Source organism: Lichenostomus cassidix, chromosome Z, assembly GCF_008360975.1.
Source record: "Lichenostomus cassidix isolate B80296 chromosome Z, HeHo_3.0, whole genome shotgun sequence".
Classification (NCBI taxonomy): domain Eukaryota; kingdom Metazoa; phylum Chordata; class Aves; order Passeriformes; family Meliphagidae; genus Lichenostomus; species Lichenostomus cassidix.
Window position 1 is genome coordinate 48,074,419 of NC_139511.1, and position 144,179 is coordinate 48,218,597.

The following is a 144,179-nucleotide window of genomic DNA, read 5'->3' on the forward strand; positions in this document are numbered from 1 at the left end:
TACCTCCTTTGCCTTTTTCCCCTCACATCATAAGCTCTCTTGAGAATTAAAACCACACAAATCAATGGGACAACCCAGAAAGCAAAAGAGCTTATTTCTTCATATAATAGCTGCCAAAGAGTTGGCTTTTCTTGATGAAAGATTTTGAAAATGCAAAGCTTATAGCTGAGTTTACGGGGTGACTGGAGAAATTTTTGGAAAAGATTCTCTGATGTATATAAAAAAATGATTAATCATGCAGGGTTCAGAAAATCACTGAGCTGAAAATGGTCACAGGGAGGCAAAGTTAAACAAGTAAAATGCATTTATGCTTTTTATTGCACTTATCTAGGCATTAACTTACACTATCTGGACCAGTAAGTATACTGGATTAGATGTACCCGTTGTCTGAATCAGTTTGATTGCTCTCACACGCTTTACTTTAGTATTTTGGATAGTCTGCGTACTGTTTCATAAGATACATAGCTATTGTGCTCTGCACAACATGGCTGACAGGAATGCCATACGGTATGTTTCAGATACGCTACAAATGACAGAATGTATCTAAAAATCATTTCGACATGCAAACAACTTATGAAATGGACTTAACAAAATAAATTAAAATGGACAACATTGTATGAAATTACTAGACAGGCTAATTATGAGTTAATAAGAAATATTCAAACTGCGTAAGATTCTGTATTTTGGAAAAGTTCTGAGGGATGGAAATGTAGCTGTATTGAAAATTAAAAAACCTTAAGGCCTTATAAATCTAGTATATTAAAAAAAAGTAATTCTCTTCCATTACCATTCTCAACATACAAAATTGCAGTAGAAATTCCTGCATATAACACCAGTTCTTTTTTCAGAGCTGTTAGTTTTGAATCTGGCAACAAAAAGTGATCATTTTCAAGGTATATGGGCAACTTCTGTCTGACCATCTTTTTGTTCACTGGTGAAAACCTTTGATTATATTTGATTATTCCTTACCCACATAGTATGGTATAAAATTACTTTGGCATATGCAGCATATTCTGCATCTAAATACAAAACACAAGGCTTTTAGCAACACAACCACTTTTAATCAACAGTGCTTTCATATTTAAATTTGGCAGGTTATTTAATACTGTCATTAGTTACAAAAATTCTATGAAGGGACTGAATGTTTCAGTGATTATCTTGGAGGGAATAACTGTTGAATAAGTTTAAAAAAAAAGATTTCATTAAAAATTAAGATGAGACACGCATTCATTGAGAAAGCTTAAATTGATAAAATGTTGAGATAAAAATTTGCAGAAATTTATTTGGAATTATTTGAAATGGATTCCATTAGGTCCTGACTGATCTAAGCAGGTACCTCTGCAAATTAACTTCATAGATGGAAGCATCAAAATATTGAAGGGATTAAACAATTTTCCTGTAGCAACTTCCCTTTGACACAGCAATTAATCATGTTCTTATAGACTAAAATGCTGCTATAGATTAAAATATTTGCAAATATACTGGCTCAAGGAAAAAGTATAGTGATATTTAGACATATATTTTAAATATCTGCCAAGGCCTTGGTTTTTTCTTTTCACACAGACAGACACATAAAGTTCTCTGATTCCAGGAAGAAAATCAACAGTCCAGTGCTTTTATCCTGCAATTTTACCACATTTACCACAGTTCACCCTACTAATATTGCCAAGCATGTAATAATGCAAGTGACAATTGACACAACAGAAAAGACAATATCCAGAATTAAAGTACTTAAGGAAAGTGCTTTCTTTAGCAACATGGATGACATGAATGTTGCTAAAGCTTTACCATGGAATTAGGTCACATCATCTGTCGACAATTTTCTGGTAAAACTACTCAGTATCTGACACCTATTTTAGTTTTTCACCTTGTTTGCATGAAATTTAAAATTTTATGAAAACATAAAACCTAAAACCTTTCCATGTACTACTATACCAGCTAAATTAAACTACCTGGTTTTGCTGGATAGACAGAATGAAAGATACGTATCAAAGTATCTTTTACTTTCATTGAATTAATTGAATATAGTGCTATGTATTTTTATTAAATTAGATTGCTTACAGTTGTGTCTCATTTTCATGTTTTTGAAAAAGCTAGATTTGAGAGCTCTCAAAACACCAAGACATCCAGTGAGGTTGAAGATCCCACCTGAAGTTACTAGTTAAGCATCACATGAAAATAAGGCTCCACAGCAGAAGCCGCAAGACATAGTCTCAGCTGTAGAAGTGCTTTAATTATTATTAGCAATTATTTAATTATTAATTCAAGATTGTTCTCTTATAGACTTAAATCTCTTTCAGTCAAGAGCTTGTTTGTATATATTTCACCCTATTTACCAGCATTTTTTAGTAAATAGTTGTTACAGTTTATGATGGTTACACAGGACCCTGAAAATCAACAGTAAATCTACTACTGTAAGAGCAATTTCAACTTGCTTCTGTAGGGACAGGTGGAGAGGCCCTCCACCTGGAGGTGGCCCTCCACACTCCACCTACAACCAACGGTTGTAGGACATTCCACATAAATGTCAGGTGCTTTTAGCAAGAGGTATGAGAAAGATGTGACTGGTAAACCATGGGTTGGTAGAACATGGGAGGACACAGGTAATGGTCAAGAGGGAATTCCATCGTTTACATAGATTACAGGCAAGTGCTACTGGCTACACAGACTGCTGCAACTGTGTATAAAGTTTCAGAGATACTTTTCTGGTTAGTCAAGGGCATTGGGACTACTGGGAGACACAGCAGCAGCCACTAGATGCAGAGGCACTGTACATGGCCTCAAAGTCACCCATCCCCAGGTATGTTTCACCTCAATTATGAAGAACTTCTTTATCTTCAGGGTGGCAGAGCATTGGAACAAGCTGCCCACCGTGATCCTGGAGTTCCACTCTCTGAACACATTCAAACCCACCCTGGACATGTTCCTGTTCAACCCACTCTGGGTGACCCTGCCTAGGCATGGGGGGCTGGACTAGACGATCTCCAGAGGTCGCTTCCAACCCTAACCGTTCTGTGACTCTGTATACACCTGGAAGGAGCAGGCACAGCCTGTCAGGAGAGCAGCCGGTTACCACACTGAGTTGTAACCTCCCTGGAAGTGTTTAAGGAAAGACTGGACATGGCACTCAGTGCCTTGTCTAGATGACACAGTGGTGTTCGGTCACAGGTTAGAATCGGCGATCTCAGAGGTCTTTTCCAACACAATTGATTCTGGGAGGCGGTGTGCCGGTTGGGACAACGGCCTAACGCCCGCACTCATGCCGGAAGGCCACGTGGGCCGAGGGCAGCCACCGGGCACCCCGGGACCTTGGCTCGGCCCCCCGCAGAAGCCCAGCGCCGGCAGGGCTGCCGCTAAGTCATCGGGGAGCCGGCGGGACGGGAACGACGCCAGGCATGGTGGCGGCCGCGCTCTGTCTTCCATCGCCACCTGTCGCCGGCGGCCCACTCCTTCTCCTTCTCCTCCTCCTCCTCCTCCTCTTCCTCCCCTGCTCGGAAAATGGCAGCGCGGGCCGCGGGCGGTGGGGGAGCGGCCCGGCCGCCGCCATCTTGAGGCGGGAGGGACGGCGGTCGCCGAGCCCCTCCCGCCCGGCCTCCCGCCGGAAGTGGCCTAATGCAGCCCCCCTCACGGCGACCACGCCCCCCGCCCGTGCCTCTCGCGGCCGCCGCGTGCCCCCCGCCGCTCCGGGTCCCCTGCGCGCGCTCCGCCGCGCGGGCGGAGAACCGGGCGGGCGCGCGCCCCGGGCCGGGGGGGCAGGGGGAGCCGCCGCGCGCCAGCCGTTACCGCAGGCCCCGCCCCTTCCGGGGCGCTCGGCCGCGCCACCGCCCCCGCCTCCCTCCGTCCGCCCGTCGGTCCCTCCCTCCCGCTCCCGCTCTCCTTTTGTGAGTTATAGCAACCGTTGCCTTGTGAGTCGAGCGCCATAGTCACCGTAGTCCTGGCGACTGTTACCCATCAACAACAGCCGCTCCGCTCCCGCTCCTGCTCCTCCTCCTCCTGCCGCTGCTCCGCACCCCCTGCCTCACCGTCACCCACCACAACAACAACAACAACAACCGCAGCCGCCGCCAGCAGCAGCAGCGACAGCGGGAGCGCCGCAGCAGCCCGCCCCGGCACAGGTGAATGCGCTCGGCGGGCGCACCCCGGCCCTCCCTCTCCTTGCCGCGCGGCATCCGGGCCCGGGATGCGCCCTCGGGCTGCGCCGTGATCGCGGGGCGGCCGGGGGGACGCGGGGCTCCCCGCCGGCCCCCCTTGCCCTCTCGGGAGCGTTGTGCGCTCGGGGGGAGAGGGGCGGCGGGATGGACGGGGTTGTCGGGCGGGGAGCGGGGCCGGCTGCTGTGCGGGGTGAGGAGGAGGAGGAGAGGCTGGGCGATGCCGGGGACGCAGGCACGCTGCGGGACCTCCAGGACAATCGCTGGGATGCGGTGGGTGTGCGTCCGACTTGGGTCTCGTTTGTACGGGTCGGGAGATGGGGAAATCGGGGGACGCGCTGCGGCCGCAACCAAAGGGTACTGGCTTTAAACCTGAAAAAAGCCGTAGGGTTGGGAGGAAAGGTGCAGCCGGAGACGGATCCTGTAGCACAGCAAGAGCAGGGGTTGATTTACCCCTTTCACTTACAGGGGCCTTGTTCTGATTTGATGCGACTACTAAATGTTGTCAGATTTTCGTGAACTTGCTGTATCTTTTAATGATACTCTCGTGCTGTCTATCGTGTCAACCACCCTTTTTTTTGTGCTTTCTCTGTGTAATTTTTTCTTTTATTCATAATTAATGTTGCGGTTTATTTTCATGCAAGCTGTATTTCCTTTGTATTGTGAAGTGGGGTTTTTTTTATTCAATACCCCCACCAATATACACACAGAGTAGCAGGGCTTTTTTTTCTTATTGCACTCCTTTTGCAGGGAATTGTTTTTAAATGATGCTTTTATACTGACAGTGTAGCATGGAACAGTGCATGTGTAGGTCTAGTTTATTGCACAGTGAGTTACGTTCATGTGGAGAGAATCCATTTCAGTTTCCTTAAACTCTCTGTGATGAAGGAAATTCAAGATACTGACTGCGGGTTTCAGTGCTGAGCAGCAAAGAAAGGAGAAAACAAAAACATTATTAAAAAGAAGTCTCTGTGATTTTGTTATTAGTCCTGCTTTTCAAGAGTACTTTTGTGAAAGGGGGAAGGGGCAGCTGTTTATCTCTCAAGGAGATGTAGTAGGAATCATGTTACTAATGAGTACGGTTTGCTTTTTATTTTCAATCCAAAATACTTGCTTTCTTCATCCTTTTTGTGATTGCTTATTAAGATCTAAAGATTTGTGTTGTCAGTGATGTCAAATCATACTTCATATACTCTTTGGATAACCTGAATTTTTGTCATATTTTATGGCCATGAAACATTTAACATCTCCATATCCAGTTGCACTTTCCCCTTTGACTTGTCAAATCATGTGCTGTTTTGGGAGGCTTTTTTCTTTCTAAAGTGATGACTTATCTATTTAGTAAAATAATTAGGAAAAAAATTATGTTCTTGTTTTTACTCTAAACCCTACCTTCAATTGTATATACACCTTTTCCATTTTTATATCTTTAGAACCCTATGTAAGATGAAGGATTTGTCTCACATTGGAACTACCAATGAATATGGCTGGGGCAATTTTTTCAAGCAGGTATTAACTACAAAATCTGTTAAGTAGTTAGTGCATTGTTGATACTGCTATTTATTGAGGTAAGGCATATTGGATCTTCTTTTTTTTTCAATGCATTTTAATATTTCATAGTTCATAAGAACTTAGAAAATAAACTATTTCGAGTAATGGCCAGAAGTCTTCTACATCACAATCTTTTTGTTACTTTACTCCAACATGAAATCACAGCATGCTAATTTTGTAGGTCCTGCTGTAAGTCCTAAACACACTAAGAATTTTTCATCTGAGTTCTAGTACGGTATCAGTTATATGGCACCTCTAAGCCTTATGGATTTGTTGTTACTTATTGTGATTCATTGGTTTTGAAATAATTCCTGGCATCCACTGTTGTTGAAAACAGAAGATGTCAGCTCTGCACCGAACCTTTCTTGAGTAGCTCTCTTAAAGCAGGAGAGACTACTTCTTGGAATGGGATTATTCCTGTATGTTGAAATCTGTCTTTGCAGAACATGTACCCAGGTCCCTAGGTAGCCAAATGTGTGCCTGTCTGTGAGACAAAGTTTCTGTTCTAACTCTGTGGCATAATGTACAGGTGTTACTTAAAAATCATAATAAAAGCACATTATTTTGTCTCAACCCAAAGACCCTTAAAACAGTGCTATTTTGTAGGTCCTGCTGTAAGTGGGATCAGTGACTGCAATCTGGAAAATAATAGAGCAGGTGTAATCACCTCCTTTAATATTATGGACTTTACTGAGAAAAGTATTGATTCTCTTTTCTCTCTGAGATACTGTAATGACCACAAATGAGATCTGCATTATGCATTCTGATTCCCTAATGCCCACAGCTAACAAAATAGTTGGTGTTTGTGATGCTAGTCAGTGTTTGAAAATGATGTGGCTTGTGATTTTTCTTTCTTTCTTTCTTTCTTTCTTTAAAATGCATAGGCTTTCATGACTTACACAGGGTAACTGTAATTTTTTTTCAACCTATCCGAATGAAACAGTCAGGATCATGTGCACTGTTGTGTTACTAGTAAGCTAACCTACATTGTGCTACTGTGGAGAAGCCGTTTCAGTAAGGTAGTGTAGGTAGATGAAATAGGCATCAAAGATATGTCAAAAGCTGTTAAAGTCTTTAAAGTCATGGTGCTTTATTTGATAATTAGGTTCAGCCTTGTTAGCACTATCCCATTTCTTGTTCCTGCCTGATAGGGTAGTTTGTTAATCAAAAACTGCCTACAGAAATAAATGTTGCAGTTTCTTTCCATTTACTAACTTTATATTGAGAGGGAATGCTGCTTGTGTTTTGGAACGCTGCTTGTGTTTTCCTCTCTTACATGATATGTAAGCCAGTGTGTAAAATGTAATAGTACTTTATCATTATAGTTCCTTTTAGTGTTCTGGCTAGTGTTTCTCCTTTTCATGCTTTACTTTTTAAGACTTTCTTCCCTCTTAAAATATGCTGTAGTAATTGTATTTTTTACCTGCATTCTTCAACAGCTTACCATCTGCAGGTATGTGTCATCCACAATGCTTAAAAAATGAATAGGCATTAAAAAATATATATATGACTGTTAAAATAGTTTTTAAAAATCATTGTCAATTGAAAAGGCAGATAAGCTTTCAGTAGCAATATAGTGTCTGTGTAGTTGGAATTCCATTTCAAAATCAAACTCTTTGTCAAAGAGTTTAGAACTCAAAAAGAAGTATTAGAACGCAAAAAGAAGAATGTTTTGAAATTAGCAATGAAAATGCTTTTTTTTTTCTTTACCAAGAATTGGGGCTGAAAAATTAATGCGGCTTTAAAAATGAATACGCTAATGTTTAAGACTTTTTTCTATTAGGCACAAGTTTATTATTTATGTATTTTGCCTACAGTTGGTTGTCAATCAAAACAATACTCCTCGTTTCTTGCAGATACTATGTGTACCCATATTTTGGAAATTTAAGGATCAGTACATGTACTGATTTGGCTTAATCTAGTTTGTTAGAGACAGATGGCTGATTTAAACAGGTGTCACTTTCATTTCTTGTGCCTTGTGTTGAAACTTCCAGAGGTTTACAAAAGAGCTTCCTAAAGCAGATGGTGATCTCCACTTCCGTGATTAAAAAAATGTACTTTTGTAGGAAATTATTTTCCTGGAGACTAGGTGTATTTAAATACTTTGATATGTCACATTAGAGTTTATATTTTAATAGTTAAAATCTCGTAGCAAGATTTGAAGTGTCTCATATAACACAATAATTTTTAAATTTCTCTTCCCATTGGAGTTTTAAAGGAGATGTGATTATTAGGGTGTGAAATTCAGCAGTTTGAGTATGTGGATAGCTGTAGTTCTAATAATTGTTATTCATGCAAGACCAAGAACAGATATATTGCTTGGTGTAGCATTTTTGTTTCACTATGTTACCTTTTTTTCCTCTAAGGGTATTTCACTTTAGAATATTTTTCAATGAAAATGAGCTACTACTAAGATCACAGGATTAGGTTCAAAGTTACGTATTTTTAAATTTTTTTTTCTGGCATCCTGCTGTATTAGCACACCTGCAGTTTTCTTTTGTATTAAATTTTTTTATTTAGTAGTTATAATTTCCTCAATTACAAAAGATTTTATTAAGAAAGAATGAAATTGAAGTTGGTTTTCTAATAATTTTTGTCATTTTTGTTTCTAAGGATTCCTTTTTTTTTATATCAACTTTTTTATCACAATGACTGGTGTTTATTGTTAGTTGTTTTCTTTCTAGCAGATGCACCAGAGGGTGCTGTGCTATTTGAAATACGAAAAGGAAAGAAAATCCTAAAAGTTTGTTCATTGAAGTACTTTGATAATGCATATGGGATTTGAATAAACCTTACTGAAATTTTCACACTTTCTTTTCTGTGCAGTGCAATATAGCAAACTTACTGTTTTGACAATATTATGTTAAAAATCATGGAGGAAATTGGCTGTTCTGTATCTGATTATGTCTGTGTGTAGATAAACTTAAAATGCAATTTCTGTTTATTGAAAGAAAACAAATATTTATATGTAAATTATGGCTGTATCACATATAGCTGAAACAATGTGTACATATTGAAATACTACATGAACTTGCCTGAGAGACACATGCATTTTAGAGTGACCTGTACTATATGTTATATTTTTCATTTACAAGTCTATATTTACATTTTATGTAACTTCGCTCATATCTGAATACTTAAAAATGCATTGCTGTATACAGGGTTTTTTTCCTTTCTCACTGAAGCTTTTCCTAGATGAAACTGAGGTAGCAGCATACCCATGTATTTATGAATTGCAAAAGGGACATGATATTTCTCCATTAATCATTAGTTCTGGGAAAGAAAGCTACAAACCCACTCCCAACTCCGTGCTGCACACCCCCCACCACCAAAAAAACAAAAAAAAAAAGAAAACAAAAATCCAAACTAGGCCCCAGCCTGTACATATTTATGAATACCATTATGTTTGATTTCAAAAATTTCTCTATGGATATATGAACCTGTCAGAAATTAATTGTAATAACTTCTGTAGTTTAGTAATAGCTATTTTTTTTATCATACTCCATAAGATTAATAAAGCAATTTTTTTTTTTTTAGTGTGTAGGTGGATGATGGTGTCTAGTTTAGTGTAATTTCCCTTTGGAAGCATGAGAAAAGATGCAGGCTGTATCTAGAGCTGTACACCTCAAATTGCTTGGTTTTGCACATTGTTGCAAACTATTTGGTTGTTCTTCCTGTTCCACTATTGCAAGTTTGTCTTTGGTTAGTTAGGAACTTCAGTTTTAATGTCCTAAAATTGAAAGGGAGTGGATGGAATATACTGTAAATTCTATTTGATAAAGAAATTTCCTGTTTTGCAATATAAATTTTAATGAGACTTGGAAGTTAATTTCTAGCAGTTCAGACTTCCTCTCTGAATACCTAATTTATTTCTAACCTGTCTTCTTTAAATTCTTTCATGACATTCATAGCAATGCAATGAGAATGCCAGATATTGTATATGAATAACAGAATTTGAGTGTACTTGTAGCATTTTTAACTTTATTCATTCATCAAAGAGAGGAAAGAGAAATTTAGCACTATTTTTAAAGGTAATTTCATTTACCCATAGACCCAGTATGTTGAGTATATCTCAGCTTCTTAGGCCATCTCTGAGTAAACAATATATTTAGTTCTTTCATTTTATTCTTATTGAAGACTGATTTCTAGTAATTCTATAAGGTCTTTATGGCAAGAACCATGTATTTAGATTTTGTTTGGGCTTTGGATGTTGCTATTACAACTAATGACTTAAAGACATGTTTACTGTTTATGTACCAAGTAAATGGATTGTCACTTCTGTTTTACTTACCGATTATGTTTAATATAAATATGCTTTCTCTTACATGCCACTTCAAGGATGTTTTATAAACTCTGAAACTCAGTGTAGTTAAATCATGCAACATTGCAAAGTAGAAATAGAAACAAGCAAATCTGTTAAAAGGTGAAGTGTGTCACTTTGCAGGTGCCATTGAGCTAGATTATTCTACCTCAGTCAAGGTGCTCTGGGTTTTTTTGTGGTTTTTTTTGTCTGATTACTTTTTTCTGTGCTGTTAACTATACTTCCCTTACAAAGAACATAAAAAGTACAACAGGATTCTGAGACAGAACTACTCTCAAGACCATTATTAAGGTCATAAGTAGCTATTTATTTATTCAAAAATACATTTTTGTCACTAAAATGTTGCTGTTGTACTGCATAGCTTTATCTAAACAAAATTGGAGTCTTATCACCTGAGTTTTTTCTTCCTTGCATCATGGTAGCATTCTGCACTGCAAAGAGCTAGAAGTGAAATTGACAGTGAAAGTCTAACAGAGCTGAACTGTATAAAGTAACTAGCATTTATTAAGGAGGACTGAAGTTATTGATTATTGGTAGGTGAAAGCAAAAATAACAAAATAACTGTAGTTCTCATCCCATTGGAAGCAATGGTGAGTGTCAGGATTTCTGACTTATATTAAATGTCTCATAAATTTGAAGACTTATTTTCTATTTAACTGCTGCAAAAAGTATTCAGGATTCTCCACTTAGAGCTCTAACTTTCTTTTTTTCCCCAGTAAAATGTGTGCTGTATTCTTACCTCTTTACTGTTCTGTGCCTTGAGAGTGGAGACAACAGCATTACAGATTTAATGAAGGAAGAGTGTTTCCTAAGTCCCATTTTAACTGATGAGATGCACATTGTAGTTCTTCCATTAGGAAGGACTTGTGGCTATACACAAAGGATTGTTAATTTGTCTTTCTAGTTAAGGTTTTATATACTGAGTTTATTGTTGGAAGTCAGTGTTAATTACTTTGTATCTCATAGAATTTAGAAGACACAGTGAAGAATTAACCTTGCTTTAGAACTACTTTCTTTAATTAAAATGCCATTCTTCCTTTTCAGTGTTTTTTAGAAAAATAGTTGTTCTATAATCATTTAAAAACTGAATTTTCTCAAAATTTCTCATTGAAAAGTCCAGAATAATTTAATGATCAGATGATATGCATTTTCCAGTTAAGTTATAGAAAGTTATTGCTTAAATAACTATAGTTCAACAGACTGTTAAAGTAATTTATAAAATACATGATTTATGAAAACTATTTAGATTACTTGTGCAGGAGAGTCCAGCTGTTTTCAAAGTTACATTAGCCTTGGATAGTGAAGAGCAGTTGAGCTACTTGCATAGTAGCTGATTTATTGAATTGACTTAGCCATGAGGTAAAGTTGACACACTGTGGAGGCTAACATCATGTCAACATTTGTGTTTGTGTTTAGCATTTAGTTCACTCCTCTTTTGTTTTGTCCACTTCGTGTCAAAACACTTCAACTGAGTTGCAATTCGCAAAGAAGTTGATAAATAACTCTTCTATATTCCTTGTATTGTCTTCCTTTCAGATTTAGCAAATGGAAAAACGTAGAATCCAGTATGTTTCTAATTCTTCAGAGTTGATTCTGGGTAATAGAAATAGCAATTCCCCGTAACTTTCAGGAATATTATTTGTTGGGCTTTCTGAAAGGCATGGAAGCTCTTCTGTGAGTTGTGTCATCCTTACAGTTGTTTTAGAAATAAAACATATCTAGTGTTAAATCACATATTTATAATAATTTAATATTATTATTATTTAATCATAAGTGGAGATAAGTAGAACAGAAATATGGCTTCATTCCCTCATTTTGTGGAAATACTTTTTTGCTCCAGGTCTGGATTTCAAAGTGAGGCAAGAGTGAATGAACTAAGATGAAAGTACAGCCCTTTATGGTACTGTCTCTTTCCAGGTGCTTTCTGGCTGAAGGTTGTCCTGAGTTGCTCTGGTTTTCTCCAACTCTGAAACTTTCTGGTGTAAGGAGTACAGTCCTGACAGGGTATGTCAAGGAAAAGTAGTGGGCAAGTAAACGTGTAGAGATTTCAGTGTACTGGGTCTGTAGTGGTGTGGAGATGAGAAAGGCTTAGGGTTTTGCAAACTTCATGCTAGTTCACAGAATTTAGTTTTTCTGTCTGAAGTACCCTTTGCTAGCAAACTTATATCAAACTGAGGAAAAGTTTATTTGCAGTAAACTCAGGATTAGAGATGGTTCCACAAAGCAGTAGTGTAATTTATCATGTAACTAGTGATTCTGTCTTATGAAACAGATCTTCTAGTGTTTTAAAAGTGGGTTTATGCTGGTTCAGTTGCATCTGTTTGGTGTAGTGTTTTTTTTAATGCTGTTGTTTCAGGTTATTCAGATGGTCAGTAGTCAAACTTATGAGCTTGTGTGGTCTGAGATATCCAGATTTCATGTTAATGTCTTACATCCATACTTGCTGTGGAGGCAGGCCCTACTAAAATTTAAATTTCAGATATTAAAATTACCTGCAGTGATCCTGATATGAGCCATGGAGTCAAATTTTCTGTCTTTAATAGGGCTGAAAGGTGTTCAGTATCTTCGCTGCTTGCCCTTACTTTGGTACTTATTTTTTCTTCTTGAATTCTGAAGAAACTGAGATTTCTTTAATTCAGGGACATAGGGTCATAATTTCAGTGCGGTAACCAACTTTCATGACCTGATGAAGATAGATTCTTTGAGTGGCATCAAATCATAGGTTACATGATTGTTTACCACAAACATATTTCAGGCAACTGAGATGAAGAGAAGTTTAAGGGTTACTATGCATGTGGAAGATTGCCATATAAGAGTTCCCACTGCTTAATTTCAGGATGAAATACTAGATTATTTGGCTGGGACCTGTAACAAGTCAGTGCTATAAATTTCAGCAGCTTTTAATGGGTTGTGTACTCAGCACAGTCACAAGTTCGAGATACTCAAAAAATCTTGTGTCAGCATAGTTGTGTTTTCATCTACATGCTATGATCCAAGGATGGTGACTCTTCAGACACAGCTGAATTTCTTGAAAGCTCAACATAACAGACTGACCATCTGCAGCCTACTGAAAAAAAGGTTAAGGTGGAGCCAGCAGTTCATTTTTTCTGGTACTTGAAAATAATCAATGCTTTTAAAAACTACAAGCATTTTCTTCCCAGATTTTATAAAATGAGGAAAGATATAATGTCCAAGGCAAAAAATACATGTATCTGGCAGGTAGGAAAATAGAAGTTATGTTCTTGCTGTCTGTGATAAAGGAAGGAGTGTTTGTGTGTGTGAGTTTTGGTCAGAAACACCTTAGTACTTGATCCAGAGTTTGTAGTATAAGAAGGGGAAAGTAACAGGTTTTGGCCATTAAAAATGGCTTGAAGATGTAATTGGGCTATTAATAGTGGGAATTGAGGTGTTGGTTCATAATGTTAAATCCTCTAATAAAATTACCTGTGTCATCCCCATAAAACAAACTGTGTGGTCACAAGTATAACTTTGCTTTACAGCTCTGCTTCTGACCTCCCTATGATCTATTTTCATTGGCTAATATTTATATTTTGTTCTTAAAAGTATGTTCATTCTACATGAAGTGCTCTGTCTTCCAAGTTCTGATTAGAAAGGTTTTTATGTACTCTAGTTACAACATTTAACCTGCTAGTATGGAAATGGTTACATTTACCATAAAACCAAAGGGACAGGAGATGCTTACGGTGCTCAGTGCAGTATGGTGTGGAGTTTGTGGGTGGTTTGTATTTGGTTGGTTGTTTGGGGATTTTTTTCCTTGAAGAGTGAAAGAAGTGTGGCAGATAATTGCATAGGAATAAGAATCATCTAGCAGGGCATTGTATTTTAATCTGGATAGTTCAACCTTGTCAAGTTAAGTTACTTGTGTTAGGCCAATGGGTAAAACTGGTTGTTTTCACATCACTGACTGGTGCGTCATTTCACTGTTGAGCATATTTTCTCAAATAGTCTGTTAACCATCCCTCACAGGGTGTCAGAAAGCTCATCTTTTCTTAATGCAAAAGTACAGATTACCTGTTATGAACACATTGGTGTTACTTAGTGAAATCTAGAACAAAAGCAGTCACTGAAAAATATACTCACTTTTAACTTACTTTTACAATAATATACTGGCCAAAAGGGTGAGGAGTACCAGTCCTGTGGAGCTCTCTAGGGCTTCACAAACCTGTAGCTGTTAGTCTGCAGACTACAGGCTGGAGACAGAGTGGCTGGGACTACAGGCTGGAGGAGGCCCTGAGGTCTCTGGTTGGCACGGAGCTGAACATGTGCTAGCAGTGTGCCTTGGCTCTAGGGAAGACAAAAAATGTCTCTTGGGCTGTATGAACACAGGTACAGGCAAGAACTTGAGAGAAATGTTTATCCACCTCTTCTGTATTTGTTTTACAACATTCACATCCATTTCTGCTTTTACCCTCACTCTCCAGCGGTTGTGGGAAAGATGTTGATTCGAGTAAGTTCAACAGAGAGCCACTAAGATGATCAGGAACTAGAGTGCATATGTGTGTGAGAGGGCACTGAAGAATCTGGGTTTGCTCGGTCTTGAGAAGAGAGTGTTTCAGGGGTCCTAACAGCAGCATTCCCTAGAAGTGCACTTCCCACAGAAGTGCATGGTGGACGTATGAGAGACAATTTTTGCAAGTTGAAACATGAGAGGTTTAGACTGGAGACAAGGAAACCGTTTTCCTCGTGCGGACGACCCAACGGACCAAGTGCAGATTGGACCAGGTGAGGTTTTGCCACCTCTGTCTTTGAAGATCTTCAAGCTCTGACTGGATAAAGCCCTGAGGAGCTGGTCTGCTGCCAAGTCTGAGCCTGCTTTGGGGAGGGAAGTTGGACTTGGGAGCTCCTGAAATCCATGGCAGCTTAAGATACACTATAGTTTTGCCTGTGATTCTTGCTCTACAGCAGAAGTTCCTAGACATGATCTAGTTTGTCTTCTATTCTTATTGGCCAGTTCTGTTTCTTAGGACTGCATTTGAGTCCTCACCTCTGGAGTTAAAAGAGGAGGGGTAGAGCTAGGGCACAAAGTAGTTGTTCTGACATATATCACAAAGACCTGGTTTGGGTGCTGAAGAGATGATATCCCTGAAAACACAGACTCCTGTGTTCCTGTTTCTCTTCAGTGTGTTAGATTTCTGTTATTTTGGTCCAACACTTTATTCTCTCGATTTTGCATACTTAGGACTCGACATAGACTGGATTCTTCACATTTATTTATAAAATATTTTATAATGAAACCTCGAGACTTTTCACTGGAGTGTTGCAGAAGCAAAAAAAAAAATAAAAGAAGTAGGGAAATCTGCAGTAGTAGGAAAACAAAATTTTTAAGTCTCTTCAAGAGAAGGCAATGATGAACAAAGAGTTTTATAAAAAAAGGAAGGACCTTGGTTGAACACTTGGCAAAACTAAACCTCAGTAGCTGATTTTTGTTGACATTCATTTGTGTGTATTTATCAAAGTCTTAATTTGCAGTTCCTAATTCTTTTGTTGCTGCAAAAGGGAAAAATAAAATACGAAGCCCTGCAAAAAACATTTTATTGGAAATTATTTAGAATTTTAAAACAAACTGGATAATTTCCTTTCTTTGTTGAAACACGTTCAGGGGTGTTGATGAAACATTCTATATTTGGCTAACTGCGTGGTGATGTGTAAGTGGTGTTCAATGTACATAACAGCCAGCAATCTGAAGAGGGGTTCTTCTTTGTGATGAGGATATCTAAAATATTTTTCTGTAACTTGCCTATATCCATGTTCATTTTGATAAGAACTGGTTTGTGTCCAAAAAAAGTATTTCAGAAGCAAGGATGATTGTTTCTGAGTGTCTCTAAAAAGATTTTTTTTAAATGTTTGCTTTATCATATAGCTGTAAATACAAAATTAATAGCAATGATAGAGATCAAGAGCAAGGATCTAAAGAAGTGTGTATCACAGTAACTATTATTGGTGAAATCACAGAAATAGTTTGATAATCAATGTTTCTGTTGACTGAAATGGTTCTCTTTGGGGGTATTTTGTTTGTTTTGGCTGGGGTTTATCATGGTGGGACATTCAGATCCATAGCAAAATTAATGTACTTTGGTTTCTCTTACTCTTGTTTATCACTGCTTGAGGGATAAGCAAAAACATATGTATACATTACTAATTATGATAAATACCATCTTGATAATCATGGCAGTATTAGAAAGTAATCCCTTTATTTAAATGCAGATGTTTTTTTATCAGCTAATAAGCTGAATTGAATTGAATGATTATGGCCTGGATAAGCAAATGCATTATTTAGAACATGTGTTCTTATTTTATTCATAAGTCATTAAACTTACATCTGTAAAATTTGAGTATTTAAGTTAAAGAGGGATGCAGGATTTTCATAAAGTGTTTCCAGTGAATTTTTTCAGACGAAAAATCCTTTTTCTGATTGAACTAAATAAGTGAATACCAGTGAAATTCAAGGTGCCCTGAAAGATCTAACACCATAACATAGCCAGTACCTTTTTCAAGTACCTCTATTCTATTGTGCTTGTCTTTTAGAATGTTCCTGTCAAGTCCTGCCTGACTTTTCAAGGTCAGTGATTAAAATGAATATCAAGAAATTCAAGTGGTAGAAACCCTGCTGGGTAAAATAAAGAGCTGCAATAAGGAAAAGAAGGGAAATAAACTTGAGCATATCTTAAAAATTGTACAATTTGTGTTCAGTGTTGGTGTTGTATGTATCATAGTTTAGATTTCTCTGTTTCTGTATTATAAATGGGGTACCTAATGGTACCTATTTGATATTATTTGACTGTTAATTGGCCATTATGGAAGAACAATGTTATTTAGTTATATGTCTTTATCCAAAGACTTAGAAATCAAATTCAGTTTCTGCTGTTTATGACATAAATCTACAATAAATATTGTCACTGAATGTTTTTTATATTTCAATTGGTATTATATTCTCTGTAGGTGCAGTAGGTTGAAGCCTAATTAAAAAAAATTACCAAATAATTATAAAAATCCATTACATTTTTTCAAACCATCTTGTGAAAATAATATTACTTAAACTTCCTGAGCATCAAGTTTTCAGTCAGGTTTTACGAAAATTTCTGTTAGGAATGTTTTGTAACCTTAGAAGCCAGAAAACAAATGCATAAACATGCTTTGGATCCAATCGTGCTATTCTCCATATTTAATTTGTGTTATAAGTACAATTACTGTAAACATAGAGATTAGTTAAGTATTCATTATTGTACAGTACCAGCTTGATTAATGACATTATTTTATATTTTTTAATAATTAATGAATTTCCCTTAAATGTTTACTTTATTATTATTTTTTATTCCCATTTCTGTGTGCTGGTATGTTTTTCATTATTCTTTAGTTCACTTGGGTTGTACATTGTATTTTTTTTTTTTTAACTCAGTGGTTTTTCTTTGGTGGCAAAAAAGCCAAGCTAGATAAACCTAGCTAATAAGAATTATGCATATTTTCTTTTTTAAATTTTGTGTTTTCAAATGCTTTCTGCAGTCAATCGTAGCTAAGAGCTCAGAGAACTGTTTCTTTTGGTAAGTTAAGAGGATTTAATAATTTTGGAATATTGTTTATAAATATATGCCTGTAAGGTGAAAATATAAGTTGGTTTATTCTAAGTCATACATGGAATAAAAATATTGGTATCTATCCAGGAAATACAAGCTGTGGCTTCTTAAAATCACTATCTTGTCAGGTGAGTTAGGTTGGAAAAGCAGAACAGAATGTGCTGTGTGGACTGGAATGTCTTTTACAGCGAGGTCAACAAAAATCCATGTGGGAGGATTTTTTGTGTGTTTGGCTTACAGAATTTTTTGGTTTATTTTTTTGTGTATGAATTTGTATGTATTTTAAATGTAAAAATATTTTTCATTTCATGAGACATCAAAATCAACACCAGTAGTAACAATGTCTTGTGAATAAATATGTACTTGTGAAAGGTACTGTATTGGGAAAGGTCACACAGGAAGGCAAACAAAGTTAAAATTGGTATCTTAAATAATGTTGTCAAGTGTGATAGTAAATTTGAAGCATGTTTGGTAAAATGTGTTTTTAGAGTAAGAGTATTTCTTTGTCATTGCTTTCAACATAATGCATTTCCTGAAGAATTGCTGCTGCTGAATTTGCTCTTAAATTGGATATAAATTTCTTAAATAAAAAAAGGAAAGATCATGGTAAACATAGTGAAATATTAGTTACCTTGGTACAGTTACTGCACTTTAAATACTTGGTTACAAAGCAAGTAGTAGATTTATACAGAGATACTTAGAATTCAGACGGTGGGGCATGGTGAAGGATATCTTTAGGACATAAAGTAGTATTTTATAATGAGGCAGCTTTCTATACATGTGTTACATGTGTTTGTAAATCCTTCCTTCCTTCCTTCCTTCCTTCCTTCCTTCCTTCCTTCCTTCCTTCCTTCCTTCCTTCCTTCCTTCCTTCCTTCCTTCCTTCCTTCATTCCTTCCTTCCTTCCTTCCTTCCTTCCTTCCTTCCTTCCTTCCTTCCTTCCTTCCTTCCTTCCTTCCTTCCTTCCTTCCTTCCTTCCTTCCTCCTCCCTCCCTCCCTCCCTCCCTCCCTCCCTCCCTCCCTCCCTCCCTCCCTCCCTCCCTCCCTCCTCCTCCCTCCCTCCCTCCCTCCCTCCCCCTTCCCCCTCCCCTCCCTCCCTTCCTCCCTTCCTCCCTTCCTCCTTCCTTCCTTCCTCCCTCCCTCCCTCCCTCCCTCCCTCCCTCCCTCTTAAAATATGCGCCAGTCTTAAAATTTTTCTTTGGCAGCATTTCTTCCTTCCTTTGCAGTTCATTATTTAGTACTTTTTTTGCTGCCTTACTATAATACAATTGGTGATTGTGATATCTGCTTCCTTACATTTTGCAATTACAATTGTATTTTCAGTGCTTTTGTGGCACTCGCTTTTAGTTACTAAGCTCTGCAGTTCAGTATCCACAGTCTGCTTTGGTTTTTTGTTCCTGTTCCTTGTTGGATGCCTGGCTTGCATGTGGTTTAATATTTAACAGTTTACCTGAGATAGTGGGGTGTGACAAGTCTGCTAAGCATCACACAGTGATGACATATACCCAGCTGGTTGTAGGGATAGCCTACAGGTGCTGAGATGTATTTCAGGGACTGCCTAATTCTTTCTTTGCCAACAGCCATGTTGCTTTCATGCTAATCTCTAGCTTTCTCTTGCGGTGCTTTAGCCTGCTTCATGGCAATGTATACAAAATGGACGCTTAAAAATATATTCGGAGGAACATTTATTTAGTCAGTTTGATATAATTGGAAAGACCTTGAATTGAGAAATTTATAATTGGCTACTTGAGAACAGGTAAATCTCCAGACTCTGCAGATAATAACCCCACTTTATTGACAAGTGGAATGCTTAAAGAATATCTTACAATAAGATCCTGAGTTTTTTGGGCGGTTTTGGTGACGGGGTGTATTTGCTGTTGTTTCAGGAAACTTAGGGGAGCAGTTGTACATCCATTTGGTCTGCTCTAATCATGGCAGTGAATTATACCCTAAGAATTGGATTCTAGAATTATGGGAGAAACATATTAAATAATCGTCCTAATGTGGAACTGTCTTCTAGAGCCAAGGGGAACATTCAGCTTGCACAGCTTCTTTAAATGGCCAGTTTACTGGGGAGTTACCTTCTTTAATAAAGGATGAAGGAATCTTTGGCTTATCCTTAAGCTCATTATGGTGAGATTCTGGTCAAATTTCTTTTACTAACCTGTCAGTCAAGACAACCAATGTGTCTCATGAGATTGAAGAAATCAAGGCTCTATTCTGTTTTGTGTAAAGAAACCACTGATGTCTGCAAATTTCATTTGCTTCAGTGACATCATATATATCTTAGTGAAGAACATTTAAGGAAAAATGGTAGACGAACATAGCTTTGGTTCTGTTCTCTTTGTCAAAGTCCTTGTCTAATAAATTCTTGAGCAACACAGAAGTACTTAACAAGCTCTAACAAAATGTTGACTGCAGAAGTTAGTTCAGAGAATCAATACCTACTTTTTAATTCTAAACCCTTGGGTAGTTTTACAGCATAACATGCTTATGTTGCACCTCTAGCTATATCTATTTGTTGACATTGTCCAAGCAGCCTGTCATCTTTGAGGTCATGATGACCAGGGTAACAATATTACAGTGATTTTTTAAAAATAAAATTATAAAAAGTAAACTAGCAATGGTGATTATATGTAGCAATTCTTTAGATTTATGGATTTGGCTGTAGAAGGCGATGGAATGTGTTTCATTCTGGTATTTGGTTGGTGACTCTACTAGATGAGTGGCTGTCAACTTGTGTTTGATTTAGCCTAGTGTTCTAGGCTAAACCCTTAAATTACAGAGGGTAAGGGATGTTTTTTGTTGTTTGAGTGTTACCCTGACACAGGTGAAAAGTTCAGGTTTGCCTTTGAAAAAGATTTTGCAAACTTAAAAATTTTGGAAAAGCAACAAAGTTATAGTTGGAAGAGTTTGAATTCATGAATGTATTCTGCTGATATTTGCTGTTTTACCCCCAACCCTCTGAGATTTTTGTCTCCAGAACACACTTCGTATTTGTTACTGTTTTCAAGGTTCCCTTTAAAAACATCAGCCACTAAGTAGTACAGAGCATTTTGGAAAGGATAAACTGTAGCATTTCCTTATCTGGCTACTGGAATCCATTTTGTAGCACTGTCTGTTGCATTTGTTGTATAGATAACTAATCTTAATGTTTCCAGTAACTTTGGGGGCAGAGCATTACTTTCTTAAATCTGTGCTCCTAAGGAACAAGTTTGATTTGTTTTTTTTCTGGTATGTTTGTCCATCTTATTAAAAAGAAGTTTAGAAGTTTCAGAAAAATACGCTAACAAAATAATTAGCTTGAAAAGGTAAGCAAAAATATTTACTACCACTGAAGAAGAGACATTTGCAAATTATTTTGCACTCCCAATATTCTGGAGTCAGGCAACAACCACTCGCAATCCATGCTACAGTGTAGCTGTATGGATCCATTTAAAGGACCAAGCTGGAGGAAATGCAGTTTTCTCAATTCCGGTGTCACAGAACAATTTGTTCTTTGGTGCAGACTGGAACAGCCTCAGATTATTGGAAAGAAAAGCCATAATAATCAGCTCTTTTGCATGTCATTTCTTAGCCATTCTTTGTCAGATTTGTAAAAATATTGCTGAAAGAAATTATTCTGCATAGATTTACATAGATGTCTAGTATGTATAATGTGTAAATGTGACAGACACACAGAACTCGTTTGAAACCTGCTTACAGGCTTGTTTGACATCTTTTGTTATAGATTATAAATAAGAAATATTATTGTGCCATTTTTAAGTTAATTAGATTAATTTCTTTCTCGAAGTCCCACTTTATGATCAAGAGTATGAAAATTATATGAAAATGTATTGTTCTGTCAAAAGGTTATTATGAAATATCTTTGCAGAGCATGTTGAGCAGCACCGTTATACTAGCTGGTTAGTATATGAAAGCTGAACTTTGAAGGGGTTTGGAGTTTACAGATTTTAACATTGCTAATTCAAATGATGGAATAGAAGAAATACTGCTGTCTGGTCTGCTGTAGCGTGCTGTGTAGGTCAGTTACTGCTTCTGTGAAATTTTTTGGGTTTTGTATTTGTTTACGGTATGCAAATCTGTCACTGTAACTTTTTTTAAGGGTATGCCTGGAATTTGGGTTGACTAAGAAGAGTATTAATCTATTTAAATAAACTGGTTAGAGCCATAGGAGGAGGCCTGTGGTGTTTTCAAGGCTTCTAAGCCTGGAAGTGCCACATAACCCTTTTAGGTTGCATAGCAACAGGCTCCTAGCAACAATAATAGATTGAATTTCCAATAGTGACCAGGCCGGATGTAATAATAAAGCAAGAGTACAAACAGTTGTCATGGTTTTCTTTTCACAGTAAACTAGTGTTGAATTTAGGAAGATTCTGTTTCTCAAAGTGGTGACCCTCTTTGCAAATTGAAGGTAATTTTGAAAATTGTGGTACTAAAACCCTGACAAAGCTGCTTATAGTCAGTGATTTTGAAGTCTAGTAGTTTGGAACATTGGGGAAAACAAAGAAACATTGAATTAGTTGTTACAGAAAAAGAGTATTTAGTAACCACTTTAAATTGCTTCTAATTCTCAACTTCTATAAATTAGTCTGTACTGGACTGTCATAGAAATCCCTAGCTGTGCCGATGTGCATGTTGTTTAGAAAAGTTTGGAAATGTCTCTTCAATATACTATTAAAAGGATTAATGAATAAAACTGAATAACTGCCAGAGAGATTTCTTTTATGTGAATAATCTGTCAGTATTTCATACTTTCAAGACCTGTTATTGTGTGAAAGGTAGAAGTATATAGACAAGCAAGTGACTTGGGATGAGAGACAGAAAACATCTCACAAAATAGTAATAGTTGTAATTCTGGATGATTACATGTCAGTTTAAATGTTTTGACCTTGAAAACTGTAACACTGGTTGTTATATATAAAGATGTAGATTGACACTGGATCAACACCTCTTTTTAGTTCCTGTATCTGTTTTTGGGACAGTATTAAAGTGTCGCTGTAGTGAAGGCCACTTACCTTAAAAAAAGCCCAAGTTAGTTACTTGTAACCTGCTATATTCCATTAAGATGGGACCCTTTGTTTTCTGAACAGATGAAAACTGTCATAAGAGTATAAAATGTTCATCTCTAGTTACTAATAACAGGGGGCAAATCTGGGGGCTGCACATTATAGAAGAAAAAAAATGAAATTGTAAACGTTTGGAAGTTACAGACTTGACTTGAGATGTTTCACTGGATTTTGATGTTTCAATATGTCCAGATGTTTATCAGTAGTGTTTTATCATAGAAATTTTTTAAACCAAATTCTGAAAAAAGCCTTTCTTTTCAATGGACCTCTTAGGTCTGACTACAGATAGCATTCTCGATTCTAACTGTGGATCTCAGTGTTTTGATAGAATCACAGTATGTTAAGGAGTTTGAAGGGTTCTTAAAGACAATCTAGTTCCAACTCCCCTACCATGGGCAGGGACACATCCCACTAGACCAGATTGCTTAAGGCCTTATCCAGCCTGGTCTTGAACATTGCTAGGGATGGGGCATGTACGGCTTCTCTGGGCAACCTGCCAGTGTCTCACCACCCTCACAGTAAAGAATTTCACTAAGTTTTTTCTCACTAGACACTAGACTTCTCATGGTGAGGTGGTGGCAGAGAGATATTTTGGATATATTCAATGAGATAAGATGCTTTTATGTGATTGTATTAAAAAATTGAGTTCTGATATTTGAATTGTGAGTTAAACAGTAGTCTGAGCAGCATTCTGGATTTGTATGATGTTTGTAATTTATACTGTCAACTCATTTAATCTCTTGAATTTTAAAGCTTAAAAAATTATTTAGGAGTGTGATCTAGTCTGACATCTACGCAGAAGAGTTCGACTAGCATTTGTGGATTGCTAATAATTTTGTGCACTACAGAGGTATTTATGTGGTAAAGTAACTATTGCCACAGCTGAAAAGCTAGGAGAGTTTGAAGGATTTAGGAGTTAGAGGTTTGTAACTTAGAATAAGATTAAAATCTGATAATGAAATTATACCTAGATATAGAAAGAAGAAGAAATGTAACAATACAGGAACATATCTTCTACAGTGTTTGTAAATTCTACATTTAAATGTATTTTTACTGAGAATTGTTCAGAATAATACAGTTGTGATATTTTCAGAGAAGTCTCAAGCATTTTAACTTCACATTGTAACAAGTAGTATCTAGTATTTATTACGGCAAATGCATATTCTTAATTCATATAGATTACAATCAGAATTTCTGTAAGAGTGTAGTTTACTTTCCAGAAGTACAGTTGTTAACTTTGTACAGATCCCTGTGCCACTTTTCCTACATAGCTGGATTTTTATATGTTGTATTACTGCTTTTTTAGTTCTAGACCAGAGATGTTGCTTAGATGTTGCCCAATGTTGTGCTTTCTTTTTTTTGCTCTTTATATGCTACTGGAGCCTGTATGATATTTTTCTTGAATGAATTTAGCCATGTACAATATTCACTGTTTGATCATATACTGTTATTTATGGCACATTTATCTGCCAAGAAGAGTGAAGAATGTCATTGAGGTGTTTTTTGCTTAATTAAATACTTAACACCCAACTTAATGGTTTACATCACATAAACATAGCCTTTAATCAGATATAAGTACAGAATGCTGCTTGTGCATTGGACCTGAATTTCTGTATTCAGTATCTCTTTTTGATACGCCCTTGAAGGTTTTAAAGTGACTTGTATTGGAAAGGTAGGTGTAGGAAGCTGCTGTGCAATATTCTTGTGAATCAGACCTGCTTTTATCTAGAGAAGACAAGACGTACAAAAATAATACTTGATGGTGACCTTTTGAAGAGGTGGATGGAATTTTCAGGTTATGAGATTCAAGTCTGTTTATATGAGATTTATGTCTTTTTATATTTTTGGAAAGTAATTCTTCAGAGTGTTTGTGTTTTACTTTTTTTTGCAAGAGTTTCATTATTGGAAAATTCTGAGTTGCCTAAGATTTTCAGATTTTTTTAGGTCTTTTCCTATGTTTCTGGCAATGGAGAATCTTAAGATTTCTGTGGTATTCTGAGAAGAAAAATATTCTTTTGCCATTTTGCTTCTGAAAGCATTTTATGTTGTAATAAATAGAGTATCTAAATAGTGTTGCTAAAGATTACATACAGCTTTACATTTATACTTTAATGTACTACTAATTAATTGTGTTTCATTTGTCTAATGTTTTTAATAGAATTGCTGACTATTTTGAAAATGCTGACCATGATAATACAGTCTGAAATGTAGCCCTTGGGGCTACCTATTTTGTATTAATTATTGATGAGAAAGCTGTCATTAAGGACTTTTAAGAATTTTACAGATGCAGTATAAGAATTGCTGTCTCTCATTATTTGATTTTTGAAGCCTACTAGAACAAAATGCCCTGTGTTTGGAACTTGGGTAATTCTATGTCATTTTAGAAGCGCAGAAATTTTCTGTTAGAGTTATTTAAGGTGCTGACTTATCAGGCAAACCTTATTTTAATTTTCACTTAGTTGATCGTGGAATATAACTACCAAGCCAAAAATCAGTAACATGAAGTTAATCATGCCTTGAGAGAATATGCCATTCAGTTTTTACATGGATATGAGAATAGTGGTGATACCACCTTACAGTCATTTACTTCACTGAAATAAAAAAGATTGAGCCTCTCATTATTAGACAAATAATACTGTAATTAATTGAAATCTCAGCTAGGCCTGTTTTCTCCTTTTCTGTAGAAGACAGTCTCTTTTGAACTTGAAGGTTGCTTTGACATGACAAATGTGACATTAAAATCAGTGTCGTTCCTTTGAATAATTAATTGGCATGCCAGTGCTCCTATAAAAGCAGCAAATGTAGGATGTATCTGGTGATTTTATTTCAAAATAATATTAATTTGTAACTGCAGTAATGTTCACTGTAAAATTAGGGTTATAGATTCAGATACAATGTCAGTTCTTTTATACAGTTTCACCTCCTGAATGTGTTTGACTAGGTTATTTTATCAAAATTTATTAACGTGTCAGTTGTGCCATGTGTTTGAGTTTGGGGGAAGGAAGGGGAGGTGTTCCCAAATAAATTCTAGTACTATTTCAGCTTTCTTTGATATTACTGTTTTTAATGTTTGAAACAAAACCATTGCAGTGTTGAAAAAATACCTTTTACCAGGTAATGATGCCCAAATCATTGAGAGTTTGACTCCCAGCTTGTACTGTTAGTCACTTCTGGCTGCACACTACAGTTTTTTCCTTCACTTTTCACTTTAATTCTGTGTTTTGTTCTTCAATATGTGAGATAAATGTATAATGAAAAAATAAGTAGTTTGATTTTGAGCTGAATAAGCAAAATATCATTCAAACTCTAGCTATGTGACTAAAACAATTGTGATGTCACAGTCTTGCATACCCTGCAGTAAGTTTGATCACAAGGGAACAGCTGATCACTGTAAAAAATAAGTTGCTTTCAACACTCTCTTCAGGGATCTTTAAATATAGAAATGTGTGAAAGGGAGGATAGGAAATGAAATTTTGAGACAGTAATTGGAGTTCTCAAGATGTAATTTGGGGCAGATTTGGTGGAAAAGGATATGGTAAAGGCCAGGGTACCCAAGGTACCTTCTTCACCTTGGTATTTATTGGTAAGATCTGCCTTCAGGAGTTGCAGATACCAGTGGAAAACTTGGATCATGGAAGGTTTGCCCTCTGTGGAGGAGTATTAGGTTATGACTATTTAAACAAACAGGACATACAATAGTCCATTGGATCTGGGAAAATGCACACAGGAATGCTGAGGGAGCTGGCTGAATTCGCTGGGAGGTCGCTGTTGCTTGTTTGAAGGGTCATTGTGGTCAGGGAAGGTTCCAGGTGTGGGGCCAGGGAGATGTGTTTTAGGTGCATTTTTGATCCATGCTTCTGTTTGTAGACAATTACCACAGAAATGTAGCTGTTTTATGTATATTCTTACTAAAAATAACTAGACATTCTTCCACATGTCTTCCTCCATTTTATTAATTTTTTTTTTGTCAAATTAGTAGATATCTATCTAGTGTTCACTTTTGCTTAGGGTTGTATTTTCTTTTTTGGTACAATACTGACTAAAAAGAGATACTAGCATTGGATAATTGAGGTGTTTAGCTACCAGTTTCAGAAAATTTATTCTGAATGCAACATGCTATGATTTAGTTAAAATGCGTTCAGTGCTGTTTTGCTGTCTGGTTTATTAAAGATGCTTTACGATAGTTTATACTCTGCTAGTAAAAGACTAATGTAAGGAAGTAATTAAATAATAGAATTGTTTGTGGTGAGTTGGATTTAATTAATTTAGTCAGTTAAATAACTTAATTAAAAAACCTATTGAGCTAAATCTGAATTAAATGCCAGGGCAATAGAGATAGCCTAGATGCTAAAGTTAGTTGCATATAACTATTCCTTGCTTTTCATTTGTGCTATTGTGGTGAAAAAGATCACGATAGCATACTTTTGGTTTTGTCACTGCATAACTTACTATGTCACCTAGTGCTCTGCAAGGAGCTTATTCCTCATGATTATTTGCTTTTAAACGGAAAATCTAAATTTTGCAGATTGTACAATTGCTATCAGTGTCTTTTGTTCATCTGGGAATATTTGAATTCATATGATTAGGTATTTGGGAATTTATTTATTGGTTGTATACATTAATCAGGTCTCATTTTCATAGGAAATATCTGTCAGGACTCAATTGTTACAGTCAACAGTTTCAGTCCTACTGTGAATAATCTGTGAATAATCCATTTTGTACTATATAATGCTTTTTCTTTACTACTGGATATTACTAGTTCAGAGATGGGTCTTATTCAAGGATATTTGCTGCATGGGCCAGGACGCCTGAGAGTTATTTTGGTTTTTCTAGCCTAGAGGTTATATAGAGAATGAAACCTCTACTGAATATATTGAGAATTCTTTTTCTGCACTTAAGTCACTGAAAGGCTTAGAACATGCAAAACAGTAAATAGATATATAGAGATAGATGTTCATTTGTGTATGTTATTAGAGTGTAGAGCTGAAGGGACTCAATTCTGCTGCTAGCTCTGAATTAAACCCTCTAATAAGATGAATTTAATCACTCATGTATCACCCATTAGAGGGTGATAGACATTTCTAGACATTCTAAAAAGGAGAAAAGCAAGGGTATTAGTATATTAGTTGCATTTTGAACAAATTGGTTAACATGACCTGAGATTAATTTTTATCATGTTGCACAGCACATTCCTACTATAATGATCTTGCAGTTGTCTAAACCAGCAAATCTACTGAAACAGCGTAATAAGGCACCACCATTTGTCCTAAAATGAAGTTAGTAAGCTGCCAAAGTAGAGTTTCCATGGACTAGAACTTCTAGGATTAGCTGCAGCTTAGCAGCATTCTTTAGTGTATTTAGGTCTATGTAATTCACATGTTCATAATTAAATTTCAGAAGCTAATGTAATTAAGGTAATTTTTGAAGTTTATGTCAATTCATGACTGTAACATAATAGAGCTACATTGGTTTATCAGTTTGTGTTCAATGATACTGTTGGAGTTGACCTATTAACATTTTCATTAACTGAATTTTAAGAAGTAAGTTTCATAAGCTCAGTCACTGGAGGGGAACATTTAAATGTAGTATGTTAACTTGATGATCAGATAGCTGATATTTCAATCTGATCTAGTATGAGAGATAACTACTCAAAGCACTTAAAATGATGTGAGTAAGAAAGAGCATGCCTGTGATTATATTTTAGTCTTCCATTATATTTCATTAATTTCAAATGTTTCATGTTTTAAAAAAAATTACTGCATGGTACATCAAGAAAGATCAAAAAGAAGCAAAGTTAAATAAATACTTGTCATATGGCTTCAGATTCTCTATAGGTACCAGTCAGTCTCTGTTGGTAATTGTGAGAGGGTGGGGAAAAAATTAGGTGATGGACTTCACACAGGCATGCATTTGGAGTTGAAAACTATCAGGTGTGTGTAATATTTTTAGTAGGTGATTGTTGTAAAAGTAAGGATTGGTGTGTCACCCTGTTCTCAAATGTCTCTACACTAGCTAATTTTATTTTATGCACTTGGTGTTTAACGTTTCAGGGAGTTTCATGACTTCAACTTCCACGCCATTAACTGTTTCAGGATGGTTATATAAAAAACTGTTTTGATTTCTTTGTACTGCTTCAGGTGTTAAATCATTTAGATACTATGGCAATAGTGGTGATGAGCACTTTAGTTAGGAAATGTTACGTTCTTACGGTTGTTTGGGGTTTTTTCCTTTGACCCTACTTGAAAACATGTAGAGCCCTCTCCTGATAATTTTTTTAGGCTGAACTGGAATACCACTATACCAATGCTAAACTGAAACTAAAACTAGAGAGCATTCACTATAATAAAGATTTATCGGAAACTCTGGAGTACCAGAATGAGTTTTTTTAATTCAAGGGTAGGACAGAACACACTTTGGGAACGGGCTATGCTTACTAAATTGCATCTCTAGATACTGGTTCTTGTAGAAAATCTATAGGAAGTATTCTTTAAATTGTGTAGTTACTACATTATAATATACTGCCTACTTAGTTTTCTACGTAATAATGAATGTGTAAGGAAGCCATGTGAATAAATTGGTACCCCACCTCATTGTTACACCTAACTTGTGAGTGTGTGAGGCTACTAGATGTAATGCTACTAACACTAGATATTTGTCTTGCAATGTCAGTCAGGAAGTTTTTCTTGGGTGTAGGGGTGTGTGTGTGTGTGTCTCTGTGTGTGTGTGTGTGTCTGTGTGTGTGTCTTTTCTGCCACCCTGTGGGCCTTTTTTTTTTTTCTAGAATGAATTCCTCCTTTGCTTCCTGGAGAGGAACAGTTTTGTTTTTTCTTACATGGATTTTTGTCCAGTTGTTTTCTACTCATTTTTGTTTTCAGAGCGAAAGTTGAGAAAAACTCCTCCTAGTGTTTTAAATCCAGCATTAACTCTCCTGGGAACTTCATCTCTTCAATTCCTAGTATCAATGACTGGAATTTCTAAGGATTCTAGCAACATGTTTTTTCTTCAGCTAACTTAGTATCACGTGATGTCAGTTTAAGAGCAAATATTTAAAAATGGCCAAAAGTTTCAATTTTCAGATTGACAGTGTGGTTTGTTCATTTGTTTTCCTCTACTTGGACACCTTTCTCTATTGATAATTGACTGTTACAGCAGTTTGTAAAAGGAAGATGGTTTTGGAAAATCAAGTTTTGTGCAGGGGAATCAATGAGTTTGTGACAGCAGACGTGAAGGAAGATGAGGCAAATTGGGCAGACCTTGAATACAGCATGAAGGATTGAGAAAGCATGTTGTAATAAGCATGTGCTGTAGATGGAGGTGGAAAAGGATCAAGACATTCAGGAGGTAAGAGGTAAGAGGGAAGGAAAAGTTTGAGAGCCATTATAGCACAGATGGATTTCTACAAAAGATACTAATTTTTAGTTTTTAAAAAATATGTAGTAAAAAACGACGTAAGATTACCTGAGAGTTCTAGAAGCAGTGACTTCTGTATCTTAAACAGTTAAAAAAGCGAGGACAGAAAGTATACTTTTCATCCTTTTCTTTCTGTCTGTCCACCAGCCTTCCTTTGCCCTTGCTATCTCCTCTTTTCTGCTTTTTTCTCTTTCTTATACTTTGCCAGACAATAAACTGTGATAGAAGAAGACAGTAAAAGAAGAGAGTTTTAAAGCTCACACTTAGTGTGAGTGTCCTTAAAATTAATTCTTTAACAAGACTTTATGTTTCTCTTTCAAGTCTGAAATGGAATAAAAATTGCACTATTTTCAATTTTTTTGTGAAATACCCAACCTTTCTAGTCCAAAAATTGAACAGTGCCACATAAAGTTTAAATTTGCAACCACTTCTCTTGCTGTTATTTTTAGATTAAATTTTATACAGGTCAATTCTTTACAACAAAATTGTAGATATTATAATAAAAAACCTAGTATCTTCATTTCATATAGCATATGCATTTCTAAAATAATACAAGGAATTGTTCACGAGAAATTAATTATTCTAGTTTTTATGCCTGATGTGTTCACTCCTTTGTAGATACTTACTGTTTTGTAATACCATCCAGCTTTCCAGAAAGGAGACAGAGCAGGGGGAAATGGAGTTTAAATGTGAGATATATTTTAGCTTCTTCAAAGCTTATGTTGATGTAAACAGGTCTAGGTCTTCGTGGTTGACATTTGTAGATAATTAGCTTTCTCTTTCTGAACAAACAAAGTGAATGGAGTCACAAGACACTTGTTACCTTTTCTGTCACCCTAATAGTAATTTATGTATTTAACTTATGCAGGTTCTTCAATTGTTTTTAGTGCTAAGCTTCATGCATTGCATGTAATGGGAGTGACAAGTAAAAGTTGTGAAACATTTGTGATGCAAAAGAAAACATGATTGACATCTGCACTTCCTCTCTACCGGGGAAAAAAAAAAGCCTGTGGTAGAGCCTAAAGAATGTCCTAAATGTGTAAACGTTAACGCTTTGGATTTCAGAAGTTAGCTTTGAAAAATGATTGCTACTTTGGGTTGTTTTTAGTATGGAAATAACAATTGTTTAAATATTACTTTAAAAATTAGGTTTTGTTTTGTTGTTTTGTTTTGTTTTTTTTTAATTTTGTCAGCAGTATCAGTAATGGAAATTACAGAGAAAAGAACATTTATTTTATACTCTGAAATAGCATTTTTATCCCATTTGAAACAAACCAATGTCAAAACTGTCAAATCCAAATAGGTACAGTGGAAGACACAGGAAAATAAACTGATACGCTATAAACATACTGTTTTGATATGAAATAATTTAGGACATGTGGTTTTACTTTGTGAGAGGTAGTTATGATTTACATTAATGTATTTTTGTAAATTGTAGGCTTACCTCTAGTATCTGTCATGTCTGTTAAAGAGGAAAGAAGATCCAGAAATACGGATGTTAGTCTGGAAACTTGCAGTCTGTTCCCAGTGTTGCTGATTCTGTATGTATTGTCCAGAACTAACTGTTTAGGCCTACGTACCTAAAGGTGTTCAGGAATCTTATTCCTCTTATCTGATCCGTAGTCAGAGTTTGTAAGTATTAGGGGGTTTTTTGGCTGTGATATATTTTTCTTCTTTTTTTCTCAAAAGTGTGAGTTTTTCTAAGTGTGTCAATATAATTTACATATTGTGGCTTAGCTTCTTGAATGTGTTGCAGAATTTAGAGGGAAACAGAAGAACGTGGCTGGGATTTAAGAGATGCCAGTCTTAGCTTATCATCTTATTTTTTTTTTCTTAGTACTTGTTACATGGAGTATTTTTCAATCAGATTGAGGAGCTTTCATCTGAGGAAAATAATATATTGGTATAAAATTGACAATATCGCAATCAGCAGAGAAGGAATGAAGCTAAATTGAGGGCTAAAATTTTTTAGCATCTATCAGTCTCCAGAAAAATGTTTTGGGAGCTCAAACATCAGTGGTTTTTTTAATCTCATCCATTTGTTTCACAAAGATTGATCCTTATCATTGTTTGTCAATACAAGAATGTAAATTGCTAAAGTAATTTAAAAGGAGATTGATTGCCTGATGGCTTTTAGTCACTACCAACCACTATCTACAGACCAGTCCTTGCAGTTTTGTATCACCCACAACCTTACTGAGGTGCACTGTGTTCCATCCTCTAGGTCATTAGCAAAGACATTAAACAGTACTGTATCCGGTATCGATCCTTGCAACTGATGACTGGCCACCTGCTGAACTTTGTGCTCAAGAGAACTTCGGGCTCTTTGACAGCCCTTTCCTATTAAATTCTGTTCAGAACTCTTTTGAAATGTGGCCATCACCAAGTACTTCTTTCAGAACTTTGGAGACTTTAATATGCATGCTTTCTAGTCCTAAGAAGTCACTAGTGGGGCAGGATCACTCTGTGGCCTTAATGTTGCATTTGTATGCTTTATCTAAAAAGTCTGTCACTCACAGGAAATACTCAAAAGCTGTGTTTGCCCTGGTTCCCTGACTGGTTCATAAGGGTTGCGTGATAGGCATTGCTTACAACATTGCTTACAAATTCTTACAACACGTGTTAGGCTGATTATAATCTTAATTGCTGTCTTTTTGCAAATCTCATATTTTAGCACTATTTTTTTCTTTAATAATGGCTGTGTTCCTGATGACACAATAGTACCAGGTTTCAGATGTTTTCCCAAAATAACTGTTTCCTTTTTGAGCAGGAAAGGGGAGGAGGGTATTAAATCTTTGGAAGTTTTTTGACACACAAGATTGTAATTATCCAAATCCATTTTTTAATCAGATTAGACACAATCCTTTCATTAACTTTCATTTTTCTTGCGTTGTGCTTTCATCAGGAGTAGTATTCGTCCCTTTGCTTCTTATTGTGTTATTAATTTGTTAGCTTATTTTCTCATTTACTTAAAATAATGAGTGAAATTACATAAATCCTTCTCAAACCTTCCTCATTTCTTATTTTAAAGCTCTCTCTACAGCATGTGGGAATAAATTCCAAATCAGCACAGGATCTAAGCTTTGAAAATAACCAGTCTCAATGAATTGTTGATAGCTATTAGATTTTATTGATATTTTATTGTGCTTTTGTTCTTCCAGTACAATATGGAAGAATCGGAGTAAAGATCTCTTCGTGTTCTCTAGTCAAAGAGACATGTTGCAGAGGATACAATTGCCACTTACCTTGTTTCAGAGTCTGTTTGTTGTTAGTTTTACCTTCTTCCAATTTTTCTGTCTGGTCTCTGGCTCTAATACAACAGCTCTTCAAATAATGTGCTACTTATCCTGAACTAATACACAACAAAAGTTTTTAAATAATTTGATTATCATGAAGGTACATCAATCTTCATACAAAAGTTAGACAATAACTCTTTAGACTGAAATGATGAAGTGCTAATATATTGTGACTTTGATGTAATATATTAACTCCTGAACGTATTTTTATCTGACATTTATTGCACAGTGTGATAACAGTAACAGTTATCATAACAGTAACAGTTTAATTTATGACAGCTTGCTAAAGGAAGTATATGTACCCTTATTTGCTTGAAGTCACATTCTACTTTTGCACTTTTTGTACTGCTTGTGTACATAGTTTCTGTTAATATTGTCCTTTTCTTCAGTGATATCTCTTGGGTTTTTTCTTGGGGTGTTTTTGGGCTTTTTGGTGTTTTGTTTGTTTGGTTTTGGTTTTGGTTTTTTGGGGTGTTTTGTTTTCTTTTTTCTTGTTTAGATATACCTAGAAACTTGTTAGCATTTGTTGGAAACTTCATAAAACCAGAAAACAACAAAATCTATCTCCTTGTTAACCTATGCAACTTATCTGTGTAAGGCAATCTATACAAGGCAAGGAACATTTGTGTTAAAAAAAAAAATAAAAAAAGGACTGTGCTTTTGGAGTACAATTCATTTCAGTTATCTGCAGTCCATAGGAAGTTCTTGTCAGAACACAGATTGACATTCTTGCCAAATATTAATATGCTCCCTACAAAGAGTTTTATTCCTCTCCTCCCTTTTAAAAGGTGCAGTGTCCTGCTTAGACCCCAGCTACGAACTAAGCACTACGAAGGCCTCTTGCTCTTTCCCCTCCCCCAGTTGCTGCCTCCCCCCACCCACCCACTATGGGAGAGAAAAGGTAAACCTCATGGGTTCAGGTAAAAACACCTTAATAATTTAAACAGAATATAATTTAATACTAGTAGTAATGAAAAAGAGCATGTAATGTACCAGTGGTTTTGAGAGGCGCTCTGGAAAGCTCCTGCTGTTCATTCCGAGTGCACGAAGGCCATGAGCCGCGCTCCCAGCGTGTCCAGGAGGACGGCAGGTCCGCCAGCAGGGCCGGCCGAGCGCTCCCCTCAGCTATCGGGCAGAGGTGTCAGAGGTCCTGGGAGGTCTCCCTCGGCGCCCTGCTGCCAGCCCCCTGCTCCCGGCAGCGGGATCGCCGCGGGGCCGCGGGCGCAGCTGGTAGCGCCAGCGCGGGGCTGTGCCGCGCCCCCTCTGCGCGGCCGCGCCGACCACGAACTCCTGGTAGTCGTCGTCCGCCCTGACGGCGTGCAGGATGCGGCCGAAGCGCTGCCTGCAGAGCGGGCAGGCGGCACACACGGCGGCCCACTGCCGGATGCAGCCGAAGCAGAAGGTGTGCAGGCAGCTGTCCACGTGCGCCGCGTCGGCCACGTCGTCCAGGCAGATGGGGCAGAGCCCGGCCGCCGCCGCCTGCCACTGCCCCTGGCTCGGGCCGGCTGCCGCGGCAGAGCCGCTGTCCTGCAGAGCCTCCTCGGCACCGAGCGCCATGTGCTGCCGAGACAGGGGCTGGTGCTGGAGCTTCTCTGGCAGCAGGAGCCAGGAGCAGAGAAGGCACAGAGCGTGGGCAGAGAGGGGAGACAGGGGCCTGCTGAGGGGTCTGCTTGAGGGGCAGAGAGGGGAGACAGGGGCCTGCTGAGGGGTCTGCTTGAGGGACAGAGAGGGGAGACAAAGGCCTCCCGAAGAGTCTCCTTGCAGGCTGGAGAGTGAGGAAGCAGCCCCTCAGCCCCTTTGGACATGTGCCTCTTGCTCTGCTCCCCACAGGCACGCTGCCCTCCCTACAGGACAAGCCCCCCTTCCTTCCTTCCCCACTGCTCCCCACAGCCAGCAGGACTCGAGGTGGCTCAGGATACCTGCAGGAGGTGATCAGGGAAGGAGGAGGTAGCTGGGATGTTGGGAATAATGAGTCTTCAGTGGTGCCGAGGGCCCCTGTGCACTCTGAGGGGCCAGGACCAAATGCACTGGATACTGAAGTGCAGTGAGTTAGGGGCTGTTTGCTCCCCAGTGTCTGTGGGCCCACACCACAACCAGCACCTAGAGAGGACAGCAACCACTCCGAGAGGGGAAAACCTTTGGTTCACAGGATGTTTATCATGTTGTGGTGGCTTTTTGAACTAATACTAGCCTCAGTCTCCTCAGATCCTATGACAGCCTGTTGCCCCTGAGTGGAAGGACTCAGCAACAGGCAGTGCAGCAATGCAGTTAGGGAGCTCTTGGTGGTGATGACGCACCCTGTTTTTGGCTGTTCCAAGATCTGTCAGGGAAGAAGGACCCCTTGTGGTAAGAAAACCTGAGAAGTGGGAAGTAAACTCTGGAGACGGTCTTTTCCAAACCTCTGCTCAAACAGGGCCACTTACAGTCAGTTGCTCAGGACCATATGCAGGTGGCTTTTGAAAATCCTCAGGATGGAGATACCACAAGGAGTTTAGTGGTTTTTCAGCCTCCCAGTAAAACCAGTTTTTTCGTGATATTCAGTGAAGGCCTCCTGTATTTCAGTCACAGGCTGCAGAATGGATATCTGCTCCATTGTGGATCTCTATGGGTTGTGGAGGCACAAACTATTGTCATGGTTTTTATCATGGGGTGCAAGAATCTCTGTTCTGCCACCTGAATCACCTTGTCCTCCTCTTTTCTTGACCTTGATGTCTGCAAGGTTGCTTGTCTTTCTCAGCTGCTGTTGCATGGCTTTTTTTACTGTCTCTTGAATATGTTATCACAGGGGCACTACTACCATTGCTGTTTAGCTCACATTTGGTCAGCAGTGAGTATGTCTTGGAGTCAAATTGGGAGTGGCTTTTTCTGACATGGGGGAAGTTTCTGAAAGTTTACAGAAGCCAACCCAATAGCCCCTCTGGTGCCCAACTGATAAAGGAACCCAAAATTGGACACAGCACTCCCAAGCGTGGCCTCACCAGTGCTGAGTAGAGGGCAATGATAACCTCCCTTTTTCTTGTCTTCAATGCTTTGTGTAATTCAGCTGTGAATTTTTGTAGCAAAATTCAAGCTAGCTTCTTTCAAGGGGGAAAATTCAGGGTAGAACCTGTTGTACATATACATGTGCATATCAATAGTTTAAACATGGAAGTGTTTTGTTGGCACACAGATTGCTCAGGTTACATGGCATCCAGCTCTAGCAAGGTTAAGTTTAAATATTTGGTGTTGTGAAGATGGAAATTGTTCTATTGAGCATATCTGGACTATCTTGGAATTACTTAGAGAAAGCAACTTTTAAAATAAATTTATAACTTTTTTTGGTGGATTTTTTTAGGTTAGGTAAGTATACATATATAATATATACATGTATTAAAAGGTTCTATTTATTTATCCTGTCTGTCAGGAACTTATTTTACTTATGTCTGCACAGAACGTCATGGATTTTTCTTTTTAATGTTTTAACATTCTGTGTAACAACTCGTTAGATTAATGGCATGTAAAATACATGCAATTTATTTATCTTTTAAAGGAAATTTCTGGTCCTCCAGCAAAGTCTGACAGAAAGATTTTTACTTTGTCACATAAAACTTGCACTGAGAATTTCAGACAGCTTTCTTCTTATTGTGCTATGTCTGTTTAGGTGGTAATTGTATAATAGTTTCTTTGTGTGCACCATCTCTTAAGTGAAAACCAAACAAATGCTGAACTGTTTCTGCTGATACAAAATGTGGCACTTTACAAAGTGCAAGACTAAAGCATTTTTAAAAGTTTGAGTTAGGTAGGAGTAACATGCAGGTAATGTTCTGCAGTGTAGAGAACTTTTGTCCAGGAACTTGATGATCTTGGGAAGGTGTGAGGGGAGATGGGAAGGGAAAGAAAAGAAAAACAACAATTCTTGTAAATATCACAAAACTCATATAAGGATACTGTTGTAGCTTCCTTTTATTCTATCCATGTCTCTTTTTGTAAACAAGTCAAAAGAAGGGAAGAATATTTCATTAGTACTTTGTTAGGTGCATTTTCTTGCAGTGAGTGATAAATATGCAGTTCATCCTGGTGTTCTAGATTTGTGTAATTGTACTTAATAAAGAAATTTCTGTCTTGCCTGAAATGTTTAAACACTGTAGTCAAAAACAGTAGCAAATATGACTGGCTCTTTCATTGACTAGTAAGCAGTCTTGAAATTTCAAATGTGAGCAGACCATTTAGAATGTGCCTATTTGCAAACATATTGTGAAAGCATAGTGAGTGCATCAGGAACTGGAACAACATCTGTCCATTTTTCAACTCCTGTAAATATTGCCACTGATCTTATTTATATTTGGCGTGAGTTGAACTGCATTTCTTTCTCCTGCTTCCTCAAAGCAATTGAAGTAGTTGTGTCATTATCTTGATTCACCAAAAATGGAGAATCACTTGTGCACATACCAGATTTGGACATTTTAACTGACAAAGTATTTTAATTATGGTTGCAAAGTTCTGTGGCTTTTTGGTTTTTTTTTCTTAGAGTGAAGACAAGATAAATATTTGGTATGCGGGTAATGTTGTTTACATAGAAGTAACACAATACAACATAGCAAATCGATATTGACTCACTTATTCTGAAAATAAATCTTGCAGCAGCTTGGCACATTTTTCTGCTTTGTAGTAGAAACTTGAACCACAGTCCACAGAATTAAAGGAAAGCTGCTCTTTACCAGAAGTAAAAAATCAACACTTATCAGCATGATGTAGTCAGTGTGATATCTGTCAATTCATCTCAGATATTAAATGTAAATATAATCGCTGCATTGGTGTATGTGCAGTGAGCAGTAACACTACAGCAAACTTGTTTAAAACACGTAGCTAATTATGTGGGGTCTGACAGGCAAGTTTTTTTTGCAGTCAAGGAACTTGTCTTAGAATGATTGATAGTTTTTGCTTGCTTCGTTGAACTGTAGTAGAACGGCCTGTAATATTTGTCTCTCTATATGCTAAATGAGTGAATAGTTGAGAGTAGTTCATGCTTTCAGTTCTTCATGCCACAGTTGTCCTCCTAAAGTTACAAAAAAAAAAAAAATCCATACTAATTTGTGTTGCGGCTATAGTAAGAACTCTTTGCTGTGAAATTGTAGACAGATTTGGAATATTCACTCTATAACAATAAAACTTCTTTGTACTGAAGGGCAGTACACATTGGTTTATACAGTGCAAGTTCCAAATGTTGGCATCAGGATGTTTGCACTCTTTCCAGGTGAAAAGAAACCAGCATAGTAGCACCAGTATAATTTTTGGAAAGTGAGGAAGACTCACAGGATGGGATGAAGCCTTCTTATGGAACAAAAGCTGTAAGAAAAGCTGCTGTTAGAATCAAACAGTTTTTTTCAGCAAGGATAACAAGCCTGCTGCTGTAATGCTGCAAGGATGTGTGCAGTGAAAGAACAAATAATTTTTGCGTCTCTTAGCTGGAATCAGGGAGGTACCATGCTATAATCCAAGCCAGGCAAATAATAATATAGTGGGTAGTGAAGTTCATTCTTAGTAAGGCAAAGTTATGTGCAATGGGAAGTGTTATTTCTTACACCTGACCAATCATTTGAACTGGGTCTTATTATTTCCATCTGTCAGATGGTGGAGAAATTTGACTCATATTTCTGATTTTATCTGAGAACTTTCTCTTCATCTCCTATTTGTGAAGGTGAGGTACAGATCTGAGCTCATTCTCAATAGGACATTTTCTTACCTCAAAAACCTGCATCTCTTTTCTTAGGTGTAGTGTTTCAAACTTCATCTTCCAGTCTCCTTGCATTGTTTTTGGGTTGCACTATTCTTTTGTGTACAACCACAGTAGGTCAGATGCAGCCTGTTGAACCTGGAACCATACTGTCAATAACTTGTTTGATTTTGAGTCCATTCTTTCTGTAATCAAATTGCCAGTTGTTGCAGCCAGTCAGTATGGTTTTTTCACTTTTCTGTGTACAGACTTCTTAAATGTAAGGGAACCTAGCTGTAAGAAACTAAAACATTCCAGTTTTCCAATAAAAATCTCTGCTCTTCTTATGTCTGGAAGATAGCAGTAGCTGAGCAAGAATGTCTAGTTAACTTGAATATAGATGAATTATTTGGTAGCTACTGATTTGCTTGCTTTTTCCCCAAGATGTTAGGTGAGTTAAGAAGAGATAAATGAGTTATGGGAAGAAGGCTGTTAGCATTTTTTTAGGTTGAATTAAGAAATCTAAACACTCTGCTTAAATCTCTGTTTCGTTTTGTTTTTTAATTTTGGTTTTGGTTGCCTTAGAAAACCTACTGGATTACTGATTTATTTGAGAATTATAGTCACTGTGCTACAGCATAAGCATAATCTTTAGCATTTAGAATTTGGTCCCTTCTAAGATTCAGTATGTGGGGAGGCTATCTCAGAGACACTCTGGTAATGCAATAACCTTATTCACCAGTAAAAGTACTTGGATGTTTCTGTAGTTATAAAGGTATGTCATGAAATTCAAGAGGGAAGCAACTTATCTTTGCATCCTTCTTCAGGAAATTAAATGTAAGTAAACTTCTTTTATTAAGGCTGAAGAAATCTCTTTTGGTCTGCCTTTCCTCCCGCATCAAATGTACTTGCTGCTTGCCTTTTTTGTGGTTTGTTTGGTTTTTTTTGGTTTTTGTTTGTTTTTTTTTTTTTTGTTCTTTTGGGGGTTTTCTCGTTTGTTTGTTTGTTTGTTTGTTTTGGGGGGGTTGGTTGTTGATGTTTTTGTTGGGGTTTTTTTTTGTGTGTGGTTTTTTTTGGCATTGGGGTGGGCGGGAGGGGGATGTTTTTTCCTTCTGTGTAGTCCCAAGATGGATAGAGCATTCCAGATGGGGTCTCAAGTCTGGAACTGAGGTACTTGCTAGTTGCACACTTCCTATTACAGTCAAGGCTGCTGCTGGTTGTCTTTACTGCGAGGATATATCCATCTACAGTTCCCATTTTCGTTACTCCAGTTGTGTCTAAACACTTAGTAATTTTTAACATGACAACACTTAATACATGTTACCATGTATTGCTGTTTAGGGAGATCAGAAAGAGTTATGTGGAACAAGTTAATGTCATACATAATTAAAACTATCAGCATAAATAGAGCATATGAGAATATTTGTTCTGTGATTGTCATTAGAATAGAGAGCGCATAATATGCTGGCATTTTTACTTTTTAAAAATCACATTCCACTGTCTGTTATTTAAACAACTTAGTCCCTGCAGATTGTCTTTGCAATATAAAATAAAGTTGTCAAAGTATCTTTAAAGACGAATGTTCTACTATTGCACATTCTGTCAAGACAGGGATAGTTTTAAGTAGTCTTAAGAAGAGAGATGAATGTTGTCCATTGATACACAAAATATATCAGATTATGGCTCAAGAACATACAAGCCTTCTGGTAAGTCAGAAATACTAAGCCATCAATTTGTGGTTGGCCTAGGACCTGAAGTTATTCAAAATACTACATTTTAAAATCTCTTTCCATTGTAAGTTCCATATTTTCAGGTTTTACACCATCATGTGAATTATTTGGTCACCTCTTAGGCCAGAAAGCTTAATTTCCTTGAAATAACTTTAGAAATGCTTTTCAGTTTGAGGGGTGCAGAGGATACATCTACCTGGTGTTATGCAGACAATGATGTTCAGGGCTGACTGAGGCTTCAAGGCAAAGTTAATTACTCTGGTGCTAAAGAAGAGTTCACATGCTCTGCCCAGAGTTTTCCACATAATTAATGACTGAATGTGATCAGTGAAGAAGCTTTGCATTGAAGTGTCCACAAAACTTTGTCTCATTCCTCATGGCTTCATTGTCAGTGCATATGACAGAATGCAGTTTTATTCTTCAGAATATTTTTCATTTAAGTATGGTTTAAATCCATCTGGCACCTAAACCCCATGCAGCTGCTCAGTCACTCCCTCACCAACAGGATGGGGGAGAGAGTCAGAAGGATTAACCCTGTGGTCAGTTGGAGTCAGCTGTTGTGGCTGTGTCCCCTCCAAGCTTCTTGCAAACCCCCAGCCTACTCACTGGTGGGTGGTACAAGAAGCATAAAAGGCCTTGGTTCTGTGCAAGCACTGCTCAGCAGTAGCAAAAATATCTCTGTATCATCAACCTTGTGTTCAGTACAAATTCAAAACACTACCCAATACCAGCCACTGTGAAGAAAATTGCTCCAGCTAAACCCAGCACATTCCATCCCTTATTTCCTGGCATTTACATCATGCTCAGGTCCCATACTACTCAGTGTGTCCTCATTAACCACCACCCCCTTTCCATTGTTTGATATAATACACAGAGAGCATTGCTTTAGTCTGTGGACCACCCCAGCAAAATGTCCATAAAATGTCCACAAAATATCCGTTGAGTTCATTTAGTCCATGACTTTGGGCTCCATCTGTTCTGGTGGTCACTTGGGACAGGGGAGGTGTGTGTGTTGCATGGAGTAACTGGGCACCAAAGCCAGGTCAGGTCAGGTCACTGCTGCACAGGAGCTGCTTCTTGTACAGATTCTCCTCCATTGGTTTGGATGGTTACTGTAACAGTAATTCTTATAACATGCAACTGAAATCATGGCCTACAACAAGAGTTTAAAGGTATATCCATTACAATCTCTGTCCCTGGTCCTTTTGGGCCAGATTTTATAGTTTAACATTGCAGTGAACTCTTTCTCTTGTTCCTGCCCTGCCTAGCAGCAAGGAGTTCCTGCTGTGGCCCACAATCAACCTCCAGGGGCAGTGGAGACAGCCTGCCTCACCACGGTCTTCACCAAAACAGGCTGCTGGGGAATCTCTTGCTTCCCCTCCTCCATCATGGGGTACCACCCACAGGAGACAGTTCTCTACAAGCTTTTCCACTGTGAGTCGTTCTCACAGGCTGCAACTCTTCCTGAACTGTTCCAGCCTGGGTCCTTTCCACATGGTCCACTCCTTCAGAAACATACTGCTCCAGCGTGGGTCACTCACAGGGTCACAGGTCCTGCTAGGAACGTGCACCAGCATGGGCTTGTCACAGGGTCACAGCTGCATTCAGGCATCCATCTACTCCAGCGTGGTGTCCTCCACGGACTGCAGATGGATACCTGCTGCTGCATGGAGTCATCCTTCTGCTTAAGTTCACACTGGTGTTCCAGTCTGTCCATTACAGCAGTACAGGAAACAGCAGCAGCACCCTGGCCACCTGCCAGCCCAGGCGCTTTGCCATGGCTGTTTTCAAAATGCTCTCAGGCACAACACAGGGAGGTGATCAGCAGCACAGCTCTACAGCGAGCAGCAAAAGCAACAAGTGGCCGCTAATGAGCACTAGACTGTGATATACAGTCAGGCAAGCTGTCCCAATGGCAAGCACAGGAGCCTGCTCATTACTAGCTAAATGGCATTAGCTATAAATTCGATCTAGTACATTCCAGTCAAATCTGTTGTTATCTTGAACCCTTTGTGCTTCACATTGGGCACCAAAAAGGACTGTTAAGATTTAGCCCCAGCTGCCAGCTGAGCCCCATGCAGCTGTTCACTCACTTCCCTGCCATTGGGATGGGGAGAGAATTAGAAGTGTAAAAGTGAGAAAACTCATGGGTTGATATAAAAACAGTTTAATAGGGCAAGCAAAAACCATACACACAAGCAAAGCAAAACAAGGAATTAATTCTCTGCTTCCCATGGGCAGGCAGGTGTTCATCTCCAGGAAAGCAGGGATCCATCACACATGATGGTGACATAGGAAGGCAAAAACCATTACTCCAACTGTCTCCCTCTTCCTCCTTCCCCCCACTTTATATGCTGATGTTCAGCTGTGTCTCCTCCCAATGTCCTGTGCATCCCCAGTCTGCTCACCAGTGTGGCAGTGTGAAGAGCAAAAAAAGGCCTTGGCTCTCTGTAAGCCCTGCTCAGCAATAACAAAAACGTCATTATGTTATCAGCCCTGTGTTCAGCACAAATCCAACACAGTCCTACACCAAGCACTGCGAAGAAAATTAACTATTCCAGCCAAAATAGCATGGTGACTATAGACTTTTTTCTTTTTTCTTTTTTTAATTAATGTTCTTTGATCAGGAACACAAGCAAGAATAAGGATAACTTAAGATAGGAGTGTAATTTGGGAGGAAGGTATAAGCATAAGCAAGTGTGTTTGGCTACACAGCTGCCAGGTGCAGAATGACAGATGTAAATGAGTGTGATGAAATTAATCTGGACACTGTGTGTCCTTATCATCTACTACTTTCTTTGCCTGTTGACATCTCAGTTCTTTTCTAATTGCATTGTATTTCAGAAATATCTTGCAATCCCCATGCTTTCTTCTCCATTTTCAAGTGAATTGACATCATACCAAGCAGAGTCCCAGTTGCAGCTAAGGTGTGAATTATTGCAGCTATTATTACTGCATAATTGGAGACTGTTATGATGGGAATATTCTGAGAGACACTGATCAAATCGCCAAATTTCAGGCAAGCATTTTTATATGCTCTACTACTAGCCAATTAGTCTGTTACAAGCTAAGAATCAAGTATTAATCCAATACATTTGTCTTCAGGTTTCTTCAGAAGGATAATACTTATTTGCAGACATTTGTTTCCTGCAAATACCTGCAGACTGTGGCACACAATCCAGTATGATAAAATACTCTACTTCTGATTCTAATTTATTCTTTTTAGGCATCTTGGTATAAAGTGAACAAGAATTTATTTCATTTTTCTGTTTTAAGCAAGCAGTGTAATGTGTCAGAACAAGGATAAAATTATATGTGTCACAAATAGACCATCACACTACAGGGAAGAAAAGTTCCAAGGAAATATATAGCTGGTGCCTCAGTCACTAGCAAAGTAAAATAGTCACTGACTTGTCCCCTGACATGTATGATGTACATGCTTCTCTTACGAAATAAAATTGCAGGTTGAGGAAGACAGGAATGAGAGAAACTGGTGAGATTTTATATACTCCATTTATTTTTTAAGCAGATTACATACAGTTATCCCTGAGGTAAGCCTGCAGATAGCACAGCTGTAAGCCTATTTGCATGTTTCCCAGGTCAGTAGGGAAAGGATTTGTCTTAGCTTGCATCTTTGTTTTAAGCCAATATTGTTCTTTACTGGTGTCAGAGTTACTATATTCTTGTTGAAATCTCCTTCCTTGTACTTTCATAGATAAAAGACAGCTGTAACTTCTGTATTCAGTAACTGCATGGATTTCACATTTAGCCAAGAAAGCCAGTGGCATCCTGACTTGGATCAGCAATCATGTGGCCAGCAGGCCCAGGGCAAGGATTGTCCTGTGTACTCAGCACAGGTGAGGCCACACCTCTAATCCTGTGTTCAGTTTGGTTTCAGGCCCTTATGACAAGAATGATACAAAAGGTGCTGGAGTGTGTCCAGAGGAGGACAGCAGAACTGGTGAAGGGTCTGGAGCACAGGTCCTGTGAGGAGCAGCTGAGGGAGGTGAGGTTGTTTAGCCTGGAGAGAAGGAGGCTAAGGGGGACCTTATCACTCTGTACAACTGCCTGAAAGGAGGCTGTAGCCAGGTGGGAGTCAGTCTCTTCTCCCAGGTAACAAGTGACAGGACAAGGGGAAATGGCCTCAAGTTGCGCCAACATAGCTTCAGGTTGATATTGGAAAAATTTTTTGACTGTGGTTAAGCATTAGGACAGGCTGCCCAGGGAAGTGGTAGAGTCACTATCCCTGGAAGTGTTAGAAAAATGAGCAGAGTACTTCATTCTATGGTTTAGTGGCCATAAAACCACATGGTTGTGGGTGGTGTTTGGCCAAAGGTTGGACTTGATCTTGGAGATATTTTCCAGCATTAATGATTCTATGATAATTCATCATCATCTTTCAGAGCCTAAGCCTGGTATGTTTAGAACATATTTCTCCGAATAATTTCACTGTATCAACAATATTCTTTAATATTTTCAAATCTCCAAGCAGTATTCTGTATCTTAGCCAAGAGAAAAATATCACGTAGTATGATCTGGAGCTATAGAGAATAAGTATCCAAAAACTGGTATAATACTGTCAGATGTGATACTTCTTCTATTTAAACTTCTGTTGAACAGAAACATATTAGTAAAATTTTCTAGCATAAACGTAGTTTTGTTGTGTGCTAGTACAACTAAACATGGTTTTTTAAAGAATATGAAATTATAATTGTACTGTAATGCAGTTCTTCCAGCAAAGATAGAATATAGAATTTCAACTTTCTCAAAGGTGTTGTATACAAAGGGTGCCATCATATAGTTACCCAGTTATTGTAATGTAATTCAGCTGTAATTCAGCTTCTCAGAAACTTGAGTATTAAGATTTATGCATTGTAACTAAAACAACCCAAAACTTTAGCCATTTTGAATCTGATACTTTTGTGATGTATGGATTTTGAAGCAAACTTTGACCTAGTTCCGAATAAGGGAAAAGATATCTCTCTTCATCTTCTATTTCCCTCAGATGCACAATTTTGCATTAGAACTGTTGTTCTCTAATGTCATGTAGCAAGGCAGACCATTTTGTTTAACTTTTTATTCTGTACATGTTCCAAAATGTAAAGATATTTTAATGTTGGACTACTTCTAATTTCTAGAGAGCTCTAAATAGCAGCTTAAGAGCTTTCATCAGTTTTTTTCCTAAACCCTCTTTCCTATCCAGTGACTGTAAATTCTAGTTTGGCAAATGGTATTGATGATAACCAGAATACGATGTGGTGAGGTTCTTATTGGGTGAAACCTATTTGTCTCCCTCTTCTTGTACCATTATCTTTTTTTTCCTCTCCATTTTTTTTTCTTGGCTTCTCCTATCCCTATTCAAAGGGGAGCCCTGTATTGTCACCTGTCTCACAATCTGTTTAACTACTGCTCAGGTGATGGGTAAAGGAAGAAGATTAACAACACAGCCATTGGGGCAATAATTCAGGCGTGATTTTTTTCCTTCTTGTTGTACCTGGTGAGGAAATGGCTAAATGTAGCATTTGAAACATGTCAGTGTGTTACTGTGCTATTCTGTGCTATTATTCCACATAAATTTTAAGTATTATTACACTGGCTAAAGCAGAGCTGACTCTTTTCAGTGGTGCCCATTGAAGGTACAAGAGGCAGTATCAGGTGGTCCTCTCTGAACTTGAACCAAAGCTTTTTGCTGTGAGACTGGCCAAGGATGGGTGCAGGTTGTCCATTGAGGTTGTGCAGTTCCTATTCTTGGCTACATTCAAAAGTCACCTGGATGCGGTCCTGGGCAGAAGCCTGTAGGTGGCACTGCTTGAGCTGATCCCTTCCAGTCTCTGGGACTGTACTATCATTTGGTGAAAGTCCAACAGGAAGAATCACAAACAAAATTTTTAACACAAAAATAATACATGGAGAACATAAGCTGTTTCCTATAATACTGCTCATTCAGCTAATAGATTTCTCCGGCTGTAATGTTTTCATTTTATGTTTTGATCTACTGAGTGGTCAAAATAAATACAATCTCCATTTTGACATCACTTTTTCTCCCTTTATTTCGTTATTATTTATTTCATTATTCATTATCAGTCTTTTGGTGAAAGCACTGCAGCACAATATCATACTAGGAGAAAAAAACCCACCCAAACAACCCATAACTCTTTTCTGAAGCAAAATACAGATCTGCTTTCATAACTGTATAAATGATGCAGAAGCGAAAGAAGCTGTTTTGTCCAAGAGGTTTTCCTGCTTTCATATTCTTCCTCAGAAAGTAATCAAAATACATTTTTTTGTCAATAATTTTGAAAGGTGTGAATAAGTAGCATTATACGTGTTAGACTTTAAAATTAATTTGCTATTATCATTAGTGCCTTAGAATAAGATCTTGGCTCAAGCTAGAAATTTCATTTGATATTGTAGCTATCATTCTGCATAGAGATATTTTTGGGAGATTGTGAACATGATTATTCTAGCCTATGACAGTTATGTTAATATAATAAAGACAGATGCCTCAGTATCTGAAAAGTATCTGAGTACTGTTACATTGATAACTCCGATTTAAAAGCCGTGATATACTAGACTTAGCAGTGTAAATATCAACTTAGAAAGCACACTAAACTTGCAGAAATGTTCTGTAATTTATTTAATTCTTTATCAAAACTTGTTTCTGGTTAAACGCTGCAAAATACCATCTTAACAAGGAAGTTCCTCTGAACTTCATCCTATATTTTTTCCTGAAGACATTTTTATTTCCGAAAAAAACAAACTGTAAAGTCAGATAGCTTGTGTCCCTCCACTGCTGCTGTTTAGTCTGGTTTACTATCCCAGCGCATCACTGTCATCCCAACCAGACTATAGTCCTGCAAGTGCACAGAGGTTTTTTCCTTGTGTTTATTCACCGTGCTGTTTGTGAGGCCATTGTACACCCCTTGGCATATGAGCTCTTCAGACAGGCACTTCAGCATGCTGATTTCTGAAAGAAGGTTGGTGTGGCTTCCTCATAAGGATGCTTTATATCTGCTTCTTTGCTCATATGCACATGCTTGAGGTGACCTTGCTTTAAGCCTCATTTTTTGATTATGTGTTGCCTTTCATTCATGTCACCCCAGGCCTTTCTTTGGCGAACCTGTCCACCACTCCTTCACAGGGCTGCTGGAGACTCTTTCCCTCCCCATATCACTCCTGGTTCCAGTCCATTCTTACCAGGTCAGCCATCCTGCTGGCAAAAATATCTCTGCCCCAATTAATGAGGTGGATCCCGTCTCTCCTAAGCCGTTGTTATCCTCAGAGAAGGTCCTATGGTCATGCCAGTGCTGGTTCTACAACCAAGTGTTGACATGCAGTATCATTGCCCTCTTCCTCACACCCTTTCACTCAAGATGAAGGAAAACACCACCTGGACTTTTCGCACAGAATCTCTAGTGGACAAACTAATGCTTTAGAATAGTGTAAATGTAATTGATGGTTTTCTAGTTTTGTCACAACAAAAAGTTTTGAGAAGTTTTATGCTGTTTGTGAATGTAATCTTGTTGCTGGTGTGTACTGATGGGTAGGGCTGCTGTGTAATACTGACTAATTTTCCATGAAGAGTAAATGCAATTTTGATGGTTTTGCAGATAAAATTAGTAGGTAGATCAAAGTGAGAGAGTCATGAAGTAGTCATTCAGTCTAACTGCCCATGTACTGTGATCTGCTGGTAATATGGAATTTCATGATGACTGTTGTTGACTAGTACTGTTTTTTAGGTACTTAATGAAGTGATTTTCAAGACACTGCTTTTCATATTACGAACTTTCTTTGAAGGAGTTACCAGGAGGTTCTGCTTGCACAGATCCCTTCCAGTGTGTATCTCTGTATTTCACCCTTCTTTGTTATTCTTTTACAGAGTTTTACTGCTGGGAAGTATATATGTAAATCCACAGAGGCAGCTTCTAAACTTCATTCTGTGCCATTCTGTGCTATTATTCCTCCATAAATCTGTGTAAAGCTGAAAAAAGAGTAAAGAAATTTGTCTTGCTAACTGCAATATTTAGCAACTAGTTCTAATATCAGGCAGAGTCCAGCTGCCTACTTTGGTATTCCCAAGAACCTTGGGAGAGGACAAACAATCAAATAGTGTTTAGTAAGAAACTGGGGTTCTAACATGAAAATACGTTAGTATCTAGAAACTATTTGTAATATTTTGTTTTGCCTCTTTGAATAGCTGATATAATTTGTCTTCTGCTCTGTGGCTAACACTGCACAATTATGCAGGCAATTATTTATACAATTTTTGTTTATACAAAAATTGAAAAGAAATGCTTATGTGACACTAGTGTATTACTGAAAATTATTTCTTTTTGTGCTGTTGTTCAGAAACCAAGCATTCTGTATTAATTGTTGAAGCTTAATGTTCTGAGAAGTTTTCCTTTATTGTGAAACACATTATGTTGCCACAAATTCTTAATTAGTATATTGGCTATTCATCATTATAAATAGATAAGATCTTAAGATTAGCCTTTTATTCTGACTATTAAAAGCCTGCCATTACTGCATGTGATTATGAGATCTAGTTCAGTTTACCTTCTGTGATGTTTTGTTTAGGCTTCTAGAGGAGAAAAAAGAAATTTCCTGCTGCACTTGAAAGTAAATTACAGGCTTTCATTTTCTGCATTGAATTAAAGCCTGCTACATTATTTGATGTAGACAATAAAGCATATGTAGCTGAACAAAACTTTGCAAACTCTGGTAGCTTAAAAAAGTGAATTAGTTCAGTGTGAAGTAGTCCAGGAACAAAATAAACATTAATCTGACACATTTTAACAATCTCGTTTGATAAGTAACAGGGCAAGTTAAACTCTTAAACCATTCTGTCTTCTTATTTCAAGTCTAGAAAACATAAGGATTCCAACTGAGAATTTAGTTATATTAAGAAATCTTTAGGGAGTTTAACAGACAACATGAAATTGCACTGAATGCATGGGAAAGGAGTAATTTTCAGCATAGTAGCTTTGCTAAGTTCTGTCCATTATACTGAGGAAATACTAATCTTCTTGCATTCAGCAGCTGAGTCCCGACAGTATCTTTTCCCGCTTGGAGGGGTTAATTAGTCTTCTTTCAGAACGTGGCCTGTTTAGCTTATATTCACATCATGCAACAAGCACTGGCTATACAAAGCAATACTATTAACAGACGGGTGTGTCCAACTGCTTAATTAGGCAGAATATAAAGGACCTTGTCAGACGTTCATCTGTTGTTTGTCATACACCTGACGGTCCAATTAGGCAAGAATGACGTCTTTTCTGCTGTAATATTCACCTCCTTTACTTACATGGAGTGTCAGTGAAAAAATGGGAGAGTCTTCATTTAGATTATTGTCATGGTTTTAACCCCAGCCGGCAGCCAAGCCCTCGAGGCTACTCACTCCCCCACCAGCGGGATCGGGGAGAGAATCAGAAGGGTAAAAGTTGGAGAACTCATGGGTTGAGATAAACACAGTTTAATAGGGAAGGCAAAAGCTGCACACACAATCAAAGCAAAACAAGGAATTAATTCTCTGCTTCCCGTGGGCAGGCAGGTGTTCATCCATTTCCAGAAGAGCAGGGCCCCATCACACATAATGGTGACGTGGGAAGACAAACACCATCACGCCAAATGTCTGTCTTCCCTCCCCACCCACGCCAAATGTCTGTCTTCCCTCCCCACCCCCTCTTCTCCTCCCACTTTATAGTCTGAGCATGATACCTCATGGTCTGGAATATCCCTTTGATCAGTTTGGGTCACCTGTCCTGGCTGTGTTTCCTCCCAGCCTCCCAAGCACCCCCAGTCTCCTCATCAGTGTTGCAGTACCAAAAGCAGGAAAGGCCTTGGCTCTCTATAAGCACTGCCTAACAGTAATGAAAACATCTCTCTGTTATCACCCCTGTGCTGAGCACAAATCCAAAGAATACCCCATACCAGCCACTGTGGAGAAGGTTAATACTACTCCAGCTAAAACCAGCATTGTTTTAGAATTGTGTAATTCTGTTATATTGACGCAATATAACAGAATTACACTGACTGCATCACTGACATGATACTAGAAAAACTTGCAGTAAATAGATGCTTAAGGTTGGCTGTCAAGCATATCATATGGCACCTGTAAGAAAAGACCCGTACAGTGTACTGAACTATAATAAAATTTTGCATTTAGGATAGAGACTTAAACCCGAACAATGGAAGCTGTCTTGAATGTTGAATGTTAGATGCCCACCAAAGCCACTTTATCACTCCTGTCCTCAGCTGGACAGGGGAGAGAAAGTGTAACTAAAAGCTCATTGATGAAAATAACACAAAGAGATGACTCACTAATTACCATGACAGGCAAAACACACTTGACTTGAGGAAAATTATTTGAATTTATTGTCAACCAGATCAGGGTAGGATAGTGAGAAATAAACCTAGGTCTTCAAAACACCTTGTCCTCACCCTCCACTTCCTCCCAGGCTAAACTTTATTCCTGATTCTCTACCTCCTCCCTTTCAGCAGCCAAGGGGAATTTTGAATGGGGATTACCATCAGTTCCTCACACATTGTTTCTGCTGCTGTTTCCTTCTCGGGGGGTGAGCTCCTCATACTCCCTGTTCCCCTGTTCCCATGTGGGGTCCCTCCTACAGGAGAAAGTCCTCCATGCGTTTCTCTGAGTCATTCATGAGCTACAGTTCTTCACAAACTGCTCCAGCATGGGTCCTTTATATGGGGTGCAGTCCTTCAGGAACAGGCTGCTCTCCAGCATGGCTTTCCCTCAGGGTCACAAGTCCTTCCAGCAAACCTGCTCAAGCGTGAGCTCCTCTCTATTGGTCCAGCAGGTCCTGCCAAGAACCTGCCACAGCATGCACTTCCCATGAGGTCACAGCCTCCTTCAGGTATGCACTTGCTCTGCTGGGTGGTCTTCCACAGGCAGCAGGTGGATATCTGCACCCTTGTGGATCTCCCTGGGTTGTAAGGGGATATTCTGCATCACCAATGTTTTCACCATTGGCTGCAGGGGAATCTCAGCTCAGGCGCCTTCTCCCCCTCTTCCATTGACATGTCTGCAGGGCTTTTCCTCTCACATATTCTCACTTCTTTCTTCTGTGAGTGCAGTTTGCTTCTGCCCGATAACTTTTTTTTCCCCCTTCTTAGATATGTTATCCCAGAGGCACTACCACTGTCACTGATGAGTTCAGCTTTGGTCAGCAATATTTCCATCTTGGATCCAGCTGGCGCTTTCTTCATCAGACATAGGGGAAGCTTCTGGCAGCTTCTCAGGGAAACCACCCATGTAATCCCGCTCTCTTGCTACAGAACCTTTGCCAGACAAACACAATACACCCATCTCTCCTTCCTCACTTGTCTTTTCTAAACAGCCTGTAGCCATTGATGGCTGTACTCCAGCCACAGGGTTCATCTCATCAACTTTCAGTAATGGCAGCTAAGTCATTGCTTTCTAGCAGCATGGAGGCTTCCAACTCTTCCATATTTACTGTGTGAACATCCATTTTAATTGTTAGGATTTTAACATATAAATGTAATCTGAAGTTCTATTTCTTTCTTTTTTTTTTCCTGATTTTTGTCAGATGTGCTGAGTCCTGAAGTGCGTCCACTACTTAAAAGTAGAGGGTTACAGTTATCATGAAACTCCAAGAGTCTGTTGATTAATCTGAAATTAGTTGCATCAAGAATTTATCAGTATTTCTGAATATTTCAGAAGAAGCATTTAAATCAATCAGGTATGCCATAGGCATGGTTCCCTGGAGTTTAAACCAAGAATGGTCCCAACTGGCAAAGTCCTGGCCCTGTTGCCTGACCTCATACCATATTTATATACCTGTTTCCTGCTTTGCCGTGGCTATGTTTGAGTGCAAAGTCGGTTAGAGATAGCTGGAGAGAGGAACTGCAGAAACCCAGCCTTAAATCAGCTTAAACTGCTGTGAAACCCAGCCTTGAAAGGAAAGTTTGCTGTTGACAGCTGGTTCTGTTATCAAACAAGGAGAACACTGACATTTTTTTGATAATTAATTCCTCCTGAATTTTTTATTCTCTCAAAAAATATTGTAGGGTGTGAGAAACATCGCCTCACTACTTAAACTTTTGAAGGAGTTTATTCACTCTTTTCAGAGTATAAATAACGATACAAGGCTTAGGGTGGCTGTCTGCTGTTACACAAAACGAAGTGCAGCGCTGGGTGCTTAGCCACCGTGGGGTAGCCAGAGGCACAGCCTCCGGCCAGGGGAGGCAGTTTCTATAACCCCTAACCCCACCTCCTTCAGGTGCTCCTATTGGCTCGTTGTCTTCTGATGGATTGGCTGCTTGCCCTGCCCTCTTCTGTCTTGACCATAACACTTAAAAATTAGACATAACATGTTAACAAATAACCATAACAAAAACCTCATAACCCTTTACGAAAGCCAACTCGGTGATTTCATTTATAACATAGGGTTTTTCTGGGGAGCTTGTTTTTCGGTGGTGGTGATAGGGAATAAAGTTCAGTTTCTTCCCTGTCAGCCATCTTGGTCATATGAATTAAACTGGAAAAAAATAATTTGCATAGGTCATTCTAAGTATCTATAGCTTTTTTTCATAAAAATCTCTTTTATTATGCATGATAAAGCTACTCATTTTTAGTGACAGTGGTTTTCAGATTGTCAAAGTATTCTCTAGTTAATGGAGATTAATGGAGACTAAGGGCAGTAAAATTTATCACAGAACATTTGGTTTACAGACTAGTAAATTTTGTGTTTGTTCACTGTGATTCTTCACAGATGCATGCAATCATCTGTTTTGAAGGTACCAGGTGAAGAAAAATCTGCCTTATCTGTTTATTATTTTCACTGGTTAATCATCCACTGCTTAAAAGAAATTTAAGAAGGGCAGTAAAAGGCTGATTCATGATTTTGGGTTCATTTTGGTTTGTCACTAGTCAATTGTATTGTCATTTCTGCTGTGCAAAATTGAGGAATCTGCAGCTCACAATCTGTGTTTCCTGTGAAGGCACGTCATTTTTGGTTGTCGTTCTGATCAGTTTTCTTTGTCAGGCATTGTCCTTGATTCTTGAACCATTTTTTCATACTACCCAATTTTTGTTGTTCCCTTTAAATGTCAGGGCTCTGATCATAGGCACTTGTCTACCTTGTATGTATTTCTGTATGGTTTTAGTGTAAAAAAGGTTCCTTCTTAGATTTTAAGTACAGTGATTGCTTTAATGCTTTCTACTGAAAAAGGTTATTTGAGGGTTTTTTCTGCTATGACTCATTAGATGCTTTTCAGAGTTTGCTTTCCAGAGAAGAGCCCTTCAGTCTCTGGCCTGCTTCAAGTTTAACTTTGAATTTGAATGTATAGAGATTTTAGTGTAATTCAGTAAGCCAGAGAAAAAATGGTTTTGAATGATGACCGGTTATTTAAAAACTGAGAGAAGATCTGCTTCTGATTTTTCTCAGTTATCCTTAAAGTGACAAAGCTCAGATAAGTGACACATTTATTTATATGTAAACAAAAGATATTTCGAATATAAGTAAGATAAAATTAATATAAATCCGCATTTACACGAACGCATATGCTAGTAGGGGGAAAACACTTTGGGCTCATACCACGATGGTATTAGCTAATTTTAAAATATTCATAGAGATAAGGGACAAATTAGAATGCTAATCTAAGTGACAAAGTAAAAACATTTTTGCACTAACCTTTTGATTTTATGTCTTAATTTTATTCAGAGATCACAATGCAGACATCAGAGACTGGGGCGGATACAGGTTCGACTGTGACTTTACAGACATCTGTGGCTGGCCAGGCAGCAGTGCCCACACAGGTAGTACAGCAAGTACCAGTTCAGCAACAGGTACGTGGCTGTTAATTTTGAGAAGATTATTAAAAAAAAATCAAAAAATAGTCCATTACAGTCTAATGAGAAACTGGGTTTTGTGCAAGACTGCTAAAGGAACTTCTGTTCTGCCGTTTTATTAAATTTAAAAATCCGTTTTAGTTTGCTGGAATTAAAATAACCAGAGAAAAGCAAGCTATTTTCAGGATCTGTTCTTTAACCAGAGCATCTGACAAGCTCTGGTAGTACTCATACATGATTCTAACTGTAATTTATTATGTAATTCATGCAGTAGCTCAAAGAAATTTGCTTTATGTTACTGAATATTTACTTCTTTTTTCTTTAAATAATGCATATATTTCTGAAATTGTTTGCTGTATCTTTTTTCCATCCATTTAGATGTCCAAATGCAATACCTATGTAAACATGAAAAGCACTGTCCTTTGCACCTCTAGGCTTGGCTCCCGGCAGATACATGCACAATGTCATGAAAGTTTCTGTGGTAGGACAGTCAATAATTCATAAAATAAACTTGCCAGAGAAGGAAGAAGACTTGTGGAGCAACCAGAACAGTGCAGTGTTCTGTTGCATGAGGTGGTTACCCCTTTGTAGCACCCATGAGCTTTAGAAGAATTAATGGCAGAAAAAAATGGTGAGCCAAAAAGGAGAAGTAATGGAGGTAGAAAATGGGGACTCATTGTGAAAGCCATGATGGCTGTCCAGGACTTTTGCAGAAAACACAGAAATTAGCTGTCCATGTGATGGTTATTCTGGATGCCATCTGATGTTGTTTTTCATCAAAAACTGACTTCACATCTTCTGAATCAGTAATATGAGAACTAGACATATTTTATTAATTAGTGCCATTTGTTTCTGTGCCAGTGGAGCACTTCTGTCTAAATTAAACTCTTCAGCATTTGTTGAGTTCTAAAATTCCAGTGCATTTTTACATATGTTTTTCACAGTCTCATACATTGCATTGATATGTTTTCCTGATGTGTAGACTCAGTTTGTAATGTCTCATAGTTCCATTACTGTAAGTATGATACTTGAACTTAGCTAACTTTTGTAGGAGATTTTGCCTATAATTCTTTTGTAAGATTTGTGAGTGCAAGACCTTTTTCCTTCTTGAAACACAATCTAGTTTGTTTGGTTTTTATCTTCTTTCATGATGCTACATGTTTAATAGATGTAGTTTATATTACTTGTTCTTTGCTATTCCTGTGTTTCACTTTTTGAGATACAAAATGGCAATTTGGTAGTGCTACATAGTTGCTTGTTTTGAGCGTATTGGATATACATAAAATGGTCTGATATTACATACTGAATTTGTGAAGTACTGGTCAGTGTGAGGGATTGAAGACTGGTAACCAGTTAGTGCCATATAGGAAACTTTATAGCAGTTCTAGTAATTGTATTGATTGAACTCTAAGGACAGGTTCTGTGCATTTGTATTCTACTCTTACAGCAAAATGAAGAATAAGCAGGACTTTGGTGTTTGTAAACTTTGTGTAAAGTTTCTACCTTTTTGAAAAACCTCTAGGATAGAATTGTCTCCTTGTTTGTTGGTTGGAGCCACCTGCTGTGAAGGGGCCTCAGGCCAAACAGTTGAAGTCTCTGCATTGGGAGTGTGACTGCCAGAGAGTCTCATGAATGGTCAGACTGGGAAGTTTACTTAACATATTTGCCCACATAAATAATGCATTAATCTTGGTCACCAACTGTCTATATATTTTGTGAAGTTATGTTAGTTGTTCTTTAATAATGTTACACTTGTGTCAAGACATAGAAGCCAAGGACCAGATTGTCTTTTTCCCTCTTTGGTTATACTTTAATAAAAACAACAGATTTTTTTGTTGCACTACCTGAGTGTGTAAAAATGTTCCTGATCACTTTTACATATTTCTTGTTTAGTGCTGCTACTTCTGAGTATTGCCTTGCATTGAATACACCATCATTATGTTGGGTTATTTTTCCCTGTGGAGACAGTAAATTATTCTTTTCCAACTGACTCTTAACACCGATTGTATGATCAGCATAATGCTTCCGAAAGGAAATCGAAAGGATGAGGGATTGAAGATCCAAGAATGTTGTGAAATCCAATGCAGACAGTATTGTGGTGATTAAAACACACGTATGGGTGATATGTGTAGATAGAGATGATTAGATTATGGAAGGAGTGAGGAGAAAAGGAAGAGTGAAGATGTGAGTATGGTATGCCAGCACGAAATGTTATTAAGAATGTGGGTGGGATAGGTAATTTCAATTGTAGGGTTAAAAAAAACCAAAACAATATCAAATACAAAAACAATCACTGTGTTGAGGAAATTGCAGGTGTGATCTGTCATGAGGAATTATCTGTGTATGGATTGCATTGGCATAAGGTTAATATTGTCTCTGTACATTTGGTATGAATGGGCCAATTTGCTTAAAGAAAATTAGGAGAAAGAGCCATTAAAATGGCTGTTTTACTAAAGCCATTCTTTTGATGAGAGAGGAAGGACCTCATATTTCTGCACATTCAAAGTTACCAATGTTGAAAGCTGGAGAGAAGGTTTTAGGCACACAGTATATAAAATATGGCTTCTTTTTTTTTCTATGGTTTATAAGGGACATGTTTGATAATTTCAGCTGTATCCAAATCATGTGTGAATATTCACATTTTGATTATATTATCTTGTGCATATATATTGCTAAAAACAATGGGACAATTCTGGGATTTTTTTTAATTCAAGAATACTGTAACCTGAGTGTCTGTGTATATAGAACAATTTGATGTAAGCTGAAACTTCCATGTTACCATTTGCAGTGACTCAGTAGTGCTTTCTAGTGAATAATACAATTTTAGATGAATTTGGTTTTAATTAATGTTAAAGCAATGTATAGGCTTTCATTTTTCTAGGGAGGTCTCTGTTTCCCATGTTTCTAATCCACTATATACACCATACTTAAATAACATCTCCTGAATGCATTAAATTGGGGTTGATTTAATGACATTATGTTTCCTTTATGCACACAAAATATACATCTTTTTCAAAATGAAATATTTTTGCCATGAAGAAGAGCAAGCTGAATAAGTGGAAGGGTAGACTAAGAGCCTTTTCTCCTCAGGTGTGTTAGTATTGAGGCATCCTGTCTTTTGAATAAACTACAAAAGAGTAACTTTTAATATTTTCAGCTAAAACAAATCTGTAATTTCCATATAGCTGCTATTAATATGGAGCTCATAAAAGTCTACTATAATGCTTCAAGAATAGGAACAATAAAGGTACCATTTATGAAAACCTGGAATTTTGTGGCACTAGTGGTGGCTGGTTTCATGCAAAACAGCAGAAGTCACTTGAGATGGGATAGATGGGAATAATAAGCATAAAGCAATGACAATAAGACCAAAAATGTGGGAGTGTAATTAAGTTCTGTTTAAATAGCCTGAGGAATTCTTAGTCTTTTATTTCCGTAAATACAGGAATTTTTCATTAGTTGATTGCTTTTTCAACAGGCAATCTTCCGCACAGTGCAGTAAGCTTCTAAGGATTCAAAATTAAACTCACTTTGTAGTTTTTGCCATGTAATATGGAAGAATTGGAGAAATTAAAGTAAAAATAAGCTATTTTATAAAGATACATCCATGTATCAGAAGTTGGGCAAAGCATTTCTTCTCAGTCACTATACTCTGTGGCCATCACATTCACAAAGCATTCTATCATTCATTAACTGGAGATGCAGACTTCTGCTAATCAAAATTGCTCTTAATGCAAAATCATGTTTAGCATATGAAACACATAATCATGAGCTGACATTAGCCATTATATAAATACGAATGTGCTTAGAATATTACAGCATGTGCTATTTATATGTTACTTGCCAAAAGTAATCCATACTAATGAAGGAAAAAATTATTTTTATCTCCAAGGACAGAAAATGTTGCACATCCAAGCTGTTTGCCAAGACACGGTGGATAATTATATGTTCTTTTAAAAATGGAATTTAAAAATCCTTATATATATATTGCTCTGCTGTTCTAGTCTTTGCTTAATAGTACTTTAAACACAAGCACTTTTTATTGGAAATCAAAGTTCACTCTTATATTTTGTTTCATGCTTCAGTGTAATTTCAGCACTTCAGTATGCTTTTATACACTTTATTTTTGTTGGCAGACTTTCACAGATAAAATATAACTTAGTCCCTCATTTGTTACTCTGAGGTAGTATAATTAAGAATATTTTTTTTTTCCTTTCAGCTAGTAAATATAATTACACATGTATATTGAAGTAAGTTTTCATTCACCTCTTGTTGTCCTGGTACATTTCAGCTGCTTCCTTCTAATCCTATTCCAGTTTTTTATTTCAGGCTAGAGTCACTGAAGCAAGAGGAATGAAAGAGCTACTGTCTGACCTTATTTAAGTCATAAATTCCTATACAAGTCAGTTATTCTCTGGTTTCCAGCTAGACAATAATGAAAATTACCATGACTAGTTCACCAGTCCACTCTAGAACACAGAATTTTGAAACTTGCATAATGTTGCTCTTTAATAAATATTTTATTGTGTTTTCTATTGTCAGTCCAGCTCAATTAATTATTGGAGTATTTTTTAATGCAAGAAGGCCATTTGTGTTTAGATCTGTGGAAGACACTGTGAGAGTAGTCAACAATTTCTGCTCTGCCCCAAAAACTACACAACTTAGCTGATACCACTTCTTTAACAGCTTAATAAAAGGTGAACAGATAATGATAAATTAAACAGAAGTGAAGAAAAAAGAAAATTTTTCACATTTTCCACAATTTTTCATGGTGTTTTGTTTCCTCATAACCAACTTCTCTCAAATAATTTTATGCTCATGGAAAGTAAATACATGCATTTGATTTCTTGCTGTTGCTGAAGATTAAAATGAAAATATAGGGTCACTAGATTTAATTCTAATTAAAGCATTAAAAATGAAGTAATATATGAAATAAAATTAATATTGGAAATATCATATAACAAAGATTTTCAGCATGGCAGAATTTTCATGTACAACACCATCCTGAAGGGTCGTCACTCATTTTATTTGTTGTAGCTTGACAGGAAAAATATTTCTCTAACCTTCCCCACCCTAACGTTGTTAATACATTGCAATACCATGTAGTGACTACGTCTTCCTTTGGCAGGATAATGAATGTAAGTGTAGCAGTACTGAGTTTCAGAGAAGCTGAAGCAAAGTAAGTCTTGTTGTAAACCTTAAAAATTATTGTATTGGGAAAAATTAAACTAATTCAGCGTTAGGCCCTCTTTGTATTGAACTTCAGTGTTAAAGAAAAAGCATTTTGATTTTCAAAAGTAGGTTAAATGTTTTAATAGCACTGTAGCATATCCATTCTTAAATGTTGATTTAAAAAATAAGTTACTTTCTATGCATAAACAGTCCTGAAGTTTCTACATATATATATAGTAGCACTATATGTAGTAGTACTACATGTTAGGCTAGTAAAGAACTCATATAAAAGCTGCTGAAAATTTTAAATTAAGCCATGAAAATGTTAATTTTAACAGATTTTGGTATTTTGTTTCAAGATAAATAAAATTTTTGTTGTTCTTATTTCAAATTAGAAGATAAACACATTTTGGAATTTTTTCGTTTCCTGTCCAATAGAACGTAAATGTTGATGCACTTTACACACTTTGTCCCTGCGCTATCAACTCAGTTCTGTGGGAAAGGTCTTGCACTGTGCTGAATCTGATGTTTTTAAAATGGTGGCAGCTTGTATCCAAGAACAATGGGAGAATATAATGCCTTGTCCTGAAGGGGAAAGTGACCTCTCTGTTTTAATGCTGTTTGTACCCAATGTTGAGTTCCATTTTATCAGTATATACCGGTTACAGGGAGAAAATCATGTCTCCTTTATTAATAGAAAAATAGTGTGGGTTATTTTTAATAGGGATTAAGCCATATTCAGTGTGTGTGAATAGGGAACAAAGTGCATTTTGGGAGCAGTTGAATGAGAACATGGAATTCATACTGACAACAGCATAATTTCCAAAGTGTTTCTGCAACTGTGCTACTGAGAGAGAAAATGGGGCGTATCCATTACATGTCAGGTGGCAAGCTACTAGTTGTAAGAGCAAAGCCTGTTTTCAGTATGTATTCTCACATTATGTGTTAAGTAGATCAGTTTGATTCTGTAGTAGACTGATCAACGACTCCCCTTCTTCCATTGATTGAAGGTCATAGAATTGAGTCTTCCAAAAGGAAGAAATATGCCTAGAATTAAACTTAAAAAATATCACAGTAAGTTGTATATACATTTCACAAGAAAGCACATATTTTGGCCAATTATTGGATGAGTGGGTCGTTTTGTCAGAATTTGGGAGATCTGAATATTGAGAGGTGCAAATTAGTAACAAGCTTACAGGTGTTTCTTTCTTACAGTGGATTTGGATCAAGCCCACTCCATGAAATTATGATTTGAATTAATTTAAGTAATTAAGTCAAAGGTGGTGGAATAGAAATAATTTAATTTTGGAAGATATTTGCACAATACAGCTATTTATGGTTTTTTTAATTCAAAGAATTTTCAAAGGTCTTAGAAATGTGCATGATTTTGATCAGAGTTTTTGTATTGACTTTGAGAATTGGATCTTTCTGTTGAATAACTGTTGTTAGGAGAAGAAATGTACGCAGTTGCACCCTACCTTAATAATTGAACAAACGTCTTCAAAGTATACTTTTGGAAGTTGAGAAATTGTATTTCAGGTATATTTCTCAATTTACGTAATGATTCATGTGGGAAATCAGAAACCTTTGGATTTTAATATATATCTTAGCCATCATGTTCTGTCTCGTTGCTGTTAATGGACAGATTTTTTGTCATGGTAGTATAGCTGCATTCAAAACTTTTGCAGTTTTGTCTCTTTCAGACTTCAGGTTTTAATGTCAACCTAAGGGAAGGTTTCTGTGAAAATCTAGACTTCTGTTTCACAGTCACAGTCAATATTATAAAAAAGTAGGAAAAATGTGTTTATCTACAGAAACTTTTAAAACACAACAGGAGTGAAAGTATTACATTAGGATATTTTCAAAGAGCTCTTAGAGGTGGTTCATCAAATGCATGAAACCCAGACTGATCTGGGATTATGATGTTTGCAGTCCTTAGAACCAACTGGATTAGACTGAAGTAGCCTTATAGCAATAAATATGAGAACAATTACTGTTACTTAATATTAAATGTATTTACTTAATTAAGTGCATTGTGACTTTCTTGATTCAATTCATTGGGTACAATTGTGTCATTCTTTGAAGTCTCTATAAGTCCTTTTGCATATTTTAGATTCTTGACTGCTCTTGGAGCAAAATATGGCTCCTCTGAAAGATGGAAGGTGTAAAAAATGGAATTCATTTTTACGGTGGTAGAAGACAAAAAAATTAAGACTGGAGAGAAAATTTGCATAACCTGAAACATTCCTATAATAGTATATGAATCAAAGGAGTTGATGAGTAACTGTCCTTAGCAATATGTGTGAAGATAATCCTTGCCTTACGGCCTCTTGTTGATTAGTTCATTGAAGTAAAACCAGGTTTTGTTGGAGTTTTTAATACCTGATGATGTTTTGGGAAGGGGGTTACTCAGACTAGATGTGTATGCTGGGTCAAAGCACTACTGCAAAAAAAATCTTTTATCAGTGTTATTTAACTCCAGTTAAACAAGAGCTAGAGCAACCTTTATTTCCAAACTTACAACAACATGTTTGAGCTATGGTTTTAGGGCTTTTACTATTTAGGACTTAAATGGAGTAAGAAAAAGCATGAATATAACCCAATGATACTTTCTTCTGCAGTAAATGCAATTCTTCAGCTTGGTGCAAAGCCTAGTTACACTTCACCTCATCATTATGCTCTCCAGTTAGTTAAATCTTTGGCACTGAGCATACAGATGCTCCATGAATGTACATCTTCAGTGTTAGGGCTCCATTCACCAAACTTACAGCACAAACATTTTGTAAGAAGAGTAATTTTCTTTGCTAGTGCTGGGATGTACCTTTAGTAATTTTGAGAACAGAGATACCATTGTTTAGAAGCTGCAAGGTGCACTGGAGCATTGGTACTTCTTTATGATATCTCATATTTCTGGTTTTCTTGTTTTCAGGTACAGCAAGTGCAGACTGTGCAACAGGTGCAGCATGTCTACCCAGCCCAGGTTCAGTATGTGGAGGGAAGTGACACAGTCTACACTAATGGAGCTATGTAAGTTGGCAAATGATCAGAATTTTACTCTTTATTAAAATATGATGTTAACTAAATATTTTCAGTTAGATTCTGTCAACTACTGCATATTAAATTGGAAAGAAAAAATACTCAATCATGGTTCCTCTAGTGTCAAAATAGTTTTTTGGATGAAAAAGTGAAATCAGACTGTTGGGTTTTATTAAGGCAGAAGTTTTGTGTAAGTAAGAATTCTTGTTACTGTTTATGGCACAGTGTTGTTTGAAAAAGTATCTTCTATCTGTCTGAAAGACAGATTGTATCACTTCTGTCCTCAGAGCAAAAGGCAGGGCCTTCTGTCTTCCTGGCTGCAATCCTAGTGGCAAATGATACATAGGTGCAGAAGCTGTAGTTATTATCTAAAAATAGTAGTAATGTGATTTCATTCTTGTGTTTCATAAAATTAGATCAATTTTTTTTTTTCAAAGGAATGAGGAAAACCAGAGGAAGGAAATTAACAGACTCCTTTTGCTGCTTCTTTAACATCTTTTTTGCACATGACTGTGCATTTCCTGCTTTCATGAATGTGCTTTTCCAGCATCAAGTTTCTTTCTTCAGTACACAAGCTAAGAAAGATTAAAAAAAAAAAAAAAAAGGAGATTTGATCTGACCTCTGGACTTTATCTAGTCCAGTATCAGGCTTGGAGAAGCACTGGCTTTGAAACAGGCTCAAACTTCAAATTAGACTGTTTTGCTTGTAAAGGAGCTTCTCAACATAACTTTTTTTCATCTATCATTCTTGCTTTCTCACTGGCTTTAGAGGAAGTACAATTTAGAAAGCTTTTTGTTTGTCTGACAGTACTTATTTATTGACAATAATCCAAAAGCAGTTCGAAAGAGTAATATTTGGATTAAGATTAATTTTCTTCATAGGGCTGTGTTTTGGAATTGTGCTGCAAACAATGTTGATACTATCTATACTGTGAAGAAAGTAACTCTACCCCAGCCAAACCCACTACACACATACAGCAGCATAATTTCATTGTGACCATGACAGTCTACTGATAGCCTCCAAGAGAAGTCTTATTCTTAAATAAGCTGTTTTTCAAGTTTCTCTTTTCATTCATTACTTTTAAATTCTTACGTGTGCTATTGGCACTTCTGGCAGTGTATAAAAAGTGTACTACACTACTGATTACAGTCCTAGGGAAAGACAGAAGAAGATGTGACTGACTGCTTGGTACAAACTTTCAGGTTTCCATTATTTTATTATTTCTATGCCTGAATCCTTCTGTCAGTTTTTGCAAAATCAGTCAATAGAATATAAAAGAGGAAAGCTCTTCTTAGCATGTGAGCCAAATCTAGAGTGTTTTTCCCTCCTACAAAGAAGATTTTTACCCATGTTGTTGTGAGCACTAACATAGTGGACAGTCAGTTTGGTGCTCAGAAAGATTAGCCTTTCTAAAGACTGTAATTTCATTGATGGAAAATGGACCTAGTCTGTGTTTCCACTCAGACTTTTAAAAGACTATATATAGTAAAGCACATTTCCAATAGGCTTTTATACCCTGGATTTTGGGTAGTCTTCCTATGATTATATGTTTGACAAATTTTATGACCATGTTAAATCAAAATCTTATCCCTAACTCAGAATCAGATACAGGATTCTTCCATAAAATGTTAAGCAATGGTACTGCTCTAGCTGTGGAATAAGAAGTCTGCAACATATAATTAGGGTGAGGACATTAATTCAAACGGGAATCTTTGGAATAAATTGTCACAGCATACCTGATGAAAGACATCCGCTTCCACTCTGCTCTCACCTGGAGTGCTGTGTCCAGTTCTGGGGTCCTCAGCAATTAGAAAGACATGGCCATGTCAGAGCAGGTCCAGAGGAGGGCCACAAAGATGACCAGAGGACTGGAGCATCTCTCTTATGAGGACAGGCTGAGAGGCCTTATTGTGGCCTTCCATTACTTAAAAGGAGGCTTACAAATAAGGAGGGAGAGAGACTTCCAATATGGGCAGATAGTGATAGGATAAAGGGGGAACAGTTTTAAACTAAAAGAGCAGAGATTTAGATTAGATTATGTCAGATATTAGGAAAAAATTCTTGCTCAGAGGGTGGTGAGGCACTGGCACAGGTCATCTAGAGAAGTTGTGGATGCCCCATCCCTGGTGGTATTCAAGGCCAGGTTGGATGGAACTTCGAGTACCCTGGACTAGTGGAGGGTATTCCTGCCAATGGCAGGGAGGATTGGACTAGATGATCCTTAAGATCCCTTCTAACCCAAACCGTTCTGCAATTCTATGAAAGAATTATCCTTTATTTTAAAATACAGCACTTGCAAACTAGCATTGATTTAAATCCATATGCAGTAGCAGCAGAGGATGCAGTAACAATACATCTGAGGAAAGAGTTACCTGATTCTTCGCATTATAAAAGAAAGAAGTTTGTCAGGTTTCACAGTGTTTGTCAAGTGTAACTGTTGTATTCTTATAACACAATTCTTCCCACGCATTTTATATCATGATTTGTCTACACTTAAAGTTATTTGGTTTTATTATAATTGAAGGCAATACAATAATACAAGGGGTGTAGCCCACAACTTGTCACATACGTTGTATGATATGAGAATATTTGAACTGTCTTACCTACATTTGTTTCTAGTTAACCAAAGTTTTTCTTGTCAAGCATGTCACTCTATCCGGAAACAAAAATGCATTGTTGTTGCAATGGCATGTACAAGCTTACCTGGCTGTTTAGAACATATTAAGACTACTGTTGCTGCACCTATGTTAAAAAGTCAATTGGTTCCACTTACTAGACATGAACTTTTTTCTTAGATAAATTGTAATGTGTTAATAAAATGTAGCCATTTACCCTGGTAGTTCTGATGTGGCAAAGAGAGTTTTAATTGCTGGGATTGTGCAAGGATTGCTATTGCTGTTGGATCCAAACCACATTCTTCACCGACTTCTACAACAGTTTGTAGGGTTTATGTTGGCAAAACATACCATGTATGCAAACCGAAGAATTTACTAATACCCTAATTGAAATATTAACTGTTAAATAAAGTAATTATTATCAATGTAGTTAAATTTATCTTCCTAGTAGTTACTAGTATCTCTCCCTTTTTCTCCAGCATTAGCCTTTTTCTTTTACTACCCTTGTGCGTACTAAGGTGAATGGCTCCTGACTGAGAAAGTGTTACAGAGAGTTACAGCAATTTACCACTAACACAGGTGTTATGCATGGACAGTGTATGATGGGTGATGAGGGCCTCTCACAATGTGTACACTTGCAGCTATTTTTAATGTGTTCCAGCACAGTGTATATCTTATTCATTCTTCATTAGTTTCCATTTCCATAGTACATCTGAATTTGTTTCATGTGGTCTGTTTTTGCTGGATACTTCTTGAATACTGTTTTGCCAGCTCATGATCCTCTTTGCTACAGTTTTAATCTAGGGTCTGTACAGAAGAGCCATTTGATATAACTGTCTGTTAGAACAATGTCTCAGCATTTTAATTATAGGTTTCCTACTTCACAATCATAGAGAGCTAAGCTAAAATGGAAACAGATTAAGTAACATTTATCTAATTGTCCAACAATGACTGCTAGAGTAAACCTCTGGGCTAAGACAGAGAAGTCTAGACAAAGAAAGCCTGACACGCTCTCCTGCCCTGAGGTCTTTGACATGTTCCTAACAGTGGCACTATCATACTTCTTGGGCTATAGATCTGCTATACTTCAGTAGAATTTTAGAAATCTGTAATTAATGTTTCTTTAACTGTCTAATTTACAAATCCTGTGAAAAAAAATTATAGAATTGCACCTTTGTTTTCATTTACTATATCCCCCTGGTTTTAAGGGTTTTCTGTAGCTGTGCATTGTGTGTGCTTTTGTTGCTTTGTTTCCATGTGGAAAATGAACTTGGACTGAGTGTTAAAGATCTCAGTTCTTTTTTATGGCTATTGAATGCCTGTCAGTAACATATTTACTTCAGTCTTCGAATGTGACAAGTAAGAGTTTCTTCATATGCGATGTTGCAACTCCATTTCAGCTGAATTTCATAAAGCTTTTTTCTGACTGACATATTTGAAATTGTCCATATGGAGAAAATGTTTATGCATAAAGCAGGTCAAACATTCAGTATAACAGAGGAAATTGCTTATTTTGAGTTTTCATTCTCTGTTTATTGGTGCGTTAATTGCCCTTTCATAGGATGGGTTTTGATCTTTGTACTTAGCAGTTTTGTTTTTTGAAAGGAGATTGGTGAAAGAACATGATGGCTTGCTGTCTTAATCAGTTCTTCCGTCTCTGTCTTAGATCAGCTGGAGAGACTTTTTGTGGAAGATGGTTGTTGCTTCATTGGGATTTGATTTGTAGTTAAAAATCCTGAATCAATATTCTGGTTACAGGAGTCTCTTTGCAGGAAGGAGGTTGTATGAAATAGGGTGGGATAGATGATTTAGTCCTCTCTATTATATTTTAATGGCTGTATCATGTTCTGTTGTGACAGTCTCAGGGTATATGGCACTTCCTTTTCTTCCCTTTGCTTAGGATACACCACCTCCAGAATCTGGCTGAGATAAGGCCTTCCCTCAGAATTAGACAAAGGATTCTGTTCTCTCTAGTTTCTGTGAAGCTCAGTATTAGCTTAAGGACCTCAGATTACCCTAAAAACCTAAAGGAGTTTGATGGTTTTGTTCTGGCATGAAAGAATTTCTTTGTTTGGAGGTTTTCTAACATGTTGCAATACCATAACATTGTCATGAGCCTTTGCTACTCTGCATATAAATAACTGTATCTTGAAATATTCATTTTCATCCAGTGTTTATTAGTATTTATCGTATTTCTATCCCACAAAATAATACCTTAGTTAATTAAGTACCATAAAAGCCTCACTTTCATTACAGAGATGACAGTAAAAAAAAGCCTTGCATGCCTAGCTGCTAAACTGTGTAAGTAATCCATACCAAAACCCACAGGAGTAATTCCAAGGCTCTTTGGGGCTGAGTAAGATAATAATTATTGTGTTACTTGTTAGTTTGAATTAAAATTACAGAAAAACAAAATTAACAGTGGTTTCTTGTTTGAATTATGATGCTGTTCTTGTACAGCCACTGTGCAGGAATGATGGTATTTCAAGTTAAAATATAAAAGCTCTGCATCTTCAAGTAAAAAATTAGAATTATGTGCATTTTAGCCAACACTTGAATTTTCCAAGATGGAGCCTGTGATAAAAATATTGTAGTTAATTACTTACTTTGCAAAACATGGAAATTACTGGACTATACTTTGAAGAAAATCTTGGATCATGATCAGCCAATGTAAATCACTGAGACGTGATGGGATGGCTTGAACAGTGATACATAGTAGTCAATGGATCAGGTATTTGATGTTTACGTAGAATCTAATCACAGATGCAGCTGGGAATAAATTATTTCCCATATGTACGTGTGCACACTGAAAACTAAGGGAGGACAAAACCAAGTTCACTCCTTCTATGCCATTGTTTTTGTTTGTCTCCTTTTCTCAGAATGTCTGTGTCTTTGAAGAGACAAAAGTGTCTGTAAAAGTTGGGCCCAGTAACATTACATTAATGTCTGTGTAGTGTAGGACAAGACATTGCACTTAATTTTTTGGGTAATGCTGGGGCTTACTGAGTGTAGAAATTAGTTATCTTCTGTTTCCATGTGCAAAAAAAAATAGTTTTTAAAACAACTTTATGCCACAGCTCCATCTGTTCCATTTCTAGTATTATATTTTGTAAATAATTATAAAACGTATGTAAGTAAGCAATAAGGCATAATAAGTAATGCCTTGAATTATTGTACCTTGCAATGCTAGTCTGACTCTTGCTGGTATGATTAATTTCTTTATAGTGTGGGATCTTAACATCAGACACCTGTTCAGGTCTTGGCTTAATCTGAATTGAATTCACACAGTGTCTGACTTTGTGTCACTTGCTCTCAGGGTAAACATGATCTAGTTTGCACAACCGCCTGGAAACAGGATTCTGCAGCCTAACTATTTAGACTTTAAATTTACTTGTAACTGATAAGCTTTCTAATATCCCATTCTAGTAAACATTGAACTTCACAGTGCTTCAGTAATAGGAACTATCAGGTTTTGTTGCCTTACTTGTATCTCAAGCAAGAGTATATCATCAATGTGTTCTCATAAAGAGCAAGAAGACTGCAATTACTCCCTGTGCAATCTTTATATGCAGCTGTTAAAGGAGAGAAGAGCTGGGAATGCTTTTACAACCTTTGCAATGGGAAAGGAATGACTGATATGTGTCAGGCTGTTTGAGAAAGTGTTATATATTTGTGCTGCAAGTGCTGTGGAGACATAGATCACTTCCTTATTTGAAGTTATTTTCTTCTTTGTTACAATTTTATTTTAAAGGGTCATGTTACTGTGTGACCTTAAAATCTTCAAGTCTGCTTTCTAAAAACATCCTTTATCAAAACTGCTTTCTAAAACGTCATCTCATCTAGCTACATCTTTAATTTCCATATGGTTAAATTAAACGTTTTTAATTTAAGAAGTTTAAATTTAAATATAAATTTAAATTAAATTTTTGCTAAGTTGCAATTATTATTGTATGTAATAATGGTAGCTTCATCTCACTGATCTCATTTGTGAAAGATTTCTTTAATCATCTCAAATAATAAAGTGTTCTAGAAAAAACTGCTGGTTGTTGGAACAAAGGGAAGAGTGTGTTTATTACAGAGTCTGACCCACTGATGTGTCCCATAGATACTATTATAAGCAGAAATAAGTGCCATTACAATCGGTCCTTATTTAGAGATTATGCATCATATACAGGACTGCAGATAGTACATATGATGTACAGATATACACAAACAAGCAAACAAACTTTTCTGTGACTTAATTTGCTTTGAAACTTGAAGCATTCTCCAGAATTTGCATTGCTTCCAAAATTCAATTCCACCTTTGCAAGTGAAATTTGTTCTCCTCACATCTTTTGTACAGTGTATGTCCTCTAGCCATGTCTAGTTTTGCTATCAATAATGATCTTATCCTTTCATTCTTTTCCTTACTGACAACTGATTCCAAGATCTTTTCTCTCCTGTTTTGAGAAAAATTACAGTGTTCAGTCACTTGGTGATCATTTCCATGAACTGTTTCCCCTGAACCTGCATCACAACATTACCCTAAATTTGTCCTCTGCTGCGTAGTACTGTTCACGGATGTAAAGATACAGGCAACATCTGATCTGCTAGTGATTATTGTGCTCATCACAAGATAAATGACCTCAAAGTGCACCAGGCAGACTTAGGTTGCATGTTAAGAAAAAATTTCTTTCCTGCAAAGGGTGATCAAGAAATGGAGCAGGCAGTTTGGGGATGTGGTGGAATAACCATCCCTGGAAATGTTTACAAAACATCTAAATGTGGCACTTGGGAACATGATTTAAGGAATGAAGATGGCAGCATTCAGTTAATGGTTGGACTCAGTTTATTTTCCAGCTTAACAACTCTGTTGTTCTTTTTTTTGGTTCTAAGATAAACAATATCTCTAAGATATCACAAGGTATCACCATGATACCTTGGCTTGAGAGAACAGATTAATCAGGACCTAAATACATACATAGATAATTGCAATGGAAAATTCAAATGGTTTTAAGTTCCAAAATAAAGATTAATATATTAAATGTCTGTTTGAGTATTAGTCCCTAAAAGAGCAATTTTGCTTTGTTTTCAGCAGACTGCAAGGCATTTCTTTTAGATTAACTTCCAGGTTTCTGCAGCTGATTTTGAGGCTTTTGAAATATTTGAAATAAAATGGAAAGTGTTTAAATAGCTTAAAGTGGGCTAAGAGCGAATAATGTTGGATGGGGCTTATGAAACATTTCAGATTTTAAAACTTCAGTTCTGGAGTTTCTGGAAGTCTCTGAAGTGAAAAGGAGAAACTGTTGTGCTATAGTTAATTAAAAAAAAATTCTGACTTTGGTTGTTGATGAGGTGCTATTATGTTCCTCAGTTATTTAGAAGTTATGATTTTCTGAAGGTAAAGAAGAAATTATAATTTCTGTGTCTGTTGTTTACTAATTAATTAATCCTACATAAGTTTTCATAATTGAAAAAAAAAACCCCAAAAACCCCAAACAAACCAAACAGTAAAGTTCCTTGACTTTTTCTCTATATTGATAAAAAATAAACATTATTTTATAAATGGGAAGAAAAGCCTGACTTCAGGCTCTTGCATAGGTGTATTAATCATCATCTTACTGCGTAAAACAGGAGTGCTGCATCTACCTCTTATGCTTCTGTACAGAAGTGTCTGGGGTTTTACTGTTTGATTGTTGAGGTTTCTTGAACTTGTTTAGTTATATTGCATACAAATTGATATTGCCTGTGGATTACAAGAAATGTTACAGATTTTTATGCTTAAATAAGAAAATTAATGGTTGAATAAACTGACTGGTTTTTACTTGTTGGCATGCTTGACAAGATACAAGACACCGTCTTTGAAGTAATGGATTATATGTACTTTATAATTTTGAAATACGTTGAGTTAAATATCAAATTTAATACATGGGAATGAATAAATATTCAAAGATTAGAAATAGATTATAACCCATGAAGAGTAAGGATTCAAGATAAGTAAATAAGAACAGGGAACAGATGATAGAAAGTTTCAGTAGCTGAGTAGTTTGTTAGGATAAACTGGTTAATGACATGTGAATGTTTCCCATTTGATAATTATTTTTAAAATGTTACTGTTGTATAACTTTAACTCCTTTAATCGTTGTGACCATTTTATAAGTCATAGTACTGTTTGGTTTTATTTCTTAAATGCAGTTTTTTATCCGAGTATAAATTTATGTCTGATTTTGAATTTGCCCTGTACAAATAACTGCATTTCATAAAATACCAGCAATCTCAAAATTTCATGCTTCAGTCAAGAGCTTCAGTGAATTCCAAAACAATAGACAACATAGGGTTCTTAAACATTGGATTCCGTTAGCTGACATTTGTATGAATTGTTTCTAATTTTGCAAACCGCACATTTTGCAAAACATATAATATCTTACTGGAAATCAAAATTCTATTGTCAAATTTTAAAAAACGTTGATACTGGCAGAGCTTTGTAAATTGTTTTGCAATATATTAATAATTGGATAAGCTCTATTTGCCTGCCTTCAATTTTTGTTGTTACTTTCTCTCTTCCTCTTCTTGTAAGACGACTGATAGTTTTTCTATAACGTTTGGTGGATACTTGGTTTAACATTGACACTGAGTTACTTATTTAATGCTTTGTCTTGCTTAAATGTTATTCTCTGAGGAGACAGGGATTTTTTACCAATCTTATTTGATTTGATTTTAGTTGTTGCAAATAAATTTTTAGAGTTATAACATTACCCTCAGCTAAATGAAATACCAATAATGTATTTTCCTTTTCTTTTATTTTCTTTTCTTGCAGCCGATCAACAACTTATCCTTACACAGAAACCCAGATGTACAGTCAAAACACTGGGGGAAATTATTTTGATACTCAAGGAAGTTCTGCACAGGTGACGACAGTGGTCTCGTCTCATAGCATGGTGGGCACTGGAGGGATTCAGATGGGCGTAACAGGAGGACAACTCATTAGCAGCTCAGGAGGGACCTATCTGATTGGCAATTCAATGGAAAATTCTGGTCATACAGTGACTCACACAACGCGGGCCTCCCCAGCGACAGTAAGTATTTCAGACTGATGCAAAGCCTTTGAGACTAGTCTGTTAGTCACCCAGATGTTCTTGCAGACTGACACAGTTTTTGTGACAGAACGCATTGGAATGTTATGTTGTCAGAATAAGGACTACATAGTATTTTTTGTAAAAAAAGGACTATATATGTATGAGATACAGGAGTAAGAATACCGTGAAAATTTAATCATGAAGGCGTACCTTTTCTTTGACAGCTTGCAAATAATTGCATTTCATATGTTAAATTTTGACATTTTGTAACTTTTCTGAAAACATAAGAAAAATACAGCATAGCTGAGCATAGCTATGTTTGATGTAAATGTTAAATACAGATCTGTATCTGTACTTTCCCTGCATTTAATCAGTTTGTTTGCTTGATACTAGTATAGTTTTGGTAGCTTATTTCAAAAAAATTCTAGTTACTGAGAATACTGAGGTCCTACATTTTAATACTTTATTCTTAGTTACCTATGGTATGGCTCCAAATTCTATTCCAGATTAAAAGCTCATTGTGGGAATGTCTGACAGTGCTATGGGAAGATGCATTCTGTTACAACTGTGGTGTAGAATATTGTGGATACATAAACATGAGCACAGAACTTTCCCTACGAGCTTACTCAATCAGCCTATATTTCAGTTAGGAAAATGGGTTTACACTAGTCTACCTTTGCTGCTTAGGCCTAAGGAGTACTTTTACTTCATTCTTCTGAGTATTCTGGTCTGGATGTAGAGATTTGGGAGTAATGGGGAGGAGAATTGTGAAACATAGGGTAGCAGCATTTTAAAAATATAGAAAGTCAATAATGCATCATTAATAATAAAGATTCATCAGTATTCAAAATGGCAATAAAGTTAGGGGACAATTTTTAGGAACTAATGTAAAAGAATTGGATAATTTAAATTATGTTAAAATTCTCTCTACTATGAATCTTAAGGTGATTGGTATGGATAAATGCAATTTTAGTTATCATGCAAGAAGTATTACTTTACCCAAAAAAACTATGCATTATTATTTTCTGAGAACAAAAATTTTTAAGAGTTATAATTCATAAATAGTACAACTATCCCACTAGACATAGTAGGAACTTTCACAGCAACAGAAAATTTTATACCCACATTACAAAAAAGAGTGTATATTAACACCTGTGTTTTACATGACGTAATAGAAGAACGGAGTTTCTGAAAAAAGTGTCATTCCTCTTTCAGATTTCAGATACTTAACTGACTGTGGAAACAAGTGAGGCTCAAATGTATCCATTAAACACAAATGAAGAGTAGTAGAGTTTCCTTGAATTTGGAAATCCTAGAATTATTTGAATATCAGAACTCCACACTATATTTTGCAAATTAAAAGCCAGTTTGATATTTTTTCAAAATTTAAAGTAGAATTTGCTGACACAGAACAAAACGTAAAGTTAATGCCTTCATCAGCATTTTTCTCTTGCTCTGCATGTCAATAAAACAGCCTGTTTTAGTTGTTCAAAATAAGTTCTATCCTGCTGTATCAGCTCACTGTTAAGAACAGGAAAAAATACTGCTAGTTAAATGAAAATTATTAAATTGCTTTTGGTACTAAAATAGTTTCCTTTGTTTCTTAGGGTGTTATTTCTTCTGTATAATATAGTTCTGTAAGTATGATACATTAGACTACATCAGAAATATATTTCCTGCTAAGGAAGTGGGATGTAGTATGATTTTAGATTATAATTTTAGGCTTGGTGTATGCGTCTCAGCTGAAATATTCAAGAATTAATTGTAGCACTAAAGGTTCAGTTTAAACTTACTTGAAAGCACCAAGTCTGTTTTAATTTTACTAGGGGGCATAATTAAGCTGAGTTAAATACAGCAATGTGATACTTTAATTGGATTGCACCTTAGATAGACAGAGCAAACTTGTTTCACTTGTGATCCTCAGTTTATCTTTACCATCATAACCTTTTTCATTCTTGTATAGAGAATTTATTGGAGCCATCAAAATAACCTGTATCCAGACTGGTGGGCTAGCACAATATGCAGAATTTTTTTCCAGATTTTTCATTAGTTTGGAGAACTTTCATATGGAGAAAAAATGATATAGACATGAATAAGAATTTATTTATTAATATATGTTGTCATCACAAGTTCTCTTTATTTTGCCATAGAGGTACTAGTTCTCTTTACACTTTTCAACTGGTAACTTCACTTGTTTTGTCATTTATCACCCTCACTGATCAAATCATTGCATTCTGTATTAAGCAAATTAATTGTATGAATGATGTTATCTCTTTCTGATACATCTAGCTTAAAGAAAGAAAAAAAAGTGTTTCAGGATTAAAAGTCAAATGTGTAAAATAATTTTATTAACTGTCTTTTAGATAAATTAAATAGAAAATTTAATATATTCCTCAGCAGGTATGCTGTTTGGTTTATGCAGAATTCAGTAAAAGATAGACTTTTTAATTTAAGTTTATTTTTACTTTAATTTCTTCGTGGTTTAATGTAATTCTGAGTTCTGCTTCAGGATTTTATTAAAGAGATAATATTTTCTTATAGTACTTAATTTATTTTAATTTTTTGTCAAACATTCATTCAAGAAAGCTGTCCTGGTTAAGCTGTAGAATTCAGTAACACTGCTTTTGTAGCCAAATTATCAAGACTGGTGCTGTATCAGAACTATTCCAACATACATACAGTAGTGACTTACTTTGGTATTCATGAAGAACATTTGTTAGCTTTTTCTTTACTTTTTTCATTTCCATTGATTTCATTGCTTCTTCCCATTATATCCCTTGCTGGCCTATTAAACTATTTCTCTACCTGCTAGAAAGGATTTTTTCGCTAAAACAGAAAGGCATTCTGATTACAATAACTTTATCTATAAAAGATGCTCAGTAGATAAGCAGGTTTCCAAAATTATCATTTTCACGTGAGTATAGTTGTGGATTGATCAGGAACATATTGCGATTACATTGAAGAAGAACTCATTTAACCTAGCTGGGTCTCTATTTGAAATGAATTTGCATGTTAAAACCTGTATGAAAGAGTCATCTGTTTGGTTTACTGGTTCCTCTCATTAAAGAAGGAGCAGCTACATTTAAAGGACTCTCCAGAAAATTGGATTGCCATGTTAATAATGAAATCTAAATCACTTTCCATTTTTTCCCATATGTAAACACCTAAGGACTGTTCTTGTGATGAAAAGAGGTGATCTAATCTCCATACTTCATAATATCACAAGGTTAAAAAATTCATACAATTTCTAGTAATAAATGTGTTGTTATGCTTGTCAGTCAGTGAGAGGCTCCCATCTATTAGTCTTCTTTTCTAACAAGCTTTACAACTGATCTTCAATTTTCAGTTGTCATTCACCAGTCAACACCAACCATAGGAGGTCTCCACTCATGCTGTTAAAGAAATTCATTGTATTTCAGTGTAAATCCAAATCTGCTTGAAAATAAAATTAAAATTAATATGTATATAATGTATCACTACAAACTATTAGTTCTGCTAGTAAGCACAGCATGTAAAAGTTGTTGTTAACTTTAAAGGAAGGATGGTACCTACTGAAAATAAGTTGTAATTATTGGAGAGAGAACAATAACAGCAAGAAGTAAGAAGGCCCAGTGTAAATACCATATCCTGATAATACAATTCTAGAATTATTTCAGAAAAACTAGCAAATCTTCTATTAAAGGCAGAAAGGTTATAATTTGGATTTGAGATTATTTTATTTATTAATTTCTTTCTCGGTAGAGGGACTTTTTCCTCCTCCATTCCTCAGTTTTCTGGTAATTTCGATTTAGCTAAATCCATCTTAGCATAAAATAAAACATTTCTGATCAATTCAAAGATGCACAGATCGTTATGCAAAAAGGGTTATTGATGTCAGATCATTTGGTCTGACATCATATACAGCCAAGATATTTACTTGTCATTCCTGCAACTGAGTACAGTGACTTCTTTTGGGAAAAAGGGATATCAGGTGGATCTTGTGCCTTGATAAACCTCTGCCTTTAAGACTTTTCCTTCTACTTTGGTTTCTGCTTCAGAGCTGTGGAGCAACTTGGCTTGTCCCCCTCTCTTCCAGAGGTTTCAGTGTAGCAATGTCACCAGAATAATTTATGTATTTCTCAGTCCCTTTGAATGCCTTGCTACTCCACTGTGAAGTCTTGTATTGAGACTATGTTGTCTTCACAAGACAAGGAATGTGGGGGGAAAGGGACAATGACACTACTAAAGTCAGCCACACGTACCCCGACTGCATTCTGGTTTCATCTGTCTATGCTCCTTGCTTCTCTTCTGATACAGACTGACTTCGTTGGCTTTTAGTATGTTTTCTGCATAAAAGCCCTGTAGCAACTATAATGTTTCCAATTTTGGCAGTTAATTGTTCATTCTGCCACTTGTTTATCAAAAAAATGAGTTGTTGGAAACTTAGTTTTCTTAAATGTAGTATTCCAGGTACTGATTTAAAAAGATGTTAAGAAACACAGTTTTTCAATCATAAGATGTTAAAAATAGGTAACTTTCAATCCATGGGAAGAATGTGTTAATTCTTTTTATTTGAAAATGCATAGTAAACTGGATGCTAGAAGGCTTGCCAAGATGTTCCCGAAACAGTCTGGTTATCACTGGCGTAGATGCATCACCTTTCTAAATGATGACAGCTTTTTTTTGTTTCTGATTAAATACACATTTGTCATGATACGGCCACTCTATCTCTGTCTAAGGCTGTCATGCCATAAATGTTTTCAAATTTGATTTTTACTGGTAATCTGAATTGAATTTTCTTTTTGGTTTCTCTATTTTGGTTCTCTGGTGTGAGTAAATCTGATGTGTTTACATGTATTTTTCAGTGTTAGGTGGAATGTATATATTTTAAAAAGTCCTTATGACAAGCTTAATGAGGAATTTTTTTGTTTTCTTTTCCGAATATGGAGAAAATGACAACAGGGAAAAAGGTTTAGAATATTATTTTAAGACATATATATTACACTTTAGGTGTACAAGTAACTGGATGATCTGGGGAAAAGATAGTAAACTGGTCAGTTTGACCCTATATTTGAGAATTTCTAGAAAAGGAGATAAACATAGAATCATTGAATGTTAAGGATTGGAAGGGACCTTAAAGATCAACTAGTCCAATCCCCTCTGCCATGGGCAGGAATACCTTCCACTAGACCAGGTTGCTCAGAGCCTTGTCCAGCCTGGCCTTGAACACCGCCAGGGATGGGGAATCCACAACCACTCTGGGCAACCTGTTCAGTGTCTAAGCATCTTTACAGTAAAGAATTTCTTCCTAACAGCCAATCTGTTTTCCCCCCTTTCAGTTTGAGGCCATTACTGCTTGTCCTGTCACTGCAGTTCCTGGTGAAGAATCTCTTGAAAAGAGATTCTTCACCAGGAACTGCAGTGACAGGACAAGCAGCTTCCCTATAGGCCCCCTTCAGATATGGGAAGGTTGCTATGAGGTTTCCACACAACCTTCTCATCTCCAGGTGAAACAGACCCAACTTTCTCAGCCTGTCTTCATAGGGAAGGTGCTCCAGTCCTTTCATCAACCTCCTGCCCCTTCTCTGGACTCACTCCAACAGGTCCATGTCCTTCCTGTGCTGGGACCCCAGAGCTGATGCAGCACTGCAGGTGGGGTCTCACCAGAGTAGAGCAGAGCAGAACAGAGGGGCAGAATCCCCTCGCTGGCCCTGCTGCCCACACTGCCTTGGACACAGCTCAGGACACATTTGGCTTTCTGGACAGCTCTTGTTGAATTTTTCGTTAACCATCATCCCCAAATCTTTCTCTGCAGGGCTGCTCTCACACTTCTCTACCCAGTCTATAGCCTGGGATTGTCATGACCCAAGTGTGGGACCTTGCACTTCACTTTATTGAATTTTATGAGGTTTGCATCAGCCCACCTCAAGTGTGTCATGGCCCCCTGGGACCTGGGCAGCAATGTTCCATTTGAAACTTTGGGAAGGAAAAGATCATCTGTCTTAATTTCAAGCATTTTTTATTTTTCCAGTCTATGACTACTAGTGTGCTTTTTCTCCAAATGTTGACTCCATATATTCTTTTGTAATCACTAGAAAACATGCTGTATTCATTAGTCAATATGCATGCTTTATGTACCTGCCGACTACTGGTGGTGTGCATTTGCAGCAGGTATTTTGGCCAGTACCTGTTGCGTTTATTAAGCTTTCATATTGGCAATTTAATCAGGCGGATTTTTAGGAAAAAAAAATGCACTTGTTTTTCTAAGTTTTTAATGTTTATCAGCATTCTTTTAAGGCCAGTTTTATGTAAAATACCACGCTTATATTATATCTTTTTTTGTTCTTTCTGCATAATTACATTTCATTCATTCTGGAGACTTACAGAAGTATCTTTCTGTCTGTCTTCGTAGTATTGTTTCAATCTTTTGAGCAAAATTTCATAGAACCTGTTTGCAGGTGCTGCTACAGCTTTTTCTATTGACGGGAATGCAAATCTTTTAGATTTAAGTCTCCCAGCTGTATGGGCTAGATTGGCGTTCTCCTCATGTTGTCAATACTATTTCTTTTTCAAGCTTCTTTCTCCTGGGCAAGCTTTTCTGCCGAACACAACCCTCTGGCATAGGTTTCAGAAAACAATATGACATACATGAATACTCTGTCCTGAAATAGAACTGAAAGCCACCATAAATCATGCATGTTTGTGTCATTCTAAAAGGGTGAAAGTGTCACATTTTCAAAAGCCCTGTGTTCATTTATCTTGTATTTTCAGATTAGTTCTGCCTTATTTAGGTAGGCATAATTGCCACAAGTACCCAGGACTTAGCTAGCTGTACCAAATCAGTCTTTCTTGTATACATATGATGAATTAGTAATTCCTTCGTAATGGAGTATTTTGATGATGGCTGCTTTAGAATTTCACTTCCTTTATAGCCTAAAAGGGTGAACCTTTGGAAGTGGATAAAAGGCATTGTGAATGAGAGGTGGCTGTGGATAAAGAGACAGGAGCTATCTTTTTTCAACATGTTGCAACAATGTATTGAATTCTAAGATACCACCTGCCTGCCCTGCTGCTGGTGGAGGGCAGTTTGCAAATGCAAACAGATGAAGAAAGTAAATTGTAGGATACCCAGATTAATCACAAAACCTCAGGACTTCAATTTCTGCAGATTTTGTTTTTTTTGTCCTGACTTCCTCAGAGCAACTTATTATAACCATTTTGTACTAATTGTTGAATTGTTTGTTCATCATGGAAGTTGTTAGTTGAATCATATGGAAAAGCACTATTTCTTTCTTCTTCCTAAGAAGAAGGGAGTTTTTTTCAAAGTGGGTTTGGGATAGGTATTTGCTATGTCTGTGCTATTTGCATCTTAGACAATTATGTGTATTTTTTTAATCTAATAACGTGTTAATGAACACTAAGACATAACCTAGCAAGAACAGTCAATAACTTCCAAATCAGTAGATCATGTGAGGATTACATTATAGATGCATATACTGAGATCAAACTGCTGAATTTTTTAACCCCGGGAAAATATTCTTATTACTTAATGATTCTATCAGAGTATAAAAGCAGTGTATTAGCTGGCAAAGTAAATTGAAGAAATTCAAAATCATAGTTTTCACATCTATGATACTCTTAGTTTAGTGACTGCCCTTGTTTGTGACTGTACAAACTGATTAGTGTTCCTACATGTAGTGTAACATTTAACATGGTTTAGTTGGAAATGCAGTGGGAATGACAGTGTACATTTCAGTGATGAGAACTTCTAAATAAATAATGGTTTTTGTCTTATTAAGAGAAGAATTTGGGGAAAGTATGACTGATCACATATTCAAATAAGTGAAAATTTTGTTGTTATTTAACATATCAGTTATATATATAATAAGTTGTGCCTGGAATCTCTCACTGTTATTGTTAAAAATGCAAGGGTTTCAGTCTTCCTTTTGTATTTATGCAGAATATAATTTTAAATGTTAAAATTAATTTCATCTTTCCACAAAATATCATAATAATACCCACTGTATTACCTATGTAGTTATTCTGTGTTTGTGCTTAAGTGCTGTTTCCAGTAGAGATGTAATATTCAGTTTTTCTAGAACATAAATAAAGTTCCTGGCCAGACCTTAGAACTTAAAAGCTTGAAGGAACAGATCCTTCACATACAGAAATTTTTACCTTCTACTTCCTGTACACATGGTACTCAGTGTCACACAGAACCTCCTGAAAACTCAAAAGCTTGGAGTAGGGGAGTAGAACAAAATTAAATATATCAGCTGTGGGACCTACAAGAATCGTTTAGCCCAACTGCCTGAGCACTTCGGGGCTGACCAAAATACAAAGCAGGTTGTTGGGGGCACTGTCCAAATGCCCCTTACACATTTGGCAGGCTCAGGGCATCATCCAGCTTGACCACCTCTCTGTGAAGAAATGCTTCCTAGTGGCGAGTGTGAAGCTCCCCTGGCACAGCTTTGAACCATTCCCACACATCCTCTCACTGGATATGGAGGGACAGTCACCTCTTTGGACAGCTGGTGATGCCGAGTTTGGTGCCCCCAGGGTGGGTTTGCTGCCCTCCTGGCTGCCAGGGCACGCTGCTGGCTGCCACAGAGCTGCTGCTGACCAGCACTGCCAGAGCCCTCTCTGCAACCCCAGAGCTGCCCCTCTGGCCGTTTGGACTTGTGTCTGGCATTTCTCTATCCCCGGTGCAGCATCTGGCATTTCAACTTGCTGTTTTCACGTCACTGGTGATTGCCCAGTGCTCCATTGTATCGAGAGCCCTCTCTCTGCAAGGACTCTTGCAAGAGTCTTGAGAGTCAACAGCATCTTCCAGTTTGGTATCGTCAGTGAACTCACTAAGGGTGTGTTCAACTCCTGTATCCAGATAACTGATAAAAACATGAACAGAACTGGCCCTAGAATTGAGCCCTGCACGGCTCCAATAGAGTAAAACAAGCAGTAGCCAGAAGTTTTCAGAAAGGGCAAGTGAATCATTTAGTATCTAGAAAATCTGTCTTCAAATTGATCATATTTTATCCTCAAAATTAATTAAAACATCATTTTATAACCTATGTACAAAGAGGGTTTCTGGCATTTTAGAGATTCCTGTCAGATAAAGGTGAAAGTTCGTTTTATCAAAATTTAGGCTAGAAATGGTGAACAAAATAATTAGTATTGAAAACAATTTCTCTTTAAGATTGATGTAGTAGAATATGGTGGAGATTAATTTCAAATATAGATCACATTTCTGAGCTTGATAAAGTAATTAACATGTTTTAGTGGTAACTGATGTTGCTTGCCTCATGTTATGCAGTGAACACAGATTCATTGCCTTCAGTGGCCACCGTGGTGAAATCTGCTAAAAGAAACTTCAGCAACAAAAATCTCTCAAATGACAAACCCCCCTACCTGTTAGCACCAAAAGCCATAGAATCAATATGGCAGTGAGGAATGAGTGTCATCTGTAATGTCACTTCTGTTTTTAAGTGTCATTATTTCTTTTTAACAGGTTGGTTCTCTGAACAAACAAGGCCACAAGTAGCAGCAACAAAATGAGAGTAGGGCAGTAGTGGGAATGAGCAGCAAGGAGGTGTAACCCCGGTGTATGGTACTGCTATGGATTAAGCACTGTGGTACCCATGACATAACATTCAGATTTAGGACTTAAATGTCTATACAGTCTTCATTGTTTGATAGTAGCGTTTTGTTAGGAAGGAAATTCTCTGGCTACAGGATATAGTAAGCTGCCCTTCTGATGACCTTTTCAACTTGTAGTTTCTATCTTGCAATATGCTTTTAATATTTGATCTTTCCTGTGTGATTGAATACTTTGACCTCATAGTGTTTTCCACTGAAGCAAGTCAGTGAAGAAGTCAGACTGTTAAAAGGAAAAATTATTCTCAAGCAAGAGTGTTTGCTTACACAATAATTGTGTATTTTTAATAATGTAGCTTTTTTAAAAGATTTGTGAAGCTAATATTACACAGTTAAATTACTCCTCACAGCTAATACATTAAAATAGTTGTCAGTTGCCCTGTAAAAAAAGGAGAAACTAATTTTACAGGTAAATTCAAATATCAGCCATAGTAGTTTTCAGTTTCCATTATACAGAGAGTGAATTCAGCCAATATTGATAAATTATGTCACTAAAATTATTATTAGTACTGTGCTTTTTGAAGTAGGATAGAGAGGGCTCATGAGAAATGTGTACAGATATAAGTGTTTTTAAAAAGTGTAAGTGGTGGTTTTCATTGCTTTCATTTTGGGCATTTATTGTAGCTAATAATTGTGTGCCTTTTCTTACTGTGCATTCCATTGTCTCTGTCATTTTCATTGTTGGTTTTTGCTCTTCTGGCCCCCCAGTTAAATTACACTTAGATTTTTTTCTTTAATGTTGTTGTTACCAAACTGATCAAAATCAAAATATCCATTGCTATTAAAAAAGAAAGGAAATAAAATGGATGTGAGAGTATAAGTTTGCATTTGAAAAATTTCTAGTTTGTATTTTAGTTACACTTGTGTTTTCGTTTTTAAAAGCAAAATTATTGTGAACAAATCTGCTTTTCCAAAGGCTGGATCCTGCAGTCTGTGTAACTCCTGACTTTCCATTTACTTTGACAGCTGTGGATCTTCAAAGGGTGCTGGCAGCAGTAAGGGTTGATGTCCTGTCCCAGTAAAGCTAATGCTGTAAAACCTACTGAATTACTTTGGTTTGGGATTTGATTCTGTGATTTCAGAGACTTAAAGTTTTGTTTCTTGTTCAATTCTTATTGCAAGCTCTGCATGTCTCTTCCTGATCTATTTGAAGGGAAAACATATGGAGGCTTTTCTTAAAATCATTGAGGGATTTATTTAATTTTTTTTTACTTTATTGATTATATTTTTATTCAATCTGGGTTATTTTTATTTCAGTGCAGCTCACCAGTAATTCTACTCCTTTGAGCTCATTCTGAGCAGCTTAGAAGGTAAAACGAACTTTGAGGCTGTGATCCTTCAGTATATATACAAGCAAAATGACTTTCTGACCTCATTGATGGAGGTTTGTGTTCACTGGGACTCTAGAACAAGGGCGTTTAATAAAATATATGCCCTAGCCAGGAGTAAAGCAGGCATTTCTGTTGATCTGTAAGGAATCTGTCAAAACTTCTCTGATCAGGCTTTTTTACTATCCCATCTTGAGTCCTTTTTTTAATGACATCTATTATCAGATTGAAATGGCGATTGAGACACTGCAAAAGTCTGATGGTCTGTCCACTCACAGAAGCTCTCTTCTCAACAGCCATGTAAGTTGTCTCTTCTTCACATACACTCTCTCTTGCTTGTTCTGCATGCTTAGCCTGCCTCTAAATGTTTGTTTTATTTTATTATTACTTTTTTGCTCTTAATCTTCCCATCTTAGTTGCTTGTAATCTTCTACTACACCTCCCATGGCTTTATTTTGTCAGATTAAATGTCTTTATGGTATATTGCAGAGTGTTACCTGTTTCCTATGCTCTACACCTGTGTTAGGACAAGTTAACACATTTGACTATTTTGCGGGTTACAAGTGTAAATGTCAAGCTAAGGTTCAATTAATTCTAAATTAGCTGGCTTTTGGCTTTTTAAATAAAGTTGTATACATTGTAAGAACTGTGTACCATATACTAATTTTGGGGCATGTGAAGAGGAAGAGAAGAAACAAACAGCACACTAAATAATATATTTAGGTTATTCCTAGGTGTTACTTCATTTATTCTGACAAGAGAATTTCTTTTGAAATTACTTATTTCAGAATCGTAAGGATCCTTACAATGACCTGGTAAAAACTGAAAGCATTGCCTTAATTTGAAGTACACAGAAATGTCTTACTCATTTTCATTTTACTTTGTTCTTACTTTGCAAGTCTTCTGTTAAGAACTTTTAAATAAACAAAGCTAAAGGTATTGGGGTAAAAACATGATCTCCAAATATAGTGATAAATTCATTCTATGTAATTTTGTAATAAAGGGAGAAGTCCAAGTGAATTTTGATCTTATTATATAAATAGCATTATTACTTTGTAAGTTGTTAGTCTTTCCTGAAATGTTTTTTCTTTCTGTTGGTATTTATGGTTTTGCATTTTGTATTTTTGCCATGTTGATTGGTTTGTATTCATGTTACTTTCTTTTCCTTCCTAGCTTTACTTATTATATAAATTCAAATTCCCTTACTGCTTTACAGAAGAAATTGAAATTTAGTTTGCAGTCTCAATTTAAAATATGATGGTAGAGATTGTCCTTTGGCAATCAACTTAAAAATGTATCTTTTAGAAGGCTTGGGTTTGGATTTTGGTTATTTTTTCCTGTAGGGATCTGGTTTTTTCAAAGTTAAAATTAAAAATATTTTGTGGATAATTTAGACAAACCTTCTTTTTCTTAAAAAAATCTAAAATTGTAATACTACAAAAGGTTTCACAAAATGATACACAAAAGGACATTTAGATTCCACTTTGTGTGTTAACAAAATAACTATTTTGAAGATAAGATGGCATCAAAATTATTATTTTAATAATTATAATAGATAATATTAGACTGATAATATCAAAATCATTGTTTCAATGTTATTTTTAAACAGATCATAACTTTTTTTTGGCAATGTTTTGGAAATCTGTGGAAAGACTTAGAACACTAGAACTATTTATAAGTTTCTGCTTAGAGCTGTTAGGAAGTTCATAATCTTGATATAAATCCCAGAAAAATTACAAGATAAGCTGCAATGCCTCAGTAAACTATTTTTCACTCATTCCTAGTTCTAGGCACTATTCGCAGTGTGTTCCTAATAATGAGATTTTCATCCAGATGTCAAGACATATATTGATATTTCTTTCTTGACTGTGAACTCTTTGTGAAAAATATTGCGATAGGAATATATCTTTGACTCTGTGGGGAAAGGAAAATTTAAAACAATCTTTGTACATATTTTTGTGGCAATAAGTCTTTCCCAGTTTTGGTCATTTTGAAAGAAATTTAAAATCTAGATCAAGCCTACTGGATATTTTGCTTGTTTTTAAAGCAATGCTTATGGTCTTTAAACTCAAGGACAGTATGGAGGAAGTTTAAGTGCAGACGTAGCCTTTTTCTCTTTAAACATTTCTTGACTTTGCTTTCTAATGATTTGGTTTGGCATTTATTTAAATAATTGGCTTAATATATTTTAAAATAGAATTCTAAATTGTGTGTTTAATTAACTTACACTTTGCAGATGATAAATTAATTTGTGAGAAAACTTCAGTTTGGGATTTAAATTTTCACCCTATGATACCTTAGTGAGGTTTTGTAGGATTTTCATTCCTAAATACATGAGTTCTCATTTTAAGGAGCTTGTCATTTCTCCTCTGTTTTCCTTTGTTTCTTGATGTATTTCTGCATGAGATCAACTTATTCACTTAATTAATAGTTGAGTGTTTTATAAACATTGCCACTTAATTGAAGTCATACTCAATTTGACAGGTCTGGGTCTGTAAATACTTCATATTTTTCCCCATCTTACTTATACAGTATGGTCAGTACTACAGATTTAAAAGTCAGGACTCAAACCTGAACAGCTTTAGAATTGTATTACAGCTCAGTAGAAAAATGTTTGGGCTCTTTAAAAAGTTGTTTACAATAATGTTTGGGTTCAATTTTCTCTTAAAATCATGAATTAACTGCAATTTTTTTCCAGGCTATAGTCTATCAAATAATGATTTCAAACCCTTGCTACTAAGTAGCTCTTTCCAAGATAAAAAATTCTTATATTGCACTTAACTTTATATTTGGGGTTTTTTGTGTGTTGAATAATGCAAGTTATGTTTGAAATAACATCTGTTAGAAATTCATATGATTAATGAAGTGCACTCAAAGTGATTAATAATAGATTAGAAACCATCTGGAGGAAATATCTTAAATGCTACATACAGAACTTAATTACAAAATAATTATTTTTTGTTTGTCAGTCCTTTGGGATTGACAGAGTTTTTCCCCTTGGGGAAAACAGAAGTACTTCACATTCTGTAACATTCGGATTCAATTCTAGATATAGTAATATATTACAAATGTTATAGAAATGTATTAATAAAAATAAAGATGTAATAAAATATTTTAAATATGGATAGATTGCAATTCTTGAAAGTTATAATTACCTTTGTTTGTAAGCCAAGACAGGCCTACGTCAGGTCAGTAGTGAAGTAAGTTTAATATATTCACACAAAAAATCAAATGTTCACAATTATACCTTTTCTTCAGCTTTATTTCAAAAGGAGAGATGCTCAGTTTGGAAGCGCTTGTGAATGTTAGTGCATATAAAATCATAATATGATAAGTGATGATTAACTATACTTTTTCAATTTGTTTATCTGAAATGCAAAATTACCTGTAAATCAAGCTAAAAATTTTATGTCTTGGAAACATTTGCACCATACTTCTTTATTTTTCTAGAGCTTAGAAAATTTTAGGGATCCATGACAAGTACTGGAAAAAATAAGGAAAATGATAATTTATTCAAAAAATAAATGGAATTTTAATGGGTTCTCAGACTGTATTGCTTTGGATCTATTTTGTCATTTTCTGTAATGTTAAATCTAGGAGTATTAAATTGTCCTTTTTACTTTTTTTCTATATTAGCAACAGCTAGTGGTGTTTCATGAGTGTACTTTACTTAGAATGTCCAGTGGGGTTATATAAAGTATCTCCTTGCATTTTTCTAATTATCTACCACAATTACATGAAAAGATTACTATTCTTCCTAGAAACTCATTCTGTTCCTTCTGGAAGTCAAAGGCAACAGGCTACAGCTGAAAGGGTTTGTACCCCTAATGATTTATAGATGTACCAGGTATTTTCAACGTTACCTAGGTAACTTAATGACTTTTAAGCAGTAGCTTTTTTCTCATGTGTGTCTTAATGTTTTTAATAACAAGCAAAGAGAAACAGCATAATATTCCAGGTTTACAAATACATTAACTACCTATTGTTAGTCCAAGGAGTTTGTTTTCTGCAACTAATATGTATTACATTCACGATTACTTTATTTCTTTGTGGCACTAACAATTTGTCTCCAAAGCATAGATACCTTTATCTTGTATTGATGTGTGTGGTACTGAACCAAAAATATTTTAAGAAAAGGACACTTTTCTGAGGTCACAAGTGCAATGAGTTCTGCTGTTTCCTGGTGATCTGAAGATACTAAAGCATTATTGTACAACTAACAATTAAAGACTCTCTGAGGAAGGAAGTAACTTTTAGAGACCTGAAGAATGGTTCCAGAACTGCCAGAAATTAGTGTTGTATGGCTACAATGTTTTTAAGAAAGTATATAATAATTTCTTTTTTCTGTTTTGTATGTGATATAGCTTCAGTGGCTTTTAGACAACTATGAAACTGCAGAAGGAGTGAGCCTTCCAAGAAGTACCCTTTACAACCATTACTTACGACATTGTCAGGAGCACAAGTTGGATCCAGTCAATGCTGCCTCCTTTGGGAAACTCATACGGTCCATCTTTATGGGACTACGGACCAGAAGACTTGGAACTAGGTTTGTGCAATTGAAATCCTGAATTGTAATAAAAAGTAAAGGTAATAATTATGAATAATAAACTTGTCTGCTAGGCAAAATAATACATAAAACCTGTATAAAACCATTTAAATATTACAGTGTTTTTCTGTCAGTTCTGTTTCTTCATGTTGAACAGTTTTATGTTTTTTCAAGATGCCATTAAAGCTTTTTTTTTCTATTTTTGACAGTTTATGTGTTTGTATTTTGGGAACTACACTGCAGATTTTTATAATTCCAATTAAAACATAGCTTGCCATTAGGAAATCACTAAGAATACTGTCTGCTATAACTAGATAAATTGTATTTATTTGTGTTTTATTTTTCTTACTCAAGTGGAGTGCAAGTTAATATGCTGATAATATTTGTTTAAGAGAGTGAATTAATTTCCCAAAGGTAGTAATATGACACTCATGTAAAACAGGTATGACAGGGGAGACAGGCCTGATTTGTGTGTTTTCTTTTCCAGTCAATGTAAATTGTAAAGTAAATATAATGTAAATACGCAAAACTAGTATTGCTGCTCTTTTAATTCTTGCTCTTTCATAAAAAGGGGGAACTCCAAATATCATTACTATGGTATTCGTGTCAAGCCAGACTCTCCTCTTAATCGACTACAAGAGGACATGCAATATATGGCCATGAGACAACAGCCCATGCAACAGAAACAGAGGTATAGTGTGAAACACAGCTATTCACTGATATTTCTGATTAATCAAGTCTAATTTTTCCTTACATGGACAAGCTGAAATTCTAGTTCAGTTTCTCCGCTGTGAAAATAAAAGTTTGCTGGATATCCAGCTGATGTCAGTGATGTTACCGGTCAGTGTGAAAAAATATTTACCTCGAAATTGTCATAAATTTGCAAAAATTAAATAATTATAAAGTGACCTATAATATGAACAGATTCTTCTTAACTATATTGAATTATTGTCCCACAAGCTGAAGAAAAGCAGTAAGAACTTTAATTTCAAATATGCCTGTTTCCTTTCATTGCTGTATTTTATGTACACACTTCTTATCAGAGAACTCACTATTAAGTTGCTTGGTATTTATTTCTTCTCCCTCTGAAGAATTAATGTGACCACAATGGCTTGCCTTTAAGTTGATACAAGTATGTTCCCTTAGTGTCTGTTGTTCCTGAGGAACTTGTGAAAGCTCAGAAGTTGAAGGTGGTGGCACAGGGGTGAACTGGTGGTGAAAGAATGTGTGAATATGCATATTAAAAACTAGGTTGAACAGAAAATTTTAGGGGCAGAAAATGGAAATGAGTACATTTCTTTGAAATTAATCTTTATTTGACTGATGTCACTAGCCTCCCATATTACCCTAAAGTAAAATGTTAAATTGACAGTTTCATGACACTTACAGGTAGAAGAGCAGCATATCAAGCAAGTCACTTTCAGAGCAGTTACCCCCCTCCAAAAAATTCAGTTGAATGAACAGTTTGGTGTAGTGTACCAAGAATATTTTGAGTCCTTGGATACTATGACTTCAAACTTCAAACATGAAGATCACTTTTATCTGAAATGACTTCACTGTCATTTCCAGAGGTAGTTACAGCACTAAAAAAAAATGCAAGTTAATGGTAAGATATTTGGTCTTAACTTTTTTTTTGCTGAGCATAATACAGGAGCATGAGATGTCTCATAATACATCATGTAGAACATTCTTGTTACAAAAATCATGGCAAGATTGGAAGTATGAAATTATGATAGATACTTACAAAATCTCCAAGCAAGCTTATTTTACCCACTCAATCTCATTTGCTTAGAGGTTTCATTCACTTGCATTCAAAATAACATGTGTGCACCAAGACATATTCCACAACAGTCTAACTAGAATTATTTCTCCAAAAGTGATGCCAGTTAGCTAAACATTGTCACATCTCTTATCTTCTTCTTGATTCACAGTGGCAAAGTGATTTTGCAATTTCATTATATAACTGTTAGGAGTGGATATTTCTTTTTGTTTTATTTCCTTTTGATTTTATTTAACAGCACAGTGTGTCTTACATAGTTCCCTTATTTTTCTGACCTAAGTATGTTTGGCATCATTTTCTTAACTTTATGTCAGTATCTGTTCCTTGATTAAATCTAAACAAAACCACACGTATGGTACTGTGTGCAGTTAGTGCACACTTCTCCTGTGCTCCATGTTTTGCACATGCCCACATGTACCTGCACCAACATGCATCCATTTGGGCTCAATTCACACCAATGCTAAGCTCTGCTGTGAGAATCTGTAAAGGTGTTGATGAGGGGTGCGAACTGCAAGGTACCATTATGCTCAATAGGTAGGTGTTACATGAAAAATACTGTGCTGCAGGAGGCTTAGTATTTAACTTCAGTGTTTCATATATGATGTCTGTATGTGTTCTTATCACTGTTATCCAAATGTATTGAAAAATTCTAGCAGGATTTATTAAGAAAGAACTAAAGGACTGTATATTGTAATTTTCATGATTATGGTAATGTTGCTCTTTTGTCAGCTTATTAATATTTCTGGTGGTTCTTTTGTCTTTTAAATTAGTGGTAAATTGCAGTCAATATACTTTTTTCTGGTTATTTATACCAATTCTCCATCTCTATCAGACACATCTAATTGGATGAACACTTCTAGTTCTCTTCAGCAAGTGCTGTAGACTGACTGTATGCCACACATAATTTTTCTTTATTCCTTTTCATCATTTGGGAACCATGCACCTTTTTTATTTGCATAACTTCAATATCCCAAAGTGCTTGTGTTGAAGTCTTCATTATCCTCAGAGGGTAATGTCATTTCTTCTTAAAGTAATGAAACATTATCTTTGAATTACAAAATTATGCCAAGCTATTTGTAAAGGGAAGGACTTGATTGGTGTAAATTTGCTGGACTTACAATATGCTGTTAATAAGCTACATTGTGCTAGAAATTGGGAGTGGTGCTGGAATACCACCTTTTTGAATTCTGTAATGCATTCTTAATACTTTAGCTTCTCTTAGTGGTTGTTTCTTCTGTTATTTACAAAATAAGTAAGGATCTTTAAATTATTCTGTCACTTGTCCTGAAAATTTTATTTTGAGATGGAAAAATCAAACTCTATATTCCATTTATGAAGAAGTGAACAGGAAGGGTAATTTTGTACTTGGTATTTTTGCAGGTATAAGCCTATGCAGAAAGTGGATGGAGTTGCAGATGGCTTCACAGGAAGTGGTCAACAGACAGGCACATCTGTTGAACAGACTGTAATTGCCCAAAGTCAACATCATCAGCAGTTTCTAGGTATGAAAGCAGGTTTTATACTGCTATATAAATAAGGTGAACTTTGTTATCGCTGTGAATATCAAGCCACACAAGTACAACAGTTGCTTCTGAAGTTATCATGCCCTCTTTAAAATCCTTACTCAAAACAGAACAGAAAGGCACTTAAATTACACTAGTTTTATGTAATATTTAATATGCATCATGTAAGTATAAAAGGAAAAATAGGGTGACATATACTTCATATGGCATAAATGAAGTTGTTTTGCATAGTTACATTAAATGTGCATGTTGAAATTCCTGTTATGAAAGTTGTTTCCTGCATGTGCATTACAGTGAATTATATTTCATAAAAGTCAGGGTTGGAGGATGGCATTACACTACTATTGCAGGTTAATGAACCCCTGGGCTGTTTTGAAAGCGTGTTCTAGTGTTGTAAGTGGAAAGAGACAAATAGCCTAACTGAAACCCCAAAAGTCATATTTAAAAATATCCTAATTGTGGATTTGTTGATCCAGTTAACCATGTATTTCAGTCATGGAAACAAATCGTAATTTAGTTAATTTTTTGTTTAAAAAGAGTCTTTGGCTGATAAGAGTGTGCTATCAGTGTAGGTTTATTTGGTTGGGATTTTCAACCACCAGATCCTTTGGCCTAATTTTACTTAAACTGAAACTATTCGGAGAATGAAGGTAGCATTAAAATGTTTTGAATCTTCTTTTCCAGGTAGCCTCAGTCCAGCATTTTTATCTTACCAGCTTGTCTCTTGGAAACATTTGTGACAAATAGTAAAAGCACACATTGGCTGTACTTGAAAGTCTAGTAAATGTCAATTAAAAATGTATATTGAATCTATCAAGCCCCATCACACCTGGCTGCATAGAAAATCTTCAGTTGAACAACAAAAAATTATTCAAGGATTAGTCTCTCCTGCACTGCCTTAGATATTTTCTTGTGCCCTATAAGAGTCTGAAAAAGTGTGTGATAGCTTCTCTATATAGATGTAGTATACATGACATCATTTTAATGACTTCAAGTATAATTTTTTTAAAATGAAAAATTATGAATGTAGTTATGATTTTGATATATGACAGGTATGAAATATTTTCTTCTTTGAATATTGTAACATTTTGGAATTTATTTCTTCGTATAATCCTTAAATTTTTTTCTTAATCATACTGTAACTGGCACCTCTTTCACTATGTTGTCATGACAACAGATGCATCTCGAGTACTGCCAGAGTTTGGAGAAGTTGAAATATCTTCTCTGCCAGATGGTACTACCTTTGAGGACATCAAATCACTACAGAGTCTTTATCGAGAGCACTGTGAGGTATTTCCTATAAATCATTTATTTTTGAAAGTTCATGACTCTTAGTGAAGGCCAATACAAGAGAGCAGTGCCAAATATATTGCAGCCATGACAGTGGTATGTGACTTTCTCCATGGATATTTTACTTATTTCATTGAAAAAGATAGCAAAAAGGGTTTTCTGGAGGAGGCCGTTCAGAGGGGAAAGGAGTTATATGCAATAGACACTGAGAATGAAATGTTGTTATATGTATATTTTTCAGAATGTTATGTGTATATTTTTCAGAATGTTAGACTTTAAACTGTGCATGCAGATATTTGGTTTAGTCAATAGAAAATGTAAATCATGGGTTAGTTAATTTTTTTAACATAAAGCAGCAACTTTTTTCTCATTTCAAAGAAACATTGAAACATTTAAGCCACATTTGATACTGAACAATATCTTTTTCTTAATTATTTTTGAAGGTGCTTCCAACTTATAAGGAATTATGAAAAAGAATAAAATATCAGGTTTGCTTTTTTGTTTGCAGTAGCAGTAAATATTTTCTGTGCTTAAATTCCTCTGATATATTTACATTGGCCAAGCTAGTTCCTGGAGCCTTCCATGCAAGCCTTATGCAAGTCTCTGTGCACAACAGTTTATGGTGCTGGATAGTTTATGGATATCAAAGGTATTAAAGCAGACACTATTTTTAATTTGAGAAATGTACAGCTTGCCTTGGTTCCACTATGTGATGAAGGAAAAAAGCTATAGATCTAGTTGGAGTTGGGAGTGGGGGGAAGCTGCATAAAAGACAATATGACCTCATGTTTCATTTTCTCAGGCAATACTGGATGTGGTTGTTAATCTTCAGTTCAGCCTGATAGAAAAATTGTGGCAAACTTTCTGGCGCTATTCTCCTTCTGCTCCACCTGATGGCACTCCTGTTAATGAACCAAGGTCAGTGAATGTTTCTCTTTGTTTAATGTTTTATGATAGTGTACGTGTGAAACATAAAAAAATCCTATTAGTTTTAAATTAATAATAATTTTTTTTTCTTCTGTGGTAATTTTCCAGATTAAAATTATGTTGTCTGGCAGTTTTCTACAGTCTGGGTGTCTGTATGCCAAAGGGCAGTCTTGAAACAGTTGTGTCATCCATTAGGGTATTTTGCATGGACAACTACAGTAAAGGTGTCTTTTCCCAATATTTGATCCTCTTCTTTTAATCTTTTAAGCTTTTTAAGCTTTAATTTAAAAGGATCATCCATATGTCTGCATTATTTATGAACTGTAGGAGAATTATGGAGACGTTTCTTGAATCCATTTCCATGTGACACAATGTGTAAATAAGTTGTATTGGGTGTAGCTGTGACATCTATGATGCCTATATTAAAAAAATACATTTTAACACCCGTTGAAGGTTATTACCTGCCGTAAATCATGAAATCATAGAAACTTTATGTCAGAAATGTCAAATTCAACTGTTAACCTAGCACTGCCATGTTAACTGCTTAACCATGCCCCCAGGTGCCAAAAATGCATTATCATTTAATAATTTGCTACATCTTTTTTAACACCAGCAATCTGAGTGAAATAGAAAGTCGACTTCCAAAAGCAAAGCTGATTACTCTGTGCAAGAATGAGTCTATTCTGAAATGGATGTGTAGCTGTGACCATGTGATGTACCAGGCTTTGGTGGAGATTCTCATTCCTGACGTCCTTAGACCTATTCCTAGTAAGTTGAACACCTGAAACATTTTGTAAGGATTTTTCTGCAAGCATGTATATAATGGGAGGTGTACTTGCGCCTCACGGGGCACAAGAAGTAAGTTTGAAAGTTACGAAAGTGCTGTATATCCTTTATCCTTAGTTTCGTTGTGTGAGGAGTTGTGCTGGGAATTGACATATGCTTTGTACTCTAGAAGTTGGAAGATTTCGTTTTTAAGATACAGTTTCATATTAAAGGTGTGTCTTTTGCTGTATGTGTTGTATCTTCAGGTAAAAAATATTCCTTTCACCCTGGCTCCAGGATACCTGATAGAGAGAACATTGTCATAGTGGCCTTGTGACAATGTGCATGAGTGCCAGTCAGTCCTTCCACTAAATTCAGTAGTTTTCAGTTTAAACATCACATATTAATCTTTGATTAGAGTGGAAAACTAATGTGGTCTTTGTGATTCCATGTTTGGAAAGTTGGTCTTTTCTCCCTGACTGCTGAAATCAATTCTGATGACTGTTAAAGCAATGAAAAATTCCTAGTCCAATGTATTATTCCAATCTACTGTTTCTTCTGTCATACATCCTGCATGAGTGAGTAATTGTCCAGTCGTGACACCATCACCAGGAGTAGAGCTTTCTTTTCAAATTTAATTTTACAAGAATGCATTATTGCTCTACCAGTGTATGTTTTTACTATCTTTGATAGAAAACAAATTACCGTGAAGAAAGTTGAACTCCTTATAAATACTCAAGTATTTATTGGCTCGCATATACTGTCCTAAATATTATAAAGAAATCATGTTAGCAACCCACTGTAAACTTCATGGTTCCTACATATTAGCTCCTTGCAATGAAAAAAGCAGGACCCACTTAAAAAAGTTGGATTAATATATTCTAAAAAATTCGGGCCTTAAGAAGTTTTGTAGGTGACAAAGCTATATTGTCATGCTGTGAACACCTCTTCTGCTATGATGACTCCAGCAGTAATAAGCACTCCATAAGAATATTTGCTGGTAGTGCTTTGCAGGAAAATTTTATTGACATCTTGTTTGCCAGTGGAATAAAATCAGGTTTTAGCAAATTATGTATAATACCAAAAAAAATTTGAAAGCGGAAATGTATAAAAGCTGATGGTTTGCCATTTACAAAGCATGTTTTACCTTTTATTTTAAGGAATGAATGAGTTCTTAGTAGCAATTGACATAATTTTTGCACCTATATAGCAGAACAAAGGAAAATGTTTTCAAATACATGCAATTATTGACAGGTATTACTGGTGTAAATATTTTTGCATTGGTTTATATTTGATGTTTTACTTCCGCAATGACAATACCATTAGGTACGATTTTAGAGTAATATGATGTATCAGAAACAACTAGGCAATGATAAAAACCCAAATTTAATTACAACGCTTAAAAGGTTGAATGAAAACTCTCACTTGCAAAAACAAGTTAATTTCTGAATAAAAAGGTGGTGCAGACAGAGTTTTTTGTCAAACCTGCTTCTCTCCTTTTCACTTGCTTTTCCTGCAAAGCCTGGCAGTCTCTGGAGAAGTGTTTAAATGACACCTATACAGCTCATGGTGTCTTCCTGTCTTGTTTCGTAAGATACATTGGGCATTGCCAGTACAGGATCTTAAGAAAATGGGGCATAACCAAGGAATATCAATAACTAGAGGCATCATGTCCTTTTCATGCTATTTCTTTCTTTCTAGAATTACCAGTCATATTTGAATAATTGATACCTACTGTATTTGACCTTCCTGTTTTGGGGATGGTTTTCAAACTATTGGATTCAAACACATCATCTGATCCCAGGACCAATTCATCCCAAGAAACTTCTGCCTCCTTTTTGTGAACAGTCCAGTGGTTTTCTGCTCAGAATTCCACTCACTGAGCTACCTTTGGAAGACAGCTAATGTATTTTCTTACTTTATCCTTTAGGACCAGCTAACTAAATGGCTTTTTCTAGCAGCTTTCCTGTAGCAGCTTTCCTGGGCCATCCAAGTTGCTTCTTCACTGCTAAATTGTTAAAATCTTACAGTTTTCTTAACTTCCGCTTTTGAAAAAAAGCATCTCCAGTCATTGCAAGAGACTGAGAGGATTGCTTAAGGTTGAATATGACAAAACGCAGCTGGCTGAAGCAGACAAATTCATCATCCTCTGTGGGAAAACAGCAGTTTGTATGAAAGTTTGGATTCTGTAGAGCAGCTGAGCCTGTAAATGCTTCATTAAAGGCATGTTTATGATTTTTTCTTGAATAAATGTAAAGATAACAGCAGCTTCTGCTCAGAATAGGGAAAAGTATTCATTTGAAAGGGGCTTGAAAAAAGCATTATTTTTTCCAAGGTTTTTTTGTCTAGATCTTCAGTGTTTTTTCTTTTAGACAAGTCATATTGTGCTACCCAGTTGTTGGTACATATTACTGAAATAGAAAAAAAGACTGTTGAGGAAAAAACAGTTTTATTTTTAACCTCTGTATTAAATTTATCAGCTGAAATGTTTAGCACCCGCAGAATGAATGAAGAATTGCTGTGTATAAAACAACAAAATTCCTATTCCTGAGAAAAGTGAAATGCTGTCCATTGGAGTCAGGAATAAAGATCATAATTATCTAAAGTCTTTGGCAATAGACCAGAGCTGTTACGTTTAGAACGGACATCTTGCATCTCCACAAGTGACAGGATGGACAGTAACAAACTTGCTTGTGAATTAGATTCTATGCTAGGTGGAGAATTTATGCAAAATACACTTCCACACTGTATTACACAATTCCAGACAGACAAAAAATTAAAGTACTGGAAAGCTGTAAAGCTCAATTTTGTACAAGTCCAAGGGGTTTTGTTTCACAAGTCAAGCTTTTTAGGTGCTTATCCAAATCAAACTTTCAGTAACTGCCTTTGCCACATCATTTAGTGCATGACTAGTAACACTTCATGATTTAAGGCCATTTACTTTGCACCATGCTTATCATGCAAAGATTCTTTGAAAGGGTTCAGATGAACTTAAAATTTCAAGGTTGTAGGTACTTAAGGTTTTGGTAATGGCTAGATATGTGCTTAAGGATACGAGTATGAGAAAAATTCAGTGTTTAATATCTTCAAAGCTCATTAGAAACTCATGATCATGCTGTGCAATACTGATGCCTGATTAGCTACTTTAGCTATTTTATTTCTTCAGAACTTAGACTTCCTTTATTTGTTAATTTTTCTTTCTAGTTAAAGGCCTTTCTTAAAGGCCTGAACTGCTTTTCCATGTTTATTTTTAAAGGAGACCAGCGTTACAGTGATGCAAATAATTTTATATCTATACTTGGGTGAAAAACAGTAATGAGAACATTAGAAGTGAAAAAGTAGTAATATTTTTCTTAAATGTCTAAGTACTGTTCATACAGTATTTACATTATTACTTCCATCTGGTCTTGTAGCTAAGAAAATAGTCAATTAGTAAGTGCACAGAAATAATTTACAAAGCAGCACACAAGTGAGGTAAGGGATTGACAGGGTTGAAGAAAAAAGCTTGTTCTCCAGGTGCTAACCCTAAAGGAGAAAAAACCATAAGAAGGCTCAGCTAACACAGATACTTTGTCAGACCAAATTGTGGTCAGCTAAGCATCCAAAAGCGTGGTGAGTCATATAAATTACCAATATGGATTCTACTGCCTATGACTGCAACTTTGAAGACACGTGAAAAAGATATCACAAAGAATACAGTTTCTCTTTTAGTAAATTTACTTTTCTAGTACAAAGCTTTATTTAAAAAAGTATTACTAAAAAAATGTATTATTTTCTTAGCTTTTTTTCTCTTCGCTTTTGTAGTTGCATTCATTCTCTAGTAGTCTTCAGCAGTTTGAGTGTTGCACTCCTATGTCAGTGTGCAAGGGTTAGATGTGGGAAAGCTGGGTTTCTATCACTCAGAAGATACAGTTTTATTCTTTCCATCTACAGTTCCTTGGGACAATACTTCCTGTCCTCCTCTTTTGAAAAGTTAAAACTTCTGGTTTTAGTAAAGCAGATTACTGTAGGGGCTACTTCAATGTCTCTCTGAATCTTTGTCAGCTATTCAGCATCTCTGTGGATGCTATAGAAAAGAAACAAAATACACACAGATTACATGGTGATCTGAATAATTTCATTTTCTGTCAGTGAAACACACTTCTCTATCTTTCTTATTGATGATATCCTTAAGCACTGCATATTGGAATTAGTTCTTGAAAACTGAATTAAGCAGCACTATGACATGGTTTAAGATTATTTTGGACTTACTTGAGGAAACTGCAGTATTCCTATAAGTGAATTTTTCACCAGACTTCTGCGTTTTAAAAGAGGTGCTTAGATAAAATGGAAAGCTGAAAGTTTCTGCAATTAGTGTTGTTCTTCTATAAGAGTGCCCAAAACAATACTTCTAGTCACAAATTTCTTTGGAAGACCATCTGGTGAAGAAGTCAGAACTGCTTTTAAACCAAAACTAAAATCATTATTGTGTAATCTTTATCTGAGTGAGGCTTTTTGAACCTAGATTAGATTTGTCTTTTAGTAAGTAAATGCAGCAGACTTGAAGTTTGAATACAAGAGTTCTGAGGATGCAAAACATTTCAAGACAGGTGCACTGCTTTCTTTTCATTCTGTTTTTGTTCTCCAATGCACAGGTGCCTTGACCCAAGCCATTCGCAATTTTGCAAAAAGCCTTGAAGGTTGGCTTTCAAATGCCATGAACAATATTCCACAGAGGATGATACAAACCAAGGTAGATGAAACTGTTGCAGTATTATTCTTGCAGAGGCAAACCAAGTGGGCACAGTAGCATTTTAAAAGAGAAGCATTTTAACTTTAATGCTAAATTTCATGTTTAGCATCAAGCATCAAATAATGGGAGAGGAAATAACATTATTTGATCTGCTAAATGGTGTAATTCAAATATGAGGACTCATTAATATAAACCATTAAAATGAAGGTAAAGACTTGATCTAGAATTAATCTACAGAACACAATATTTAGAAATAATAAATTCTTTCATAGGTTGCCGCTGTAAGTGCCTTTGCCCAGACTCTGCGAAGATACACATCTCTTAATCACCTGGCTCAAGCAGCTCGTGCTGTGCTTCAAAATACTTCTCAAATCAACCAGATGCTCAATGATCTCAACCGTGTTGATTTTGCCAATGTTCAGGTAAAATTTAGTTTTGAAAAGTGGGGATTTTTCCAAGTGTTATTTCCTCTATGATTTTCAACATTATTGTCAGATGTCATTCTATCAAGAAAGTAAAGTGGGAGTATTTTGCTCATTCATACATACAGTGATTCTGTCCAAATATGACAGCTTATGCTTTAGGACAGTAAGAGCTAAGAACCATTATCTGTTTCCATTTACTATATTGAAATGCACATACTCTTCCAACTTCTATGCAAATTTAGAGCAAATACTTATTTTGAATGGGTAACATGAATTGTGTCTTAATAATAGCAAAAATTATATTTTACTATTAGATCTCAGTAGGATATCTTCTAAATGTCTCTTAAAGTTATTAAATGCACAGCATTTTCAGTAGACACTGTCTCCAGTATTTAAAACCCCATACCATTAGTATGTTTTGTCTAAGTGCTTGTGCTTCAATTGACAAGATGTCATGAATAATGGATTAGATTAGTGTGGTTAGAACCTATAGAGCCTAAATTCGTATTTTTTACTAAGCTCAATTTCTCTACATGTTTCTTCTTGTCTGAGGAAATACACTTTTGTCCTTTTGGCCAGCTAAGTGAAAGGTTTCAGATTCCTGGTAGTTCTCTATTTCTCTCTTTTCTTTGTGAACAAGTGTTTTAATGTACTTGTTAATATTCTTTGCAGAAGTCAGTCAGGAGCTGACCAAAGATACAATATATTAAGTACATTAATACTCTGACATGCATAGAGAGTCTGTGAATGAGGTGTTAACTTGGCACATGACAGCTAGAGTTTAAATGGAAATGGCTAGCAGTTAGTGAGCTGTCATTTTTCTCTCATTTTCTGAATTGAACAGTTAGCTTTATTTAAACATGGTAACACTGACTAAATTGCTGATTATTGTATGCATAGCATGTTTCTCCATTTATGTGCAGCTTATGTTGTCTTTAAGTAATTGTGTAATCTATTACTGCCTAGAGTCAGCAAACAGAACAATCCTTGTTTGCATACAAAGTTTCTTTTATAAGATGATGTAACAGGATTTGTCTTTAAGCATAACTTCTTCAGAACAAAAGGAACGTTGCACTTGATTTCTCGCTACTTCTTTTATTACTTCAGCCCCCCGCAGTTGACTCTTCTTCTGCTTGCGCTGCCTGAAATCCCAGAAAAAAATGACAAGTTACAAGTATTTCAGTAGAAAAATGACAAAAGTAGAAGCCTTTTTTTGCAAATGAATGTGAGAAACTACAACAAACTTTTGTTGCTCTCATTGTTTATTCTAATTTCTTTATTTGATGTCTGTTCTTTTATGCTATGCGTTTCCCACTTATTTGCTTTCAACAAAATGACAATAGACATAAAAATAAAAAGTACTTCAAAGTGTGTCTAGTAAGTGGGTCCTGTCCTTTTCATTCATTGAATAGCTTAATCTGTGAGATAGAATTGCATTCTCTGCTTTGGCTTATGTATTGTCAATTCAAGAGTTGCCATGTGCTATAACAGGAGCAGGCTTCCTGGGTGTGCCAGTGTGATGACAACATGGTTCAGAGACTAGAAACAGATTTCAAGATGACTCTTCAACAGCAGAGCACTCTGGAGCAGTGGGCTGCCTGGCTTGATAATGTAATGATGCAAGCGTTGAAACCATATGAAGGAAGACCCAGCTTTCCTAAAGCAGCTCGGCAATTTCTGTTAAAATGGTCTTTCTACAGGTAACATTTAATAGACTTTAAAACATTCCAATTATTCTAGTATTTGCTGGATTTTGCACTGTTCTAAAGTTGACAAATGTAATACCTGTGGCTTGGTACATCATGAAAACATGGAGTTTTTTCCAGAGTACTGTTGTTATTAACCTTGAACTCAGGGCTATCAGCAAACGAACAGGGACCTAAATGACCCTTGTTTATTGTTTTAAAGGCCATCTGAAAATGAATACAGGTGTAATTTTGTTCAGAGTTAGAAACATATTATGATTTTTTTTTGTTAAAAAACTATGCCATTATTAAGCCACTATTTTTTAGTATTACTTATTGAAATATTGTGGCATCAATGTTTATTACATAAGAAAGACAAAAGCTATTTTTAATATGTGGAAACAACATTAAGACAAGTATTCCATGTTAGCTGCTTATTGAAACAGTTATCAGAGTAAACCTTGTTCTTTGAACATGACTGTAGCAACTGCTTGCTGAAGACACCACAATTTGTTGATATGATATGAACAAAAAAGTCTATTGTTTTTGAATTTTAAGTTTCAAAGCTGTTTAAATTCTGGAAATTAAAAGCTTTGTCCTGGAAAGATTGACACAACAGAAACTATTTAAGCAATAGTTTATTTAAAATCAAATAGTTTTCTTATCATCTTAGTTGTTTATGTTTTCAACAAGGTTTCTTTCAAGTTAAGCTTTACACTTGCTCAGTTATTGGTAGTTATGCATTGGTCAAAACCAAAACCAAACCAATCTGTTTATTTCTTATGTGGTGTCCAACAGTACCTTCAGAGAAAGGAGAGAAGAAAATGATTGCCTTTCCTGGACATCTCTTTCCAGAGATACCATAAATCAGACACTTGTGGATAATGTTGCTTTTGAGAGTAGTGGTTTTGAGGTGAAATGTCTGTCTACATAGATAAGTGTTAAAATGGCTGTGACATATAATACATAAACATATATATTTTCTTTATGTTCAAATAGCTCAATGGTGATTCGGGATTTAACCTTGCGCAGTGCTGCTAGCTTTGGCTCTTTTCATCTGATCCGCTTGCTTTACGATGAATACATGTTTTACTTAGTAGAACATCGTGTTGCTCAGGCAACAGGAGAGACACCTATTGCAGTTATGGGAGAGGTAAGATAATATTTAAGAGACTAGATTGATAGATTTAGTGATGAATTGGGGAAAGTGTTTTTGCAAATTTTTAAGCTGGTATTATATATAAATATACACAGTAGTTTCAAATACATAATAGTAGTTTCACTAGTTCATTGTCAGAGTACTAAAATTTCACTGAATTCTAAAAACCAGCTATTTCTAAATGAACTTGCACTTTTACAAATCTGCACACAAATTCATGTGCATAGTTTGAAAAATGTTGATGAACATTAGAACCGTTTTCCAGTTTTTGATTGCTGAGAAGTTACTTCTGTGAATCTGTTTACATGCATTTGCACACATTCTGAATTCTCACACAAAATGTATACCCTCTTGGACTTAAGAAAGCTGGTTTACATGCAGAATTTTGGCTTGTACTGTACTGTTGTACAGTACTGTTTGGTTTGTACATGTAACTAAACCAGTGCAGACATACATAGAGTTTTGCAACACATTTGATTTTCATGCAGTTGCTTCAAAGACTGTTCATTTAAAAAGCAGATCTAGAGTCTCAATTCATAACAATCTTTTTATACCCATCTATGGCATCTGCAAGGCAAAGTTTATCCTATCCCTCTTCTTTCCACTAGTTCTTCTGACCTTTTATTTATAGTGAGACAATAAGGAAAGCATGGATTGTTACCAAAGAATTATGCTTCAAAGGTGCTGGGAAATGGATATATTTAAAAACATGCTGAATCATTAATAGGATGGATTTGTTACATTTTTACACTTGGGAGTCACTGTGTCATGTTCTGTGTTATCTATAAATTGCAGTTAATTTTGCTAGTTGATTTGGCATCAGTTGTCATTTTTCCCACAAAATACATTGATAGGCTCATTAAATACTATAAATAGATTATATACTTTCAAGAGAAATTGGAAGACATCTCAGCTTTCTTTGTCAAATGATTTTATATCATGTGTCATGATGTGTTTCAGAAAAATTAACTAATGTTTCTGCTTTGTAGAAAGACCCACCATTGGTATACACACTCTTACATTTCTTGCCTTACATTTGCAGAAAGTACTACACAAGTAGACAGTTACTACATTCTTGTTGTCTCAGCAGACTTCATATGTTAGGCATAAATGTAGCATTGGGTCTTCTAAAAAGTTCACAAGACTGAAGATGGAAATACTATGAGGAAGTAAGTATTGCAAAGCTTTTGGAGGTGACAGGCAGAATAGAATGCATTACATGCATGTCTCCTTAAGTTTCTTTGTATTAAATGGCTGTGACTGAAATAAAATGAGGAAGACTACTGACTACAGTCCAACAAATACTGTAAGACAGTATAAACTGGTTGCACCTGAGAAAAGCATTCTCACGCTTCTCCCTCCCTCTTATTCCATCCTTGGACACAAGTATTGGCAAAATCCTTGCGGAAAAGACTGGTATCACCATTTATGGTTAGAAATGTATCTATCTTAACAATGTGCTCCTTTAATTTGATATCCACTGGTGGCATTTTCCTCTTCTGAATTTCACATGAGAAATGGAGGAAGGAAAGGGAGGAAGGTTTCAAACTTACATGCAGCTTCTTTTAAAAGGTTTGGATTTTGATGTCAATCAGTTACCAGTTTATAAACCCTTTCTCAGCAGTGCCTTTCATCTACCTTACATGTAGATTAGCAACACTGTGACACACCTTCATTTTTGTTCCATCACAATTAAAATGATGCCTGGGAAATTTTAAAAAGAGCTTTTTGTTGAAATATTGGCAGTTCAGAATGCATATCCATTATCATTTATGGCTTTATAAAACACAAAAATAGCTCACTTCAAACAACAAAGGCCTTGATGAAACAATCTTTAAAAAAGGTTGTACTTCTCCATTCTAATTTTGAGGGTATACTTAGTGATAATTGTCTTAATAAGCACAAGAGTGAAATGGAATGGGAAATTGCTCTGCTATGGATATGGCTGCAGTTAGGATCATGCTTTTGAATGCTACCATTAAACCAGTGGAGCACAGATGTCCTACATCATAGATATTCTAAGTTCAGATTTGCTTAAGACTGTGCCCATTTTTAATTGTTTATTTTGCAGTTTGGTGATTTAAATGCTGTGTCCCCTGGAAACATGGATAAAGGTAAGCATTTTAGTATCTCTAGGGTACAATTCTGCATAGAGCTACTGTGTCCGTGAACAAAATAAATCCTTATGTTTTAAAACCACAGTCAAACAGAATTTACAGCTGTATCATCCTTTGAAGTGCATGTCTGTATTTTATGGATACATTGGTATAATACAATAGCTATGTATGTAATATGTCAAATGTAATAATGAATAGAATATTGTAGGTTTGTTTTAAAATAACAGTATTTTAAAGAAGTTTATTATTGTCACAAAGAAATATTCCAGTTTTTATTCAAAATGTTGTTCTATCTAATAGGACAGAGGAGGGTAACAGCTGTGAGAAGAAAGACAAGAGTATGCTTATGGATGTGTAACTGTAGTGAATGTTTTGCTAAGTCAAGAAGCAGAATTATATGCAAGTAGTTTGGGAGAAATGAGTTCCTTAGAATCTGTTCATGCCATATTTTGACATGCATTCTTATACTGACTACTTGAGTGATTTGGGGTGGTTGGACCTTAGAACACTTGCCTAGTGAGTATAGGGATGTTTGTCAAAATTTGCGGTCAAGTCACCACAACTCTCCTTGCCTCAGTTTCCCTATCTGTAACTAAGATTAACAACTCTTGTTCATCGTGTTTAGGAAATGAGGCATTTTCCAATATGAAGTTAACATGATTTGTTAGACCTTTTGGGATTGCAGTTGTTTTTTCCAGATCAACAGTGTGTAACTCAAGTGATCAAACCTGAGTCTGTTTACCTAGTTGAGATAATAGTTGACTTTTTCCATTAAAATTTTAGTTTACATTTTGTGCTTTATGAGATTGCTCCCCTGTATTTATTTGCAAAATAAAGAGCCTTGTATTAGAAACATGTCCCTTTGTGGTAGTTACATGGTGGTTTCTTTGTGCAGATGAGGGCAGCGAAGTTGAAAGTGAAATAGATGAAGAGCTGGATGAAAGTGGAGAACCACAAGCCAAGAGGGAGAAAACTGAGCTAAACCAGGCATTCCAGGTGGGCTGCATGCAGCCAGTGCTTGAGAGTGGAGTACAGCAGAACCTCCTGAACCCAATTCATAATGAGCACATTGTTGCAACTACTCAGACTATCAGACAATGCAGTGCTACTGGAAATACGTATACTGCAGTCTAATGTGAAACCTCCCCTGGCCTCCGACACATGCCCCATTGCATTAGCCGTTTAGGTTTAATATGAAAAAAAGAAAAAAAAAGAGAGTAATTCCTAAGGTTGACTGTTGTCAAATGTAACTGTTCTGATCATTATTTTGTTGGAGTTGTTAAATGGAATGGGTGTATGTATTTTGCCAGGTCTGTTTAAAAACAAAAAAAAAATTTGTAAACAGAACCATTTTATGTTGGCCGCTCAATAGGAAGAGGTTTCTTTGTATCAAATGCAAGGAAGATTTTTGTTTAATTAAAGTTTAATGTTAATGTTTTGTCCTCTTATAATAATTTAATTTTTTTCATAGTTTTAAAAATATTTTAATGTTAATTATTAGTTATGCTGATTTCATATAGATAGGTTTTTAATTAGATGCACTTCTGTGAAATATCAAAAGAACTATTTTCTTTGATTTACACTGGAGGCATACTTATTTGACAGCAGATGTATCAAATTTGTTATAAAAGGTGCTTTTCATCGTACTACGAGAAGACACTATTTTGATAAAATTGTGAGTATTCAGGGGGATTTTTTTGTAATAATGCTGGAGGGTTGAGAAGATCTCCTAGTTTCTTTCTGTGAGGAAGAAGCTATTTAGATGACAGAATTGTAACAGAATGTGGTAATCTGTATGGCATAAATGTACCTAATTATCTGAACATGATGTAAACAATGCAAGCTTCGTTTAAAATCAACAGTTTCAGATACTGTTTGCATACCAGTTCCTCTGTTCTGAAGACTACTGATTCTATATGTGAGGCCACTGAACAGATGCTTCTGATTGTTCAGTGGCACTGTAGATGTTAGAAACTGAAGCTAAAAAAGAAGTGACTTGATTATTGTTAATTTTAAGTGTATGTGCTACTTATGCTGAACTGGACATACAGGAAAACATTCCATTTGGATGACTTTCTTCTATTCCAGGTCTTTTCCTACTAGTGGTTCAATCTGCTGCTCTTAGAAAAGGTGATTTATAGAATGCAAGGAATGTAGCAACCTGCATCATTTTCCTTTCAAAAACATTTCCTTGTTGCTAAAGTGGATTTAAATTTTTACAAAAATTAGACAAGGCAGTGTAACTGGCACACCTCACTTGTACTTATTCCCAATTGTGTAGAATTTGAATAGGTGGCTAGATGGACCATTGCCATTTAAGAATGTACATCAGGGATCATTGTACCTCGGCTATTACATGGTGCCTTAAACAGAACTGAAGCTAAGACTTAGTACTTTTTGTTATTCTTAACTCTTAAATTAATTCAACAAGGTGTGCCTGTCATTTTCAAATTCCCTAAGAAGTAAGGACAGGTTACATAGCCTTCAAAAGAATAAAAGGATTTTTTTATTATTAAATGATTTTAATATCCCTCTTAGAATGACAATAGACCTATTTTTTCTCGTTTCTAGCTGGATTTCACTTTAATACAAATAAAATTTGCTTGGGAATTTGGAAAGCAAAACTAGCTTTAATACCAACTTCAAATGTCAAAATAGATTGACCATAGTCCCAAGCATGATTATATATTTTCTAAACCCTTGCCTACTTTTAATTTTAAAAACTAAAAAGAAATAAATGAGCAGGTACATAATGCAGTGCATGTTTTCAATTTCTATATTTTGTGGTGTATCAGCCAGATATTACATTTTAATGGTTAAATAATATCAGTTTATAGAGACCATATTAATTGACATGGAAGAACTCGAGTTTTTCTTCACAAACATTTCATTATGCAGACACATGAATTTGCTACACTAAAATAGTGGAACTAAATAAGAAAAAAGCCAAAAAGTGAATGAGAACACAAAAAGATCAACTTTACAGAAAAGACTGTGTAAAAAAATTAGGATTCTTTTATTCTGGTTTATCTAGTGTGTCTGAAAATGACTTTAAAGTCATAAGTACCAAATGGGAGAAGAGCATGTAAAATGGAAGTGTATTTATAGCAAACAAGTTTGTTGCTAGAGTTTACATATGCTCCAAATACAGCTGCACATAAACTAAAATGTCCTAACATTACTGGTGCACAAAAATAAATTTTATTTCCTTTGCAGAATTGTGAACCCATCCAGCTCATTCTGTGTAGGCATAATTCCTACTAATGTCAGTAGATGGCTTTTGCCTCAGTAAAAACTAAAAGTGAGGTTTATATTCATTATTTCTAAACTCATGAATGCACTGAATCTCATTATAAATTTTGTTCTCACATATATCGCTCAGTGTGTCCTGATTTTCCCTTAGAAATCAGCACATCTGTACCCTTCACCAAAAATGCTAAAACTAAGCTGTGATAAATATTTACTCCCCTTCATTGTGCATTATAAGATGTTTACAAGTAAAATAAAGTGAAATAATTCAACATTTTTTTCATTTTCAGCTTTTTTTTTAATACTGTAGAACTTGTTTTAATTTTTGTGTTGGTTTGTGTTTTCTTATTCTTTTCTTGGTTTAATGTTGACTTTGTTGTTGCTGAGAAAAGAGTACAATTGTAAAAGGTAAATCTAGATTGCTAAATATGGTGGGACTTGAGTATCTTTCATTATTTAGCTCCCCACTCCACTCAGTTGTTAACTGTTACAAAGTGAAAAACAAAACTGAACAAAAATCTGAATACAAAATATGGAATGTATTTCATAGCTTCTAAAAACAATGAATTATCAAGACAAATTGGAACTATCCCAGATTCAGAAAACTGACTGGAGTCTGTATTCTTAGGCTTAAATTCTGAAGATTTTGCCAGATTTTTTTAGAGCAACTATCTTACTATGTTGTAAACTTACAGACTTGGGGGTCTTTTGTTTTTTTTTAACTGAAATTTTAATCAAACACGTAGATAAAACATTTTGCACACTCTTGCTGTTTAATAGCTGGGTTTTAGTAACCATTGAAGTAGAGAGATATGAATACCTCAGTGTGTATTCTGTAATGTGTAGCGTGCGGCTGCATTGCCACACCAGCTCTGAAGTCTGTTGTCAATGCTATGGAGAGGTGTAGCGTGTGTCCACAGGGTAGACATTATGAGAGTTGACATGATTTATGTGTTTTATCTAATCTTGAAATGGAATCCAGAATAATTATTTTAGAGGCATTTCCCCCATTAGCACAAATAGCACAGTGAACAGTGTGGGGGAAGAGGTCTTGTTGAACTACCTTTTCAAAGCACAGGGCCCAGTTTTCAAAAGTTTTATATTTGTTAAAATGTTTTGGTACATTTTCATGTTTCTTGTGGTAAACAAGTTTTAAAACATCTTTTTTCTTTTTTTTCAGTTTTTTTCTCTTGTACTGTAGCATGCTCTAAGCACCTTCATTTTTAAAAAGTTCCATAAAAATTTGGAAAATAGATCTTAAATTATTTGCCTATAAAATTATGATTTACAGCATTACTGCCTTTAGTTCAAAAAATAAGAAAATAATGTTCTGTCATTCAGGAATGCATAGGTCTATATACAAATTTAATTTAAAGCGAGGTATTTTAAAATATCTGAAATGCTTTTTTTTTTTTTTAATCCTGTTTTCCCTAGGAGAAATTATCTGATATCTTTGTCATTCTCACCAATTGACATCTGCACTGTTTAGAAAAAAAAAAATCATGTTAGAGATGCACTGCAATCCAATTTAATTCAGAATGCTTTTAGAAAACAAAACCAACCACTGAGAGCCATAAACATGCTGACAAAATCCCCAGATTTATTAGTAATATAAGTATATAACAATAATTTTGGAGTTTAAAATACTAATTTGAGAGAGCAAGATGAATTTCTGAAAATTGGGCCCTTGTCACACTAACAGGACATGCTCTTTGTATATGGTTTAAAGCAAATTGATACATGGAATTCTAGTATCTCTGCTAATTTGTTTGGTGATTTAACACTGACAATAAAAACTGGAATAGAAGCATAAACACACAGTGCTTAGTTCTAGTGTTAGGAAACTAATTTGATATAATGCCTTGCATTAACCCTTTGAGCATTGTAAGTAACATGATGGGGACAAAGATTTTTAGATAATTTAATAGTCCACTGAGCATATACTTTGAAATAGCTTATAGTGTTGTACATTTTTTTTAATTATGTCTAAAATAAATACTTGCATACTATATGGGGATGTTTTTTATTAATAGGGGGCTCAGTAGATGTAGGCAAAATATTCATTGCCATTGATGTGTACTGTCTAATAGAAAACAGTACTTCAGCTCCCTGTTTTCGTATTTGCATATATATACAAAGAAAATCAAACCTGATTCTACAGATAGGAAGTTGTCTACTTTAAGATGCCTTTAGAAGATAAAGGTTTAGAAAATATATTCAGCTATTTTGAAAAACTCTGAGATAGATTAGTATTGGAATACTCTGGTACTGTAAAAGAGAAATCTTTAGGATTAAAAGAAGGTTTAGTAATAATAAATTTTGCAGAATATTTGATGTGTTTGCATTGGAATACTTGGCAGTGTTTGTGAGAAACAGGAACAAAAAGTGCACAATTCTGTTGATATTCCTTTTAAAACTCAGTCACTGCGATAATGACTAGCTAGAAGATGAAGGTGTTTTATTAAATTTCACATACAAGGGTACAGTTTGGTTGGCCCATATTGAATGTCAGAATTTTAAAAGCAACCTATAAATTGCTCAAGCAAATATTTTTAAAAGCCCCTTTGTTCTTACAATTACTGCTTACAGGAACAAGGGAACAGGCGTAGCAGCAAGTAAAGATTCTTTTAACTTAGAGATACTGATGCCACCTTACTAAATGAGAATACAGACCATTTTCTACTGGTTTCTTGCAATATCAGTCAGCAAACACTAAAGCAGCTGTACTTACTTAAGTCTAGCTGAGGGCAAAGAAAAAGGGTATCATTTTAAGTTATTTAAGGGAATTACGTCAGTAGTGTAGTGCAAGTAAGTTGTAAACATTTTTAGTCAGTTAATGCAAATTAATGCATAATTAATTAACATAAATGCAATACTCAAAGGGTTTTAATTTAACAACTTTTTTTATTCATAATTTACTGTAAATGCTTCTGAGTTTGCATGCCTTGATCATTGCTGCTAGTGATTTTATGTGCCAGTAGACCTGAGTTTAATTTACCAGTTTAACTAAGAAATAGTAAAAGCCACTTACAAAGTGACTGCCTAGTGTTTGTTTGAAGTAAAATATGCCTTAGTTTGAAAACGATCATTTTAACTCTTGTTTTATTCCTAATTTTTTTTTTCTTTTTCCTATTAAAAAAAATAATTGGCATTTTGGGATTGGAAGCCCTGAGTAGTTTAATATTTGGTAAGAATTGTTCTTGGAGATTGCTCATTAAGGCTGAAATTCACTGTAGAAAACAAGGCCCAGAAAAAGCCTGTGGGCATCAAATGAGCCTCACTTAACACTAATTCAGGAAGATGTTCTTTGTATGTTCTTAAGCACTTTCTTGGTTATGGTGCAAACATCTTACAGGAATTTTCAGTTCTGGATTGATTTTACTCTGAAATAATAAATGTCTTTTTAGGAGGAATTTAGATGTCAGAGGAACAACCATGAATGGATTGGTTTTTAACAGGAACTCAGTTCAATCCTTTTTGACTCACTGATACCAGCAAAAGCTTTTTACACAAAGAATACTTAATGGGTTCCCCAAGTAAAGTTTCCTTCCATACAATATTAAAGTGACTGCCTTGTATTTAAACATTAAATACCCATCTTAAAGTAACCCAGTTCAGCAATTTAAAATATGTTGGGAAAATACCACTTTGTACCAAAGCAAGTTGCCCATCTCCACTCATACTCACTGATAATTTGGATTTACAGTTAATAACCAATGAGGCTGTTAAAGAAACTTTGAGTGCCTTTCAAAAACTTGGAAAATTGTGCCTGAGGTGGTAAACTTTAATTAGGTTAATTCTAGAGCTACCAATCAGTAATTTTATCATCACTCAGGGCTTTCTTACCTTCTAGGAAACTTCCTTTGTTGCATTTATTTTATACTGTATTTTTTTTAAGTGCCATCATTTAAATTTCACTTAGTAAGTGGCAGATTACATTATCCAGTCCCACAGCACAGAAACATCATAACACTAGGACATATTCAAACTCTTATTTTCCAGTTGACTGAATATATTATGTAAATGAGGTAAGCAACTTTTTGTAGATTGTATGTGTGAGATAATGTAATGTTCTTTTCCAGTTTTTGGGCTACAGTTGAATATACTTTTTAATTATTTAAAGAAGACATCTTTACAGAATAACGTGATGGTTTTTTTTGTATAATGTATTTGATTTTGTAAATACGTATTTCCTGATGTGATTTTTGTGACAAATGCTAAATCTTTTAGTATATAATGTCCTCTCAAAACTGGCAGGAGCTAAATAATAGTTTGTTGGCAATTTGTATTGTGTACTGTACAATAACTGGGGACCTTTTATAATTATAAAAATATATATTAACTTTTAGTGTGTTGTATAAAAAAATGACTGGAACATACTAAAGACAGTAGGATTTTTCTGAATATTTCAGACTTGAACTCAGGCTAGCTTTCTTGTGTTTTTCAAAACAAAATTGTGTCTTGTCTTTTAAAATCAATAAATTTGTTTTCTTGTTACAAACATATCTGAATTGCTTCCATTTTTATGTAGCTAGATACATAAAAATATGTACCATACATGGACTGTTGTACTGTTGATTTTGAGAGAAAAATTATTTCACTCTGAAATAATACCACATTTTTAACCGTATTTAACAACAGAACTAAGTAACAAGTGTGTCTCAGATGGCAAAACTCACAAGTATTTTGAATCACAGAATCACAGAACTGCTGGGGTTGGAAGGGACCCTTGGAGATAATGTAGTCCAACCCGCCTTACCAAGGCAGGGTTCACCTAAGAAGTGTCAGTTCAATTGAGTTACTGTCATATTCCCAGTAAATAGAGACTGTAATACACTTACTCATTTCAATATTAACAGTAATTTCCCGTTACCAATTTTGGTAATTAACAGCTAACTATAAGGGGGCATGCAGACTTTGGCCTCCAGGAATTTGTGCTGTCAGTTTGGTACCAGCAGAACCTACTTCAGCAATTTTTGCTCTAAATATTCTGCAGTATGCTAATGTGTTAGATGTTTTAACAATTTCACAAAACATAGTCAAAGGCCTAATCTTACAAGTTCATATAATCTATGGGTCACAATGTATGTTGCAGACATGCGTTTCATATTATGTTTCATATAAAGAAAAGCAGAATTTTATTTTAATGTGGGAGGACGACCACACAATAGATGCTTCAACATCAAAATGACTATTGGATACCAAGATTAAAATAGGTATTTCACACAAAACTGTGGTAAAGGTATGTGAAAAATGAAGTTTAATTCTCCTGTTAGAATTTTAAAAGTTTAATAAAGGACAATAGGGGGACAAAGACAATAAAGCAAAAAAAGTAACGGCGCTGGGTGCTTGGCCCTCAGCCAAAAGCACACCGTGATTACAGGGTTCAGTCTTTTCACAGTTAACGACTGCATCGTCCAAATGCATATTCATATTCAATTCAATAATTATGCATATTCAAACACTTCTTCAAACTAGTTTGCATGTTCCAGGAACCTTGCAGCATGGCCCCTCCTCTGGCCTGCCTCTTTGGAGCATACCTGGTCCTTCTGGAGAATTGTCTATCTCCCCTCCATTCCATGGTTTCAGCAAGTGACGGTCACTGATAGAAATGTCAGAGGCAGGGATCCTTGTCACACCCGCCTTTTGGATGTTAGCTAACTAAGCAAGTGGTTTAATTATTGTAGCTTAACTATATTAGCTATTTCCCCACTATATCTAAGTTGCAAAGACAAATAAAGGCATTTAGTTATTATTATATCTTTATAACAAAGCAGCTTCTGTAAGAATCAACACCATACATGTATCATCCATATTGATATTTGCAAAAAGCCGATACTATAATATGTATTTATCACAGGTAGAAGAGTTGTATCCTAAAGCTTACTTTTCTCAGGATGTTTGGCTGTAAATTACAGTCCACTCATTGCTTATTCTTTAATTTCAAATAAAGACCAAAAGCTTAGTATAGTAAAATTTTGGTCCCTGCATTGCATCTTACCAAACAAGACTCCAACTACACAAAAAACTAAAGAGTCATAGAATTGTCAAAGTTGGAAGAGACCCTCAAGATCATCCAGTCCAACCATCCACCCAGCACTACCCCTGTCACCCCTAAAACACCAAAAAACATCACCAGATCCAGTGCCGCTTGAACATCCAGGGATAGTGATGGGACAAACTCTTCCAATCTCTGATCACCCTAACAGTGACAAAAGCTTTCCTAATATCTGGATCTCTCCTGTCTCAGGTTAAGGTCATTTCCTCTTGTCCTCTCACTGGAGGCACAGCAGAAGAGATCAACCCTCACCTCACTGCAGCCTCCTTTCAGGCAGTTGTTAAGAGCAATGAGGTCTACCCTGAGCCTCCTCTTCTCAAGACTAAACAAACCCAACTCTCACAAGCATTCCTCATATGATGTGTTCTAAAGCTTTCACAAACTGTGTTGCCCTATAGATATGAACATACTTCAGCACCACAATGTCCTTTTTAAAGTGAGTGCCCCAAAACTGAACACAGGACTTGAAGTGCATCCTCACCAGTGCTGAGTACAGGCGGACAATCCCTGCCCTGCTCCTGCTGGCCACACTGTTGCTGATCCGGGCCAGGATGCCATTGGTCTTCTTGGCCACCTGGGCACAGCCTGGCTCATGTTCAGCTGCTGTCACCAGCACCCCCAGGTCCTTTTCCTGTGGGCAGCTTTCCAGCCACTCTGCCCCAGCCTGTGGCACTGGCTGGGGTTGTTGTGACCCAAGGGCAGGACACTTGCCTTCATACCACTGGCCTCAGCCTGTCCAAATCCCTCTATAGGGCCTTCCTACCCTCCAGCAGGTCAACTCTCCCACCCAATTTGGTCATTTTGCACTCATCTGCAAACTGACTGAGGGGACACTTGATCCCAACACCCAGATCATTCATAAAGATGTTAAACATAACCATCCCAAAAGGAGCCCTGGGGAACACCACTGGTGACTGGCCACCAACTTGATTTAGTTCCATTCACCACCACTCTCTGGGCCCCGCCATTCTGGCACTACTTCTCCCATCAAAGAGTCCACTCATCCAAGCCACAAGCAGTTTTTCTAGGAGGATCCTGTGGGAGATGGTGTCAAATGCTTTAATTCAAGTCTAGATAGACAGCATTCACAGCCTTCCCCTCACCTACTCAGCAGGTAACTTTGTCATAGAAAGAGAGCAGGTTAGTCAAGCAGGGCCTGCCTTTTGTAAATCCATGTTTGCTTGGCTTGATCCCCTGCTTGCCCTGCATGTGCCATGTGATGGGGTTTATGGATCTCTTCCATATCCTTGCCCAGAACTGAGGTAAGACTGACAGTGACAGCCCTGTAGTTCCCAGGATCATCCTTCCAACCCTTCCTGCAGATGGGCATTAATTGGCTAATTTCCAGTCAGATGGAACTTTTACCATTAACCAGGACTGCTGGTAGATGATTGAGAGTGGCTTGGCAAGTTCTTTCACCAGTTCCCTCATTACTCTGGGGTGGATCTCATCAGGGCCCATAGGCTTGTGAGTGTCTAATTGGCACAGCAGGTCACTTAACCATTTCCTCCTAGATTATGGGAGCTTCACTCATCTCTCCATCACCAATTTCCAGCTCTGGCAATTTCTCAAGATGGCTGTCCTGCAGACAAATGGTAATGATATTGAAGACCAAGGCTAAGAAGACATTAAGTACTTTTGCCTTTTCCACATGCCCTTTCACTACACTACACTACACTTTGCATTCAACAAATGATGAAGACACTCCTTGACTCTCCTTTTGCCACCACTGTATTTATACAAACAAACTTATTTTGTTCTCTTTAACTGCAGTGGCCATATCAAGTTCTAGTAGAGCTTTGGCCCGTTAATCGGTTCTCCCTGCATTATCTTGCAACATCCTTACAGTCCTCCCAAGTTATCTGACCTTCCTTCCAGAGATGATAGATTTTCTTTCTTTCCCTAAGTTCTCTGTTTAACGAGGCTGGTCTTTTTCCCTTATGACTTGTCTTTCTACCCAAGGGGACAGCCTGATCCTGAATATTTAACAATTCCTTTTTAAAGCACATTCAGGCTTCCTGGGCTCCTTTGTCCTTCAGGACTGGCTCCAAAGGGGCTCTGTCAATCAATGTCCTGAACAGGCCAAAGTCTGCTGGCTGGAAGTCCAAGGTGGAAATTCTGCCAGTGCCCCTCCTTACTCCACCCAATACTGAAAACTCTTAACATTTCATGGTCTCTCTGCCCAAGACAGCCACTGACCACCACATCACCCACACGTCCTTCTTTGCTCACTCTTGTGGTTTAACCCAGCCAGCAGCCAAGCCCCTGTATCCACTTCCTCACTCTTCCACCAGTGGGATCAGGGAGAGAGTCAGAATGGTAAAAGCCAGGAAACTTGTGGGCTGAGATAAAGACACTTTAATAGGGAAACCAAAAGCCATGCACACAAGCCAAGCAGAACCACTTACTTTCTGAGCATGATGCCATACAGTCTGGAATATCCCCTTGGTCAGTTTGGATCACTTGTCCTGGCTGTGTCTCCTCTCAACCTCCCAAGCACCCCCATGCCCCTCACCAGCATGGCAGTATGCAAAGCAGAAAAGGCCTTGGCTCTGTGCAAGCCCTGCTCTGCAGTAACAAAAATATCTGTATTATCAACCCTGTGTTCAGCACAAATCTGAAACACAGCCCCATGCCAGCCACTGTGAAGAAAGTTAACTCCACCCCCACCAAAACCAGCACATCCACAAAAAAACAGGGCTAGCATCTCCTCTGGTAGTGTCTTTCACCAGCTGTGTCCAGAAGGTACATTCCACACACTCCAAGAACCTCCTGGACTGCTTCCTCTCTGGTGCATTGTATTTCCAGCAGACATTTGGCAAGCTGAAGTCATACACAAATAAAAGGGCAACCATGAGACTTCTGCCAGCCGCTTTTAGAATGCCTCATCTGCCTTTCATCCTGGCTGGGTGGTCTGTAACAGACTCCCACCACAACATCCACACTGCTGACCTTCCCCCTCTCCGTACCCACAGGCACTCAGACTTGTCATCTTCGTCATAATCATCAATTTTAATACAATCAAATCCCTCCCTAGCAGTGCAACCCCATACTATTCTGTGTTTACAGAATACTCCTAATTGGTTCGCTCATTGAGACAAGGCTTCATTTTCTAGAGGGTGCCTTGCTGAGACTAAATAGGCTTTTCTCTGACACAGGCATGGGGAAACAATCGGCAGGGGGAGATCGTCACTAGAGGGATCTCACACCAAACAACTCTTGATATAGCCAACAGCCTACATTGCTCACCTCTTTTTCACTGACAGTGCTACCAGGAAGACCCTGCAGAATTCAGCCTCTGTTGCTGTTCATATCAAATGAACTGATTTAATCAGCTGACCAATGAAAGTTTTGTTCACAATAACACAGATCCACAGATCCAGACCTCACAGCATGAAGTGCAGCTAAAATGTAGGAGAAACTTGAGAATACTGGGTATGTTTATGTTAGGTGTATTTAATTTAACTTACCTAAAGCATTCACTTCAATTATGTAAAATCACACAGAGCCTGCAGCAATCCAGTGTGCATCAGTTGTGTAATTCTGTATCAAGGTCTATGCCAAAAGCCACATGAAATATAAGCCAGTTATTTTTCCACAAAAGCATCTGACCAAGGCAAGGAAGAAGCCTTGATCTATTTTTGGCACCATTAACAGTATGCTAGAGAGCATTTTCATTCTGACTTGGTTCTGCTGGTCTCATTCAAAATTTTGCTAAATCTCATTGTACATGTACCTCCCCAATATATTAATTAACCTAACATGTAGGATTTTTCTGTTCAAAGAACAAAACAATCCCTTCTTGACCAAAATGTGCTGCTGCTGACATTTCATTCTAAACATTTGATAAACAGAATTGTTCTAGTAAGAGTAAATGTGTGCACAAGGTCTACTTCTGCCTTTATTATCAGGGTTCATGGCAGGTGTAGTAGGACACGACTTATTTAGTAACCTAGTTGTTAATAAAACAGACATATTTTCAGAGATCTAGATGGAAGAGGTATTAAGAAACTGCTGTCTCAAGCTCTGTAGCTGGATGTTACCTTTCCCCATGATAGATGGTGTCCTGGCAGAGAATATCAGAAACACCTGAAGGATCTGCTATGGCAACATGTTGAAATTAGGATCACAAATTGTGCTGCAACACTGGCATTGAATTTACTGGTCCATGTGAGTGACAACGTGACTGTTCAGAACAGTAGCAATCACTTAATCAATTTATTTTCCTGGTCTTCAATGGTTTCTAATGTTGAAGAAAAATTTAGACTTCCTTTCTTCCTCCGGTTTCACACCCAAGAAAGTCAAACAGCCAAAATCACAAGGTGCAATAATTAACATTGCAAGAAAATGAGACAGCTCTACTCAGCACTACATCAATGATAGCATTCCCTTCCTGCGAACTTCTTGGTGGACCATTTTGTGTGTCTTTGGGAAGCATAATTCTTCTACCTGTACATTTTACCACCATCCACTTATTATGGCAAATTCAAATCTATGCTTTGCTATACCAACAAGTAGACAAAAAACCACCTTGGTTTTTGATGTTCCTGCTGACAAACTTGCCAGAATAACTAAAAATATCTCTGCCAAATAATGTACCCCAATCTAGCTTTTTTGTCTTTCTCCTATTAAAGAGAATTTAATTGATTTAAATTTCCTCAAAGTATGGGTGATTTTTTTTTTTTTAAATTAAAAAGGGGTCAAATAGGTAATCCATTATACACAAATCCTTCTGTGATGCCTGAAGGGGAAAAAACCAGTCTCATTTAACAGGATCTGATACCTTTAAACCCAGTAAGCAGGATTGTAACTGTAGTTGCTCTTGGCTTTAAAAGCAATGGGGCTCTGCAACACAACAGTCCAGCTAGGAAAGACTGTGAAATTCAAACCTAATTCTGTGTTACAGCACAGGGTATGCCTCTGGAACAAATGCTGGTTAAATCTGGTTCTGATTTCTAAGTATAAAATACTTGTTTTAACAAGAGATACTGAAAATCTAGTGTTTACAGTAGTAGTGGCAAGCTAGTTGGTAGCATTAATTTGATACCACTGATATTGCTGCCTTTGTTGATGGCCAATGAAAGCTAAAATTGAATTAAAAATTGTTTTCCTGTTACTTCCACAGATCAGTTTTGAAATAAAAATGGTGTGCACACAATAAAGCATTCACAACAAGGTAGCAGTTTCAAGTGAGCAACATCTTGGATAGTGTTTACCATCCAATTTTGATGGGATTCACCCATGAGGGATATGTTAGTGACTTGTTTGAGCAATAACCCTTGAAGTTATTTCCTCAGATTCCTGAATAACACCATAGTTTAAACACACTGATGGAAATCTGGATAGGAAATGATCAGAAATTACAAAGGCAATAGTTTAAACACATTGATGGAAATCTGGATAGGAAATGATCAGAAATTACAAAGGCAAAACATAACTTAAATTGATCAGCTCTTGGGTTTTTTCTTTGCTGATTCGCCTAATAATTCAAGATGTGCATTAAAGGCTAAAAGGAAGGATGAAAATTTCCTGTGTTCTGTAGTCCAAGTTCACACTAGCTGTTGTTGCTCAGACCTTTAGGAATACAGGTGGAGGTTTTTTCAGACATATTATCCTCTTATTTTGATAATTAAAACTAATTATCTATTATATAATATAAAACTATTACCCTCTGATTGATAATTAAAACTAATTTATGCCTTCAGAAAATACATTTACCAAATGGCAGCAATGCAGAAATTATCTCAGACCTCTTTTCTGCATGTTCCCGTTCCCCGCTTCCTTCTTCAAAAACATATATATATATTTGGTTCAGGAAGGAAGCTTGCTACATTACACTCACTGTTAAAAATGGCTAAAAAGTACTGTACTGGAGCCACAGGCATATAGCTGTTCAGTGGCTTAGTGGTGGTGCCTGAAGGTGAAACCAAGGCTGTAAGTTGAAGCAGAGGCAGCAAAAGCAGCAAGAGCCATTGCCTGAAGTTGGCCTCTTCTGTGGGACACTGTTTATCACTTATGGTCATGAGAAGTTGCTGAGGATGAGGTGGTCAGTGTCACATTTTTACTGAGGTGAGGTAGTCATCCAGTAAAGATCCTGGCATAAAAAAGATACTCTTCTGTCTCCTTGTATGTGTGAAAAAAACTTGCCCCTCCAAACTACCCTTGCCACCATTTCTTTCAGAGCATTGTGAACAACAGCAACATCTTGCCTGTTGCTCTATTTTATTACTGGTGGGTCATCAAGTTCTTGCATCCAGGAGAGGTAAAATCTATCCACATGTCACTTTTCTGCCTATCCACTAGACTTCTACAACTCTTACCTGTCATTTGCACAGTATTTCAGCTACCTATAGACACCTTCTTCCGTGCTAAAGAAATGCAGTCTTGCCTTATGTTTGTATTTATTCAACCTTTCGCTGCAATAATGAACTTGACAGCTCAGAAATCTGTGTTATTTGGCCTAGATGTTAATTAAGAGGCTGTGTAATTGGCTTCGGGTGTAAGTAATCCTGCTGAGCATCAAAACACTTACTGTGTGCAGTAAGCTATGCACTTGATGCCACATACAGACTGTCTCATTCCTCCTTCATACAGGACAAGTAACATCAAATTCCCTCCCAGAAGAATCAAGAGGTTATTGTTATAGATGAACTCTCTCAGTCATTAGTGGAAACAGAGGTTCAGCAACATGTGTGCCACTTCGGTACATTTTGTGGCTAAAGTGTCTCAGAGGAACAATTCTCTGACAAACAATTCTCTGTGTAGCTGGAGATCGTTATTTTGTACAACTACACAGCCCTTTGAATGCAGTCAGTGTGGGTACAGTTACTTCCTTTCCCGACAGGATAACCCAAGTAACCATTTGGGTCCAGAGATTACTGACATACATACTACAAAGAAGTCTGGAAATACAATGAGCTGAGGCCAACTTAAACTTCGCATGGTACTTTCAAACTCAAGGACACTTCTCAAATATTGATTATTTAGCCTTCCTAGTGTATTTTTGACACACATATTATGCGAAATTGGAAGGGTTTGGTTGGTTGGCTATTTTTTTTCTCTTTTACCAGGATGAGGTGGGGTTGGCACTACCTAACGCCAACAAAAACCAATCCAGGAAAAAACTTTTATAGCAAAACAGCGACACCCACTGCTGCACATCACAGTTACACCCTTGCGCTCCTCGAAAACTGAGCAGAGGCGAGGACGCCGCGGAGGGGGAAGAGGAGCTCCCAAGCAGTTCGCGAACCTTCTCCGCACATCGCCGCCGCGAACCTCGGGTTCCGGTCTCAACACCGAGCTGCCCTCAAGCCCCACTGTCGCTCAGCAGGGAGAGAGGGACGGAGGGAGTAAGAGTCTCACGGCGTCACCGCCTCCTGGCCTCGCGTGCCCCGCTGCTTCCCCTGGGCGCAAGGACAGGACAGAGGGGAGGGAGGATGCCCGGACGGGCAGGAGGCGTGGGATCGCGGCCGCGCCGTCTCCGCAGCCGGCAGCGTTGAAGCGTGAGGATGCTCCTTTCTAGGGAGGAGCTGCTGGCGTGACTGCAGTTCGCCAGCCCCGGCGAGAACGTCTGCAGCTGGGAGAGAGGAGGGCGCGGACGTGACTGTGACAGGTAGGTACCGAACCTCCTCGACTTTTTCTCCCGCGCATCGCCGCGCAGGGCGGGCTCCGTGTCCCACTCGGCATCCCGCTCCGCCGGGAAGCAGCTGGTCCCTAAGGGCACCGGGCACTTCTTGCTGACGGCTCGGAGGGGAAGAGGGGATGTGGCTCACCGGGCAGCACCGCACGCAGCCCCGGTCGCCTTTCCCTCGCCTTCCCCAAGTGCCGGCGGCGGCCGTGAGCGGGGCCGGGGGGCGACGGGGCCGCGTCTGTCCCGGTGTGCGGTGGCAGCCCTGGCCACGCCGGGGTCAGTTCAGCCCGTGGAGCACGTGGCTGTGCGAGGAGTTTTCTCGGGGGCCGTTGTTGCTGGTGGCGAGGATGCAGCTGGCGCTCCGGAGGAGGGTTCAGGCAGGCAGCCGGTGGCAGCGCGACCCCGCAGGGAGCTGCCCCAGCACAGCTGTCCCGGCTACCAGCGAGCCCGCCAGGCGGGCAGCTCTTCTCGGCTGTCGGAAGCTGCTCCGTCGGGGAAAGGTACAGACTGGCATGTCAGGATCGTTTCTCCTTCCTGTTCCCAAGTTTGTAACTTCAGCAGGGATGGTCAGAAGAGATCTTTCCCCCTTACCTGAAGGGCAGGGTCTTTTCTTGCTATGGAGACAAATGGAAGCGACAAAATAACCAGCTGGAAAGGGAAGGGGGTAATGGAAGCCAGTCTGGAGTTGGATGAACGTACCCTACGTTTGTTTTTCTGCGGCTGCTGCTGGTTGGACCACTGTCGTGAAAGGGCAGCACAGCGCAGCAGTGCCTTGGGATGGTGCTGGGAAAGTCTGAATTGGTCCAGAAGGGTAGTGCTTAGCCCTGAAGTAATTCCCTCTGGCTTAGCCCTGAAGTAATTCTCTCTGGCTCTTCTATTTGTAGATAGACTGGCTTAAGGTGCACGAGTGATGTCTGCATGCACACCTTTACTGACTTTCTCGAAAGCAATTTTTCTTTCAAATTTGTGTCTTTACAGACAAACTAACAAAACTGACATTTTAAAATAAAACCGCTTGAATCTAGATGGTGGCAAGACTGTGGGGAAAAAAAATCACCTGAAATTGGTATATGTATAGAAAGTAATTAGAAATGCTCTCAGTGAGGTGGATGAATATGAGACCAATCTTGAGCTGTTCTAGACGTGCAGTGCTTGTTGTGGCTTTGGTTTTTCAAAATGGATCTCAGTAACTTCTGAAACAATTGATGGAATAGATCTTCTACAGGTGTGCTTGGTTTTTGGTCAGCAATATAACTAAATCTGTATTGGTCTTTGTATTAGTACTGGCATATGAGCTTGTGTTTTCAGTCATCTACCATGTCATTTAAGAAGCCATGAGTGACATAAGCTGACCACTCATCACAGCTGATAGGGCCTTCTGTCTTGCACTGTGTTACTTAGAAGACTGATCTGAAGTTACTGTTCTCTTGGTCTTTCCTTTTATACACACACATTCTTGCATGTGAAAGAAAGACCTGATGGAAGCAGAGGGAAATTCAAAGTTATCAGTTTGTTGGTTTGGGGATTTTCTTTCATATTAATGGAGAGGCTCAAATAGGACACAACTGAAAACATTGATGCTATGGTGTGGGTATATTTGGGTTTTTGCGTCCAACAGCACAGGGCTGTAGTTTAATAAAACTACCTTTTAAAGTTTTGGATGAAGGTGCATCATTGTGTCATTGTTGCTAAAAGAAGGGAATACTGCAAATCTGTTTTGAGGTGCAGGCTGTTGTCTTTCTTCTTTTCCTTTCATATGAAGATGTGCAAGCTATGCTCTATCATGCCCTATTTCTAATACAAAACTTTTTAATGGTATCTGGTACTTCAGCCAATGCTTGAATACTTTGTGTGTTAGATAAGAGGTCTGCAAACAGGTAGATGGTACAGCCTGTTATTAGTACTGCTAATGCAGTGTGTTTTTCTAGCATTAGTATCTGCTTATTAGAATGATCTTACTAATATTTGTGTTTTCTCACCTAAGATAGACAATTTTGCTTTGAAAAGAAAAATGCCTCTTACAAATCTTAAACAAATTGATTATACTGTAGTGCCTTTTGTTGTTGTTGGTAAGATATTTGTTATTTAAGCAATAAAAGAAATTTACATAATTTGAAGTCTTGATTTTTTTCCCCCTCCGTGTTTCACATTGAAGTGATGAAACTTATTTTCAAACTTTAAATATATGTCCCCAAACTATGTATTGAGTAAGTATGGAAAAAAAGTTAATAGTTGTACTCAGTGATCTTAGAGCTCTTTTCCAACCTAAATGATTCTGTCATTTAAGTAACAAAAACAACAAAACAAAAAAATTCTAGCTTTCAAAACCATCTACTTTGTTTACCAATAAGATATGTTTTGGGAAATATTTTTATAGAGAATGAAGCATGCACTTTTTATGTGTACTGTCAAGTAATAAAATACTCTGGTATTTTATCAAATTAATAATGGTCAACAATTAATCCAAGTTCAGATCCATCAGGACTAGATGTTGTTACAGCACTCAATTTATCTGTAGTTTTTATACTTCATGTATCACTACTGTATTTATCAGAATATTTTCTGTTATTGTCTGTAATTTAATAATAGTAATTAAGTGTAGAGCTAACTAAGAATGTAGACTGCATTGCATAGCGTAGTGTCCAGTATATAGTATATTACCGGCGCCCAGCGTGATTTTAAAGTCAAACAAGTTGAGTGGGTTCTACTGTGGATCATTGGCTGCTGGACATTGTGCTCCTTAGAGTTGTCAGTAAGAATACCACCGGCTCAGGCCTTAAACATTTACCCTTCATGTGGATGTGTGCTGGGGAAATACAGTGTCTAAAGTCAAGGGATTTAAGTATAACCACTCTGTAATCCAGAAAGGAACCTTGAAGCAATAGAATTTCTCCATAAGTGGAACAACTGATTCCTGCAGAAACTGACAAATAAATACAGGATGTTTAAACAAGGAAGAAGGTATCATTGTGCTTTATCAGACAATGGACCTGTTTCAGCTGTGGGATGGGAGAAAGCAAGAATCTCCAGAATGCAGTATGCATTTATGTAGAGATGGAAGAAGCGCTGGACTTCCTCAAGTACAGGTGCCACAGGCAGGAGGTGAGAATACTTCTAAGTGAGGTGCAGAGGGCACTGCAGCAGTTTGGGAGGAGCATCCATCAGAGAGTGTGGTTTCAACCCAAGGAGAGCTGTGAACCCAAGGAGAGCTGTAAACTGAAAGAGAGCTGCAGACTCTTGTGCCTCTTGAGGCCTCTTGTGGAGCAGAGGCATTGTCAATAAGAAAGATGATTGCTTGGTCCAAATTATTGTCTGAGACAGTTCATCACTGTAGATTTGGAAATGAAAATGTAATCTGAAAGGTGACTCTTGGAAGGTAGGCCACTGCTGCTGACAGGACTGCTCTTGAGTCAACATGTTTTTATGGGTGCGGAACAGAAGAGATCCTGCTGTCTGATACAGTGCATTGCTTTGGGGTATGATATTAAAAATGTAATTTATAGCTGGTTTATCGAATGATCATAACAGAATTGCAAAAATTATGGTAAAAGTAGTAAGAACTTCTCAGAAGAAAGTAGAAAAATGTTGTCCAGGGAGTGTTCCCAGAAGGCCAGGAGAAAATCTGGGTCTGCAACCTACTTGGGTCTAAGGAAGCTTGAGAGCAGATAGCAGAGTGTCCTAAGATGCAAATATAGTAGTGGGTGGCTTCCCCATGGCTGAGAGGCCTCTTGGATTCCCTATCCTTTGTAAATTGGTATGTAAACAGATGTCAGTGAACTTAAACCGATGCCAGTGAAGTTATTGAAAGGTTCAAAGTTTGGCACAGCAGCTCTAATTAAATTACACTGTTGTTTAGTTGCTCTGAAAGACCATTAGGTACAGTTTGGCTGAAGTTTTTTTCCACTTTGTCTGACAAAAGAAGCTTTCTTGAATGCTTTTAAAAACCTACTGTAGAATCCTTGGAATCTTGTAATGATTTTGCTTTCTTCTGTTGATTTATTACTGTGATTTTTTTGTTCCGTACAAATATCAAGGATATGACAGGATTTAAGCTTGCAAAGAAAAAAACACATCCAGCCTTTGCTGTAGCTAGTGGAAGTAGATAACATTGTGTTCAGTCATGGTTCCCCAGGGAAAGTCTGTTGTATTTTACCACATATTTACATTATTACTTGTATTTGTTTAAGATCCTTCACATCCTCTTATATTTCTTTAAGGTCCTTCACATCTTCCTTGAGAGTTGCCTCTCTGTGCTTTATCATTTTGAATGAGTAGGGCACAAATCCTCATCCTACAAAAATGTATAATGATTTTTCTGCTGTGAGGTACTGCCATTGGCTTCAGTTGGCAGTGTACCTGGAAGTAGCAAGGATGCTATTATGCTTGCATGTGTTTATAGGACTAGATTCTTTTATGCCAAAAGCAAATTGCAACTGTTTAATATAGATATCTGGAAAGCAAACCATCTGTTTTAAGGTTATGATGATCTGATAATTTCAGTGTTGCTGTTCTAGTTGAAACCCAAAGGATCAGAAATCATATATCATCACAACTTTTTTTTTGCTAGTTTTATGGTAATTCAGTCTCTTTAAGTCTTACATAAAACTATAGTTGAAATGTAATGATATTCTCAGAAGAGCGTGGACATAGGATCAGCTAAAATAAAGTAAAAGTAAATATATCTGTAATTAGAAAAGGAGCGTGACCTTCTCTGTCTGCAAATCTGGTAACCCTACACAAGGCTCTTCTCCTCCAAGATTTTCTTGTATAAAGAATTAAGTATACTGACTCATTAAATGTCAAGTTGAGTAGGCAGGAGCAGTGTAAAATCAGTTTATAAACAGCAGTATGAGGTTTTGCAGAAGTTGTGATTGGATACAATAAAGTGGCTGAGGTGCATAGCTTCTAGTTGTTGTGTTGGAGCAGTTTCAGGTTACATTGTACTTCGAGGGTCTCTCAATTAAAAATTCACTGAAAGGGCTATGTTTCTAATTTTATCAAAAAACAAGCAAGATGAGTAAGTATACTACTGCATGTCAAACAGGTCACTCAAAATAGAAGAAAACGAAAACTCCTGCCTTAAATCATACTAGAATCATCAGTGAAAGATAAAGGCTCTCTTGCAGCACCACAAGGAAGTATTTCTAGTGCATGTAGTTGGAACAGGTGATACTTGAAATTATATCTTTGACAGTAGATACTCCTCACCCCCTGCCTTCAAAAATGTATTTTCTGGTGCTCAATGAAGCATTGCTAGCTGTACAATGAATCAGATGCTCCCAATGGAAAAAGTACCAGGAATCCTCTCATTAATTTGTGACCTCTTATCATGGTCTGGAAAAAAAAGGCATTTGAAAATAGATGCTGCTTACCAGACCAGCTAGATGGAATTCTGCTTGTTTCTTTTCTATTCAAGCATCAGATGCTTGAGTCTTTTGGGCTATTTCTAGCTCTTCCAAAACTGCATTTCAGATAAATAACTACCCCTTATCACAGACAGTGTGGCATTTGCCTTTTGACCTTGCATTTTGCTTGCTTTGCTTTGCACTCAAAGTGGGCCAGATGATACCACTTTCGTATGAAATTTGAATGTAGTTATTTGGAGATTTTTTAACTGCCTGTGGAAAACTGTGGACATCTGCAGGTTTTGAAGAAGAGCAGTATTGATGAAGAATGGAGCATCCACTGAAGTGCAATTTGAGAGGGAATTTGTGAAGAATCAAGGAGATGGCACCAGGACCATGTCCGTGCTGAAAAAAATAGTAGCTCACGCATTTAGAAGGACTGAGAAGAAGCATGGTAAGAACAGTATGAAAGAGCTGGTGTTTAATTGCTTGAAACAACAAAGTCTTTAAAGGATGCAGAAAAGGTCAGTGCGGACATCACAGGACAATTTAATTTCTCACAGCAAACAGCAATCTAGACTGACAAATACCTGCTCTGTATTCAGCTCAAGTACTTAATTCGAGAACACTGAAAGCTTTGGGGGTGTCTTTGCTTTTGGCAATCCCTGCCACTTGTCATTAGGTGTCCAGAGCTTGCATTGCCTGGCAGAGGTTGGCAAGGCCAGGAGAGGTGTTGAGGGAGCATCACACTGCACGATACCCCAGGCAGCACATTGGCTTTGTTACTGTGCTTTGATGTCCTTAGCACAGGCACTGACTGGATGTGGAACAAAGAGAGAATGACAAAGGTATAGAAGAGATAAAGGACTCCACTCTTGCTTTCCCTATTGTAATAATAAAATTTATACCAACATTTCCAGTGCAGATGAACCTGTCGGTTTCTCTCCAGAAGGCAGTGGTCTTGTGAACTCTGGATCTGCTAAGGCTGAGCAGGGGTCAGAAGAGATGTGGGAGCAGCACAGGCAGAGCAGCAGGATGGGCATGCAGCTGCAGTGGTGAGCGGTGGCAGGTTCAGCTGTAGCCCAGGTTTGTGGAAGCCTAGTTCTGGCTTGCCCCGCAGGGAGCTCACAGGGAAGTCCGCAGGAAGTGCGAAGCTTCTCGGGTGGAATGTAGCAGTAGAAGGCACGGGCGCGGTAAAACAGGAGACGCAGACTCTTTTGAGTGAAGACTCCAGTTGGTTTATTATAGGGTAAGGAGAGTGATGAGGGGGTGGAAGATGGCTGGAAGCATCTGCCAAAGAGCCTCGAGGAGGGTTATGTAAAGGGTTATAAGGGACGCTGAGAGGGGAGGAGTTTTGGCTCGCAGGCCAATAGGATTATCAGCAGGGAAGATTGACAACAGTAGCAACGAATGAACTTCACTCAGGGGAGGGAGAGACATTCGACTAAACCAATTACAGTTAACTCCACCTCAGAACAAAGACAAACATTCTAGAAACAGACCAAATAGGGAACCAGGGAGGAGGAGAGGCCGGTAGCCAACCAAGTGCCACAAAGGTGCATATTCATGACTTTGGGTTTGGAGCATCCTGGGAGTGATCCACAAAGTCACCATCAGTTAAATGTTCTCCCACTCCCAGGACTCGTCTGGTGCCCACACACTTACTGGCAATCCTAGGGTGGGCAGCTCCACAAGGGCTGCTGCAGCAGGCAGCTCTTGTATGTGCTCTGAGCATGGCTTGGGCTAGCTGCGCCAAGGACTACCTTATTGCAAGGTTTGTGAGTAACCACATCTTGCAATCAATGACACAAGTTAGATAGATCAAAGCCTAAAGTAGATCTTCTAGATTCCTGTAGGTATGAATATGGCCTCTTAAACTTTGTTGATTTCATATCTTCATGAGGTTTTATCTCATCTAGAGTAAATATGGCTACCCACAAAGACTTTCAAAGTGGAAGCTCTTGGTGGAAGTAGGAGATTTTCTGAAGTTTGCAGACTCCCGAAATGTAGACTGGTGCAGCAGCAAGAAAATATTAGTCTTGTGCAGTCTCATAACAATATCTGAATATTTCCATCTCTTCCTGTACTCAACTGCCTTAATAAATAAGAAAATGCCACCACCTCTGTCTTACAGAAGAACTGTTGAAAGGCTGTGAAATACAGAATAAGTAAAGTTTATCTGACTTTTGCATTCCAGACATCTGTTCTGATTCTTCAACTTTATTTGAGGTGATAAATGACCACCACAGGTAAATCTGAATGTAGTTATACCACAGGAATGTGCAATCAATTTTCAAGCTTTTGCCTGAGTAAGGAGCAATTTGTTTGAGACAGTTTGCAAATCAGGGATTTTTGATTAGCCCTTAGAAAAAGTCTCAGACATTGCTTCCAGACTATTGCATTGGATGTTTCAGTGCCTTTGAAGATGTGAGCATGTGCCTGAGCAGACTGAGCTTCCTTGGTTCTTTTATTTAAGTATTTTGTTAAAGATTAAAAGCCCTTTATATGTGAGAACTGCAGCATGACGAAAGAGTGTTCTGTGACCTCTGACAGTTTGTTGGACCTATTTATTATAAAGCAAATTGAACCCCTTTCTCTGATTAACTTTACAGAGATCACTGACTGGGCTGTAAACTGTAGGCAGCTGTGTGATGTGGCTTAGAGGGAGGACAGCAAAGCTGTACCTCTGTGCTGGCCCAGTGCTGGGCCACCCACTTCGTAAACTAAGAGTAAAATTTCATTGCCAGAGCTGGTCTTGTCTGCTGCTCCACTTCAGTCCTGCCAGCTGCAGAGCCACTGTACCTCTTGCTCCAGATGTACAGGCAAAATCATCATACATACATACATGGCCCAACATCGGTCTGAGAGTTTATCCAGCCTGAACCCTCTCTGGCTGCAACCTTGACCAAAGTCAGCAGTCAGCAGTGGTTTTTTCAGGTTTGTCTGATTTTCCTGCTGTGAATCCAGGGAACAATTAGTTTTTTCAGGGCAAGCGCTAGCCCAGGCAGACTGGTAGGTAGGTATTTTTCTGTAAGCTTTAATCTCACTGTCAACAAAAGTATCCATTGCTAAGGTTAAATGGAGCAGACAACCACAGTATTTGCAGGTGACAGTGGGAGTGCTGTCTCCACCACACATGCTATTTTGCACATAGGCCTCTTTTGCTGGAAAGGCAACCTATTTGCAATGACAGAGATCCCAAAATCCATAAATAATGCACCAAAGAATAAAACGGTTTACTCTTCAGTACTTTCTTGGCTGGGTCATCTGGTTCCATTGAATTTCAGTCAGAGATTGCCCACATATTACAAGACTGTTCCTCTTTTGACTAATAATGGCTGAGCTGTCTCTCGCCGACATACTGCTGACTAAAAGCCATTTCATACCTCATATTATAGAAGGAATTTACTGTCGATCCCCAAATTAGTCAGCATGCATGCATGCATGCAAAAAAACCCCAAAACCCAACTACAAAAGAAAACCATGTAAGGACCTCCTGAACAATCAAGTCATAAAAAAAGATTCTGATTACCAACCCACAGCAATTACATTAAAATGTGGGTCTATGAGCCTTTCTTTAGCATTTCATAACTGTGGGTCCAGAGTAATTTTTGACTAATAAATATGCAGCACCTAGCAAGTAGATATGACATGGTAACAGGGGCAATTAGGCATCCACATCATATTCCAGCAATTCTATTGCGTTTTAGTAAGATAACTGTGTCTAAGATATTGCAACCAGCTTCAGATTTATATTTTATCACTTCCAATTCACATCCTGAATCCAGAGCATAAGTGTCTTTGAGGCTTTTGTGGAAGTCCCCTAATCCATCTTAATGTGACTATATCACTCCTATTCCCTTTGTTCTGCCACAAAACGTTCCTCACTTTTTTTTCTGCTGCTACTGAAGATCTGCTGTCACTGACTTGCACTGCTCATTATGGGTTCCCAAGACAGAGGCAATGCTCTGATGCACCTGGCATAGGTGACCTTTGGGCTTAAGGAGTGATTGATGGTCTGCGCTGCCATCAATCCAGGTGGTGCCCAGCGCCTCTCCAGTGAGCACAGCCGGTCTGTCATCCTGGCACCGGAGTTGTTTTCTACGTCCCATCAGCTCCCTTACCACCAGGGCCCCCTGTCCACCCTGCATACCCCCTCAGCCAGGTCACTTGTGAGAACAATGGGAGCTGCTGGTGGCACTGGGGCACTGTCCTCCTCGGGACAGGGCTGAATCAGGGCTGAAGGAACTGGGGAGCCACTGAAGGGACAGAAGGATGAGGGGGCTGGGGGCAGTTGAGGGGATGGTGGGGCTGAGGGGTCTGGGATAGCTGAGAGGTGTGGCAGAGGCTGGCAGGGGCAGAGGACTGAGGGCACTGGGGTGTGGCCTAGGTGCACTGAGGGGAGCAGGGGAAACAGATGACATAAATACTAAAAAAGCATATTGTTTGCAGTATCTCAGTTGTAACAAGAGAAACTGAGACCCATTGTTTGAAGTTTGATAAACCATAAAAAGGCTTTCTTACCAAGGAGAGAAGTTGCTCAACCAAGCCAGCAGGCCATGAGCCAACTCGCATGTCATGTCCTCAGGTGAACCTGTGAACCTGGACGGATAAAGTGAGGTGAGGGCCATCCTGGAAATGACCACCAGATAGCCTCTTGAGATCACTCCCCAAATTGTTTACACATGCCCAACAATAAGGTGTACGGCTTTGTATAGGTAAATAAGTTCTAAGAAGAGAGACACGAATTCTGGGAATTTTGATGAGTCGGTATAGTTTGTAGAAAAAAACGACAGCTTTGGCACTTTGCTGGCATGTGTTAGGAGGAGTGATCCCTGTGATAAATATATATTATAGTGTTGGCTTTTTGCAAATGTCGAGATGAATGCTATGTGTATGGTGTTGATTCTTATAGAAGTAGCTTTGTTATATAGTAGTAACTAAATGCCTTTAATTTTCTTTGCATCTGACTTAGGTATAGTGTTGAAATAGCTAATATAGTTGTTTCAGAATACCTGTAGTTAAGCTACAATAATTAAAACCACTTGCTTAGTTAGCTAACATCCAAAAGGCGGGTGTGACAAGGATCCCTGCCTCTGACATTTCTATCAGTGACCGTCACTTGCTGAAACCATGGAATGGAGGGGAGATAGACAATTCTCCAGAAGGACCAGGTATGCTCCAAAGAGGCAGGCCAGAGGAGGGGCCATGCTGCAAGGTTCCTGGAACATGCAAACTAGTTTGAAGAAGTGTTTGAATATGCATAATTATTGAATTGAATATGAATATGCATTTGGATGATGCAGTCGTTAACTGTGAAAAGACTGAACCCTGTAATCACGGTGTGCTTTTGGCTGAGGGCCAAGCACCCAGCGCCGTTACTTTTTTTGCTTTATTGTCTTTGTCCCCCTATTGTCCTTTATTAAACTTTTAAAATCCTAAGAAGAGAGTGAAACTTCGTTTTTCACAATCCCCCATGCACCTAGCAGTGAAATAAAGTAACGCCTGCTTTCTAATAGTAAAATTGCGGTGTTAAGAGAGTTTAATTCTTGGCGAGCTTTCAGTGCCGCGGAGGGCAGTGGAGCCTGGGCTGGGGCGCTGAGGGCCCGGAGAGCGCTGGGGGACCGGAGGGCGCTGAGGGCAGCGTGGCGCGGTGCGGGCGCTGAGGGACCGGAGGGCGCTGAGGGACCGGAGGGCGCTGAGGGACCGGAGGGCGCTGAGGGACCGGAGGGCGCTGAGGGACCGGAGGGCGCTGAGAGACCGGAGGGCGCTGAGGGCAGCGTGGCGCGGTGCGGGCGCTGAGGGACCGGAGGGCGCTGAGGGCAGTGTGGCGCGGTGCGGGCGCTGAGGGACCGGAGGGCGCTGAGGGACCGGAGGGCGCTGAGGGCACCGCGTCCCGCGCTGCCGCGGTCACGAGCCGCGCCTCGTGAGTCGGGCGCGTGCCGGGGCCCGGCGGGAGCGGCACCGCCCTCGCGCGGCGGCCGTTTCCGGTGCCGGGGCGTTGGGCGCGCGCCGCCGCGTGTCGCGACAGTTGCCGCCCGGCGCGATGGCGAAGCCGCCGCTGCCCGCTGGGTTCCGCCCTTCCTCCATCGCCGTCTGGCCCCGCTGCCGCCCCGCCATCCCCCGACCCTGCATCTTCCCCGTGAAGCTGTGGCTGCTGGTAAACAACCCGTGCGTCCAGTCGGTGCGCTGGGACGCCCGCGGCGAAGGGCTATTCATCGACGAGGGGCTGTTCGAGCAGGAGCTGCTGGTCGCGGGGCCTGGCGAGGATGAGCTCTTCAAAACCAAGAACTTCGGCAGCATCGTCCGCCAGCTCAACCTCTACGGGTTCCACAAGCTGACGGTGAGTCCCGGCAGCAGCGCGACGGGATCCAGGCCCGGGCTGACCACAGCGGGGGGCGATACCATCTATTCTGATGGGCCCCTGCATCACTTCTGGAACCCCCACTTTCGCTACGACCGCCCCGACCTCCTGATAAAGATCAAGAGACTGACCAAGGCCAACAAGGAGAAGCTGGACGCTGGCCTGGAGGTTACCAGCCGCCTGGCCGACGATTTCCAGCACATTGCTGCAGCTGCCCACGTCCCCCGGCGAGGCCGAAAGGACCGGTGAGACGAAGTGGGTCATGAGGGGCGGCGGTCGGCCTGGGGTGGCATGGTCTTAGAAAATTGGCACTGCCCTGGGAGAGGAGGGTCGCCTGCCCTTGCTGGTGGCTGCTCAGTTCACATGGTGTAAGAAAAGGGTAGTTCTTCAGTAAGGTAGATCTGCTGTCAGTAGGCGTGGGGAGTGTAATTACGGATTGCTACGTCTGTACTGTCTGTATATAAATGCACAAATATCAATATATTTTACAGAATATCTATATGTCTGTAACTATAGAACTCACAGGTCTTGTTTATATTATCTGCAGCAAATTACGTGGTTCATGTGTGTTTCAGTGTGCCTGTAGATAGCCAGCAGGGACCTAAATATAATATACATGCCAAATTTTCCTTAGATAAAAGGTGCAACGTGCATATTTCGATATGTTTAAAATCTTCATAATAAAAAATTGCTGGAGCAGTTTATGTAAACTTAATGTGTTCAGGGCAGATACTGTCAGAGAAGGTTCTATGGCTTTTAGGATGCTGGGGTTCATATTAGATGATCATAACACTGCTTTCTGGGCTCAGTTCGCCTTAATCAGCCAAAACCTACACATATGAGTTCCTTTAAATAAAGATTTAGAAGTTTAATTGTTGCAACACACAGTTCATCAGTTGTAAGTCACTGACTTGTTTTGGGGTTTTTTCCCCCAATGTCCTTATAGTGGACATAAATGAAAAAGGTCTGGTCAACATTGTGTTTCTTCCTTTTACTTGGAGTGGCCATGGCAAGCCCCTGCATGAGGAAGAAGAATGAAATGACCATGAACCACAGTTAACGTGTATCTGACATGGTGAGGCTTTTTAATTACCTTCTTAAAGAGACGTTCCTCTTTTGGGGGAGTCACTCATACCTTACTTGTACTTAATGCAAACTTATTTTCTAAGGTAGAGAGGAAGGCAAGGAATAGGAGGGTTTCTCAGTTTTTTACAAAGCATAGAGGAAAGAGATGTCTAAAGGAAAATGCAAAATCACAAATGCTGCAAACTGTCATCCTACCAAATACACATCATCTTACTTAGTGCTGCAAGTGGGAACAGCAACTGGAAAGTACAGTTGAAGTGTGTTTAAAAAGAAATACCACCAGTGTACCAGAAGATGTTAAGTATAATGTCATCAATGAACCTTGGAAACCCACTGTGCAGGTGACCACTGACAGCCACAGCAAACAGCTTAGCTGGCTGCTCAGAGTGCAGAAACATCAGGATATGACAACAGCCACAGCAGAGGGAGCACAGCCAGTGGTAAAAATGGGGAAAAAACCATGGCCAAACTCCAGAAACATCAGAAGCCTGGGAAAGAAAGCATATTCTGAAAATTGAGGCAAATCAGGGACATACAAGAAGAAATGCTTACCTGAATTGGAAAAACATTGAGAGACAGTGGTGGCCCTACAGTATGTTCAGGACTGCTGCCATCCAGCAAAAGTTCTGCTGTGCCTCACTGTCTGCCAAACATGGTATGCCTCTCCTCCTGAAGCTGATGTCACTGTCATTGCTGTGACATTCCTGTCTCTCATTCACACACGTCCCTGTAACACAGCAGAGTGAACAGAGTTCCTGCTTAGGGATGCTGGAATGTCCCTGCCTCTTATTCCGCCTAATGAGACCCCATGTAGTACCTCTCACAGTGCATATTGTTACATGTCTGTAGTGCTGCTAAGTCACAGGAATGACATCTGTGTGGCACATAAATCACGTTTGCCATTGGTCTGTGAATAGGCTGAGAAGCATAAGCACAGTGGCTCATTCAGTGCCAAATGCAAGTTTTGTTGGCTGATTTAAATTCCTTTTCTTTCAGCTTCTTAAAGGCCAGCCATTTCTGAGTAATAGTGTACTCTCAGACTCCTAACTGGACATCTAAAAGTAGGCTAATGCATAAATGACCCAAGGGATGGATGGATGGATGGATGGATAGATAGGTATGGATGGATAGGGGAATGAATAGAATGTTTTCTCCATCCCTAAAGGCATTATTCCAGCACACTGAAGGCCTGTAAAAGTAAACTGTACCATCTCAAGAGACTTCTGCCAAAATTCAGAGGGGAAAAAGAAAAACTGTGGGACATTATTCTGTATTTTAAAAGAAAGGGATTGTTGTTTGCTGCCATTAACTGGTGCAGTTCCATTGATTTCTTCATAAAAAGCTGAAAATCTAGTTAAAAAAGGAGAAGACCAGTGAGGGATTTTAAAAAACAATTGGTATGGCCAGAAAACTGTTGCCAAGCTTTCCAAGTTTAGAGAATCCAAATATCTGAAAACATAAAACATGCAGGTAATTTTTTTTTTGATGGAGCAGTCACACTGTTGCCCTGGAAACGTCATTTAATCTGTATTCTGTATTTGAATTAAGACATTTATAACCCCCAAACTACCTAGTGTACATTATACTCTGTTTCAGATTTTCTACCTCCTGGGAGCAGGAATGAAAATGTAGGTAGCTAATGCATGTAGATAAAGGACTTGACACTTCGGTAATTTCTGTGCAGGACATTTCCAGTGGTCGAGCTGATGTGTGGTCATGTGTTCCCCCTGGAAAAGAGAGATGTAAGTTGGATGATCAACAAGACAGAAAGACAAGTGAGGTCAGGAGGAGCTTGTCAGGCCTGGAAAGGAAGGGGCCAGGACATACCTGCACATCACACTGTGAAGGAGCAGACGCAAAACTCACACCTGGACGTCTGTAACACGCAAGGCTTCTTAGTTTAGACAAAAGTGCCAGCAGGGATGGAAGCAACATGAGGGAACATCCTTAGATACCAGAGAAGAAGTTGGTGTATACCCTACTTATTGAACAGTCTGCTACAGGTCCATTTGTCATGGGCAGACTTACAGCAGAGAATGGTGTTTGAATGGTCTCAGTGACTTTTTGGCTCTGCTTGAGGTCAGTGGCCAAAATGCTACAAGGCTCAAAAAGGTTAATTTTCACTTTCATCCTGCAAACCATTTATAAATCATTTATTAAATACAACTCTTTAAATTGTTGGACTGCTTAGTGTTTTCATTGCCATGTGTATATGACATTAATAAAAGTGCCTTGGAATCCAGCTGGTGGAGGGAATGTAACTTTTATGGTATTACTACTGTCAAAAGGAGTATAGACTTTCCTCAAGATTTCATTGTGCCACTTGAAAACAAAGCGTAACTGCACTGGTTTTTTTTCTGAAATATGAAAGTCACAGCAGCAGTTTTGTTTCGAAAGAACACATTTGGAATTCCAGTTTGGAATTCTAAATGTTCATTAGTTTTAAATCAGGCGTGTTTAGCATCTTGATCAATATTTCAAATAATTCTGTTGAAATAATGGCTTTTTCTTTATTCATTAGTATCAGCTGTTGGACTGCTTAGATCTTATTTCCGTAGGTGCTTTTGCTTCAGTTATGTGAATTTTCTGTAATTGCACCTCAGGTACCTTACTGTAATTTAGTTAACTATTGTCCTTATTTATAAATCTGTTATTTCATTTATTTATCAGCATTATGATCAGAAAAATAATGGATAAATATTCACTTACAACTAACAGAGTGGGAACAGGAAGCCATTTTTAACCACACCTTAATGGCTCTGTAAGGGGATAAAAAAGCACAGCAAGTAAAGTTTAGGAGTGACATATGAGGCAAGCTATAACATAAGCTCCATTGGACATTCCGTCTGTTTTACTGTAAATATTTGATTATGTCCAACCCCTACACTAAAATAATGCCATTACAAATTGCAAAGTCAGCTTATGAGAGTTTGAAGGTAAGTTGAAATTTGTGCATTGAAAGCTTGCTTTCAAGAAAAACACTGGAAGAAAAATCTGCCTCACTGTTTAGCCTGAAGAAATCACAGTCAGGAAGATTGCTCATGGTCACCATTGCCAGAACTTGATAGAGATGGGAGGGCGGTAGGCCATTGCCATACTGTGGTGGAACAGAATTTGAGTGGGAAAGGACATCTTACCTGTGAGGTTTACAGACATTTCTGACAGTAAGAACAGAGAGCATTGGGAATCCCCAGTCTATGTACACGGCCTGAGAACAGACAACAAAGAACCTTCCAGAATAAAAATATTAATATTTTTAAAGCAACTAAAACTTAAGTCCTGTAATATGAATGACTGTAAATTTACTCCATTGACTGCTGAAGCTGTTAGTTGCACAGTAACACTATTCTGGAACAGAGGTCACAAAGGCTCTGAATAAACAGACAGAAAGGCAAATACACATATTGAGAGCTGTTATCTTTTAATCAAAAGACAGAAGAAGACATCATGGGTGCCCCAGATGGGTGGGGCTGAGGGCTGTGCTGCAGATGCTGACAGGGCCATGGGTGTCTAGAAGCTGCAGACCCCAGGACTGTGGTCTCAGAGACCACATGGACTTCAAGGAGGAGCTGTGGAAGTTCCAACTCAAGAGCTGCACCTGTGTGGGCAAGCTCAGCAGGTGGGATTTTTACAGCCACCTCCAGAATTTCTGAAGTTTTGGGGGGAACTGTTCTGCCTCCCAGTATGGCTGACACTAGGGGACAGGAGGAACTTCACCCCAGCCCTGGAGCTGGGGAGGGTGGGAAGGGTTTCCTCAGTATGGGAAGGCATCTTGGTTTTGTCTTGTTTATTATGATCAATTTTTCACCCTGTCAATATGACTCCTTCAGAGGAGAGAAAAAGCCTGGATCCTGACTTGCGCTACAACACAAGTTTTAGTCTGCAACTTACTGTTTAGTATCATTTCCAAAAAGGAAAAGGGATGAAGTGTTGGCCATTATCTCCTGCAGTAATGAGATATCCTCAAAAAGATGTGCAGGAGTGTTTATAGCACATATGCAGTTCCTAAAGAAAAGTGCAGTCTGGCATCACTCTTACTGTTATGGATTTTGCATTATAGAGGCATCTCGGTGATACTGCTGGAAAATGGTGGCTTATGGCTTCTTTGAATAGATTATTAGATATATATTTTTCCTGCTTGAAATTTTCCATTCTTATACTGCAATAAAATGTTGTAGCAACAATATCAGCCTGCTTTAGGAAAACTAACTGATTGTCGTAATCTTTTTTTCAGAGTTCACACTGCATGTATTTATGAGACCAGAAGGAAGGGGAGAGCTGCTACAAAATGCAAGCTCTTGAAACCGTCTTAATCATAATTTTCTGAAAGGAATTTTGTTTCTCAGTGCATAGATAACAAATAGTAACAAAAATTCAGCGCAATTCAGCCCTACAGTTCTTCTATTACTCAGAAGAAGAGTAACTCACAGTTAATACTTTACTTAAGAACCACTAGATACAATACCATTACCAAAATAATGGCAATTTGTTAGTCATTCTGCATTTTGTAATAGTAACAAGGAATTCTCAACTTGGCTTGTATACAATGAGGCTTGAGATAGATAAACTTTACATGACCAGTATGATAGTTTATGTTTGGAAGTAGTATCAGCAGTGAGTAATGTCAGTGGTATCTGATAATTCTGAACTATTTGTTAGGTATTGCTCTGCTTCCTAAAGTACAGAATTGTGTGTCTGTGCAAGTGTACATTCCAAAGAGCCAGATACACCAACACAGACACAGAGACTTCCACAGTTACTGTGAACAGCAAACCAGGTTGACATAGACAGAGTAATGCCTTTACTAGAGCCCAAGTATCCAAAATCACTTTATGAAAATGAACACAGTCCAGTCCTTTTCTGCCTTTCCAGGTTATCTAGATTGGATGTCTTCTAGTGAAACATGAACACATCTTCACTCCCTACATTCATAAGTGCAGCATGTTCAGAAATTCCTTAAATAACAGTATAGAAATTAATTGAAATTTATCCATGTACTGTCTGTGGCTGGATGTCAAGTTCCTTACCCAGTACTTGGTGCAAAGCAAAGCTTGGTGCTTTGTGCATGGGTCTTTCTAAGACCCATGTCTCCTGAGTCACAAACGAGTACAGTTTTTCCCCAGTGCACTGCACACACACAAACACACAGACTGATCCCAGCAGTAGGCAGCCTAAGACACTCTGCACTTCCAACTGCTGTTTCCAAGGTCTGTAAGCACTCCACTGCTCTGTGACCTGTGTTCTCTTCTACTGCACCCTTACCCCCCTCTCTGACCAAGCACAGTTTCAGTCCTTTGGAATGATTCTTTTCTATTGTGCTTGATGTCTGCTCTCAGCCTCATTTTGCAAGTACTAGGTGTGGAAGTCCTTGCCTTGCACAGGAGACTGAATGGGACTGAAAACAGTTAGCTGTGAAATCAGGCAACTTTATTTCCACAACTAAGTCAACTTCAGGATTTGTGTGTGCACACAGAAGAACAAGCAGGATCGAGCAGGTCTTAGGCACTGAGGCTGCCTTTGGATGAGCAGGCATTGCCCCAGAAGGAAACGGTCATGGTCCACTGGAGCCTGCACTGGATCCTGTTCATCCTGCTTCTCTAGTCAGTTTTCTCCTTAGGACCTGAAGAAGCTCCTGCACTTGAGTAAAAAGTTCCACCAGCTTCTGGAGTGAAAATGGGCAGGAGCTAAACCTGTCCAATGGTGTTGGTATTGGTCTTGGCTTCTGAGGGGGGGGTGGGGCGGTCATACCATGTCTTGATGCCCTTTTATCTGAAGGGTGCAGGTCTATCTGAACCAGGATCCAATCATAGAAGTACTGAGTGGAGGTGTAGACTCCAGGCTGGTTTGCTCTTGCACAGTCTTCTGCCCAGCTGGTCACACCAATGAGCCAGAAGTAGGCAGCATCATTAGCTTTGCACACCAGAGGACCACCACTGTCACCCTGCAGTGGAGAAAGAGAGGACCAAAGTACTATTGGGTGGCTGCTGTCAGCACTAGAACTATCTCCTTCTCTCTGACAGCCCCTGACAGAGTAGTATTCCTGGCAGAGAAAGTTTCTGCTCAGGCACTGGATCCTCCAGAACTTTGGCTGGGAGCAGATCAGGGGCTTAAGGTAGGGCTGTCTCTGATCGCTGCACAGTGATCCTGGATGTGCAGAGGATGGATGTTCAGGGTTGACATCTGGGCCTCTGGACTGCCAATAGCACTAGATGTGCTTTCTGGGTGTAGTGCCAGGCCTTTGGGACAGTGGGGGCACTGGTCAAGGGCCTGCAGATGGGGAAGGCGACGGAAGCCCTTACAGCGGTGGGGATCTGGGGCTGGGAGGGTGACTGGCCAGGCAAAGCAGGTACTGGGCTGTGTTGGGGTGGTGCTGCTAGGGCTGCCTGTGGCTGCTGGGGGCGGAATGGCCCATCCCACACTTTTACCTGGCAGGGGTTGATGCCACCCTCTGGGTAACCAGCACACAGGTTGTGGGTGTGGATGGCCCCTGTGTACCAGAGGCTGCTGTTACAGAGCTGGACATCAATGAGGTGGACCTTGGCCTCCTGCAGGACGTCGCTTGGTCTTTTAGCTGTGAGCACAGAAACAAGTAAGCATACAAAGCTCCTTGCCTGTTTCCCTCCCCTTTTGAGGGGTGAAGTCCTTCCCCAGGGCTTTTCTAGGGTTTCCTAGGGGAATACCATGTTGCCATGCTTTCCCCCTTCTGTCTGGCTTTGGGGGAGTGGTTCAGGACTATCTCCCCAGAGGCACATGTCCTGCAGCCTGACTCTAGCTTTGGCATGTGCTGTTGGGAAGCCCAGACCACTTCCCTTGTGTGCCAAGCTTGCCGTCAGGGCATGTGTCCTTTTTGGGAACTCACCTCTTACAGTAGTGGAACCCCAGCCAGCAATGTAACAAGTTTTCAGCTCGGACACATTCAGTGTGGCATCAGGCACACAGCCCAGCTGTACATGGTGGCTGCACAGGACCGGCTGGTCCAATTTCAGCAAGGCAATGTCGTTCCTCTCCTCACCAGGAGTATAGTGTTCATGAACCCGTAGCTGCTTAATCTGGCGCACTTGCGCCTCAGGGCCCAGGTGTGTCAACTGGGTGGCCCCAGTCACTATGCGCCACATGTTGATGTTCCTGATGCACATGGAGAAAGAGGTGAGAGGCATCAGAGAGGTGCAGCAGCCCAGTAGTTCCCTGCCTTCTGCTTTGTAAGTCAAAGAGGAAAGCAGTGGCCGTGACTGCCCTAGCATGCCTTAGGCTCTGAGCATGTCAGCCTGCGGGCTACTACGAGGTGGTGGCAAGAGCGCAGTGTTCTCCTGAGCAGTCTCTCAGTTGGGGTCTGCAGTGCCCAGGCAATGGTTGTACTGCAGGCAAACACAATTGGGAGTAGCACATGGTGCTGCCAACAGGGTACCTTCTGGTGTTGTGGAGATATACCCAGTTTCTGCTCCTCCTTACCTGGCATTGATGAAGCAGTGGGCGGCTGTGAGGACCCACTCTGTGCTGATGAGGGACCCACCACAGATATGCCCTGTGCCTGATTCTCTGGGATCCTGGATGCTGACAATCCCAGGCCAGGCCCCTGGCTGGACACCTGTGCCATCCATGATGGCAGGATCCATGGGGCCATCGTAGTCAGGATCCATGGGGCTGTAGTCATAAGCCACAGGGCCATAGGAAGCAGACATGGGCCACAGACCGCAGGTCCCTCTGTAAGCAGAAAGTCATTGCTGTCCTGCTTGATGGCTTGCTGCTGCTCAAGTTGAAGGTCAGCCAGCTTCCCTCCACACATAGCATTGTTTGCATGGAAAGCAGGACCAGGGAATCCCATGGGGCTTGTGTCTGTCCACCTCTTGTTTCTACTTGAGCCCCACAGACAAGTTGTGCTGCAGCCTGTATGCTGTCAAGGTACTGAATCTCCCTCATGGGGCTCATTAAACTGTGGTGTGGCCACAGGGGACAGTGAAAACCACCTAAGTGTTGTCCAAACCTCCTCCAAGAGCCTGAGGCCACTTACCCACAGGTGTGCCATGTGCTGAGCATGGCCCTGCACATGGCCAGCAGGACAAGGAGGCACAGCAAATTCATCACTGCCAGTGGCACATGTCAGCTGCAAGGAGTGAGGGGTCATTCAGTGCACCTGCTAACATAGTGCCTGCAGTATCATAGGCCCCAGGGCTGATGTCACAGAGTAGCTTGTTTGGTGTTTTGGGCACAGTGGCCTTGAAGGGAGGGGCAATGTGGAGTCACAGAATCACAGACTGCTTTGGGTTGGAAGGACTTTAAAAATTATCTAGTTCCAACTCCCTTGCCACAGGCAGGAATACCTTCCACTAGAGCAGGATGTTGCAAACCTTATCCAACCTGGCCCTGAACACTTCCAGGGATAGACCAGCTTTAGGCAGCCTTTGCCAGTGCCTTACCACCTGTGAAAGTTCCAAGCAGGAAGGGAGATGGAAGCTGGGACTGGACATTTCTGACCAGCCCTGCTGAATGCTCTGCTGGCAGGGTGAGGGTGTGCAGGCCTTGTGGCAGGCAGCAGCATCTGGCTTCCAGCACTGCCTGCTAAAAGCTCACAGGAACACAACCCTTGTGGCATCACAGCCTCTTTGGGAAGGTCACTGACACCTTGCTCTCTGCATCAGTTTGCCACCAGGTCTTTCCCAAAAAACATCCAGCAGAGAGTGGCATGCATGTGTTTGGGTGCTGAGGAACCAATCCTGTTACAGCTGTGGTGGGTAAGCAACAAATTGCAAGCCAAATAAACCAAGCATGCCCAAACAGTGTCAATCTTCCTGCTCAGAACACACTGAAATAGGGATGCAGCATCCACACATGCCTTCCATCCACACATGCCAGCCACAGTAACACCCTCTGACAGACTCCCAAGTCCTTGCTGTCTGTGGCTTCTATTGCTTTTCTGGGCCCACACTGACAAAGGACAGGTTTTGCTCCTAGGGTGTGCAGCCGAGGACAGGCAGTTTGAAGCTGTAGACAGGGAAGGATGCTCCTGTTCTCAGCCCCACATGCCAATCTCCATGGCTTTGGTAAAGCCAGTACCAGCCTCATTAATCTGGCTGCTACAGCCTTGTTCACCTGCTGGCGTGCAGGGCAGTCACAGGAGAAAAGCGGGAGCCAGCCACATATGCTGCAGCTGCTGAGCAGAGCTACATCCCTGGAGGGACGGAGCAGTATGTCTCTTCTGGCGTCTTCTCTCAGAAGACACCCCTGCTGTTCTGTCCTGCCCCGCTTTGCTAGACTTTGCCACTTAAACCCAATGCAAGATTGCGGAAAAGAGCCACAAAAACAACAGAGAGGTGGTTAGAAGGGCCTAATGATGAGAGACTCAGTCTGGTTAACTTCTCAGGGAGAAGGTGAAAAATCAGGAACAGGAGCTTGGTACAAAAGGAAACTTCAGCATTGCAAGAAATATTTCACAGACTCTAGCTGATGCTAGGCAAGCTCAAAGAGAAGGTAAAATGAGGCTTGTTTTGATTTTTTACCAGTAAGTGAAATTACTGTTAAGACAGCCTGTGAAAGTAAGTCAGGGACAAATCAAATTGAACCCTGCTGAGCACTGCCCTTTTTGGGTGAATCATTTTTCTGCTGGTTTTCTTTAAAGAAGAAGGTCAGTACCATTTTTCCAAGTGGCCTTGAGTTTTGGAGAGTACAAGCCTACTCTGGGAGATTATTCCAAAGCAGGTGGTTCAGACAAGTGCAATTTTATGATTTTGTTTCAAAGCCCTCCTGATGGCTCAGCTGTCAGTATTCCAAAAAGTTTACCCAGGCAGTTCCATACACAGCATTAGGCCATTTGGTTTCCAGCCTGAGAGGCAAACTCTGTTGGGGCACCACAGAGGTGCAAAGCATCCTAACTCCGCCTTCTGTGATCCCTCACCAAGCTTGCTTCCATAATTGGGTTCTTTGTGCAAGCACCACATGGTTCTCAAACATCTGCTTGGGAAGGTTTTTGAGGAAAAATACTTGAATGGAACATTTTGAAACATTGGGGAATGTTTAAAAA

General features: G+C 38.0%; 3 protein-coding genes across 8 annotated transcripts; 2 read left to right on the plus strand and 1 right to left on the minus strand.

The window, feature by feature from the left end:
* Positions 1-3,783: 3,783 nt before the first annotated feature.
* RFX3 (regulatory factor X3) lies at positions 3,784-112,184 on the plus strand. 3 transcript variants are annotated; one of them, XM_085043657.1, is made up of 17 exons: positions 3,784-4,115; positions 54,516-54,640; positions 62,745-62,842; positions 72,264-72,522; positions 83,709-83,783; positions 87,848-88,029; positions 88,601-88,720; positions 91,190-91,311; positions 92,510-92,622; positions 93,425-93,540; positions 94,163-94,317; positions 98,949-99,046; positions 99,319-99,468; positions 100,963-101,171; positions 102,156-102,309; positions 104,387-104,429; positions 105,328-112,184. In XM_085043657.1, exons 2-17 carry the CDS (start codon positions 54,524-54,526, stop codon positions 105,564-105,566), a joined length of 2,250 nt encoding a protein of 749 aa, XP_084899783.1. In that variant the 5' UTR covers positions 3,784-4,115; positions 54,516-54,523; the 3' UTR covers positions 105,567-112,184. The 3 variants fall into 3 exon arrangements, with proteins under 3 accessions (XP_084899783.1, XP_084899784.1, XP_084899785.1); XM_085043658.1 differs by lacking the exon at positions 83,709-83,783 and having other exon boundaries at positions 3,785-4,115; XM_085043659.1 differs by lacking the exons at positions 3,784-4,115; positions 54,516-54,640 and adding an exon at positions 59,736-59,822.
* A 20,511-nt stretch (positions 112,185-132,695) lies between these two features.
* LOC146424836 (heat shock factor protein 5-like) lies at positions 132,696-136,281 on the plus strand. 3 transcript variants are annotated; one of them, XR_014846820.1, is made up of 3 exons: positions 132,696-133,323; positions 134,025-134,153; positions 135,849-135,972. XR_014846820.1 is itself a non-coding variant. In XM_085042592.1 (2 exons), the coding sequence occupies exons 1-2, from the start codon at positions 132,761-132,763 to the stop codon at positions 136,066-136,068; spliced, it is 783 nt and encodes a 260-aa protein (XP_084898718.1). In that variant the 5' UTR covers positions 132,705-132,760; the 3' UTR covers positions 136,069-136,281. The 3 variants fall into 3 exon arrangements, 1 of the variants encoding a protein (XP_084898718.1); XR_014846821.1 differs by lacking the exon at positions 135,849-135,972 and adding an exon at positions 134,248-134,893; XM_085042592.1 differs by lacking the exon at positions 134,025-134,153 and having other exon boundaries at positions 132,705-133,323; positions 135,849-136,281.
* Positions 136,282-139,583: 3,302 nt separating this feature from the next.
* Positions 139,584-142,710, minus strand: LOC146424837 (acrosin-like). Of its 2 annotated transcripts, none has more exons than XM_085042684.1 (5): positions 142,579-142,710; positions 141,614-141,865; positions 141,024-141,289; positions 140,590-140,735; positions 139,584-140,105 (listed from the first exon to the last, which is right to left on the minus strand). In XM_085042684.1, exons 2-5 carry the CDS (start codon positions 141,841-141,843, stop codon positions 139,749-139,751), a joined length of 999 nt encoding a protein of 332 aa, XP_084898810.1. In that variant the 5' UTR covers positions 141,844-141,865; positions 142,579-142,710; the 3' UTR covers positions 139,584-139,748. The 2 variants fall into 2 exon arrangements, with proteins under 2 accessions (XP_084898810.1, XP_084898809.1); XM_085042683.1 differs by lacking the exon at positions 142,579-142,710 and adding an exon at positions 142,173-142,315.
* Positions 142,711-144,179: the final 1,469 nt, after the last annotated feature.

What these genes read in the sequence shown, in the direction of transcription:
- RFX3 (XM_085043657.1), top strand. Translation starts at nt 54,524, where the DNA reads ATGCAGACATCAGAGACTGGGGCGGATACAGGTTCGACTGTGACTTTA. An exon ending in CCCATGCAACAGAAACAGAG is followed by an intron (nt 88,721 to 91,189) that starts GTATAGTGTGAA and finishes GTATTTTTGCAG; the next exon opens with GTATAAGCCTATGCAGAAAG. An exon ending in AGAGGATGATACAAACCAAG is followed by an intron (nt 99,047 to 99,318) that starts GTAGATGAAACT and finishes ATTCTTTCATAG; the next exon opens with GTTGCCGCTGTAAGTGCCTT.
- LOC146424836 (XM_085042592.1), top strand. Translation starts at nt 132,761, where the DNA reads ATGGCGAAGCCGCCGCTGCCCGCTGGGTTCCGCCCTTCCTCCATCGCC. An exon ending in CGGCGAGGCCGAAAGGACCG is followed by an intron (nt 133,324 to 135,848) that starts GTGAGACGAAGT and finishes ATTTCTGTGCAG; the next exon opens with GACATTTCCAGTGGTCGAGC.
- LOC146424837 (XM_085042683.1), bottom strand. Translation starts at nt 142,243, where the DNA reads ATGAATTTGCTGTGCCTCCTTGTCCTGCTGGCCATGTGCAGGGCCATG. An exon ending in AGCACATGGCACACCTGTGG is followed by an intron (nt 141,866 to 142,172) that starts GTAAGTGGCCTC and finishes TTCTGCTTACAG; the next exon opens with AGGGACCTGCGGTCTGTGGC. An exon ending in GTGGCATCAACCCCTGCCAG is followed by an intron (nt 140,106 to 140,589) that starts GTAAAAGTGTGG and finishes TCTCCACTGCAG; the next exon opens with GGTGACAGTGGTGGTCCTCT.